The following is a 143,260-nucleotide window of genomic DNA, read 5'->3' on the forward strand; positions in this document are numbered from 1 at the left end:
ATTTGGTTTTAAATATACTTAAGTTTCAAAAATATAAATAATTGCTTATATTAAGCAAACCAGACAGCAGTTATTTAAATAAATGTTCTCTTGATAATTGTGTGAATTGGACCCTTTTCCTGCATTCAAAATGTAATGAGTACTTTTGGGTGTCAGGGAAAATGTATTGAGTACAACGCACAATATTTTCTTTAGGAATGTAGTTAAGTAAAATTAAAATTTGTCAAAAATATAAATAGTAAAGTACAGACACCCCAAACTACTTTACACCACTGTAGGTAAAGAGTCAATAGGCTATGTATATAGTATATAAACATAATACTTAAAATATACTGTGTAAAGAATACACATGTGTAAAATGTAATTATAATTTATTTGTTACTTAACTACAGCAGAAATAAAGTCATGAAAATACCCACATTTAGTTGAGGTACATTTAGATGAAAGGTCCATCATTATATATTTGTATTTATTATTCATTTCTGGTCATACGGCTTTTCACTTTCTCATGGTCGACAATGCACGTACAAACACAGAGGAGTACACACACACAACAGCGTCAACAAGAGTACACAGCCAGAAGGCTGTTCTCTTTATAGGGGAGCCTGAAGAAAGCACTACGAGGACAAAAAAGATATCTCAACAGTGAGTCACGTTTTATTGGAACATAAAGGGCAAGGTCTACGGTACAAAAATGTGGGCATTAGGGGTAGGCAGTGAGCGGTCACTTGGCGCCCACAGGGATAAGCTTCTCCAGGTCATGGGTGCCGTCCTTGTCAATCAAACGGACGCTGAAGGAGGGCAGGTTGAGGATGAAGCGGTGGTTCAGCTGGAGCACACACAGACAGAGAGACACACACACACAGACAGAGAGAGAGAGAGACAGACAGACAGAGAGACAGACAGAGACAGACAGAGAGAGAGAGAGGGGGGGGGGGGGGTGGAGTTAGGTCATGAGTCATATACCAATGCAAGTGTATAGGAGAAACAAAGCTATATGCATGTTATGGCTGTTATGTTCTGTTCCTTGAACAGTTCTCGCAAAATGTCGTTTTCCTAATATAATGACATCCCTATTTGACAAATTAAAGTCACATGCACCTGACTGCTGATTGTGATTATCCCGTAACATCTCCAAATGTGATGACTTGAAACCAACAAATAGTTTTTATTTGTATTTTTATTTAACTAGGCAAGTCAGTTAAGACAAGTTCTTTATTTACAATGACAGCCTTGCAGGGGAACAGTAGGCTAACTGCCTTGTTCAGGGGCAGAATGACTTTTCTTTTCTACCTTGTCAGCTCGGGGATTCGATCCAGCATCCTTTCGGTTACTGGCCCAACACTCTAACCTCAAGGCTACCCGCCGCCCCATAAAGGTGGTGGTGATGAAGCACAGTGCCGTCATTCAGTTAGCTCTAAACAGGAAAAAGAAACGAGCTCACCTCCTCAATGCACTTTTTCAGCAGGTCCATGGCTTCGTCCCGAGTCAGATCTGAAGCATGAGATTGAGAGAAATATGGTTAGCGTCACGTCCAGATGAAGTTGAACTTAAATACAAGAACTCTTCAATCATTTAATATTAAATCCCGTGAAGAGTGTTGAGAGAGCGAGAGCGAATAGGGGAAACCGACAAGAGGAATGGAGCAGAAGATAGTGGGCGACGGAGGCAGAAAGAGGAGAAAAGGGAGAGATAATGAGGCCAATAAAATAGAGGAACAGTAAAAGATGTGGAGGGAGAGAGAGAGAGAGAGAGAGAGATCCCACCTGGTCTGTAGTAGCGGTCGAGGATAGACAGGGTGAGGTAGGCTCCGTGGCCGTGGGCAGCGAAGGGGGCCTTGGCCAGAGCAGACAGGTGATCCATGTAGTAGAGCCCTGGGCCGTCCGTCTCATCAAACCCAGCCAGCAACAGATTCACATGGTAGGGAGTCTGGTGAGAGAGGAGAGGAGGTGGTATGGGTCAGTGAAGACATGGGGAAACAATTGGGATTGTTACGGCGATACTGTCGCCACATCTTGACATTATGGTGTTATGACAACGTTCTCACCATGGGCATGTGATGAAGGACGACGCACACTAAATGATAAACACACACAATTACAATTCTTTGTCCGCATTCAAACAACAAAGGTCCTGTTTTCTCTTCCTCTGTTATTATCCTCCGAGGTTGGTGTTACGACATCGACCAATAGTCAGTCCCATAGAGACTAAATGATTTAATAATACACCTTCTCTAGCGATCTCTCTCTACGGTCAGCACACTGAACTATCATTGCACAAGCTGGGTGCCAGACACTAGGAAGCGGCAGTGTGATTAAGAGCACAACAGAAGGCAACTAAAAAGATACCCAGTAACAGGTTATTTTCAGATTGTTCAAACGTCGCTGCTATTAATGATCAGCTTTGATTTGGAAGTAAACAAAACGGGAGGTAAAACAACAGCAGCACAAGAGAACAAGGAGGGGTGTGAAACTGTCGCAACCTGGAGGGAGGGGGGGGGGGGTAGATGGGTTGGAGAGGGCTGGGGGGGGGAGGTTGGAGAGGACTGAGGGGGTTAGGTGGGTTGGGAGGGGTGTTGGGGGGGGGGTCGTGGTGTCACTGGCAGTGTGACATCTGCTGGGAAACGGACCCCCGCTGCTGCCCCCCCCCACTCCCGCCTTCACCCTATGCCCTGGAGTAATGCCAGGGCTCATTAAAAACTTCTGAAGTAGTCTCCCTCCTTCCCTCTCCCTTAAAATTACTTTTTACCCTTCTAGCCACTCCATTTCAATGAGCTCTTCTCTGCTTTTGCAATTCTCCCCTTTCACCATCCTCCCTCCTTGTTATAATCCCCCTATCAGGACAAATTGAAGTTACAGAATGCGGTCATGGCGCCGCGCCCTGGATTGACATTTGACAATTGCAGGGTTTCCTGGTTCAAATGAGTTAAACCCACTGACGCTATGAAACGAACGTTACAATTCAGCAGCTAAGCTTTGCATATGAACCCGGTCCGAGAGGGAGAGCGACACAGTGGATGTCCAACGTGACATCCCCTGAGCTGCAGTAACCTGCTGTCATCTGAACACCTGCCCCAAGTATCAACGTTGTGTATGTGCGAGACCCTTTCTTCGGGGGAAAGAAAGGCCGACTTGTCACGGTCCCTGTGGAAAGGGGTTACGTCTCGCCAGGCCATGCCACAACTCATTGGTGTCCCCCGGGAAACACCCCAGTGGCGTCACCCACACTCACCCGAGCAACACCCGTCTTACAGGTTACCACCCACACTCACCCGAGCAACACCCGTCTTACAGGTTACCACCCACACTCACCCGAGCAACACCTGTCTTACAGGTTACCACCCACACTCACCCGAGCAACACCCGTCTTACAGGTTACCACCCACACTCACCCGAACAACACCCGTCTTACAGGTTACCACCCACACTCACCCGAACAACACCCGTCTTACAGGTTACCACCCACACTCACCCGAACAACACCCGTCTTACAGGTTACCACCCACACTCACCCGAGCAACACCCGTCTTACAGGTTACCACCCACACTCACGAGCAACACCCGTCTTACAGGTTACCATCCACACTCACCCAAGCAACACCCGTCTTACAGGTTATACCATCCACACTCACCCGAGCAACACCCGTCTTACAGGTTACTACCCACACTCACCCGAGCAACACCCGTCTTACAGGTTACCACCCACACTCACGAGCAACACCCATCTTACAGGTTACTACCCACACTCACCCGAGCAACACCCGTCTTACAGGTTACCACCCACACTCACCCGAGCAACACCCGTCTTACAGGTTACCACCCACACTCACCCGAGCATCACCCGTCTTACAATTTACCACCCACACTCACCCAAGCAACACCTGTCTTACAGGTTACCACCCACACTCACCCGAGGAACACCTGTCTTACAGGTTACCACCCACACTCACCCGAGCAACACCTGTCTTACAGGTTACCACCCACACTCACCCGAGCAACACCTGTCTTACAGGTTACCACCCACACTCACCCAAGCAACACCTTTCTTACAGGTTACGGCATAAAAAACACAGTGCTGGAGCTGGCATCGAAATAACCCTTCCTCCTCATGACACCTAGGAGGCCACCAGGCAGCAGGCTCGTTAAATCCAGCACCTGAACTCAGGCCAAGTCCCAAACACATATGTCTTCAAAAGAACCTCATCACACACACACCAGAGAGATGGGGTGTCCAACGGTATTAGGCATTCAACTAAAAAGGAGGATGTATGGTTGTGTCTGGTGATGAACGAAGTGAACCATGGTAAATCAACCCCGCTCGCTCTCCCTCTCGTCTTCCACGTGCCAGCGCTTGCTCCCCCCTCTCCTTCCCTCCCCCTCTCTGTGCACCGTGCCCTTCCTCCCACCCTCTTTGCACCGTGCCCCAGGACATGTTCTCTTTATTGGCATTTCCCCTCAATCTGCTGTATTAATTGTTCATCTGTGCTGGAACAGGGGAGTCATGTGCAATATGGCACTAGTAATTATTTGTGCCCGCGCTGTACTTAAAAACAAAAACCCCATATGCAACACTAGCACCAGGCAAACTGTTGCCGTGGCCTTTTTGCTAAATCTTTAAATAAAGCAAGAGGGCTTATTTGTTCTTTGGGATACAACCCAAGAGGCATAGGACTGAGATAATGGTTTATAACAGAGAAAGCCTGTAAAGTCCATCACCGCTCACGTTTTAAACAAGAACAGTGGCTGTACTGTCCATTTTAAGAATAGAGTTTATGAAAAACATAATGCAGTTGACTTCAGGCTGACCTTCTCTCACACCATTCCTGGTAGGTACACAGTGCATCCCCCCCCCCACCCCACCCAATGCCAAGCTCTACCACCACCACTCATCCCCTGATGTTTTCGCACCACAAGAGACATCCTCTTCACTTAACAGCTTCGCGACCCTCCACTCAGGTGGATGAGAGAGAAACATTCAGAAATGTTCCGGAACGTGTGGAAAACGTGTTTATCTAACATATGTGCATGTCCAAATACTCTGGGGTGGGTGTGAATTGGAGAGCACAGCTAAAGGAAGGTGTGGGATGTCGAGGAGAAACTGGTTGGAACCCCTGCGAGAACTGAGAACAGCGTACGGAAATTCAATATACATTAACAAGGATATATGTACCACAGGGTAAAAACAATATGTTTTTACTGCCTTTGGGCAGGCATGAATTTCTGAATATTTTGTAATGTTATCCAATATCTAAAGCACATATTGAACCAGTAGCAGCCCAACTGCAACACCGACTCTCAATTGCACACGCCCTTCTGTGCTGTGTTGACTTCTGGGCCTAGTTCAAAGCCCTTGGGACTGGCCCCCTTTCGAGCCTCCCTCTCCCACTCCCTCTGCTCCCCCCTCCCTGTGTCCCACATTCCCTCCTCAGCCCCACTAATTGTTTTTTGTAATTATTTTCATCCTTCTGCTATTGTGACAGGCAGCGGCTGCACTCCTCCTAACATATTAACCTCGCCGCAACCATCTGAGATTGAGAGGGACGGATACGGGGAGACTTGACTCGGATGTCCTTCCCACACTTTCCTTCTGGCACACACACACGTTGCTTCACAACCAGGAACCAATGCTTCACAACCAGGAACTAATGCTTCACAACCAGGGAGTGGTAGGACAGGCACCCGATGGGTTGCGCTTTGGTTCTGCCGCAGGTGTTGCCTACCCTTGAGACTGGAGTGACACTTAGGCCAACTCACAACATATTGACAACAGTCTCTGGATCAGTCAAAATAAACTCGTTGCCCACATCTCAGACTGATATAGTAGAGGTACACGACGGAGACAAGATGCGTGTAACGTGTGCTACACGAGCGCGTCATGACAGCAGTAGTTTTTATTTTTTAGCCGTTTCGCTGGAAGAGGCAAGCATGCTTGTGCCCAGTTTTCCTCGGAAAACAAACGGGAATGTCTCGCGCTCCGCAAAAGTTAAGTGTCGCAGTTCCATTAGACTGAAATCCGACCTGAATGTGTGACATAGTAGGGACGTCACACATTCAGCCCGCTGCAGAAGCGCCTGGTAAAATTTTGCTTAGGAGCACCCCCCCCCTATCTTTAAAAATGCTTATATAGAAATATAGCTATATGATGTTTGAACAAATAATTCACCATCATCCTAAAATAAGATTATTTTGACATATCTAATTCATGTATATTTATGCTACTTTTCATGAGGACAGTATGTGTTACTACATTACACAAGCTGACGTTTTAATCACATCCAATTGGGGGGGGGAATTACACATCTTTTTTTTACCTAAAGATTGGTCAACACGATGATACAAGATCAAGTGCTTAAAACCAGGGGTTGGTAGCGGTTCAAGGAAAACAACTGAAAACACGAAAAGAAAACGTTTTCAAGGAACAGAAAAGTAACAAAAGTGATTCATGCTGTTCCGGAACAGAACCGTTATTTTCAGAGCATGGAAACCAGTTATTAACTGTATTTTACGTCCCAGGCATTTCTCTTTATAGTCCCACAACAAAACAAAGTGCCTATATGGGTATTTGTATAAACTAGGGTACCAGTGAGCATTTCCTACACTGGACAACTTGCTATAGATAGTCAATTAGTCATTGATAATATCTATAATTGTTTTTCATGGCATTACATTAGCTATAAGGGGGAACATTGCTGCATTTAATCAAATTCATTTAAAACCTGTTAATTTCTCATGGTTGGTGGTCTTGACATTTTTGCCCAAAATCATTTGACATCAAACAATACTTTTCTGTCCTTGCATTTATGGGAGTGTAAATTATAGTTATATCATATATGAAGTATAAAACCATTAAATTATACATTGAACCCTGTAAGAATCCTGGATCTAGCTGTTGGACAGTTTTTTTTTTGTATATAGAGCTCAGAAATACAGTATAACTACATAACATTTCGTGTCTCCTTATGTTACGGGGTGAAAACAGTTTTCATGGGCACACAAAAATCCCCAAAAATGTATGCAATTGGAAAATCAAATGCTTCTAACAGAAAGAGTCAGCTGACCCTGATACTTAAAACCTAAATCAATAATGTCATTAATGTGGTTCTTCAATAATGATGCATAATACTTGCTGGATGCGCATTTGGTGTTGAGCTGTTTAATTAGGGGCTGCAGGTCGCCTAGTGGTTAGAGCGTTGGACTAGTAGCTTGCGAGATCGAATCCCCGAGCTGACAAGATAAAAATCTGTCGTTCTGCCCCTGAACAAGGCAGTTAACCCGCTGTTTCCTGGGCCGTCAATGAAAATAAGAATTTCTTCTTAACTGACTTGCCTAGTTAAATAAAGGTTCAAATAAAATATATAATTTCATTGTGATATTTTCACACGTCTTAATCCTGGAAAGAATTTTCTGAATGACAGTCAAGTGACCAATAGCTGTTTGACTATCACAACAGTCCCAGTGCTGGAATAAAGGTGTTGGCGAGGAATGTCCAGAATATTTATGTCTCCCATTCGTTACGCCGGTGAAGACAGCCTGGATCCACATTGGATCTAATATCCCTAGCATATTGATGTTGATCATCTGTTATCCGCTTGATTTTCACCAGGGTGTCGTCAGATTTAACAGAGAAAGCGTCAAGGTAATGAGTTTGTGTTTTTGTGTGTTGGCGCCTCGATTAGACACGGAGTAAACTGTGCGCAATCATAGACTATTTCGCAACACCCAACGTTATTCCTATTAATTATTATGTATATAAAGATGACAAATTACATAGCCTAGTAGAACATGACAAATACATTTTGGTTTCCATGTTACACCTGCAATTCTAAAAACAATACAAGGGGCTTGAAGTAGCCTAGGCTACTTGAACTTGTTGGAGCTCAGAAATTCATGTACTGGAACAGACATACCTTGAAAATTAGACATTTCCTAAAGTTGGTGCTTGAGAAGTCCTTGTAATTATTGTAGCCAATAGGATCTCCTGCTCCCCTATAATTATTTGCGATTTAATTGTAATATTGTTTTTTGGAGAGAGATGTGGCCATTGGTTTGATACCAGCTGGTTCTATTAAAAAGGTATAGCGCTACTCTGTTGCGGTAAAACTGTGTGTCGTTTTGAGGACGACAACATCAAATGCTGGCTTTAACTTGGCTTCCTATACAAATCCCTCCATTACAAAAGGGAACAAGGTTTTTGGTTGGATGCTCATTAAAAAAACAGCGATGGTGAGATTAATGCTACAGCTATTCGTGGCTTTATGATGTGTGCCTGTGTCGGCCACATAGGCTACAGAAGAATCTCCATGCATGTATCCAATTTATTTAGTCAGGCAATTCCACATTCTCACATAATTTAAAATGTAATAATAATTTTAATATCAATGCATTGACAAGGCCAACAAAATGCATTATTCTTAAAGTGGTAAGGGCCTACTTTTTTAAACACTTTTTTTTTTTTGGGGGGGGGGGGTCTATATTAAGTCTTATGTACAATTATAGAAAAATTACAATTAAGTGCTTGAAGACATCCTTGAATTTGAGTTGCCACTCTCTGTATGAGCCCTGCTTAAAGGATGTATAATCCTAGGCCTATGTTGTTGCATAGGTGGCGTTATGGGCAAATGTGCATATATTTCTCTAAGTACACGTGTGGAACTGGATAAAAGTCTGTTTTATTTATCCTAATGTCACACATTGGCCCCATGATTTATAGAAAAACCCCTATGCAAAGCCTGTGTGTGGAGCTTGTACGTCTATCATGCATGTAAACAACTAGCTTGTCTGAATGATAAGCACTGATTGGTGAAGTAACGCAATGAGCAAAAAGTAAAATACTGTTGATTTCACAGGTTACAAAACCTACGATATAAGTCCGGTACTATTTTTTTGTTGCTGGTCAGAATATTGGAATGAAATAATTTTTTTGGGGGGGAGGGGGGGTTCTGTTCACGACTAAACGATTTTAAAATTATTTTGGTACCAAAAAGTTTAAAACATATCAATATCTTTGGTTTTGGCATACGCACTGGGGATCACAAGACTTCGAATGCAATTCTGATTTTCTTTCTGAAATGACACTGATAATTCGGGGCGTCTCTGTATAAAAGTCGCCGGCCACACACCAATTCCAACAGTCAAACTATCACTTAAATTACAGTCAACTGTTGTCACTGTTGGTATCCTACTGTGGGTCGTGTTTCGTTGAAGATAAGCAAAACATAATAATATCTATTTTCCGCGATGGCAGCCTCCTGAAATCAACATCCACCAGTCCAAAATATAGATAGGAGCCTTACAGGCTGACTACACAGCTTGAGACGCATGAGCGAGCGTTGCAAAATTAATGTAGCAATCTATATTATTCAATTATTGCACCCACACTAATAGGTGGAGTAGAGGACCTTGTGCATTTCAGGTAAAATTACTAAATGTTTATATCCCAGGACAAATTAGCTAGCAACAGCAAGCTAGCTAAATAGGACAAATTAGCTAGCAACTGCAAGCTAACTAGCCAAATTTCCATAAATGTTTAATGCTTTTCAAACTGTCCCCAAATTAATATAATTGGTTCAGACTTTGTTTTTGATATTTCAACCTGCATAGTATCCTGATCGTGTCTGGTGTGGGGGGTACAAAATCAACATGTGCACGGTCAGTTTGGTCAGCATGTTAGTTTTAATAGGACATGCAAACTCATCTCCCCCCTCTAACGCAATTGCTATCAAAGTGATAATAGATTTTTATTTTACCAGGTAAATTGACTGAGGACACATTCTCATTTACATCAACGACCTGGGGAATAGTTACAGGAGAGAGGAGGGGGGATGAATAAGCCAATTGCAAACTGGGGATGATTAGGTGACCATGATAGTATGAGGGCCAAATTTGTAATTTAGGCATGATTGACTAAACAGTGGTGTTTATCTTTCTGTTTTGGCGACCGCCATATTAAAATGCAACATTCCAAAATGTAGCCATCTGTGTTATGTATGTTTTCCTCTAACCAATGATGTAAATATATTCGGTTTCCATGTGTTTTTGCTTTGTGGAAATTTCAACACGCAACATGTAAAGTCTCATGATCTACGATAAAAGATCCCAGAAATGTTCCATATGCACAAAAGGCCTATTTCGCTCAAATTGTGTGCACAAATTTGTTTACATCCCTGTTAGTGAGCATTTCTCCTTTGTCAAGATAATCCATCCACCTGACAGGTGTGGCATATCAAGAAGTGGATTAAACAGCATGATTATTACACAGGTAAATGCCTACTAAAATGTGCAGTTTTGTCACCACACAATGAAACAGCTGTCTGAAGTTGAGGGAGTGTGCAATTGGCATTCTGACTGCAGGAATGTCCCCCAGAGCTTTTGCCGGGGGGGGGGGGGAAGTGAATTTTCATTTATCTGCCACAAGCCCCCTACAACATCATTTTAGAGAATTTGGCAGTACGTCCAACCGGCCTCACAACTGCAGACCAAGTGTAACCACACCAGCCCCGGACCTCCACATCCGGCTTCTTAACCTGCGGGATCGTCTGAGACTAGTCAACCCGATAGCTGATGAAACTGAGGAGTTTCTGTCTGGAATAAAAAACACTTTGTGTGTGTGTGTGTGGGGGATCACTCCGATTGGCTGAGCCTGGCTCCCCAGTGGTTAGATTTCACATAACTGGGCAGGGGTGCAGCCATGTGTGGGCCTGGGAGGGTATAGCACAACCCCTTGGGAGCCAGGCCATGGCTGCGCCCCTGCTCAGTTAGGTGAAATCCATAGATTAGGGCCTAATTCATTCCTTTCAATTGACTGATTTCCTTATATGAACCTAAACTCAGTGAAATCGTTAATTATTGCATGTTGCGTTTATATTTTTGATCAGTATAACTTGAATTTTCAACATTAACTTCCAATGGCATTGTATTTATTCAGGTAAAAACTGCTGCATGTGTCCAACAATGTGCTGTGATTGATTTATGTTGATGACATACCAGAAATCACCAAAATGGGTTTGCTCAGCCAAGACACTGGCTAAGTGGCAATAGCACAGAGCAACTTTGGAGTATCGCAGTATGGTATGCTAGGCTACATTGGAAATAAATAAAAGCATTGGTCCACATTAAATAATTACCCTGCTTCGAAGGTAGTCTGCAAGGTTCTTGCGTGTGAAGTTGGCTGCTGCTGTTGGACTGAGTTCATAACCTGAAAGAGTCCAAATGAAAGGAAAGCCCCATCAGATGTCACCATGGGGTAGCACATAACCGGTGGAAAAACATTCACAGATAAAATGTACAAACAATATTCACAACGAGTATTGAATGCACATATGTCATTAGCGGTGGCAGGGGTAGTACTATGCCATCTTTATTTTGACACCAGAGAAACAAGAAATGGGTGGCACTTACCATTCCTCATTTTGTATAGCTGAATATTCTTCTGAATATACTCTGCAAACTGCACTGTGTCTCCTGCCTCTCCCACACATAGCAACAGAATCTTATCGCTCAGCTTGAACATCTTGTCCTGGTCTGAGGGCGATAGACAAGGTGTAGGTTATTTAATCACATACACACTCCAGTGACATGTTCAACATGACGTATGGAAATAAATCCAAATAATACATTCATGAAGTTAGTTTGATTACAAATAGCTCTACTCGTTCAGACTTTTCTTACTTTGAGGAAAATATTGCAAGTCATTTTGATAATAATCTGGGCCTGCTAGTGTGTGCGCTCCTTGTGTGCGCTGACTTTCACTTTCACAATTGAATGAAGGGAGTTGGCTTAGATGGCTCGCCTTTTTAGGAAGTTAAAGCAAATCTGCTTGGGGTTTGTGGACATGCAAGTTAACAAGTTTACTAGCTCTTCCAACACAATTGTTAGCAAACAAACGTTGGTGATAACTGGAAGCCAAATCAATTCGGTAGCGAGTGTCTGCTTTTCTGATCTCGACTCATTGGCCAGGGAGGAAGCTTCCTAGCTGATTAGCTCACATAGATAGCATCTAAAATAGCTAGCATCTAAAATAACATGTAAACTGGCATGCTTAGCTAACAACAATTATAATTAATGTTTCAGTAACGTTATATGATTCAAAACTGAAATGTGTGAGACAAATATTTAGGCAATTTTGTTGATTTTACAAATGAGTTCATGGCTAACAAAAGCAGGCTAAATAATGTTAGCTAGCTGGCTAATTTAGCGACTAGCTAACTGCAAACGAGCAATGACTAGCCAACTGCAAACGAGCATACCCTGTTTCATCTTAACGATGCTGTGGGCTGCAACATTATCAGCAGCAACTAGGACAAAGTCTTGTCCCTGAATTCCGATCAAATATTCCATACTGTAACTTCCGAGTAACAATTTTGAAGTAAAGTTTTGCCTGAGGAACAACGCAACCTCGTTCGTTTCCTCAGATTACACAGCAAAACTTGAATGAGAGGCGCATAATGTTGACGTCATGAAACATGACGTTTTTCTCCTTCTCATGTGACAATGGGCTGGGGTTTCCACTAGTTACCACAGCTACAAAGTAGGGAATGATTGAAAACAATGAAAACATTAATTTCAGGTCAGGGTTAGGCATAAGACTGGCAGTGTGGTTAGGGTTAGGCTCAAAATAATGTTTTATGAAGATAAATTGTAGGAATGGGCGAGGTTTACAACTTTGTGGCTGTGGTAACTAGTGATGACCCAGGTCTGGGTGCTGCCACTGAAAGTCTACTGCAAATGATTGTGGTACAATCTACTGTATCTCTGGAATATACAGACTACTTCATTGTATTGAATTAAATTGGGATGTTTAACAGCCTAAAGCAAGATCAAAGAACAAAGAACACACAGACTGTTGAACACACAGACAGAAAGAAACACACACACACACACACACATTCTGCATAAAAGCAAAACATTTTTTTTTATAATACATCTTAGATTGTATAATGAATTTGTCTTTTTGTTGAGTGTGATTTCCATTTGCTTTGGTTTTCAAGTGGGATTGCTCGTTCAGTTTGTTCGGTCCAAACCTCCCAACTCTGTAGCCTGCTGAATGTCAGGTTAGAAAATGATCAACACACAGGTTAGAAAGCCATAAACACACAATCTGCAGATGCACTTAAACTGCTTGCAGAAAGTCTTAGCATTACTCATCATTAGTTTTCTGTCTTTTTCTGTCTATCTGGGCTTTGTAAGCCTCCATTTGGAGCTCTCTGAAATGCACCTTGTAACATTAGAAATTGCTATGCAGTTGCTCGAGCTCCGACTGTCAGGCACCCTTTGTAGGCTTGTGTATTTTTAACGAGTTATTCATGTCTACTTGTCACAATGAGTGAAAGTTATAGATGTAGAGATGTGAGGAGTTTTTTTATGCACAAGCTCCACTCAAACTGGGTGCTAGAGTTATTGATTTACAATTCTGATGTGTGTTGGCTTTGTGTGTTGGCAGGCTGACTTTGGAAGCTGGATATTTTATACTCATTTTCATATTTCTCTCTCTCTCCCCTTATTTCACTCTCGGCAGTTGTCGCTGGTTCAGCTTGACTGCTTCGTTAGGGCTCATCATTTGCATTCAGATTAATTATCTAATTACCGACAAATGTCCGGCGGCCACCCCACACTGCAGCTCGTCAGCTCTGAGCCTGTAATTATTTTAATCATTTACTTTCATCTGGAGCATTCCTGCCATACTCCTGTGTTTAGAGGCCATTCTTAATTACCCTGCCAAGACACTCTTCTCCTCTTTTTGTGAAAGAGAAAGGGAGGGAGGGAGGGAGGGAGTTTGGGAGGGAGGGAGGAGAGAGAGAGAGAGAGAGAGAGAGAGAGAGAGAGAGAGAGAGAGAGAGAGAGAGGGAAAGAGAGAGAAAGCCCAATGGGGACATGATCCAGGAGCACTGACAGCACAGAGGAAGCTCTCTCAGCTCACCCCCTTCTTCATACTCTCTCTTTCTTTCTATCTCTACCCCCTTCTCTCTGCACAACCCCCCCTTCCCAACTTCATCCTCTCTTTCTCTCCCCTCTACAATCCCCCCCCCCACACACACACACACTATCCCACCCTTTCCCCCGCTATCCTTCCTCCCTTTCCCCTTTATCGCAAGCACACACAGGAATCGCCCCTGGGCTTCAGTGCTCTGACTGCTAATACACTGACTCACACACACACACACACGCATACATACACACACACAAAGCAAGAGAGCAGAGAGAGAGTAGAGAGAGAGAAAGAGAGAGAGAGACTCGATCAGAGTGGCGTGCACACGCACACTGTTTGTGGCACACATCACAATGCACACATCTTTCCACTATCCGCCTGGAAAATCTATACACCTCTCTGTCTGTCTATCCTTTATTTAGACAGCCATCAGCCAGCCTGTTCCATCTCTCAGTCTGGTTCCTGCCCAGCACATGAGTGATGGGTCAACTCCCCCATGACCACTCAGTAATGATGCTCTCACTGAACCCTTAAGCGAGATACACTCACCCTGACTGCTCTTGTTAAAGAAAAAAGATACAAGCTGTGTAATTGGCCTCTTGAATATTTAAGTTAGCCCGGGATGAAAGTTTAATGAAAAGATTATTATCTACCAGTTTATCACACTATTTCATATTTCATTTTATTCACTGGCTACTGCTACAGCACTGTCCATTTGGACAGCCGTGGAAACAGCAGAGAGACTCACGGGTTGAAGCCGCACGAGACAGCAAGTAGAATATGATGAATTGCATTAGCGAACTGAGCAGATTTTTTCTCCTTCTATGTATCTTCACAAAACACTCAGTCAATACATCTAACACACACACACACACACACACACACACACACACACACACACACACACACACACACACACACACACACACACACACACACACACACACACACACACTGTAAGGTTACTGTTATTTAGTCTTATTGTTTGTATTTATAGGGGGAATTAATCCTTTTTGCCAGAAATGGTGTGAAAAGCAGACAATGTTGTGCTTTGACAGACATAGCACTTTAGCCAAACCCCAGTGGGATACGTGACAGAGTTTGGGAGGATTATGTATGGACCCAACTTGCCCTAAGGGGAGAGCTGCTGGAATGGGACATGGTTTGAACGACAGAGATTAGGGATCAAGGTGCACGGAGCAAACCATTTGAGGGAATAGCCTACACTGGTTAATGCCCCCATTTCACCATACAAAAAAAAAAACAATAAATATGCTTGTCTTTTTGTAAACACTGAAAGATAAAAAACAGTCTGGAAGACAAGGCTGTGGCTGTGAGGCTCAAGCATTTTGACATGGTACAATTTACTGAGATAAGATTCTTGATCTTCACACACAGATTTTTCTTTGTGAATTTAGACAACATTCGCATGGATTTGTGAGATAGCCTAATTGGCCGCGTAGGCTAGACTGTAACCTGTTTCATTGGATAAGTTACTGCAATATTGCAAGAACAATTTCACACTAACCAACAGACTGGCCTATGATGTGGTGGATCATGATTTAGAAATCTGGGGCTTGAATAGAAGTGTCGAGGGAATAGACAGAGTTATTGTGTTAAGACTTTGTTTAACCTTGCCTTCTTAGATTTTGGCATTCAATTATAGGTCCTGAAGAAATGCGAGGTCGGTATCGGTGGCACCGCTTATCGGTTTAATCCACAATTTCATGGCGCTGAGGCGGGATGGGTAGTGGCCCCCGCTCGCTTTTGTTGATGGGATGTCACCGTTTAGTAGTCCCTTTCGTATCTAAACCGGGAGAGGACGTCGAGGGAACCTGGGCACGAGAGACCACTTCATCTCAAGGGGGTGAAAGAGAGCAAGTTAAATGGAAGTGACAAGCTCTGAAAAAAATCCTGCCGGCAGCTGCGCCCATTCGACATAGCCAGCTCCCCTACCGTCGCCGGCCGCACGACCCCCGTGCCTGGCACACACACCTGCCGCTCCTAGAAGCGCTTTCACCGACAGGCACATAATCCATGGGCGTGTCGCGGAGGGGCTGCACTCAATGTGCTCTTGTGAAAACCCCTTATGCGTGAAAAAGCCCCCTTCCTCCATCTATTGTCCGACACAGTTTTATGGGACAACATTGGGCCTTATGAGGTTTCGGGATTTACATGGGACTTTATAGAAGGGTATAATCATTTCAATCAGAGAACGAATAAAGGTTTTAACACGCTGTTTTCATATTTATTAGCTGGTTAATGCAGCCGAGGCAGCTGAACCTTATACCCCAGACCCCACCAAAAATGCTCTCAGTCTCAGACCCCCACATTCAGAATGTCCCGGCGAACCCCCAGAGGACCCCTCAGACTTGGACAAGCGGGCAGGGAAATGATCGGTGATACAGGACTTCAAGAAGGCCTAATATTTCCACGGGCATGTCAGCAAATTGAAATGTAGGCCTATAGGCGCAGTGTATCGGCCGAGGTTCATTTGTGGTCCCAATCAGGGTCATCCTTTTATGTCAGCCAACAGGTTTGTTAAATCTGATATGTTAAAATAGGCCTACAATGACGTGCATTAAGATGATGATGCATTCGTCAGGATGAATGGTAACTTCGTTGAATTAGGCCATTTTACGTTCAACATAAAAACAAATTCAGGCCTCGATGAATTATGTATTCATGAGGATATCTGTCAATAAGGCCCCTTGTCTAAATGGTGGTTTACTTTATGGAGAATAACATTATTATTAGGCATAGCCTACATTTCAATAGCAACTATACAACATGTATGCCTTTGGACTTCTGATACATTTGACCTTTATACATTTTCAACATCTTATTAAAATCAAATGAAAAATGTGTGGATTAATTAATTTTCATGTCATGCAAAGAGCACTTCCCATTCTCTATATGAGGACATATGTATCTTGTCCATCCCTGACTTTCCTTGGCATTTCTAAAGCACTCCATCAACACTTTTGTTAAGGCTCTCTGCACAATTTCTATCCTCACAGAACTGTAAAGGTTATGATGATATAGCCTAGTTGTGCTTTCTGTTGTAACGCTACAGCCCTCCAGTTGTACCGAAGGTAGTTGAGCATTCGCTAAGCATTTCCAATTTAGGCAATTCAGGAAGTGGTTTGATATTCAGTTCATTAATTAAAATGTCCCTAGTATTTCTATGATGATCTTTTCCAGTCATTCATTTATATATATATATAGATATATATATTCATTTAATTCTAATTCGCTGTTGTGGTTACTGATATATAGATATATATATATACATATAAAGTAAAATTATACAAAGTCTGGCTGGAAATGAACCAATAATTTGTTTTATTTTCAATTGGAAACAAAGAAAAAGCCCAGCACTCAAACCACCCACACAATTTCATACTCAAGAAAGATATTTATATATATATTATATATATATATATATAAATATATAAATATATATATATATATATATATATTTATATTTATATATATATACTATATGGCTCATGGGAAATATTAGTTCATTTTCAATTTGGTATGTGGATTCTTAGTAAAAGTGATGAGATATCTATCTATCTATCTATCTATCTATCTATCTATCTATCTATCTATCTATCTATCTATCTATCTATCTATCTATCTATATATCTATCTATCTATCTATCTATCTATCTATCTATCTATCTATCTATCTATCTTCTGCTGTATGTTTGCTCTTTCTCTTTTGGCCACAGGTCTTTCTACCCAGTTCATCATACACAGGCCGCGGGCCGCAGCCCTCTGCCCTCCCTCCCCCAATCCCCCACCACCCCCTTTCTGTCAAAGCTGATTGTTTCCACGCCAACAGAGTGCTGGGGGCTAGCACACTGTCACACTACATCAGGCAGAGGGAAGAAAGGGAGAGAAAGAAGAGAGGGACGAGAGAGTCTGCTCTATGGACTCATCCGACAGCACTGGGTAGTAGGAGCCTGTATGTCCAACTCACAAAACACAGGGGTTGAACTGAAGCTACTGCACTTCATTGGATCATACAGAAGAGTGCCCCCTTGTGTTCTTCACACGCTATTTAATTTTATTTAAAAAAGTGACCAACGGGCTTTGTGATGAATAGGCGCCCTCTGGTGGACTAAAACATATTTTCTTATTTCACTCGATTTTGTAGGCCTACTCTAAGATACCAAAGATTTGTATAACTATCACTCATTGTTCTATCTGTGAGGATGATGAGTCATGGTGGGTTAAGCTTGTTGTCATTGTCATGTGAAAAAGACATGACGGAGTGATGGGGGGAAAAAACACTTCAACAAAAGGCAAATAATTGAAAATCACCATCGTTATGGCACTATTATGCATAGGATGGACTAGCCTGATCTGGACGATGATCGATCAATGCATGATTTACACAATTACAGGTGGTAGGCTAAATCAAGGCAGTATCATTGATACAAAATATAATTCATGACAATGGTAAGCGTTTTAGGCAGAACTCCACTGCCATTGAAATCCACGTTACCCACGAATGCGCGCACGGAGTGGCAAAGTTGCCAGATGTCTACACAATATCCCCAAAAATCTGAACTGTAAATTCCATACAGTCCATTTTTTGAGTTTAATGAGCAGGTGAATTCTTGTTTCGCAAATATCTCAGAGAAACACTTGAAACCGAATTGGGTGACAGGAGCCACAGCTGTGTGCACCTCTCTCTCTCCCCCGCGATAATTTGGGAGAAAACGCCTCAAACGGCGTTGCTAACGTTATCTTCGCTCGTTTTAACCGACAAAAATTAGCAGTTCTGCTCGAGGAGAGAGACGGTGCGGCATCCCGCAGCCCCCCCCCCCCCCGTGCGTCTGCTTCTCCCCGGGCGGGGTGCTCTTTCACCGGTGTCGCTGTTCGCGCCCAGCAGGGCCCCCGTTACACATGCCTCGTGTCCCGCCGTGCGGCGAACCTATTATACAGTGTCGCTGAAACGAAGAGATGTGTTCAGGGTGAGGGCACGGTGTTTAACGTGAGACACTACGCAGAATACCGATTTGAGTTAGAATGTGCATCCAAGAAAACTTTGTTCCTTACAGAGAGAGACACAATATAAACATTTGCTTGAATTGGCCCTTTGTGGAGTTGAGGCCAATTAATGTGAAGATACTGCTCTTTTGCTTGGTAGGGCAGACTAGGTAACAAGCCCGAATAAAATGACCATCACATCTCATTTTATAGGCTATAGGCCTATGGGTAACGTTTCCCTTTGCATTTTAACTTCACTGTAAATACATAGCCTAATTACATAATGGTGATTGTATATCCTCAAAATGGGGTTTTGTTCTCCCCGTGTACTGTTTCTCTGCGCTTTTTGGAAACGGTGTTTGTACACAGGACAATAACAGAACAAACAAACGTGTTGGCTGGTTATCCCAGACGCTTCCACATTTGATGTCCTACATACATCCCGCTTAAAAGCCAATAAACAACAGATAAATATGTTAATTCTCTCACACTTTCACTGTCATGCCTGCGTCCAGGAGAGGCGATAAGCTTTAGAACATAAGCCTGAGCGCCCGGAGTTCGGAGGCATAAGCGAGGATTATCACAAACTTGCCCCGGGGTTTGGCTCATACTGCGGGACTGGACCGGAGGCTGCTCACCGGGCTGGATAGGACCACCGGGCCCTGGGGCGCAAACTGACAGATTCCCCGGGGGACTGGACTCTGCAGGACCAGCTCAACTCAGACTGCAGATTAGGTGGCGAAGGCTGGTATCTCTGGGAGCACACACACAGACACACACAGTACGGCTAGACGTTCCCTGCCCGCGGCGACGAGAGACGCAGTAACCATGCCTATAAAGATTGATGCATGTTCCTCACAGGGCTATCACACCCCCAACAGAACACACTCATGATGAGGCGATACAAACGAACTTTGTGCTGTTGATAAAGAGACGATTGTAGTAAAATTATCATGTACCAGAGGCTGCAATTTATATATTTAAACAACGAATACAAAGAGGCTTTAACGGTTCTATTAGTGCTTTATGAAAAGGATCAATTCCTTCATCTCAAATTGAAGATCAACATAATTCGCAAATAATTATCTCAAACGAAGGCCTATATTTTAGGTTTAGCATGTCTTCGTTCGATATAAACAATCTGACATTGCCTACTTGTTCTCATATTCTGCTAATCCACACCTTTCTGTGTACACCGACCTAACGTTGATGTTGGCTTTATACTGTGCGATGAGTGCAAATAGACTAGTAAAATCCCAACATCTTCTTCATAAATGTATACATTATTAACTCACAATACACGAATATCTCTAAACCAATTTTATTATGTCACTGGAGAAGACAAACATGATATACATATAATAAAAACAAAACAAAAAATTCACCTCATATGTTGTATTTGGAATATTTTGGGATTATACCACAGTTATAGAGACAAATAAAACAGTACATTCTACACTTATATAGAACATTTGAAGATACAGGCATATATTAAACTTCATATAATATGTTATATATTTCCATAGTTTGGCAGGGTTAGGGTGACAAAAGTCATCCTGGCTCTCAAGAAGAAAGGTGCCTTGGATATATTTGGATCTCAACACAGGGTAGGAGGCCAACAAATCAAAAACAAACTGCATTACCAGCGTATTAAAACATCACATCAGAGTAAAATCTCAGAGGATGTTTGGAGATTGTCTAGTTTCGGGAAAAGTCAAGTCTAGGACACAATAAGCACAATAACCATGGCCAAGGCAACAATGCCTTTGTATTCCCCTTCAGCGACTGGCCGGTCTCTGCTGGTGACCACTTCCTGGTGACCACTTCCTCTGCTGGTGACCACTTCCTGTTGGGGCCTCTGCGCTTCCTTCCTGCTCTACGATTGGCTGGCTGTGGCAGTTGCAGTGGTGGAAGCGCCCATGCGCAGCAGCTCCTTCCTGTGGTCGAGGATGACGTCAAAGCTGGACTGGAGGCGGTTCTGCTGCTCCTGGACACGGCCCTGCAGGCTGCGCACCCAGCGGATCAGAGCCAGCCTGCGGTACATGGTGAGCTGGGCCTGGTGCTTCTCCATCTCTTGGGCCTTGAAGCGCTCGCGGTCCCTCAGGGTCCACACGGCGTCCTCCAGCTCAGGCAGCTCGCCGCAGTCTGTGTCCGAGTCCGACAACGCTCCTCCGTCAAGCAGACTGTTCCCCATTCTCAGAGGCTTGCTGCTCCTTTTCCTCTCCATTTTGTCATCCCACTTCCTGGTCAAAGAGGGGGTAAGGGGGCCTGCTGGGGCGGCAGGGGTCTCCTGGTTGCCCCCCTGGTGGTGGTCAGGCTTGGGCTCCCCCACACCGATGCGGTCCCACCCTCCCATGCCGGCCCCTTCGCCTCCGCTCTCCATGTTGAGAGAGGACAGGCTACCACTGGACCTGTAGCTGAACTCAAAGTCTGAGTCACTGTCGCCCCATTCCTCTGGGTCCTCCACTTCCACCTCCTCCTCCTCCTCTGCCTCCTCTTCCACCACCACTCCCTGTTTCATGACACCTCCCCCCAGGTCTTGTTTCTCCTTCTCGTCATCGCTCATCCTCCCCATCTCCTCCTCCATCTTGCCCTCCTCCGCACCATCCGGGGGCACTCTTCCGTACCCATCGTCCCCACTCTCAATCTCAGGCAGGGACTCCAGGGGGCTCCAGCAGGGCAGACGGGAGAGCGGGGACAGGGGCCCCGGACCGTAGTGGTTGGAGGAGGAGGGAAGGTGGGGCTGGTCGCGGCCCAATGGGCCCAGGTTACGAGGACGCACCTGGTTGCGATTCTCGTCTCCCCCCGTCATGACATCATCGTCTTGACCCAGGAAGTTGAAGTTGCCGTCCTTCTCGCCTTGCTTCCTTTTGCCCCCCTGCTGCTGGCTGTTGTTGCTGAGGATCCGCAGTGGGGAGGAGGTGTCTCCCTGGCCTCGGTACTGGGGGTTTACGGGTCTGTCCTGGTGGAGCATTTTGCTTGGCTGAAACTCACTTCTGCTTGCTGGGGATTCAATTCTCCGTGAATGAGATTCAAGTCTTCTTGACCGAGACTCAATTCTTGTTGAAGATTCACTTCTTGATCTTGACTGAGAGTCACTGTTTAGAAAAGCAGAGAGAGAAAAGGGAATAAGATATGGAAGTTAATTAAGGCAATTGTTTCAAGGTTAATCCTTCACTATATATCAGATAAATCTTGACTCATTTCTCTGATACAGTCCAGTACGCTGCTGCATAACTCACAAGTTTGATATTAGCCTACGACCAGTTAATCTTCTAGCCATCGCTGCCATTCCGTCTCGTTCTAATATATTAAATCGTAGCTTCTCCGTGCATCCAATGGCACTCCACTTAGGCCTATATTACCATCAAATATTTACATGTCTCCTCAGAATGGAAATTTCACTAATCCTTACTTCGGGGTACTGCCACTCATTCTCCGCTCTGTCTCATGATGCGCAGGCACGTGGTGCTGAAGGACAGCGACGAACGTTCCGGGGTTGCGACTGGCACTGACGTAAATATGGTACTGGCACTGACGTAAATATTGGCGCTCGATTGGTGAGGATCAAGTTATCAAGTAAAATCGACATTGGGTGATGTGATATAACATATCAATATTATGCTTTATATTCGTCTGAGGTTCGTGCAATAGCCCAACAATTAAACGCACTCCCATCCTTCTTGTAGCCTATGTTTCGGCTAGGCTATAAAAGCTGTCAACTACAGGATGTTCTTTATGCACCATTAATTACGTCTTCTTAGACTTGTGACAGTCAGAAGTGAAATACCATAAAATTCCTTTAAATTAATTAAGCAGATACAAAATTAAGATGTGCGATTTGACAGGAACGAACGACGACGCCCGATGAAAGCATATGCTTATAGCTTATCATAACACAAATTATTAGAATAGCCTACCTACACAATGTTGTTTGAGAAAAATAGATGACAAAAAAGAAACACGGTTTTATTAAATTAATATAAAAGATGAATTAATCTCCATTGTGCGTTACGTAATAGCCCAGACCTCGTTCATCAGCAGCGCTATCAGCTCACCCCATATCCTTGTTCTCCTCGCTTGTCCGCAGCGATAGCCTCGCTTCCACTTATACAAAACAACCTTTACCATTCCTTATTTCATTCGCTGATTACACAATCATTCGGATTGACAAATGTGTGAATCGATACATAAGAGGGCCTTGTCTTACCGTATGCTCGTAAAGTGCTTAGTAGAGGAAGTAGATTGGGAGCCCTCCCTATTTCCCCCTCCTCTGGTCGACCCTCCTATGTGATGTTTATCTGCGACTACCCCCCCCCCCCCCACCTCTCTCGCTCTCTCATCCACTCTTTCTAGCACTCTGATAGAACGGACTACCCAATGACTCACTTCCGAAACTGGGCAGGGACGGTAGAACGGGAAAATGCAGAGAGGTGAGCAGAAAGTAGAGTGCAGCAGAAATTACATTGGAATGTCTCACCATATCCTTGTTTTTTTTAAAGGGAAAGTACGACCAGAGAAGTATATACCACAAACTAATATTTGTTTAGGCTACTCAAATGTAACTAACCTATAACACATTCTCATAATTTTGCCAAGGGAGACAGACTGCCATTTGTTGCATTAAACTGGTGACTGTCGGTATTAGATTAGAGAGAACGCCTGTGTTGAGTGCGAGTGTGTTTTCGGGTAGGAGGTGTGGCACATCAGACAGACTTTGCAAGTATACTCCCTCCCCATCTCCTGTCGCTTGCGGCAGAAGAGCGTACCCCCCCCCCCCCCCCCCTTAACCCCTTTCCACTTCAACAACATCCCCATTCAAGTGCTGCACCTCCAGGCTGTCCCCTCCTCCCCATCGTTCAATAGTAGCCTAAGCACATGAAAAATACATCAAACACAGCGGCCGCCCGCGGCCTTATCACATGCAAAATCATCTCCATCTTCCAAAACCGAACACAGAACCGTGGAGCAGGACTCCGATATAGAGAAACAGATAGCAACAGAGCCAGAAAATAGAAACATTGAGAGACAGAGAGAGAGAAACAGAGCATGCTTTTGCGGTGCATGTGGACCAAATGTTCACACGAAGGGTCATCCGCGAGGTCCCTCGGGGCGTTAAATAAATATTGTGCGTCGGTTATTGCGCAACCGAGGCAACTCATAAGCACCCATCTCACAACACAGGCATTGAATAAAAAGAGCATGACTTACCTAGTGAATAAGACCTTGTTATTTAAAAAATGTTGTTTTTTTTACACAGCCCCGAGTAATGACCCACTTCCCTCAGTTCTGCTTCATCTCCAGCAACACCAGTCCTTACTGTGACAGTGGCCAAGGGGAATGACCCATGGCTATACCGTCAGCTCACAACACCACAATGCATAGCGGCAGATACAGTACAGAAAACCAGAGTAGAGTGGACCTACAGCTCTCTCTTCTCGAACAGAGATCGTTCAATTAGCCAAGACAAAGTAAATCAAATAATTAGATTTAGATTTTCCACCCCTTGGGAAGCTTCACCGAGAGTGAAAGATCTCATGTTTCTGGTGAATTATTCTAGCCTCCTCTTAGTTGGGAGTAAAAAAAAAAACTTTTCCTTTACATTTTGCGGTTGATCAGGGCCCACATTTAAAACAAATGTAGATAATATTTCCCCATCTTTCAAACGAGGGGGACTTGGTTTGGGAGTTGGGATAATGTTATGACTGAATAAATAAAACCCAGGATTACATCTCCGCCTAAAGCTAAGAGGGTATACATGGGGTTCATTCCAGCCCCTATGCCTGCTCCTAATGTTGTGTAATGAGCCTTCCTGCAGCCCCTAACCCCGAGACCTGCTGCTAAATCACCATGGACTAATGAGATGGAGAGATAAAAGCGGTCATTAAAAGTACTCCTAACGAGATCCTATTATTAGCCACTTATCATAATCATTAGATTTTAAACTGCAATTATCTTTACTGGACCAGGAGTGGTCCTATCTGAGCCCAGAGGTCAACAGAGAATGGATGGAAGTAATAAGGGGCAGTCATGATTCCGTCAAAGTCAACTTATATTCTATTGTTTGAAATTCTGAAGCCAAGGTGAGACTGAGCAAAATTAAGGTGCAGAGAGCGAGAGTGACGTTAGGGACACATTTAAGTATGCGATATGTATGTTACTTATACTTTCGCACAATTCTACTGACATCGATGCAAAATTTGCACAAAACTTAGTGTGGTGGTGGGAGGGGCATTTCTTCAACTAGGGTCCCAACCGAAGCTAAGTCAGATACAGGTGCCTTCAGAATGTATTCACACCGCTTGATTCTTTCAACATTTAGTTGTTAGAGCCTGACTTTAACATTTATTAAATTGAGATTTTGTCCTCACTGGCCTGCACACAACACCCCATCAGTGGTGTAAAGTACATAAGTAAAAAAAAAATACAAATACAACTTCAATCGTTTTCTTGGGGTGTATCTGAGCTTCACCATTTATACTTTTGACTACTTTTACTTCACTACATTCCTAAGGAAAATAATGTACTTTTTACTCCGTACATTTTCCCTGACACCCAAAAGTGATCGTAACATTTTGAATGCTTAACAAGACAGGAAAATTGTCAAATTTACACGCTTATCAAGAGAACATCCCCGTTCTTCCCTACATCCTCTGATCTGGCGGACACACTAACCACACGTTTGCTTCGTTTGTAAATGACGTCCGAGCGTTGGAGTGTGTTCCTGGATAATGATAAATATATAGATAAAAAATTGTGCCGTCTGGTTTGCTTTAATAAATAATTGAAAAGTATTTATACCTTTACCTTTGGTACTTAGGAATATTTACTAGTGTTTAGTCGTGTTTTACTGGGTGACCTTCACTTTTACTTGAGTCATTTTCTATCTTTACTTTTGCTCAAGTATGACAATTGGGTACTTTTTCCACCACTGTACCCCATGTCAAAGTGGAATTATGTTTTTCCAAAGTTTTAGAAATGAATTAAAAAGGAAAAGCTAAAATGTCTTGAGTAAATAAGGATTCAACCCCTTTGCTGTGGCAAGCCAGGAGTAAAAATGTGCTTGAAGTCACTTTTATTTATTTCATTGAACAAGGCAAGTCAAATTCTTATCGACACGGGGCCATTTGTGCGCCACCCGATGGGACTCCCAATCACAGCCGGTTGTGATACAGCCTGGAATCGAATCAGGGTCTGTAGTGATGCCTCTAGCACTGAGATGCAGCGCCTGAGACCGCTGCGCCACTCGGGAGCCCCAATGGACTCACTCTATGTTCAAAAATAGTGTTTAACGTGATTTTTTAATGACTACCGCAGCTCTATATCTACACATACAGATAATTTTTAAGGTTCCTCAGTCGAGCAGTGAGTTTCAAACACAGATTCAACCACAAAAACCAGGGAATTTTTCCAATGACTTGCAAAGGGTATTGGTAGATGGGTAAATAAAGCAAAAAGCAGACATCAAATATCCCTTTGAGCATGGTGAAGTTATTAAGAACACTGTGGATTGTGTATCAATACACCCAGTATGAACTGTTTCGGAGAGGAAGGAAACTGCTCATGGATTTCACCATGAGGCAAATGGTGACTAAAACATTGAGCTTAAATGGCTGTGACACGAGAACTGAAGATGGATCAACATTGTAGTTACTCCTCAATACTAACTGAATTGACAGTGAAAAGGAAGCCTTTTTACATCCTGTTTGCAACAAGGCACTAAAGTAATACTGCAAAATATTTTGCAAAGCAATTCAGTGTTTTATTGGATTTGCCACAAAAATATTACAGAGCACAGTAGTGGCTGCATCATGTTATGGGTATGCTTGTAATTAATCGTTAAGGACTGGGGAGTTTTTCAAGATAAAAAAGAAACAGAATGGAGTTAAGCACAGGGACAATCCTAGATGAAAACCTAGTTCAGTCTGCTTTTCAACAGACACAGAGATGGCGCCGACAGATGGTCGCCTCGCTTCGAGTTAATGCCACTTTAAATTGTTTACATATCTTACATTACTCATATGTATATACTGTATTTAATATAATCTATTGCACCTTGCCTATGCCACTCGGCCATCGCTCATCCATATATACATTTTCTCATTCACCCCTTTAGATTTGTATGTATTAGGTAGTTGTTGGGGAATTGTTAGATTACTTGTTTGATATTACTGCACTGTCGGAACTAGAAGCAAAAGCATTTCGCTACACCCGCATTAACATCCGCATGTGACCAATAAAATGTGATCTTTCAGCAGGACAATAACCTAAAACACAACTGGAGTTGCTTACCTAAAAAGACAAGTGAATATTCCCGAGGCCCAAAAAAATATATGTATATATTTTAGGGAAATATTTTACAATCTAGGTGTGCAAATCTTAGACATTACACCAAAAGACATCACTGTAATCGCTGCCAAATGGGATTTTAACATGTATTGACTCAAGGGTGTGAATAATTATGTAAAATTAGACTTCTGCATTTCATTTTCAATAAAATTTGCAAACATCTCTACAAACATGTTTGCACTTTGTCATTATGGGGTCGTGTGTAAATGGAAGAGAGAAAATTCTATTTAATCCATTTTGAAAATAGGCTGTAACACAATGGGGAATAAGTCAAGGGCTACGAATACTTTGAAGCTGCTGTACCTCTATTTACCTACAAGCAACCTGTATGTGAGTAGAATAGAACACACCAGGATAAAACAGAGATTAGAGCATGTGGTAAAATACGCTTTAATTTACAAACTTAAAACAAGTACATTTAAAAACCAGAAAAAAATTATAAAATCAAACCCATTCTATTTACATGACAAAAAATTTAAAAAGAGATTCAGGACACAAATTAAGTAGGACACAATCAAGTGTTGTCCAAAAGAGTCAATGGGGTCCCGGGAGAAAGTGTGAATGTTGTTGACACCAGATTTTACAAGGTAGTACACACACTCTGGATGTGTGTATGATTGGCACATCAGGCACAATTGTCAGGCACCTCAGTTCTCCAGGTAACAGAAAATACTTCTTTGGGGTCCTTTGGCTGCTGGTGCGTTGTTTTCTCGACATGGCCGCTTAGCAGCCGGGACCAAAACCTTGATTTGTCCCCTCTTCTTCATCATCTGCGAAATAAAGAGATATTCAGAGTTAAATATCGGAAATGACTCCTGTTGCTAAAATAATGGACCAGAACTTGTCAGAGATATACGGAGCTTGTCAACAAACTCTCCACCACGTTAGAAGCAAACGCCCCATTACGATAATATTCAGATTTCGGGATTCTTAATTTCTTACTGGAATGTAATTATTTGGGAGATTTTGGCGCCAGCGTGGAGTCCCATTAAAAATGATACATGTCCAGCTGTGTTTGTGGACGTCTATATGACTCGGAGCAGTACTACAGCTATTTAAAAACATCAATTACGCCTCAGTTTAAAACAGAACTCCCCAAAAGTCTTAACCTGTTTAGCATGATTAAAATGTCATCATGACAAATACAAATTTGAGCCAATTTAAAAAAAAAGACAATGTCAATGCCCTGAGATAAAATACAATTTCATGTTGACGCTGCATCTTCCCTGATCGGTTCAGAGATTATACATGCAATAATATATATATTCCACACAGATCCAGTTTGGATTATGTCATGTTGTACACATTTTCAGCTAAAAACCCAGTTGCAGTATATGTAAACATAGTAAAAAAATAAAAAGGTATGGATAAGAGCGAGCAATGGTTCAAGTCAAACAAAGACTGCACGAACACAGTTTTTACCAGGGAAACATTGACAGCTTGGGCTTTTGGCACCACCCTATGGTCAGACATCGCTACTACACTACAGTCCAAAGTCCCATGATTAGAATTACAAGTAAGTACAGTAATGACCAAACCGTCACAAGTTCTAGAGAAGAAACTCTTAAAATGTGTAATGGATGTTTTTATTCTACAGAAAAAAAAAAACTGTTGGGAATGGAGTGAGGCTTTCAAGAAAAACAAAACATGTTTACTGAAACACTACACACGGTTGTAGCCACAATACTGACCAACTATCATCCAACTGTGTGCCTTAGGCCCACAGGGTTACATATAGCACCATTATATTTTCTCTCTATGGTTGGACCTGCCTGTTTTTTGGGGGCTTCTGCAGCCGAGGCCTCTTTCTCTGGCGATAGGCTTTGGAAGACGAACCCTCGGGTGTTGCGGGGGGCTAGCGGGTTCCCCTCGGAGATACAGGCCAGCTTCTGCAGGACCGAGCGGGGCTGGCTGAGCAACGAGCCCCTCTTCACCTGTGGGGTTCAAAGGTTAAATGGAGGTGAAACGGTCATAGAGGCAGTCATCTAGTAAAGATTCTTAGAAGGCTCCAATTACACAACAGTGAAAATCATAAGTGTCACACTAGAGGAGAGAGGGTGACTACAAGTCCAGACTAGTAGGAGGAAGGTACTGACCATGGTGGGTTGAGAAGGTCTCTGGAAGGGGTTCTGAGCTGGGAATTCTCTGTCTGCCTGGGGTGCAACAGGCAGCTCTGGAAAACAAAACAGAGAGACGGAGGGATTGAGATAAGGTGAGGGTTAAAAAAAAGTAACTTGAGAAATTCACAGTCATCTTTCTTATATATATATATCTCATATCTCTTGTACATCAGCTCACCTTTCTTCTGTAGTTTCTTGGCGGTCAGTTTCTTGGCCAGCTTCATGAACTGGCTGTCCTCCTCTCCAATCTTCTCCTCCTCCTCGTCCATGTCAAAGTCCTCTCCTTTCTTGGCCTTAGCATCCGACTAGAACGTCAAAGGGTGTTAGACAAACATGAGACACCACACACTACATAGGATACAAACCAGGGGAGTAATCATTAGTCCAAACCGTAGGAAAACGGTTCGCAACGAATATGAGTTTATTGGAGAAATTCAAGTAGGTGCCTCCCTGTTTCATTCCATTTGGTTCCTAGTGAGTTTCCCCTGACAGAATAGAATGACACACACCAAGTGTTCAACACACTCCCATATGCTATACATACACTACATGACCAAGTATCGGTTGGGCGATTAAGCATGGCTTGCACGGGGGCATTGTCATGCTGAAACAGGAAAGGGCATTCGCCAAACCGTTGCCACAAAGTAGGAAGCACAGAATCATCTAGAATGTCAGTGTGCTGTAGCGTTCAGATTTCCCTTCACTGGAACTATTGGGCCAAGCCCGAAACATGAAAAACAGCCACAGACTATTATTCCTCTGCCACCAAACTTGTTGGCACTATGCATTGGGGCATAATCACGTTCTCCAGGAATCCTCCAAACCCAGACTAGTCCTGACTGCCAGATGGTGACACGTGATTCATCACACCAGAGAAAGCGGTTCCACTGCTCCAGAGTCCAATGACGGCGAACTTTACACCATTCTAGGCAACGCTTGGCATTGCACATGGTGATATTAGGCTAGTGTGCAGCTGCTCGGCCACGGAAACCCATTTCATGAAGCTCCTGACAAACAGTTCTTGTGCTGACGTTGCTTCCAGAGACAGTTTGGAACTCGGTAGTGTGTTAAAACAGAGGACAGACAATTTTTATGTGCTTCGGCACTCGGAGGATCCGTTCTGTGAGCTTGTGCGGCCTACCACTTCGTGGCTGAGCCGTTGTTGGTCCTAGACATTTCCACTTCACAATAACAGCACTTACAGTTGACCATGGCAGTTCTAGCAGGGCAGAAATTTGACAAACTGACTTGTTGGAATGGTGGCATCCTATGACGGTGCCTCGTTGAAAGTCACTGTACTCTTCAGTAAGGTCATTCTACTGCCAAAGTTTGTCTGTGGAGATTGCATGGATGTGTGCTCGATTTTATAGCCCGGTCAGCAACGGGTGTGGCTTTAATAGCCCGAAGCCACTAATTTGATGGGGTGTCCACATACTTTTGAACATGAAGTGTACCTGTTCTCGTAGCCACTGCTCCCTCTCCAGCCTCTCTTTCCTCCTCTGCAGCTCTGCCTGGTCCAGCTCTTCCTCCTCCTCATCTTCCTCCCCCTCTGCCCCCATTCCGTCCATGTCAAAGCCATCGTCTAAAGAGAGAAAAGCACCACAAAAACAGAGACAGCATTGGGTTAAAACACGACTGTTGAATAAAGCTTGTGGAACAGAAAAGCAGGATATCTGTCGAAGGAGGACGCCAACTCAGGACACACCCACCTATGTTCCTCCAGCGGAAGCGGCGAGCTCGGCCCGGGCCGTCTGAGTGCAGGTCCCCGTCAGCTAGGTAACGCTCTTGGTACAGCCGCAGTCGCCGCTTGTCGTCGTCAAGGACCTGTTTCCTGGAGACGAGCGGGGTACACTAAGCTTTAGGGTAACATTTTTTCCCCACACAGACGCCATATGATCAGTTGCTTTTTTCAATAAAAATGAACAAATGAAACTTCTCTACTACCAAACATTACCTATGAAGATAAAGCACATTGTGCTTTGTTAAGGTAACCAAATAGTAATAGTATTGAGTATAGACGTTAAGATTTTTTTGGTTCCGAGGTATTTAGAATGCTATTTTTTGAGGGTGGGGGTATTTGCGTCAGTACATACATGTGGATCTTGTTGACCTGGTCCTGCAGCTCTTCATCAGACGGCAGCTCGTCCAGCAGCTCCTCCTCCTCATATTCATTCTCACCGTCATCCTCATCCTCACTGCCCACATCACTACCTGAGAGCTCAGCCTCAGAGTCCACAAACTCTGCCATGCGCCTGCAGAGAGCGGAAAACACAACCAGACGACATGAACACAAAGTGGGCTTGAACTATCCTTCTGTGTGGAAACCGCACGGAGTTTACAGTTTGTGCAATTGAGTTCATTTTCAAAAACAGGACATTCGACAGACACTCATCCTAAGACCTAAAGTTATATTGACAGACTAAGGTATAGGTGAATGTAGAGGCACAATGCTGTCTTAAATACTAAAAAAATTATCAATCCCATATCCTCTTTGCCGAAGCAAAACATGCCTTCTGTGCTATGCTGTCTTTGAGCTCATCTTTTAATAAGGTTCTACCGTCAAGGAAACCCAACAGACGTCTTAACTTAAACCTCTATCTTTATAGCGCTACTGATATTTATTATAACGGCATTGTCAGGAAAAAGCAAGCACCAAACGCATTTCACTGTACTTGTGCATGTGACAAACTTGAGCTGTGTAAGTTCATCATTCAGGAACTGTTCTCTACATACATTTTCTTCCTTCCTTGCCGGGGTGCAAACACGGCCTCCCTCTCCTCCTCCTCCTCCTCCTCCTCTACCTCGTTCTCTTCATCCTCGTCGCCATCATGGTCTTCCTGGAAGGAAAGGAGGAAGGAGTTAAACTGATTGGGGTATACGTCATCAATGCAAAAGGTGCGATGGCATGTGCCTTACCTGCTCACTCTGGCTCTCCACGTCTGACAAAAGTCGAAACTCACACTCCTCTTCCGCCAGTCTCGTTCGACTGAAACAGCACAGAACAGCATTTAGCCTTACAGGGATACATTTTTCGATTTCTTTGAATGTATAGCCTGAGCATATCATAGTGGTAAGTACAAGAAGTATAACATAGTACTCTGTTACGGAATTGAATAAACTTTATTGATACCGAGAAGGTAAATTAGTCACCAGATACAATATTAGGGCCCTATCAAATCAGTTACATTTTTTGCCTGATTTAGTTATTTTCTCTCTCCAAAATCCTTTCCCCCCCTTCTTCTCAGGTTTTCACCCTCAATCACTTTAAAAAAAATAGAAAAACAAGAATGGGATGTTCTAAGTCCACAACAATACTCAAACTACATCAGAAGAAAACTTGAGGTTTGGTAAAATCTAAGTTTTGTTGAATTGTAGGTGTAGTGCAGTTTTTAATGCATGTGCACACCAGCCAGAAAGCGTTGTTCAGTTGGCAGTGTTTCTGTAGCAAAATAAATTAGGGTTGGTTTAATGCAAATAATCATGGTATCATTCTGCCAGGTAGGTATAGCCTACTTTGTAGTTAACATTTAATTGAGAAGGTTTTTGGAAAAGCCTTTCCATCTACCAGTAGAGTAGAAGGTTATCATTAGCATTATCGCTAACGGCTGTACAGAGCATAGACTAGACATACGAGCACCACACAACACACAGAGAGTGGTATATTCCTGTGCAGGAAAATACAAATTACTACATTTTGTCTTATTAACTTGTATTATAATTTATTAGAAAGTTCATTTATTTATCCATTTAGTTTATTTGCTAATAAGTTCACTACATTCAATATTGTTGAATTCCATTTTAAAATGTCTGGAGTCAGTGATTGTCTGCGTGTAAAAAAATATTAGGCTCGCTGTTTTTACCGGTCTTCCGCAGTTGAAGAGTGTGGGGCGTAGCTAGAGTTGGATCGCAAGGGGGAGACACCTATACGGAGAGAGATTGAGAGGAATGGAACCAAAACATTATTACACCCAATCACCCAGACGTACACCCAGTACTTGGGAGACACGCTTACCTTGAGTAGTAAACTTCCCAGAGCAGAAGCCGAGCAGCTGATCCATGTCATCGTCTCGGTCCATTTCCAACTCCATCTTCGCTTCCTCCCTCTTCCTCCCTTCCGCTCCCTCCTTCTCCCTTTCTGCCTGTGCGGTGGGGAACACTCCCGAACACAGCCCCAGCAGCTCATCCTCCTGGGTCGCCCCCAGCCCTCTAACTCCTCCCTCGCTCTTCCTCTCCATCGCTCCCTCCGTCTGTGTGGTAGGGAACATTCCAGAACACAGCCCTAACAATTCATCCTCCTGTGAGGCCCCAAGCCCCCCCACTCCGCCCTCTCTGGCAGTCCCAAACCCTCCAGAGCACATTCCTAACAGCTCCCCCATGTTAGCGTCCATAGCGTTCTCATCCAGGCTGGCCAGTAGGAGCTGCCTCTTGTGGGAGCGTGGGGGGCCAGTGCGGGGCCCCACGTTGAGGAAGCCGTCGGCGTCCAGGAGCTGGGAGTCCTCCTCCAGAGAGAAGCGACCCTGGGACGGGGCCCCCAGGGGGCCAGAAGACTCGCCGGGGGAGGGGGGAGCGTACAGGTCCTGAGAGTCCTCTACGGGCAGCGAGAGGGAGGGCTCGGAGAGTTTCCCTGAGCTCTGTGGGATGGAGAGAGAGAGGGGGATGAGATACTGGGGATGAGTCTCAAAGGAGTCCGTCTCGACATTTATAGAAACTGCCTTTCTGAATCCTAACTTAACAAACATGCTGCTGCTCATCTGAACTAAAAATACACATTTGGACACAGAAGTTTTAGCCTAAACATAGCCTGAAATATAGACACTGACTGTAGGGCTATTACTCTCACATGTTGCCGAATATAATGGTATTTCTTGAAGTAAAATGATAAACCAAATGTTAATTTAGTCTTGGGAATAGGAGTGGAGAAATATGACTTTCTTTCAGCATCTTGAGAGAACGAGAATGCACAGTTAGCACGGTCCCCGTCTTTGTCAGTGACAAAAGCTGACAGTAGGCTATTTCAACTGCATCCAGGACAAACTGAAATCTAAATCAGATTCATGTTGGATCGTTTTCACAGCTTTTCGTTTCCTTGAAACTGGTGGAACCTACTTCATTTAGACATTTTGAAGGGAAAATCTTTCGCTGTTTCTACATTTTTATTAGAGTTAGGCTATTGCAGGCTTGCCCCGGTCGCTACACATCCTTGCTCTGTGAGTAGAAATGGAAGACAAAACTTGACCAATGTCAACTGGATTAGGTTTAGGACTATTACTGATACAGCCATTCTATTAATTTATTACATTGTTCTGGTGAGCTCTGATTTTTTGTCTCCTAAGGCAACAAGTAATGAGAGAATAGTAGCTGCAGGCCTAAGTCGGTCAACAAATAGCCTACAAAATGTTGGAAATTATATGCAGAATCCCCCCCCCCCTCGCTAAAACAGGGGTGAAAGTAGACTGAGACAACTGTCTGGGACAGTGACACATGCAAACAGCAGTGGAGGCATCAATTAATTCAGGCTACATGTGTGCTTAATAGTCGCTGAATGTCATTACACAAAAAGAAGTTCAATGTCTTTCCATCGCATTTTTGTCCCAAAAACCATGGCGTTAAATAGTGAAACGTGCTTACTGTGGACTTTGCACGTGCTCTCTAGCCAACAGCTCGCAGACACAGTGTGGGTAGGCTAGGTCACACGATGAGACTAGCTTATTATGGATAATGATTTTTAGATTGTCAACTGGCAGTCAAGCGTTGATCACCATGTCACCAGAATAAGACCCTCGGTATTTATTGAAAGGGGGCATCGAGCTCGTCACCATCCACCTTCACCACCCTGTGAGATTCATCATAACTTATTATTTCATCAGTAGCCTAATAAACTGCATGCTTTCCTGAGTTGTAGGGGTAGGACCACACATACACACCATAGTTTACTTCCATATGATGGTTATTATATCAATACGGGCTCAAAGACGTTTCCACCATTTCTCGCGTAATACATTTTACAGACAAAGATCACATGTTGAACAAACAAATGATCTGTTAGCATTTTTTAAAAACGGTCCCAAAACTTCCTGTTTCCATCACAGCGGACGTGATGGAAAGGTGGTTTATCAGATGAAACATAATGCCTGGTTGTGTTCACGACACATTAAAATGCAATACATTTTTTACAGTTAAATTAGTCTTTACTATGATGCCCAATGAAAACAAATTGGCAAGCACACATAGGTCACTGCACCCCCCCGGTCAAAATCGTTCCGCGGTCCCTGATTGAATTCACATAACGCATGTATTACTGGGAGACATGCATACTTGGGTCTGTGTGGTTCCGATTGGCTCTCTTCTGACACTTCTATACTGCCATACAGTGGTAAGGAAAACACTGTGCCCTAGACATACAGGACATAAACCCCCCTGAACGGTCAGCGTCTCACCTTGGAGGCAGATCCCAGGAAGCTGGGTCTGAAGAAGCAGGGTGAGGGGGAGCGGAAGGTTCTGGCTGACAGGCCCCTGCCCCCTGTGGTGTTGCGGTTGACAGGCTGGTAGGACGGCAGCATGGAGCCCAGCAGCTCAAAACTACTGTTGTGACTGTTGTCCTTGGCCAGGGACAGAGAATCTTCTTCCTCTGTAGTAGAAAAGAGACATAGAACTTGCAATACAATTTTACCAGCGAAACTTCCCTTTTTCATAACCATAAGCCCCCCCCCCCACCACTATTTTTTTTTAACCTAGAATGGAAAAGAGACACCTGATTCCATCAAGGATTTGAGAGTATTTTATGAAGTAGCATAGTTACGATAATTTACTATGAAAGTGAGATGTTCAGTCTACTCACCCATCTTTGTGTAACTGTCTTGACCACCAGGCCCTGTCCTCTTTACACCATCCCTGTAAGAAAGACAAAATGTCACAACTTGGAGGGAGCGATAACACACACACACACACACACACATACTAACTCACTTAGTAAATGCATTTAACGTACACCAGTGTTCATTTTGGTACTCTATTTTAGATGTAGTCTAGTCTTAGTCATTTTGACTAAAATATCATTCAGTCTGTCACATTTGTGTCATTTGAATAATGGATGGTCTAGTATTGCCTCATTAACCTTTAGTAAACATAAACCACTGACCACTTCTATGGGCACAATCATACATAGCTTTGTCCTACCAACTTTTCCGGGAAGAATATCCTATTCTCTCCCAATAGCAGAAATATGACAAACATAACAATATATAATTATTTGGCCATGTGATAATTATCTTGCGCTGTGAGAGCGAGCTGGGCACAGATCACCAGATGGTGCAACCCATAGTACTTTAGGGGACCTTCGTCACGTCACTGCCATCGTTATGAACCGGTTCAGATGCCGCAGCCACATTGCTGTCCAAAAGTAGAATGGGAGCTAATGACTGTTTCGCCCAGTGATTTAGTCGAATCACAAAACCTTGAGTCCGAATCGAGGCCCAAGTCACTATGGCTTAAATCGAAGTCCCAGTGCGCGAGTCCTGGTCCAAGCACTCAAGTTGGGAGTCACTGGGTCCAAATGAACTCAAAATAAAAGTTATTTGCCCAGTCAGTGTAATGGCAAGAGGAATTTTGTCAATAACTTGTGTGCTATCCCATTTCCTTTCTGTGCCACCAAATGTTTCCATTATAGGCTACTGGTAATGTTACCTGGGAAACCGTAAGTTGCAAAACGTTCTTGAATGTTGAAGATAAAAAGTATATATTAATGGAATTTCTATATATTTTATTATGATTCAACACGTCAGAGGCATGTTTGTTCTCCGAAAGCATATTTCTAGCAATGTTCCAAAACGTTGTGTCCTGCTGAGCGCGCTCCCAGGTTGTTAGCGTTAGCTAGCTAATGAGGTATAATGAATGAACAAGTGTGTAGCCTAATGAAACGGTTAACGGTCCAGTCCGCCAGTAGCCTAGTTTTAGAACACATTTTATTTATTTTTTTAATTCAAAATGCACGATAGAAAAACAAATACGCTTGTAATATGGATCATATCTTTTGAAAGGTAAGAGCTAGAATGAAGCCATTTTCTAAGGAAAAGAGAGAGTTGGCTACAGAACCTGGCTAAGAAATGCAGTGGGGAAAGGTTGAGCGAGGCAACAAATTAAAATCCAAAAGATCATTAATTTCGTCAAAAATAATTGATAAAAATAATAATAATTAATTGTTTAAAAAAAGTAATGTCTTAATCGCACAGACAGTGCATCTATTTTGGTACACCAGAAGTACATTGATTTCCATTGGAACTCTGCATGTGCCTTGTACCATTGCGATGCAGAGGCAGTTGCAGTGCGTTCTGTGTGTTGCGTACGTTGGATTTATTGAACCTATGCATCAAACTGTATGTGTAGAGGGCTTGACAGAAAATGCTAGCAGAAGGTGAATGTCGAACTTTGGTTGCACACAACCAGATGACGCCGCGTACCATTTTGCGCAATGACGCTGTCGGTGTGATCGATGTCCGACTGTCTCGCTCTCTCCTTGAGCACCTGACCACTCGTCTTGCACACATGCAAGGTGATGCGCAAACACAGACGAGTTGAAGTGTCATTACGATCCGATCCCGATTTTTATTTGACTGACAGATTGTGCCAAAGTAAATGACATTAACAGAAATTAAGTGTATATTTGGAAACGGAGCCCATCTGCCCACACGCATCGCTTGCTACCCGGTAGCTCACCAGCTGGTGTGCCAGGTGAGGCACTATCTTCCCATTGCTGAAAAAGCCTGTGCATATCTGCTGCTAATATTAATTGTGCTCATCATTGAAAAGCTCTGAATCTCGCCAAAAACCCAGAGATAATAGTCTCGTTTTAGTCAACTGAAATTAAAAATAATTTAGTCCATTTAATAGTTATAGTCTCGTCAATATAGTCTCGTCAATCGCCACAGAAATATTTGTGTTGGATGAATATTTGAGTCACTACTTTTGCTGACGAAATTAAACGCTGGCTTACACACTTTTTCAATACATTGCTTGAATCCAGTCCAGTCGAGAAGGAGTCGAGGACACTGACATCTGGACACTTGAATATAGACAGCACTTCCTTCTCCACACAACAAGGCTGCCCATGACCAACGACATGGAGCACTACCTCGCATTCTACTTTGCCTTATGCAGGCCTGCAATCTAAAGGCCACGTATCGTCAGCCTATGTATGTGTCCGAGACTCCCAAATATCAGCGCCACACACACATACCCCGTGCGCGAGCAGGAGCTGCTCGCAAACAGCATGAGGGTTCCGTCTGTGTTGAGCATGTCTGGTGGGGGAGAGGGACCCTTTAATCTTAACAGGGAGGGGCTCCTCACACCCCTCTGTGCCTCACTGCCCTCCTCCTGATCATCATCCTGGTCGTCATCCTCATCCTCGCCATCAACATCACCACCCAGTAGCTCATCTACACCCTGTGGAGAGAAACAGGTTCCATTACCATTAATTGGACAAGACATTCCCTCTATTACCCTTATTCTAATTTTTCCACTTAAAAATGCTTTGGTCTTCAATGTGTCGGTTCCCATCGCAGAGCATCACTGCGAAAAGTGTACGGAAAGCACCGACACGCAACCCAAGACTGCCTGAGGCAGGTGCGCTCTTACCTCTTCCCCCTCGGAATCCGTCATTTCCTCTTCCTCTTCCTCACCACAGTCCTCGTTGTCTAGGCGATGGAGGGCGGCCTTGCGTTCTCGATCCTCCCGTCTCTTTACGGCCATGGCCTGCTGCAGACGGGACTTCAGGTTGGTCAGCTTCTCACCTGAGGAAAGGGTGAAACCAGGCTGGTTAGGAAAGAATATTGCAGCCAGTGGACAGAGAAATTAAGACATTTGGAAATGCGTGTGTGGCGGTGGAATTCAGGAAATTGGCTTATTATGCATGGTATGGGATGCCTCTTTAGCGAGTGTGTGTGTGTGTGTGGAGGTTTAGAGAGAACGTGTGTGTGTGTGTGAGATGGTGTTTGTACCAGGCGCGGTGTGTGCAGCCTCCTCCTCCCCTTCTCTGATGGTGGTGGTGACGGTGTCTTGGTGGAGTTCTTCGCTGCTGTCTTTACGGATGACGCTGAGCTGCACGGTGCGTTCCCCTCTGGGCCGGGCCACAGGCTGGACGTGACGTAGGAAACGCTCCTTCAACGCCTCCACGCCTGTGGGGGGGGGGGGGGAAACAAACAGGTTAACGACAGAAGACCATACATGACAACCAACTTGACCGGGTTTCGTCTCAACCCAATTCATTCAAGCTCACCCATTTCGCCACAATACAGTGTGCTTGTGTTGTGACCCACCAAAATCCTTTTGTGTGCCACATGAAATGTACAAAAGCATACATCTAAAAACAAGGCTTTAAACCCAAACCCACCATTTGGAAAATAATGCCCTATAGAACTCGGACATTATAGAGCTGAACATTTGCTGTGGTGCTCTCACCTGGGTTAACTTGAAGGGGCTCCAGATCAAAGGACCCATCGTCAGCACACAGTCTGGGGACAGGCGGGGGCTCCACCCCCAGCTCCCTCAGTCTGGCCAGCCTGTCCTTCTTGAGTTTTCTGACTGGTGGTGCTATGGCGTCCACGCTGGCTCTAGCAGGTAGCGACTGAGCTCCATCCCAATCCCCTGCCTTTGCCTCCATCTCCTGGGCTTGGGAGTCAGAGGGATCCGCCTGGTTCTGCTCTGGGGGTCCAGCCTCCATATACTCTGGTGGTGGAATTTCAGCACCACCAAACACTGAAATATTAGCCCCCTGCATAATGGCGGCCAGTTCAGGTAGTGGGAATTCATTGTCGTCGAGCTCCTGGGTTGGAGAGGTCTCCCCTGCCCTGCGGTGGTTCTCCTGGTGTGGGGAGGAAGTGGCTGTTGGCTGGGAGAGAGCTTGGGTCTGGGTGGAGGGTGGGTCCAGGGAGGCTGAGGGCTGTTGGGACTCCTTGGATGGGGTGGGGGGAGGTGGTGTTGGGGCTGCCTCCTTTATCAAGTCCTGATACTTGGCAGACCTTTAAAAATAAATACAAATAAAAAGGGGTTTATATGCTAAGAAAGGGGCAATATGGAGTTCAAACAATAACAAAATGGAATCCCCACCACTGTTTTGGTAAAAAGCTGAGGGATAAGGTAGGAGAAATGTAACAATTCAAATTCATAGACAGAGATATGGATGCAAGGACTGACCACCTATTAGATCTGAGAATTACCCGGGACCTCACGATACTAAAAGGCAGTGCATGGTCAATACGACGTCCGCATTGGCCGCGCAGCATTTACAAGGATAAGGCCTCTGCAGAAGTCAGGGCATTCATACTTCTTCACGGAGCAGTGCAGAGCTGTTAAGCAGAGCTGTTGTGAAGGAAGTTGTCAAGAAAGTGAGTGTGTGTTTATACCTCCTGTCCCCAACTACCATCAACCAATCATGTCGATGCAGAGCTATACGGAGCCTTGCACATTGTTACAAAATTTGGCAGGCGCGATGCAGTATGGAGCTGGAAGTGATGTGATGGTGCTTTGCAGGTGACACTGTCTGTGATTTATTAATTTGCAAATAAATTCATAAAAAATCCTACAATGCGATTTTCTGGATTTTCCCCCCATTTTGTCTGTCATAGTTGAAGTGTACCTATGATGAAAATTACAGGCCTCGCTCATCTTTTTAAGTGGGAGAACTTGCACAATTGGTTGCTGACTAAATACTTTTTTGCCCCACTGTATGTTGTTATTATTGGAGTCAAACTATTGATATAATATCACAGGAAATAATATTGCGATATGTAACTGTATTGATTCCCCCCCCCCCCCCATCTATATGCAATTATAGTTTTAACTATGTTTTGAGACTATACAGTGTTTGTTTACAATGATATTGTTCACAAAGGAGTTAAACAAGCTATTTTGGGTTCTGATAGGGTACGACAGCTGAACCAACCTCATGAGGCATTTCTAAGTTATATTCTTAAAGAATCAATGGGTATATCAGATTGCACCCTTTAAATTATTTTGGACAAAACTAGATGAGCATAGTTCAGTAATTGCAAAGACAAAGCAGGTAGAAGTAAAGAAATCCTGGTAGATAAATGTCTTCTCACTTCAGTAGTGCCATAGCAGAACCCTCAGGTCGGGCTCTCCTCTTGAAGAACTGGTCGATGCTCTTGGGCTCAGGCATGTGGTAGGGCAGCCCGCATGTGGATTCTGCAAAGGAATTAAGAACATGCAACAAGAAGCACTGAGTTGGACAATAGAAGCTACACAGGAAAAGTGTGTAGCAAGCCATGTAGAAACAAAGCATATTGGAACACGGGCAATGCACTCCATATAGGGACACGTTATTGTAATATGCACGTAAGAACAAACGGACCTCGGACCAGCCTCTGGGTCTCACTGTGCAGCTGCTTCATGGCCTCCTTGCTAGCTCGAGCTGCCTTTCTCTCCTGGGGACGCTGTTTCGGTCCAGCCTCATCATCTCCCTCATCATCAAATAAAGGCTCCTAAGGAAAAGATACAGAGCCCGGTTCTGATATACATCATCTGCCTGCACAGCAGAATATACAGACACAAGCTATGTAAAATTAGTCAAATTCAAATGAACTCACAAACCACTTCACATTCAAAAAGTTATCCTGGGTGATTTATTTCTGACATACGCTTGCTTTTTAGTGACCTCACACCTACTCCAGAACTACAGATAGGACTTTTAAATGTTGCTCTTACCTTGTGCTTCTTGGATTTCTGCTTTACTGCTGCTCTGATGGCGTCCAGAGACTCTTCCTCTTCATCATCATCATCCAGACCAGCATCATATAGGTCATTGTCACCAAGGAGACAGCCGCTGTCATTCAGAGCACGGGGCAAAGGGGTCTCCTACAAAACAGAGATTGACGGGAAAAGGAGTCTTTACTTCATTAGAAAAATAGTCTTTACTTTGTATCAAAACTCTGTCACTATAACACAACCTCTCACCTCTTCAGGTCTCTCTTTGTTCTTCAGTCGCTCCACAGCTTTGCGGCGCTTCTCTTTCTTCTCTCTGTGTCTCTGGCTCTTCTCCCTCTTCCCTTCCTTCGGTTTCACATCCTTTTTGACCAGCTCTTCCTCCTCCTCTGGCGTGCTGCCATCACTGTCGATAGGGGCTATCCGGGATATCTTCTTGCCCTTTAATTCTGCCCTTTTGACCTCTTCCTCAGCAGTCTCCATCTCATCCCCGCTGGACGCTGACAGGACCAAAGCCTCTGCTATCTCAGGCACAACCTCCTCGCTATCACTGTCTCTCAGGGCCTTCCGACAACGGGACCGCCGGTTCACTGTGATGTCATCATCTGAATCTGGGAAAAAAATATTACAAGCCATTTTAATGACTAAATGCGGGAAAGGTGGCATTCCGTTTACGTCACAAAGCAAACTATTTCCTACTAAAGTAAGTAGGTTAGTTTGCATTGGTAGTTGAACAGCCAAGTACCGTAGTTCGCTTCAATGGTTGGATAGTCTAAAGTCAAAGAGTAGACGATCCATTGTTTCTTATCAAGAAGCAAATGGCCCAGTCCAGAGCAGTCTATTTACATTAACAGGGGGCTCTGGTCAGGTGGTCTGTTTAGGCACTGATCACCCATGTTGTGTCACTGTACCTTGCGAGTCAACAGTATTGGTAATCATTTTAGAAGCAATCTCCTCCACTGGTGAGCCCATCCCGCTGTCTGAATCACTCTCGGCTACTGGTTCCTCAGCAGGGAGCTCCAGTACCTGGACAGGGGGAGGGGGGAATCAGAAATTCACCAAATGTTTGTTGTTTGCTGGTGACGATGCCCTTCTCTCTTTCCTACAAAATAATAATGGTCTGTCTTCTTTCTAGTGACAAGACATAAAGTATAACTGACGTAAACATAGAAAAATTGAAATGTGAAGAAAAAAACTATTGTAAATTTAGGTGAATGATCTTGCTTGCTTAAATGTGATGCTTGTCTGTTGTTCAATGTTGGGTCGCCAAATGGCTGTTGTGGCGCCTTCTCTCTCAGCTGCCACAAAGAGCATACGGTTACCGTAGTTAGCCAGCTGGACATTCAACAGTGGCTAATGTCACACATAGCATAGAAAACTGGCTAGAATAGTTTTTTTTAGTTCACACAATGTTCATTGGTTACACAGTCACATTGTTTCCCTATGCAAATGTATAACAAAAAGTCGATCAAACTAGCCAAAGGACGAGGATTGCTAGCTAGCTAATCCAACTCAATCAGTAACAAATCAGGTGAAGTTAGCGAGCTAACTAGCATGGGGTTATGGCGGACTCAATCCCCACCTAATGTTAGTCAAAATGAACCTAGTTAACGTTGGTTTAATGTGTTGAACTATGTATTGTATGTAGCTAGCTAATGTAACTAACCATTTGAAAATATAAATTTCTTACCTGTTGCGAGATCACCACACTCATCTTAAATTATTTTATCCTCCTTTTACTTGTGTAGTTGGAGTGAACCTGCATTAACACCGTGAAATCAAGACTTCCGTAGCGTGTTCAATTCTTTCCGTGTAAAAAAAAATAAAAAATGTTGCCTAATAAAATTGAACGGTTTTATTGATCCGCCTTTAGCTAGCTTTCTCTCCCTCCCGCTTGTTCCTGTTTTGAATTAATCATTTTTGATCTTTCGCGCGCTGACAATGATAGTCTATCCTCACATCTGTCAGTCATTGTCGTTGTGCTTTTCTATTGGATGATACTCAAAATTGATATCCACTCTCATCCAAATCGTTGGATGGTGGTCATGCCAATGACAGAGCAGAAGCATTTGATTGGTAAATCTACAGCTGACTAGACATGTCCACTCCCCCACTCCAGGACAAAAACAGTTTTTTATTTTCTAACACAGATAATGTACATTTTGTTTTCAATGCAATGTCAAGAAAATATTGCCATCTGAGTTAGTAAAAGTAAGTGGAATCAAAATAACAATGAGTGTTTAACTGGGTAAGGTAAACAAGAGTTTGGGGAAAATGTAGCAAGATGACCTGGAGATAGGGGATGAAATGATGTATAGTCTAATGACAAACAAGTCAGATATAGCTACTTTTAAGTATTGTACTATGATTTAGTAACCTGTTGTATTATGAGTCACATTTACAGTAAAAATGTATGTTGTCTAATTGGGTGGAGTAGTGTACTGTACATGGGGTAGCGCTCTTTTGATACTGCTGCGCACGCGCATAATGAATTTATAGCACCTCCTAGCGCATGCGCATTTCCAAATCTACAGGATCTGTTTTAAATCACTCAGAAGGCAACGCATTCACAAAACTGCTGGACATTTACGCATTATATTCCCTTTCTTAAATTAGCCCCCCTCAGCTTCGCGATACCGCCCCCAATTTCAGTGTCGGTACGGAGCCGCCAGGCCGGGACAGAGACGGAGAGAGAGCCCTCGGCCATGGAAGCGCTCGGACCCGGTAAGAATATGATATGAGAATCCGGTGTAGGGAGTGTGTCCCTATTCATTGCTCAACTGGGGACCGTGGTTGTAGGTAGGCCTCGACGACAGAGAAAAAAACAAACGAGCATATCAGGCCCAACGCGTGTAAGATGAATACAACGGAGATCAGGTTCTTACCGTGACTACTACAGCTTGATGAACACATGTTATGCAAGACAAAACGAGATCTTGTTTTCGTCAATCTTGGCTGCTGGTTTTCTAACTGAAGCGCGCAGCTCGATACTAGGGCTAGACGTGTGTGTGTGTGTGTGTGTGTGTGTGTGTGTGTGTGTGTGTGTGTGTGTGTGTGTGTGTGTGTGTGTGTGTGTGTGTGTGTGTGGGGGGGGGGGTTAACCAATGCCTTCCGTGTCTTATCTAGCCTATCGCTTCATCATCAAACACGCTCTTTTTCAGCTTTATGATAAGTTTAAAACGATTCCAGTTGAAATACGTATGCCCTCAAGCCCACATAGCTTTAGAAAATGTTAATATGAAGCCTGGTAGTTAGCTAATTGTGCAATCGACACACTGTCTTCCTTTCTACCTATTGAACGCGAAGAGAGACGCTAACTAACGTGACAATGCTGCAGCAGTCTTTGTTCACGCTGAAATATTTAAATGTCATCGACTGTTAGTTGGCAGTACATTATTTTAATAACGTGTTGATATGCTTTCTTGGATTTCTGTCAGTGGTTTGGTCGCCTGGGGGTAAATGATCATGCTCCCGTGCATATGCATGGAGTGGAGCCTGGCTTTTGAATAGATCGTGTACTCCATACGTACTCTTAACAAAACCATTTTTACTGTGACGCAATGGCTACTAGTTGACTTAAAGGCTATCTATCACGCACGAGATGCTGCACTGCCAATTGACAGTTTACCAATATATATGGTTATTTCACACCTAATATACAAATAACTTTCATGCAGCTGGTGTGAATTCCTATCCTTATTAAAAGCGATTAACAAGTTATCAGCCTTTTTGTCGCCTGTTCTTTACAGAAACAATTTTCCCCCAGCAATGAAACCCATGCGGTCGTTTACTACCACAAGCATATACATTCTTCTCAATTTCCTGTTTGCCACGCAAATGTTAACCTCTTTAAGGAATACCTAGGATAGGATAAAGTAATCCTTCTCACCCCCCCCCCCCTTAAATGATTTAGATGCACTATTGTAAAGTGGCTGTTCCACTGGATGTCATAAGGTGAATTCACCAATTTGTAAGTCGCTCTGGATAAGAGCGTCTGCCAAATGACTTAAATGTAATGTTAAGTGTCACTTTAGGTGGAATTGATGGCCACAATGGCTACATCCATACACAAGCTTGGGCATTTATGCGTAGGCATATATCAAATAAAATGTATTTATATAGCCCTTCGTACATCAGCTGATATCTCAAAGTGCTGTACAGAAACCCAGCCTAAAACCCCAAACAGCAAGCAATGCAGGTGTAGAAGCACGGTGGTTAGGAAAAACTCCCTAGAAAGGCCAAAACCTAGGAAGAAACCTAGAGAGGAACCAGGCTATGTGGGGTGGCCAGTCCTCTTCTGGCTGTGCCGGGTAGAGATTATAACAGAACATGGCCAAGATGTTCAAATGTTCATAAATGACCAGCATGGTCGAATAATAATAAGGCAGAACAGTTGAAACTGGAGCAGCAGCACAGCCAGGTGGACTGGGGACAGCAAGGAGTCATCATGTCAGGTAGTCCTGGGGCATGGTCCTAGGGCTCAGGTCCTCCGAGAGAGAGAAGGAGAGAATTAAGAGAACGCACACTTAGATTCACACAGGACACCGAATTGGACAGGAGAAGTACTCCAGATATAACAAACTGACCCCAGCCCCCCGGCACATAAACTACTGCAGCATAAATACTGGAGGCTGAGACATATAATGGAGTAATTTGCATTTTATGGCATACTGGAAGGCTTCAGTGATTGTTTAACCTCTGTTTTGTAGCAATGTAACTTTCCTTCATGTTATAAAGAGCCTACTAGTTTAGTATGCAACCCCTTCACAGCTGCCATTCTGCGCACTATTTGTCTGTGCCAAATTGTCAAAAATGCCAAGTGATGGTCTTTCCAGAAATCATTGCAACGCAGTACACCAAAATAACCTCCTCAGACATTATCAGCTGCATCTCCCTGAGCATCATCACATACAGTACAAGAAAGCTTGTTTATCATCACATACACACACGCATAACACAAAAGCTTGTTTAGGGAGAAAATGAAATTATCCTCCTGGGGGGAATTAGTTTTGCTGCAGAATGATCCTTAAAAACCCACCATAAACAATGGAAGAAATGTTGGACATAAAATATGCATTTCACAAGGTTGCTGCTATAAGTACAGCAGGTGGGCGTGTTCAGTAGGCTAACCTTAGTTGCTCGACAATCTGGGAACGAGCTATCCCGTCTTTTGGTTGTGAACGGCTGATGTGCCCCAGCAGTCCCTGGGCCCCTCTTCTCCACTGTGTAATCCAGGTGATTTACAGGTGACTGCACGTCACGGTCAATGGGGCGGCAGGGTAGCCTAGTGGTTAGAGCGTTGGACTAGTAACCGAAAGGTTGCAAGTTCATATCCCGCTGACAAGGTACAAATCTGTTGTTCTGCCCCTGAACAGGCAGAACAACAGTTCCTAGGCCGTGGGTTAACACGTGGGTTAACAGTTCCTAGGCAGTTAACCCACTGTTCCTAGGCCGTCATTGAAAACAAGAGTTCTTTAACTGACTTGCCTAGTTAAATAAAGGTAAAAAAAAAAAATGTAATTACTGACTCATCAGCCCATTGCATCATGTCTGCTGGTTTAAGCCCGAGTCTCTCACTTGCACCAGAGTAAAAGCATGGAGGCTTTATGGTCATTGGGCCTGTATGTTGACCATGACTGAAGGTGGTTTTGTATCTGTTACCACCACAAACCCTAACCTACTGCCTTTACCTGGAACTCTCAACCGCTAGGCCTAAGACTGTTGGCCACACTCACTCTTCAGACTTTTTTGTCAATTTAGACCATTAGTAGGTCAACAACCAGTGCTCCTTATTTTAAGCCTGGTATGCTCAGTAATTTACTCACCTTTATCAAATAACCAGACAGCAGTTTTGGCAGTGGTCCGCTTTCTCTGATGGCATTCTCCTTTGGTGCAGTGCAACCACAGTAACCAATTGGCTTTTTTATTTTTTAGATTGTCCCCGATTGGCTTTGATCACCTAAGAATTACGGTGTAGCCGCATTTTCACATCGTGACCATGTACAATGCACTCATTTGCGTGGGCAGTGGGCTTGATCAGGGGCAATTTGCCTGAAGTGCATGTGACAGCCAGCCAAGCCCTGCATGTTGTTGCTGCAGACTTGAATCCATAGTTGAGGTACCAGTGTGAGACTCCCCATTCAGGGAGGGACCTGGTGTAGGTTTGAGGACAAGGAAGGGGTCCAGGCATATCACACCGTGACACACTGACAGCCCCTCTCAACCGCCCTGAGGCAGCAGCTGAGGGGGCTATATATAGGGCCGGTGCTGTTTTTGGTGAAAGTGGGTGAGGTCGGGTTGACCCAACCTGACTGTTACACCTGCTGGGATCCCTCTCTCTGAACCTTACCTCCAGCACATGCACACCTTTATACACCCCACACACACCGTGTATCCCCGTGGCTGTTGTGGTTGGTCCCGTCGCAGTTACTATTACAGGGACGTGGTGTGAGAAGACGGGTGCGAGTGGAGTGTTTTTTTTTTTTTTAAGGAGGGGGTGAGGACATGCATGGAGCGTGTTTTTAGGAAGCAGAGGACAAAAGCAGTAAGCGTTGCCCTCCCTCCCTTGCACCCAGCCTTAAATCATGATAAACTCAACTCTCCCCTTTCCCTCTCTATTATGTTCTGAATCCTGAATGTCTAGGCCTAAGACAAACGTTTTTTAAGTGTCTACAGAGTAGGTAGGTTAAATTGGATAGTTCCCCCTATTTTGTAATAGTCTTTAACACCAAGGACAATTGAAATGTAAGACAAGTATACAATAGTGGTGCATCTCACTTCCCAACATCCACCCAAGTAATTGTCTCATTTTCATTGGCTGTATAAATTGCTAACTACATGCCTGTGAGTCAGTATTGGGGCTTGGTAAAATAGGACTACACAATAAGTTGTGGGATATACACTGAATGTATGAGCCACATCCTGTGTAAGATGGGTGTCAAGGCAGTGTTTGTGTTGTGTCTAGTGGTAATCCCTGCTGTCTCTGCAGACCCTCATCTGGCCTTGCTGCCGTCTGTCTGACGTGCTGCTCTTTGTCTGAGGCGGGCCCTGTGTGTCAGTCTATGTTCTGGCTTGAGTGGGGTGGGGGCTGGGTAGGGACATTTGTTTTCTCTTCTGTTGACCTATCTGGGTCGGAGGCCAGGGAGATGGATCAATAGGTGTGTTTGTGGGCGGGTAGCCGTGACCTGTTGACGAGAGTTAATGTGGGAAACCGTGGCAAGGAATGTGATTGGACTGATTTCAGAAATTGATTCCGCAAATAGACCAACAACTCTATTAATGCAAAAAAGAAATGGCAAACGCGTTCAACAATTTGTTGGTCAGCTTTGATGAATTTCTGAGCATCCTATCCATATAGCTTAGCTACCAATAATTGCACCCACCAGTGTTCACCATGCTGCTTAGACTCACTGCCAAAACAAACAAATTAGTCTGAGCCCTAAAGGCCTCTTAACTGCTACTTACTTGTCCTTTCCTCTTAGTGCCATTTTAACAGGGTCTTGTTCGTTAGAGCACACCGTAGCAGCATTTTTTGTTCCATAGACAAAACAAGCATTTCTTATTGAATAAGTTCAGGTAGCTCCTCACTGTTTGTCTGTTTTCTTCCATTTGGTACATAGTGAATACGAAATGAATGTATCAACCAACAAATGTGTGTGTTTCTGTGTTTGGACCCCCCTATAGGCCCGCCGGCCCCCACCTCCCTCTTCCAGCCCCCACGGAGGCCTGGCATGGGCACCGTGGGGAAGCCCATCCGCCTGCTGGCCAACCACTTCCAGGTGCAGATTCCCAAGATTGATGTCTATCACTACGACATCGACATCAAGCCTGAGAAACGGCCAAGGAGGGTTAACAGGTAAATACAACTGGGAAGGAGAGAAATGTCTCTTCAAGGAGAACTAGAAGGTGGAAAGGGATTTTCAGAGAGAGGGGAGCTTAAGTTGATACTTTGAGGGTTTAGTTTTTTTGGGGGGGGGGAGTTGAGGGAATGGAAGTGTGTACTTGTCATTGAAACAAGTCAAACTCAAGTGAGTTGTACGTGTGAAAATAAAAATGGGTCTTTAACAGAGCAGCCGGTGGGAAGTTTGTTTATTTAACCTTTTAACTAGGCAAGTATGTTAAGAGCGATTTACGATGACGGCCTACCCCGGGCCAAACCCTATTTGAACAATTGAATGTATAGGGAAGGACAGTCAAGACTGCTCTTTTTGTAAGCAGTACTGTCTGTGTGAATGCATTATCTGGCCAGCTCATGATTTCTCCCCCTCTCTCACAGGGAGGTGGTGGACACCATGGTTCGCCACTTCAAGATGCAGATCTTTGGTGATCGACAACCGGGCTACGATGGGAAGAGAAACATGTACACGGCCCATCCACTACCCATCGGGAGAGACAGGGTAAGCAATCGTCTTTTAAGGTCTTAACGACTCTGGCACCTCTGGTTTTTGTGACCATGTAATGGGGCTGTTTCTCCTCCCAAGCACCCCTATCAGTTCCTGAAAGAGTTTTGAATAGCCTTTGTTTCGATAGGTGTTTTTCCTGCCCCATACAGAACCACAGGATTGATTTGCCCCAAACTCGATTGTCATCATTTGTTTTCCAGTCCTTGACACGTTTGTTTAATGTGTACAAAACATGAGGAACGCCTTCCTAATATTAAGTTTTGCCCTCCGAACAGCCTCAATTCGTCAGGGCATGGACTCTATAAGGTCCGTGCCCTTTCCACAGAGATGCTGGCCCATGTTGACTCCAATGCTTCCCACAGTTATCAAGTTGGCTGTATTTGTTTGGGTGGTGGGACCATTCTTGATACACACAGGAAACTATTGAGCTTGACAAACCCAGCAGCGTTGCAGTTCTTGACACACTCAAACCGGATTGCCTGGCACCTACGACCATACCCCATTCAAAGGCACTAAAATCTTTTGTCTTGCCCATTCACCCTCTGAATGGCACACGTACAGTGTGTTCGGAAAGTATTCAGACCCCTTCACTTTTAAGCACGTTTTTGTTACTTTACAGCCTTTTAATCTGTTTTATAATGAGTTTTTCCCCCTCGTCAAGGGGGACACACACAATACCCCATAATGACAGAGCAACCTTATTTACATAAGTATGTAGACTCTTTACTCAGTACTTTGTTGAAGCGCCTGAAGCAGCGATTACAGTGTCTTGGGTGTGACACTACATGCTTGGCACACCTGTATTTGGGGAGTTTCTCCCGTTCCTCTCGTCAGATCCTCTCAAGCTCTCAGGTTGGATGGGGAGCATCGCTGCACAGCTATTTTCAGGTCTCCAGAGATGTTTGTTTGGGTTCAAGTTCTATTTATTTTTTAAAATTTTTATTTTACCTTTATTTAACCAGGCAAGTCAGTTAAGAACAAATTCTTATTTACAATGACGGCCTAGGAACAGTGGGTTAACTGCCTTGTTCAGGGGCAGAACGACAGATTTGTACCTTGTCAGCTCGGTGGATTGAACTTGCAACCTTCCAGTTACTAGTCCAACGCTCTAACCACTAGGCTACCCTGCCGCCTGTTGTAGAAATACTTCAAGAATGATCAATGGAAACAGCTCAATTTTGAGTCTCATCGCAAATGGTCTGAATTACGTAAAGATGTTTTTGTTGAATAAAAAAAGAAAGAAGCTGTTTTCACTTTGTGTGTAGATTGATGAAGAAAAACAATTATTGTATCTATTCTATAATAAGGCTGTAACGTAACAAAATGCAGAAGAAGACCAGGGGTCTGAATAATTTCCGAATGCACTGTAAGGTTTTGACAGTCCATGTCAGAGCAAAAACAAGCCATGATGTCAAAGGATTTGTCTTTAGACCTCCGAGACAGGATTGTGTCCAGGCACAGATCTGGGGAAGGGTACCAAAAAATGTCTGCAGCATTGAAGGTCCCCAAGAACACAGTGACCCCCATCATTCTTAAATGGAAGATGTTTGGAACCACCAAGATTCTTCCTAGAGCTGGCCGCCCAGCCAAACTGAGCAATCAGGGGAGAAGGGCCTTGGTCAGGGAGGTGACCAAGAACTCGATGGTCACTCTGACAGCGCTGAAGAGTTCCTCTGTGTAGATGGTAAAACCTTCCGGAAGTACAACCATCTCTGCATCACTCCACCAATCAGGTATTTATGGTAGAGTGGCAAGACAGAAGCCACTCCTCAGCAAAAGGCACATGACAGCCCGCTTGGAGTTTGCCAAAAGGCACCTAAAGACTCTCAGACCATGAGAAACAAGATTTTCTGGTCTGATGAAACCAAGATTTTCTGGTCTGATGAAACCAAGATTGAGCTCTTTGGCTTGAATGCCAAGTGTAACGTCTGGAGGAAACCTGGCGGTGGCATCATGCTGTGTGGGGATGTTTTTCAGCGACTGGGAGACTAATCAGGATCAAGGGAAAGATGAACGGAGAAAAGTAATGAAAACCTGCTCCAGAGCGCTCAGGATCTCAGATTGGGGCGAAGGTTCACCTTCCAACAGGACAGCGACCTTAAGCACACAGTCAAGACAACATGGGAGTGGCTTCGGCACAAGTATCAATGTTGTGGAGTGGCCCAGCCAGAGCCCGAACTTGAACCTGCTCAAACATCTCTGGAGACTTGAAAATAGCTATACAGCGATACTCCCCATCCAACCTGACAGCTTTAGAGGATCTGCTAGCATTTTTTGCTTTGTCATCATGAGGTATTGTGTAGATTAGGAAAGAAGAAAATGTAATCCCATTTTGGAATAAGGCGTCAACGTAACAATGTGGGGAAAGTCAAGGGGTCTGAATACTTTCCGAATGCACTGTAAATATACAATTCATAGGTAATTTCTCGCAAGGTTTAAAAATCCTTTAACCTGTCTCCTTCAGCTACACTGATTTTGAAGTGGATTTAACAAGTGACATCAATAGGGGATCATAGCTTTCACCTGGATGCACCTGGTCAATCTGTTATGGAAAGAGCAAGTGTTCTTCATGTTTTGTACACTCAGTGTGGTTTGAAGCGTGTCACAAATGTGTTTATTTGTGGCTTTCCTTGCTTTTCAACCATTTCCTAACACCCTGCCCTCTCCCTGTCTAGGTGGATCTGGAAGTAACTCTGCCAGGGGAGGGTAAGGACCAGACATTCAAGGTGTCTCTGCAGTGGGTGTCAGTGGTGAGCCTGCAGATGCTCCTGGAGGCCCTGTCAGGCCACAACGAGGTCCCCGAGGACTCTGTTCAGGCCCTGGATGTCATCACCCGCCACCTGCCTTCCATGAGGTAAACATGGCTGACACTATACATTTGCCAAGCTACAGAGTCAAAATTGGCTATAATGTGAGAAAAGAAATGAGTACAATAATGTGTTTTGTCTTAATTTAAGGTTAGTCATTAGTAGGGCTGTTGCGGTGGCCGTGTTACTGGCAGTCATGGCTGCAGTAAAATTCAACGTGAGCGTTGAGTCACGCTATTCTCCTCTTATGCACTCTGGACATGCTTTGGTAGTACCCAATTCGCTAACGATCATCAGGTCGCTAATGGCCTGGTACTCCTTGTCCCTCTGACCACTGACATCAATGCAAATGAAATCAAAAATAACATCAACCACATCAAAACAGTATTGTGTTCACACACAAGCTCTAATATGTGTATGGGTGTTTTAAATTAATAACCATCTTAGAAAACACTGTCCATATACTCCTCTCACTGTCAACTGTGTTTTTTATTTTCAGCAAACTTAACATGTGTAAATATTTGTATGAACATAACAAGATTCAACAACTGAGACATAAACTGAACAAGTTCCAAAGATGTGACTAATTGAAATGGAATAATGTGTCCCTGAACAAAGGGGGGTGGTCAAAATCAAAATTAACAGTCAGTATCTGGTGTGGCTGCATTAAGTACTGCAGCATCTCCTCCTCACGGACTGCACCAGATTTGCCTGTTCTTGCTGTGAGATGTTACCCCACTCTTCCACCAAGGCACGTGCAAGTTCCCGGACATTTTGGGGGGGGGAATGGCCCTAGCCCTCACCCTCCGATCCAACAGGTCCCAGACGTGCTCAATGGGATTGAGATCCGGGCTCTTCGCTGGCCATGGCACCGAATGAGCAGTACGGTTGGTGGCATTGTCATGCTGGAGGGTCATGTCAGAATGAGCCTGCATGAAAGGTACCACATGAGGGAGGAGGATGTCTTCCCTGTAACACACAGTGCAATGACAACAAGCTCAGTCCGACGATGCTGTGACACACCACCCCAGACCATTACAGACCCTCCACATCGATCCCGTTCCAGAGTACAGGCCTCGGTGTAACGCTCATTCCTTTGACGATAAACGTGAATCTGACCATCACCCCTGGTGAGACAAAACAGCGTCTCGTCAGTGAAGAGCACTTTTTTTTATTGTTTCTTGTAATAATGACAATTACAACAATACTGAATGAACACTTATTTTAACTTAATATAATACATAAATAAGCAATTTAGTCTCAAATAAATAATGAAACATGTTCAATTTGATATAAATAATGCAAATACAAAGTGTTGGAGAAGAAAGTAAAAGTGCAAAATGTGCTATGTAAGAAAGATAATGTTTAAGTTCCTTGCTCAGAACATATGAAAGCTGGTGGTTCCTTTTAACATGCGTCTTCAATATTCCCAGTTAAGAAGTTTTAGGATGTAGTTATTATAGGAATTATAGAACCATTTCTCTCTATACCATTTGTATTTCATATACCTTTCACTATTGGATGTTCTAATAGGTATTTTAGTATTGCCAGCCTAATCTCGGGAGTTGATAGGCTTGAAGTCATAAACAGCGCAATGCTTAAAGCACAGTGAAGAGCTGCTGGCAAATGCAGTAAAGTGCTGTTTGAATGAATGCTTACGAGCCTGCTGCTGCCTACCACCGCTCAGTCAGACTGCTCTATCAAATCATAGACTTAATTATAACATAATTAACACACAGAAATACGAGCCTTCGGTCAGTAATATGGTCAAATCCGGAAACTATCATTTCGAAAACCAACCGTTTATTCTTTCAGTGAAATATGGAACCGTTCTGTATTTGATTTAACTGGTGGCATCCCAAAGTTTAAATATTGCTGTTACTTTGCACAACCTTCAATGTTATGTCATAATTATGTACAATTCTGGCAAATTAATTACGTTTTTTGTTGGGAAGAAATGGTCTTCACACGAGCCAGGCGGCCCAAACTGCTGCATATACCCTGACTCTGCTTGCACAGAACGCAAGAGAAGTGACACAATTTCCCTAGTTAAAAGAAATTCATGTTAGCAGGCAATATTAACTAAATATGGTTTAAAAATATATACTTGTTTATTTATTTTCAGAAAGGCATTGATTATCATGGTTCGGTACACATTGGTGCAACGGCAGGTTTTTTTTTTCTTCCCCCGAATGCGCTTGTTAAATCACCCGTTTGGAGAAGTAGGCTATGATTCAATGATAAATTAACAGGCATCGATTATATGCAACGCAGGACAAGCAAGATAAACTGGTAATATCATCAACTAGTGATTTATATTATGATTGTTTTTTATGTTTAATGCTAGCTAGCACCTTACCATGGCTCCTTGCTGCACTCGCATAACAGGTAGTCAGCCTGCCGCGTAGTCGCCAAAATACCGATTGTTATGAAAACTTGAAATTGGCCCTAATTAATCGTCCATTCCGATTAATCAGTCGATCTCTACTTACAACAGGCAGTTGTTGTTGCCATCCTGTACCTGTCCCGCAGGTGTGATGTACTGATCCTGTGCAGGTGTTGTTACACGTGGTCTGCCACTGCGAGGACGATCAGCTGTCTCCCTGTAGTGCTGTCTTAGGTGTCTCATTGTACGGACCTTGCAATTTATTGCCCTGGCCACATCTGCAGTCCTCATGCCTCCTTGCAGCAAGCCTAAGGCACGTTCACACAGATGAGCAGTGACCCTGGGCATCTTTCTTTTGGTGTTTTTCAGAGGCAGTAGAAACACTTTCACATCCCACACAAACGTAAAGGAATGGAATTAAGAATGTATAAATATTTGGACGAGCAGTGTCGGAGCGGCGTAGACTAAAATACAGTAGAATAGAATACAAATTATTCATATGAGATGAGTAAAGCAAAATATGTAAACATTAAAGTGCCTAGTGTTCCATTTATTAAAGTGGCCAGTATTTTATAGTCCGTATAGGGCAGCAGCCTCTTGTGTGATAGTGAAGGCTATTTAAAAGTTTAATGTCCTTGAGATAGAAGCTGTTTTTTAGTCTCTCGGTCCCAGCTTTGATGCACCTCGACTGGCCTCACTTTCCGGATGATAGTGGGGTGAACAGGCAGTGGCTTGGGTGGTTGTCCTTGATGATCTTTTTGGCCTTCCTGTGACATCGGGTGCCGTAGGTGTCCTGGAGGGCAGGTAGTTTGCCCCCGGTGACGCGTTGGGCAAGCTTTTTTGGTACTTGCTCAAGTTCTCAATAGCCTATCATTGCATCATGCTGCCCATATCTTCTGATTTCTAAGTCATTCTAAGGTTTGTATCATTCATAATTAAAGTTGGCAAATAACTCTAAATCTAGTGTATAGGACCTGTTTCAAATGATCACTTTTATGCTCAACATAGCCACTTGATATGCACACTCGCTCCAGAATGGTTAAAAGCGTTCCTTCCTATTTTATTCAGTTCAGTTATATTCTTATAAAATCACAAGATAATGGCACGGGACTTAAGCATATCTTGTCTGCTAAATTAACAAGCCTACAGCCAAAGAAGGCATGGCGCTTAGCCGGATAGCAACTCCTTCTGTTCATCTGAAATACATTTTTCGTCAAATCATATTTCTTTTGACCTGCCTAAAATATACAGAACAAAAATATAAACGCAACATGCGATGTGTTTGTCCAATGTTTCATGAGCTGAAATAAGATCCCAGAAATGTTCCAGTCACATACAAGGGTTATTTCTCTAAGATGTTGTGCACATTTGTTTACATCCCTGTTTGTGAGCATTTCTCCTCTGCTAAGATACTGTGTCCAACTGACAGGTGTGGCATATCAAGAAGCTGATTAAGCAGCAGGATCATTACACAGGTTCACCTTGTGCTGGGGAAAATAAAAGGCCCCTTTAAAATGTGCAGTTATGCCACACTACACAATGTCACAGATGTTTTGAGGGATACTGACTGTAGGAATGTCCACTAGTACCTTTGCAAGACAGTTTAGTGTTCATTTCTCACCCATAAGCAGTCTCCAATGTTGTTTTTAGAGAATTTGGCATTTCATCAACCGGCCTCACAACAGCAGACCACTTGTAACCAAGCCAGTCCAGGACCTCTACATCTGGCTTCTTCACCTGCTGCGTCGTCTGAGACCAGCCACCCGGACAGCTGATGAAACTGTGGGTTTGCACAACTGAAGAATTTCTGCACAAATGGTCAGAAACCGTCTCAGGGAAACTCATCTGCAAGCTTGTAGTCCTCACCAGGGTCTTTACTGTAGTTCAGCCTTGTAACTGTCTTCAGTGGGCAAATGCTCCCCTTCAATGGCCATTGGCACGCTGGAGAAGTGTGCTTTTCACAGATGAATACCGGTTTCAACTGTACCGGGCAGATGGCATCGTGTAGGTGAGCAGTTTGCTCATGTCAACATTGTGATCAGTGCCCCTTGGAGGCGGTGGGGTTATGGTATGGGCAGGTATAAGCCACGGACAACAAACAGAATTGTATTTCATCGATGGCAATTTGAATGCACAGAGATACGTGACCAGATCCTGAGGCCCGTTGTCGTGCCATTCATCTGCCGCCATCACCTCATGTTCCAGCATGATAATGCAAGGCCCCATGTCGCAAGGATATTTACAGAATTGCTGGAAGCTGACAATGTCCCCGTTCTTCCATGGTCTGCATACTCACCAGACATGTCACCCATTGAGCATGTTCGGGATGCTCTGAATCTACGTGCTCAACAGCGTGTTCAAGTTCCCGCCGATATCTAGCAACTTCACACAGCCATTGAAGAGGAGTGGGACAACCATGCCACAGGGCCACAATCAACAGCCTGATCAACTCTATGCGAAGGAGATGTCACACTGCATAAGGCAAATGGTGGTCACATCAGATATGGAATGCTTTTCTGATCCACGCCGACAGATTCATATCTGTATTCCCAGTCATGTGAAATCCATAGATCAGTGCCTAATGAATGTATTTCAACTGACTGATTTTCGTTATATGAACTGTAACACAGAACAATCTTAAATTGTTGCATGCTGCATTTATATTTTTGTTCAGTGTAAATAAAGGATTGTGATTGTGTGTTGTAAGTGATTTATTCAACTAAAAAAAAATGTAGATGTTCCAAAGGTGCGCCACAGCGGCTTGGAGATGTTAAACATGTCTGTTAATTAACCGGTCAATTCCCGTGAGATCGACAGTCTTTTGTATGACTTAACCGGTTGACAAAATGTAATGACCGCCATGGCCCTAGGCATTAGGTACATGGCTTTTATAACATGGCCCCATAACATCTCTCTTATCATACTATCAGTTGTTCATGGCATTGTTACTGCTTGGTATCCTATATCAAATAGCTTTGCCTATATAGACAGTGAATAGCTCTATGGCCTGTTACCATACAAAATGACCAAACGAGTAACTCTGCCTATTGACTTATTCCATAAGAACAAAAGTGAGACCTTATTTTGGAGAAGTTGTTTTTTCCCCCAGAGGGAACTTACGTTGTGTCATAAAGATCTCTTGCAGAATAATCTTGTCTGGCATTTATTTATTTAGCTCCTAACGGACTGTACATGTGGCTGTTTCCAGGTACACCCCAGTGGGGCGCTCCTTCTTCTCCCCTCCGGAGGGCTACTACCACCCCCTGGGCGGAGGGAGGGAGGTGTGGTTTGGCTTCCATCAGTCGGTCCGTCCTGCCATGTGGAACATGATGCTCAACATCGACGGTAAGAGCAGTAGTCAATACATTGACTCAAAAAAAATCCCAGGCTGTGTGCTATAACATAGATTGATGGTTTCTCCACCCCCCCCCACAGTCTCCGCCACTGCTTTCTACCGTGCCCAGCCCGTCATTGAGTTCATGTGTGAGGTGCTCGACATCCAGAACATCAACGAGCAGACCAAGCCACTCACCGACTCCCAACGCGTCAAGTTCACCAAGGAGATCCGAGGTGGGTGGGGACCTGCAGGTCAGACCAATGTTTTTACCATGTTTCTACATACCAAGTCTGCATCTGAAATGGCACCCTATAGACGTGTTAGCTGACAACGTCACGAAAACTATGCGCACGCTTCAATGGGGCAGAAGGCTCTGTGTTGTTGTGATTCTGGATTGCCAGATGGCTAGCAACAATGACAAGAAGCTGCCATGTGGGGTATCGTAGGTGTCTCGTTTCAGCTAGTTTTATATTTCTCTTGATACAATGTCTTGTTTTGACTGATGTCACGTCTATGCAAAGATGGCAAAAATGTATTTGTATTTGAGACAAGTGCTCATTGTGCAAATGTAAGTTTGTTTTCAATAAATATTGGGAGACTAAATCTAGTTTACATGTTGTCATCAGTCTAAGCCAACCCCGTCTGTTTTGCCCCATAGTTGTGCACGCATCGGTTTTGTTGCTAAGCAACCAAGCAGTCTATTCACTATATAATGCACTACTTATGGGTCCTGGTCAAAAGTAGTGCACTACATAGGGAAGGGTGACATTTCGGAGGTGAACCACACCTTATTAGACAGCATCCAGACATTTGTAGTGTACCTCAGGGTCGCGTGTCAAGTCCAGTTCAATTCAGGAAGCTTAAGAATTGTGAAGAATCTTTACTGAAAATAAATTACCCTTTTATAACTTTCAATAGATATAAATTGAGATGGATTTGACACCCATCTGCGATGTACACCCATAATCTGCACTGTGGGCTGAATCCTAACGTCAGATATGCGTGCTTGACTCTAACTTACTGTAACTTTTGTTGTAAACCATGCATTGCTGTGAATGGGTTTGAGTTATGTACAGAAATAGTAAGTTTGAGTTAGGCCATTTTTACAGTCAGATGGAGTGACTCGCCAACTGTCTACATTTTCAATGATGCTTATTAAATGCCTGTTTTCAAACTTCACTCGTTATATCTCCCCCGTCTTCGTCTCTGGCCGTATTTTGATGTGCTCTTCTGGGTGTTTCTATGCGTATGTTTTTCGCTCCCAGGTCTGAAAGTTGAGGTCACCCACTGTGGTCAGATGAAGAGGAAGTATCGGGTGTGCAATGTCACTCGCCGCCCCGCCAGCCACCAAACGTAAGTGCTGCACTCGTCGCTACACATTCCAGTTAGCGGCTTTCACATGTCCCTGCGGCCCTAGCTGTCCTACGTGACTTTTCTCTTCTGATTTTATTATTATTATATATTTTTTTCTATCAGCCCATGCTGAAATACAAACCGTCTCTATCTCTTGACGCAGAAAACCCATGACGGGATGCATTGCTCTTTCCTTTTTATTTTTCTGTTTTGGTTTATTAATACGATCTGTTGGTATGTATTATGCTCTTGTCTGCCTGTTGCTCAGGTTCCCCTTACAGCTGGAGAATGGCCAGGCCATGGAGTGTACCGTGGCTCAGTACTTCAAGCAGAAGTACAGCCTACAGCTGAAATACCCCCACCTGCCCTGCCTACAAGTGGGGCAGGAACAGAAGCACACCTACCTACCCCTGGAGGTAAGAGTGGCTCTAAAAGACACACACACACACACACTCTACAAATTAACTCCCACTGTATGTATAGAGTGCACTCAAGATATCGCTGCGAGTTTCTCTCACGGTGGTCTTCCAAGCGTTCGTGGCTTTGACGAAATTGCCTGAAGGCATCACTGATGCACTCTGTGCACCTATGCATTGTTGAAAAAAAAGGAAGGGTTTGGGACGTAGGCATGGTCAGACTTTAGTTTCCAGTTTAATGCAGTTCATTAGGCACCAAATGGACGGAAACGAGAATACCTGTCCCATAAGAAACAATCCTTTTTCATGTTTCTCCATTACTTGAATACGGCGTTATTCAGTAACTAACTATTCTCTGTCCGCATACAGGTTTGTAACATTGTGGCCGGGCAGCGCTGCATCAAGAAGCTGACAGACAACCAGACCTCCACCATGATCAAAGCTACAGCACGTTCTGCACCCGACAGGCAGGAAGAGATCAGCCGACTGGTGAGTCATTACTACTCCCTCAGTGGCGCACGTGTGAACTGCAACACAGGAAGTGGAGAGCTGTAGTCTGAGGCAGCCGGGAGGTTTTTTGCAAGGAAAATGCCCTGTTGGATCTTGAGTGTTTTTCCATGTCAGTGTTACTGTTTTCTAAAGGTGTGTGGTTGTCCAGAAATGGTCCCCAGTCTTGAAACGCCAACCTCGGTACACATATCTCTTGCCTGGAGTCATATGGTTTCTCTACTCTGAATTTTACATTTCCCCCCCAAATCATCGAGGCTGGGTTAGTGTAAAGTAACTATTTGTGTGAAAATGGCTTTATGAATTGATTGAGCCATTACCGGTATTTGTGACAGTCGATTTGAGGTAGAACTCTAAATGATTGATTCACAACTAAAAATGTGACCCACCATCTTGATTCGGTCCTTTTGTAGTAACTTTTTGAATTATTTTTTACATTGGATAAAAGTAGAGACTCTTGAGCTAGAAAATGGTATATCATACACTGCAGTTGATAAACTTGGAACCCCACTTTTGAGAAAATGACCTGTGAATGTTTTGGTAAACCTACTGGAGAGCTCTACACCCATTCAGCATCGTTCACACCCTCTTAAGCCTTAGCCCCGCCCATCTCTTTCAGGATTCACGTGTTAGGCCGTGTGCTAAACAGAGTAAGTTAGTGTAGTAAACAACCAAAGATAAAGACTTAAAGGGGTGAAATTAGTTGTAGAAATACACAATCTCGTCCTTGACCTACATCCTAATCGGTCTTTGGTGCAGGTCATGTTAACATTACTGTCTCTGGTAAACACACTATATCAAATAAAGTCTAAATAGATTTTTCACATGCACAGAATACAGAAGGTGTAAAAGGTACAGTGATATCGTTACCTGCGTAGTGCCGTCTTTTGTTTAGACCAGGGGTTCATAAACTTGTTCAGCCTGGGACCCAAGCATATGAAAACAACATGCAACTACACATAAATATCCCTACATGTAATTGCCCTTATGTCTAAAACAAATGCAACATAGACAAACAAATAACAATGAAATAAATAGCAATTCATGTTTATCTGTCTAGGTTGAAACGGTTGCTGCTCAGCTTTTGATAGTGCAACCCTAAGTAACAGTACAGATAACAAATTACTGTAGAAAGTATTGTTAAAAAAAGTCTAGGTTGGTACGGTTGCTGTTAAAATACAATAAATGTTTTATTTTGAACTGGAATAAACCGATTGATCACATCACACAGAAAAAACACACCGTCCTAATGAGAGGTGTGTGTGTGTGTGGCTGGTTGGAGTTTTCAAAAGTATGTTTATTCTGGGCTAAATTCTGGACAGTGCAACCCTGAGGTCATCCTCGGCATTGAGCGTTTCTGTACTTGTTGTAAAACTTTGCCCCAATTTTTTTTTTTTAAGTACACCAGAGTTGAGGACCAGTACATCTACTGCTTTCTCAGTCAGGCAGGGAACTGCTTCCTGCTGTAGATGAGCAACCCAACTGCTGTAGACGCTTTTTGCCTCCAAAAAGATTGATTCCAGAATAAAAATGATTAGTTCCAACCTAGACTTGTTTTCAACAGGAAGTAGGCCAGTGTTTTTCCATCTTCAGCTGTACAGTTACTTAGGGTTTTACTTAGCCAAAACAAGTTAGTTACCTACTGTACTAACGTTAGCTAGCTATTAGCTGTGTACATGGGGAATGTTTTGAAAGAGAAACTCACATCTACTACTACTACTGAGCGATAGTACTCCCTTAATTCTGCTTATCATTTTTTTCCCCCACTGTCGAAGCATTGTGCACTGTTCTGAAATAACTCCCTGGGTTTACTGTCATGCTGTGGATGTTTGGTCAGGACGTGTTGTTTTGAGACTCGTTACTAAGCACTTCCACGCACAAAAGACATAGTGTGCGCTCGATATTGATTAGCACCTGTTAAATTCAGGGCAGCAATGTTAAGAGCAGTAGCAACACTTTTATTTATTATTATTATTTTATTTTTTTGCAGTTCATGATTTCTTAAATGCCGCGGTAGAAAGGATTATCTACACATAATGAGCAGCTCCTGTTAGAACGGATGGGCCGAGAGATTCGTCTATATCAGCCAATCATGGCTAGTGGGAAGGTTCTTGTCTTTTTCCAGGGCTGAACAAACTAGACTTGTCATTTTTTTTAAACATGTTTTGTTTGTATTTACAGATGGTGCAAGTTTGTTATTAAGGCACATGAAAGTTCACATTGTCCAGAAGGAATTCTTGCCCCAAAAAATGTTTACTTTTTTTGTTTGTTGTTCAAATGCGTTTCCTGTGACGTGCGACATACGTCCAGCTTCCTGGAATGGGTCGCAAATGTTCTAGACACTAGCAGGAAATCCATGTGTTATCTGCTTGCCTCTAACCCCTTTTCCTCCTTTTCACACCAACCTCTCTCTCTCTCTTCGTCCCCCCCAGGTCAAAAGCAACAGCATGGTGGGCGGTCCTGACCCTTACCTGAAGGAGTTCGGAATCGTGGTGCACAATGACATGACCGAGGTGACGGGCCGAGTCCTCCCAGCACCCATGCTGCAGTATGGGGGACGGGTTAGTACCGACACTGGGCGGGACTGTGGCAGGGTGAGTACTAGGGCACTGGGCTGGGCCAATCACGAGAGAGAGGGGCTGTTGGTGTTTGTGTCCGTGTGTGTGAATGAACAGGGTGAGTGGATTAACCAAGGGTAGGAGGATGAGACTTCATGCCACACAATACATTTGAATTAAATTAAATAACCAAGAAAACAAGCTTTTAGCAAATAGTTGTGGCAAATGTTTGGCAAATTTGCCTCAAATGCTCTCCAAGCTCCTTTTTTCACATGCAAATTAGTTTCGTGGCAAACTTGTTGCGGCAACGTGTGAAATTCTGGCAAATAATTCTGGTAAATTTGTGGCGAACATTCAACTGTTTGCTGCATATTTTTGCTGAAAATGCTGTCTGAGTATGTAAATTAGATCAGGTTTTTGGTTACTGTGTGTTAACATTGTTTATGTAGATCAATCACATAGGCCTAACTTTAAATGAACTTGCTTCACACAGAGAACTAAACTAAACATACTAAATATACATGTATTCAATGTCATAACAGATGAGAAAAATACAATACAATTTTAAAATCATCATGCTAATTAAGAAAAGAGCAAAGACCGGAGATTTCCCAAATTGTTTATTTAATATATTTATGTATCTACAACATTTACATGAGGCGTCAGTGTAGCCTAGTGGTTAGAGCGTTGGACTAGTAACCGGAAGGTTGCAAGTTCAAACCCCCGTTCTGCCCCTGAACAGGCAGTTAACCCACTGTTCCTATGCCGTCATTGAAAATAAGAATTTGTTCTTAACTGACTTGCCTAAAGCTAAAATAAAAAAATAAAATAATTTTCATTGTAAAGGGTTTGAACACTGTTTCCTATGCGTGTGAACCATAAACAATTAATGAACATGCACCTGTGGAATGGTTGTTAAGACACTAACAGCTTACAGACTGTAGGCAATTAAGGTCACAGTTATGAAAACTTAGGACACTAAAGAGGACTTTCTACTGACTGAAAAACACCAAAAGAAAGATGCCCAAGGGTCACTGCTCATCTGCATGACTGTCCCTTTGGCTTGCTGCAAGGAGGCATGAGTACTGCAAATGTGGTAAGGGCAATAAATTGCAATGTCCGTACTGTGAGATGCCGAAGACGGAGCTACAGGACGGACAGCTGATCGTCCTCGCAGTGGCAGACCACGTGTAACAACACTTGCACAGGATCAGTACATCTGAACATCACACCTGCGGGACAGGTACAGGATGGCAACAACAACTGCCCGAGTTACACCAGGAACCCACAATCCCTCCATCGGTGCTCAGACTGCCCGCAATAGGCTGAGAGAGGCTGGACTGAGGGCTTGTCGGCCTGTTGTAAGGCAGGTCCTCACCAGACATCACCGGCAACAATGTCGCCTATGGACACAAACCCACCGTCCCTGGACCAGACAGGACTGGCAAAAAGTGCTCTTCACTGACGAGTCGCGGTTTTGTTTCAACAGGGTGATGGTCGGATTCGCATTTATCGTCTAAGGAATGAGTTTTACACCGAGGCCTGTACTCTGGAGTGGGATCGAGGTGGAGGGTCCGTCATGGTCTGGGGCGGTGTGTCACAGCATCATTGGACTGAGCTTGTTGTAAGTGCAGGCAATCTCAACGCTGTGAGTTGCAGGGAAGACATCCTCCTCCCTCGTGGTACCAGATCCAGCAGGCTCATCCTGGCATGGCAATGCCACCAGCCATACTGCTCGTTCGGTGCGTGATTTCCTGCAAAACAGCAATGTCAGTGTTCTGCCATGGCCAGCATGCTCAAGCCAATTGAGCACGTCTGGGACCTGTTGGATCGGAGGGTGAGGGCTCAGGCCATTCCCCCAGAAATGTCTGGGAACATGCAGGTGCTTTGGTGGAAGAGAGGGTAACATCTCACAGCAAGAACTGGCAAATCTGGTGCAGTCCATGAGGGGGAGATGCCAGATACTGACTGTTACTTTTGATTTTGAACCCCCCCCCCCCTTTGTTCAAGGACACATTATTCCATTTCTGTTATTCCATATCTGTTAGTCACGTCTGTGGAATTTGTTCAGTTTATGTCTCAGTTGTTGAATCTTATGTTCATACAAATATTTACACGTGAAGTTTGCTGAAAATAAATGCAGTTGACAGTGAGAGGACGTTTCTTTTTTGCTGAGTTTATGTAGGCTATATACACGGTCTCTACATAAGTTCCGTACAGTCTTTATATAATGTAATTGTGTTTGGTTTGGGTAGACGTCTTCCACAGACGTCGTTATAGGTCCAATGTGAACTGTAAAAACCACGTTGCATATGGATAATTGATCTGAACTTGGTTTGAAATTGCACGTTAGAAAAACATTCGGTCACAGAAATAGCTATAATAGAGATGTACTAACAGTTTTGGCACAGTGTTGCTTGGTTATATGCCTTTTATTGGGCCCATTTTACAGTCTCTTCTTGAGTGGTTTGGACTGCTGCCTGCTGGGTAATGGAGTTTTATCATCCTCTGAAATGTGGACTGATTGCTTTTGTCGTCGCAGTTAGTTATTCATTTGTTTGACTGGCACGTCTTTCAGACCTTTTCAACTGTCATGGTTATATTGTTGTAGCCGTAATAGGTTTGTGATGGGAAAAGCGACTGTCCTTGTGTTTGTCACTCCATCACTGTGTTATCATGCTGATGTTTATAAAATGTTGCTGTTATTACAGTGGAGAGCTTTGCTAATCATCGCTTAATTATTCACTGATAAACCTTTCTCTAGCATCACTTGCTGTTAATTTGATGTGATGTGCACGACTGTATTAGTATTCAGTGTAATCACAATCTAATGTATATGTGATTCATTTACATTACATTTAAGTCATTTGGCAGACGCTCTTATCCAGAGCGACTTACAATGATTCCATGCTGGATCAGCACCCCAGTATTCAGGGCTTTTTCTTTCTTGAATTGCACATTTAGTACATGTGTAGTTTGCTGGAGAATACAATATGGTTGCCCAATTGTTACAAGAGAGGGTAGCTAACTCGACACAATGCAAAATGTAAGTAGACGCTATGGGCTCTGAACACTGAAGGTACTTCTATTCATAGCTAGAATGATCTGATAATATCTGGGCCTGTATCCACAAAGCATCTCGGATTAGGAATGCTGATCTAGGATCTGTCCATACAATCTTATTTTCATTATGAACTGAAATGAAAAACGGGTCCTAGGTTAGCAGTGGCACTCATACTCTTTGTGGACGCTTTGTGGATACAGACCCTGATATACAGTACCAGTCAAAAGTTTGGAAGCCTACTCATTCCAAGGTTTTTCTTTTTATTTGTACTATTTTCTACATTGTAAAATAATAGTGAGTACATCAAAACTCTAAAATAACACACATGGAATCATGTTTTAAACAAATCAACATCTATTTTATATTTGTTTCTTCAAAGTATAACCACCCTCTGCCTTTGACAGCTTTTCACACTCTTGGCATTCTCTCAACCAGCTTCATGAGGTAGTCATCTGGAATGCATTTTAATTAACAGTTGTGCCTTGTTAATTTGTGGAATTTCTTTCCTTAATGTGTTTGAGCCAATCAAGTTTGTTGTGACAAGGTAGGGGGGTATACAGAAGTTAGCCCTATTTGGTAAAAGACCAAGTCCATATTATAGCAAGAATAGCTCAAATAAGCAAAGAGAAACAATAGTCCATCATTACTTTAAGACATGGTCAGTCAATACGGAACATTTCAAGAACTTTTCTTCAAGTGCAGTCGCAAAAACCATCTTGAGCTATGCTGAAACTGGCTCTCATGAGGACCTCCATAGGAAAGGAAGACCCAGAGTTACCTCTGCTGAAGAGGACAAGTTCATTAGTTTCCAGCCCAAATAAATGCTTCACCGAGTTCAAGTAACAGACACATCTCAACATCAACTGTTCAGAGGAGACTGTGAATCAGGCCTTCATGGTCAAATTGCTGCAAAGAAACCAGTACTTGCTTGGGCCAAGAAACACGAGCAATGGACATTAGACCGGTGGAAATCTGTCCTTTTCATCTGAGTCCTATATTGAGATTTTTGTTTCCAAACTCCATGTTTTTGTGAGACACAGAGTAGATGAACAGATGAACTCTGCATGTGGTTCCCACTGGGACTGTCAACGGGACAATGAACCAACACACCTCTAGGCTGTGTGAGGGCTATTTGACCAAGAAGGAGAGCGATCGAATGCTGCATCAGATGACCTGGCCTCCACAATCACCCGACATCAACCCAATTGAGGTGGTAAGGGATGAGTTGGACCGCAGAGTGAAGGAAAAGCAGCCAACTAGTGCTCAACGTGTTTGGCTACTCCTTCAAGACTGTTGGAAAAGCATTCCTTATGAAGCTAGTTGAGAGAATGCCAAGAGTCTGCAAAACTGTCAAGGCAATGGGTGGCTACAAATTAAAATATATTTTAATTTAACACTTTTGGTTACTACATGATTCCATGTGTTATTTCATAGTTTTGATGTCTTCACCATAATTCTACAAAGTAGAAAATAGTAAAAAAATTATGAAACCCTTGAATGAGTAGGTGTCAACTTTTGACCTGTACCCTATGTGCTTTTATTATAAACTGGGTGGTTCAGGCCCTGAGTGCTGATTGGCTGACAGCCGTGGTATACCATGGGTATGACAACGTATTTTTACGGTTGTTATTACTTTGGTAACCAGTTTATGATAGCAATAAGGCACCTCTGGGGTTTGTGGTGTATATGGCCAATCTACCACGGCTAAGGGCTGTATCCAGGCTCTCCGCGATGTGCCGTGGATAAGAACAGCCCTTAGCCGTGGTATATTGGCTATACACCCCCCCCCGTGCCTTATACCTTAAGTTGTGATAAATCAATATCACGTGGCACCTAAGTGTGTATCAGCAAAATATGTTTATAACTAGAAGGGTGGAAGCCTGCATTGTCAAGTATTTGCTCACCTGTAGATTGGACAATACAAGATATGCCCAGAATTGTCCAATCTTAACTATGATGGTCATGTCTATTCTATACATGAATGTTCTGCCCTGTTGAATAAGCTTCTGGTGCTGTCTAGCCCGTGGAGGTTTTACCTGTAAGCTACTTGCTATGGGATAGTGTGTAATAGGAGCACACAGTAGTTTCCTTCTGAACACAGATCTAGGGTCAGATTCTCCTACCCTCACAATCCTAATCACCCCCATTTAGACACACATGTAAAATGAGCTGTCGCTGTATCAGTGGTAAGAGTCATCTTCTACCCCAAGTGTGTGTGTGTGTGTGTGTGTGTGGTGCGGGCTGGGGAGTTGTATCTGCTGTGTCGGCTGGTTAAACCGGGGGGTTCACTAAGAGCGTAGGGACTCTCTCCGCAGAACAAGACAGTTGCCACGCCCAACCAGGGCGTGTGGGACATGCGGGGGAAGCAGTTCTACGCCGGGATCGAGATCAAGGTGTGGGCCGTGGCCTGCTTCGCCCCACAGAAACAGTGCAGAGAGGACTTGCTCAAGTGAGTCATCTGCCCGTCAACCTTGGTAGACGCACCACTCCACCCAAAAATCCCCAAAGCCCTCCTTAGACTGTGTGGTGACCACTACTCATTTTGGGGCCAAATCCAAACTTGAGATATGTGGGCTTATCTCAAAAATGATTCACATCTTTCAATGATGTACGCAAACGAGTTGAGCAAATGTATTAAGTTAGGATTCGGACCACGAAACTTTAACTTATTGTTCAACAGTTTGAATGCACTTTTCTTTCTCTAAACTACAGTCCCTAAAGGTTTGTTCATGGGTTTTCTAGGAGCTTCACAGACCAACTGAGAAAGATCTCGAAGGATGCCGGTATGCCCATCCAGGGCCAGCCATGTTTCTGTAAATACGCCCAGGGAGCGGACAGCGTGGAACCCATGTTCAAACACCTCAAGCTGTCTTATGTGGGACTGCAGCTTATCGTGGTCATCCTGCCCGGCAAAACCCCTGTCTACGGTAAGAATAACTTTCATACCTCTTTGTTTGGGAAATCGATTTTGTAGAAAGGGCAAACTAACTTCAATTAGTCTGTTTTGTCTTTTGATGCATTTCCTATATCTTATGGTTTTGCATTACTTTGCCTAAAATATTTGATAAATATAATTGGAAGAATTGTGAATGGCGGTAGGGGAAAGAACACCCTCAAGTCACTAGTGGAAATTGAGGGAACACCAGTTCACTCCTCCTGCTTAGTATGTTAAGAGAACCAATCTGCTCGCTACTGTTTTCACTTTGCATTTGAGATTATTAGCGCTACATTATTATTCTGTTGTCCTGGTGCCACAGCGGAGGTGAAGCGGGTAGGAGATACTCTCCTGGGCATGGCCACTCAGTGTGTCCAGGTGAAGAACGTGGTGAAGACATCCCCCCAGACCCTCTCCAACCTCTGCCTCAAGATCAACGCCAAGCTGGGGGGCATCAACAACGTCCTGGTGCCCCATCAGAGGTGACCTCACTCACTCACTCACTCACTCACTCACTCACTCACTCACTCACTCACTCACTCACTCAGGTTGACCCTCACTGTTGACCCTCACGGATGTTCTCACGATGGTCTTCCAAGCCTTCGTTGCTTTGACAATTGCCTGCAGGCAACAAAATGCAGTAAAACTGGGAATAATGCACCCACTGCTTAGTCATCAGCGAAGGCACTATACACCCACACAACATACAATTACCTCATGACATGTCAATCAAATGTGTTCTGTATTGTGTCAGACCTATACCTCTTCTCTGAGAGCAAAGCAACACATAAAGTCTATTTTATTTGCCATATCTGCCTTTTTAATTTAAAAAAAATTGAAACCTCTTCTCCCCAGACCCTCTGTGTTCCAGCAACCCGTCATCTTCCTGGGGGCAGACGTCACTCACCCTCCAGCCGGCGACGGCAAGAAGCCCTCCATCGCGGCGGTGGTGGGCAGCATGGACGGCCACCCCAGCCGCTACTGTGCCACGGTGCGCGTGCAGACGTCGCGCCAGGACCTGTCCCAGGAGCAGCTGTACAGCCAGGAGGTCATCCAGGACCTGACCAACATGGTGCGCGAGCTGCTGATCCAGTTCTACAAGTCCACACGCTTCAAGCCCACCCGCATCATCTACTACCGCGGCGGCGTGTCCGAGGGACAAATGAAACAGGTAACTGGGAGGGCGATTCGCGTCTGTGGTGTGTCATTTCGGTCCATTAGGTTCAGTTCTCTCTCCTTGGACTGAATTGACCATTGAATTACATGATCAAAATGGCGTGTTATATTGAGTCGGTGGCTGGTTATTCTTTGTTGAAATTTCAGATAAAATGAGGCTTTAATTCGCAGCCCTTTTGTAATACCTTAAGTGGTGTAAAGGGTAGCATATGCTATCAGTATTCAAAGGGTTTAGAAGGGGCCAGTGTTTATTTTGGCACCGCTTTTTTATTTGATGTAGTCTAGTTTTTGTTATTTTGACTAAAATATAATTAAGTCACATTTTTGGCATTTGAACAATGATTTCGTCATATATATATATATATACACACACACACACACAATGGGCCATTTTAGTCACCTAAATCACTGACTTCCATGTGCACAAACATACATAGCCTTGTCCTACCAACAGATTTTTCTGCATAGCATTGGCAGAAGAAAGCATTACTCAGCAGCAGATTAAAAAAAATAAAAAATTGCACCCCTTGACTGGGCCCCAGATGACTTTTTTTTTCCAGTTGGTGGCACCAGCCATGCTTCCCCATCAAATCTGTCTGTTTTATTCTAGAGAGAACATTTAAAACAATAAATAATATATATATCCTTTCGTTGACTGTATCTCAATCCACCAATGAAAGGTGGCAGAGCAATAGCGGTGTTTTTCAGACCAATGAGACATCCCGAAAAATCAGTCTTAAAACAAATGTCTGTAGCGCCCAACCGGTTTGTCCTTCAAAATATGACAGTGTTTTCCGTTTTGCTCTACGACCCACACAATCGTCACGGTACTCGATTTTACTGCTTTTGCAGCGTCTGTCTGTAGCGTTCGAACAGTTTGGGCTTCACCATTTTATGGAAAGGTGAGTCGCTCACGAGCACGTACATGTTGGTTGTTTTGGTCGAGCACGAACACAAAACTAATGGAAAAAATTAATGGAAGTAGTTTAGTGCCGAAAATAAAGGGTTCGGAACATATTCTTATTTATAATGACGGCCTGCCAAAAGGCCTACTGCGGGGACGGGGCCCTGGGATTCAAATAAATAAATAAATAGAATATAAATATAGGACAAAGCACACTTCACGACGAGAGTTAACACTACATAAAGAGAGACCTAAGACAACATAGCAAGGCAGCAACACATGGTAGCAACACAACATGGTAGCAGTACATGGTAGCAACACAACATGGTAGCAGTACAGAACATGGTACAAACATTATTGGGCACAGAAAACAGCATGAAGGTTAGAGACAACAACACATCACACAAAGCAGCCACAACTGTCAGTAAGAGTGTCAATGATTAAGTCTTTGAATGAAAATGAGGACTGTCCAGTTTGAGTGTTTGTTGCAGTTCGTAGTTGCAGTTCATACAAGTAAATCTGTCAATTGAAATAAATTAGGGCCTAATCGATAGATTTCACGACTGGGCAGGGGCACAGCCATGGCTGGGCCTGGGAGGGCATAGGCCCCACCCACTTGGGAGCCAGGGACACCCACTGGGGGAGCCAGACAGAACTACTCCTCATTTTCATCAGCTGTCTGGGTGGCTGGTCTCCGATGATCCTACAGGTGAATAAGCCGGATGTGGAGATACTGGGCTTGCGTGGTTACACTGTTGATGCCGGACGTAATGCCAAATTTTCTAAAATGACTTTGGAGGTGGTTTTTGGAAGAGAAATGAACAATCAATTCTTTGGCAACAGCTCTGGTGGACATTCCTACAGTCAGCGTACCAATTGCACACTCCCTCAACTATAGACATCTGTGGCATTGTTGTGACAAAACTGAACATTTTAGAGTGGCCTTTTATTGTTCCCAGCACAAGGTGCCTTACTTGGTTAAATAAAGGATCGAGAAAATAATACAGTGTGAGAAGCAAATTGACCCCAGGCCTTACATTCATTATAGTCTTCCATTATGTAAAGGCATTTCTCCTTGTCCAACTACATCATTCCCATACTGTTATTTTTTTTCTTCTCCTTTGCAACCCAGTATCTCTACTTGCACATTCATCTTCTGCACATTTATCACTCCAGTGTTGTTTAATTGCCAAATTGTAATTATTTTGCCACTGTGGACAATTTATTGCCTTACCTCATTTGCACACACCGTATATAGACTTTTTCTATTGTGTTATTGATTGTATGTTTGTTATTCCATGTTTGTCACTTTGCTTTGCTTTATCTTGGCCAGGTCGCAGTTGTAAATGAGAACGTGTTCTCAACTATCCTACCTGGTTAAATAAAGATGAACTAAATAAAACTGTTTGACCAAATCATGGTTTTAGCCAGCAACCCTTTTTTTTAAATTTGAGTGAGGTGACCATGTAATGATGTGACCAATCCATTTTTCTTTACTCGCACAGCCAAGTCAAAGGGTCACGAAATGTGACTAAATAGTCACAGTCTGGAGCCCTGCCCCTTGACATACTGGGAGCTATATTGTAATAATTTTGTTGATGAAATGCTTTCACCCCAGCGAAACCCTGTCAGGGGCATTGACGGTGCAATAGTGACTCAAAAGTATATTCAGACGGACCCCCCTCTCCAATTGGAGCCTGTCTCTACAACTTTGAGACCAAATAGATATATTATGGATAGATATTTGAATTTGTCATAGTGCCCTAGATATAGGATCTGGCTGCGTTTTACACAGGCAGCCCAATTCTGATTTTACATTTGAGTCATTTCGCAGACTCTTATCCAGAGCGACTTACAATTAGTGCAGATGGCTAGCTGAGACAACTACATATCACAGTCATAGTAAGTACATTTTCCCTCAAAGTAGTTATTTTGCGATGATTTTGTTTTTCTTTTGACCAATCCGATCTTTTGCCAATAATTGGGCAATACACAGGCAGCCCAATTCTGATGTTAACGCCGCTGACTTCTCTTCAACCAGAGAGTCATAGCAATGCATTTTTCCATTCAATGTGAAGCTCACTTTTTTTAATCTCTTCCCCATGTGTGTGTGACTGTGTGTAGGTGGCGTGGCCAGAGCTGATTGCCATCAGGAAGGCCTGTATCAGCCTAGAGGAGGACTACCGACCGGGCATCACCTACATCGTGGTTCAGAAACGCCACCACACCCGCCTCTTCTGCTCAGACAAGACTGAGAGAGTGAGCAGAGACCCATGTAGAGCAGGGCTGTCAAACTCCATTCCTGGAGGGCTGTGTCTGGTTTTTGATGGGAGTTCCTAAGCAATTTAACTTTAAAAAAAAAGGTCTTTCAAGTACATGGGAGGAGCGAAGACATGCAGCCCTCCAGGAATTGAGTTTGACACCCCTGATGTAGAGGTTTAAATTATCCGCAGGTATAGGATCAGATTACCCAACTGTATCAGGGAGATGAAACCTCTGACCCTGTATCTGTGGTTAGGGGCAACTTCTACAAACAGTATTTCATGAGGGAGGGCATCGAGGGCTGTGGCAGTGTTCCAATACTTTTTAAATGCACCTCTCCAACCACATATCCTTGGAGTAACCTCCAAGCTGGCATTTCACTGGATTGATGATTTAGACACAGCTGAAGTTAGAGGGGTTGCAACAATGGCCCCTTTTTCGACGAGCACTCCAGCATGTCTGTCTGTAATCACAGCTGTCTCCCCCTACAGGTTGGAAAGAGTGGCAACGTCCCAGCCGGAACCACGGTGGACAGCACAATCACCCACCCCTCCGAGTTTGACTTCTACCTGTGCAGCCATGCTGGGATCCAGGGCACCAGCCGGCCCTCCCACTACCACGTCCTGTGGGACGACAACTGCTTCACGGCCGACGAGCTCCAGCTGCTCACCTACCAGCTGTGCCACACCTACGTCCGCTGCACCCGCTCTGTCTCCATCCCTGCGCCAGCCTACTACGCCCGGCTGGTGGCCTTCCGCGCCCGCTACCACCTGGTGGACAAAGATCACGACAGGTAATGATGAAAGTGGCAAGGCACAAGGCGAGAATACTGAGGGGTATCATGGATAAACAGGAAATGTTATTTTAGTCAGAACAGACACGAATGGACTCTGTTAGCTGCCCTATATGTTTGATTTATATCTGCAACATTGTGTATCTAGCTTTACTGAATATACCGTTTTTGTTTGGCATGTTGACACAAATACATTACTGTGCATGTTGTTCAATTTGACTACAGTTGGTGGAGCCCAACAGTAGTGGATTTGTTTTCTTTTTCTCTTTTGTCATGTATCTGGCCCATCTCTCTCGTCCTGTCCTGCAGTGCGGAGGGCAGCCACGTGTCGGGCCAGAGTAACGGTCGGGACCCCCTTGCCCTGGCCAAGGCAGTCCAGATCCACTATGACACTCAGCACACTATGTATTTCGCCTGAGCCACGTGAGCAATGTGTGCAGTTCTGTCCTCTATCTCTCCTCTCTCTCTCTTTTTGCCAGTCTTTCTTTGTCTTGCGTCTTGATGTGCACCAAAGCGGTTCGAAGCCAGTGAAGTATGCCAGTGGAGTATTTTCCTTTTTGGGAAAAACGACATCCGGCGTTCCCAATCGAAGCCGCCCTCTACCAGCAATCCGGCACCGAGAGACCGTTGGGGTTTCCGATGCACAGAGAAAACAAACAAAAAACACAAGTTGAGCCATTTTTTTTTGGAGGGGGTGGGGGTCGTTTTTGTTTTTGAATGTCTCTTGTTTTTGAAAGATACACTGAGCAATGGAGCGGACTGACGCCAATTGTCAGTGGCAGCTCTTAGCTCTCCCAGCTAAACAGGACTACTTTTTACCTCAAAGCCCTTTCGGGGCGAAAATCTGTCAAGTTCTTGGGTTGGGGGGTCATGGGGGGTTTGCATGGAAACATGGGTGGAGAGGATCTTTTGAGAATGATATATATATATTTTTTTTTTTCTTTTATGATTGTGTTTTTAACTTTCTCTTTTTCTTCAGTCTTTTACAAGCGAGGTCACCTGGGTATCCATACCCATTAGTCTTCTCCCATTTAGCGAAGAATTAAGTGCTTGAGTGTGTGTGTTTGTGTGTGTGCGTGTGTGTTTGTGTACATATGTGTGTGTGTGTGTTTCATGGCAGGCCACTGAATTGTAAAGGGAAAATCAAGAACTGCTGTAAATGCCTCAGATTTGATGTTTTTTTTTATATATTCACACATGACATATATATATAAATATTTACATCTATAGAACAGATTGAACTATACAGGCTTCACAGAGGCTGGTGGGTGTAGCAGTAGCAACCGTGGTTTAGCCGATGTGATTGACTCGGCATTGGGACCTATTGAATGGTTGAGAGCTTTTGCGGGGTTACGGCATTGGGCTAAGCCGCCTTATTTGGTGCCCCATGTGAGGAAGGGGATTCATCCCTTAAACCCGTTTGTCTGAATGGTTATGACATTGTTAGGGCGGCGCACGGTTTTTTAGCAAGGCACTAGTCGTCAGAATTTTTCGGAGGTGGAAAACCCATTCGCTTAACTTTTGGGGTCTCCTTTGCTACCGGCCAATTCATTGCACTGACCCGGGACGCTAGGCAAGCAACAGAGGGCACTCTCTTACCTTTTTATGCATTTATACATCAGAATCAGAAAGCAGAATTTGTAAGAGTTTAATATAAAACCGTTTTGTGGCTAATCTTAACTGTTGTTCAGACTTAGTAGTTATATTTGATGTTGTTATCTACGATTATGATAATTATCAGACTGGCAGCAATCGGATGTGTAGTTATGAGATCAGGGTAAGAGTGGCTGGGTTTAGATTTGCACACTTTGGTAGCATTCTGGCCTACGGTGAAGGGAGGCCCAAGGTGTATCGGTTTATGCTCCCTTCTGCTCCTCAGTGATGTAGTAGGGAAGGGTTTGGCTGTGTTCTCCAGTAGGAAAGATCTCTGTTGAGCTATCACCGTTACCCCAGACTGGTAAAACAGGAGGCAGAAAGGTATTGTTGGCAGCAGGGGATTTCGGTTCGAAATGGAAGAAAGGTGACAATCAGAGCTGGCATTAGGAAGAAACTGGGACCGAGCGAGTGGTAAAAAGAAGTATGCAATAGGCAATGAGTAGAATTTTTAGAACTTCATAATGTGTATATATGACTGTTTGTGTGTATTTGAACAAGTATATCTATTCAAGTCTAAACTTTTGGTGTATTTTTATTTTTTTATTTTTAAGGTTTTGAAAACCGGATATGAATTGACATAAAGCATAAACACTGCCCATGGACCTAAGAACACCTGACCAGTCACGACCACGGTTAAAGATCCTATTTAACCGGTCGTGGTTAAGGTTATTGCCGTGCAAGACTGCGGTGAGGGGGGGGGGGGGGGGTCGACTGCGGTGCACCCACCTCGCCAGGGGTGTCGGCTCTGCGAAAAACCCTTTTGTAATAAACCATCCGTAAAGCAGCAGGTTTGCTATGAATGAGTTTGAGCCCCTACCTGTCGAGGGCTTGGGCGCCGGCCTGTCGAGGGCTTGGGCGCCGGCCTGTGGGAGCGAAGCATGGTGGGGTTCCAGGCATTGCATGCAATAAGTTTTGAGGGGCGGGGCTGAGCTTTTGAAGAAGTGCACTAGTTTTCCTACGGGGAAAGGGGGCTGCAGAGAGCCTGGTGTTGTAGTCTGTGGCCCTCTGTGGGTGTGACCAGACTGGAGGAGTGTGCAGGATGTGGGTGTGGTCTCCTAGCAGGGGATCCAAAAGGCGGTGATGACTCCTCAGTTTTGAACATATTATCATTGCAAAGCAATATTAACTCTAAATCCAGTTTTCGAATGTGGAAAAATGTATAATTCTTCTTGTCGACGTGGCTGTTGGTCTGCTCTCTGTCGCCGTTTCTGTAACTAGTTTTTTGTTGTTGCCTGTATCAATCAGTGGGAATGTGCATTCGGTGGACTAGCTCTTTAGGCACTGAGAAAAAAGGTCAAAACCTTTAGACTTTTCTCACCTGCATGCCAGAGTATTGTCCCTAAAAAATAAAAATAAACTCTTTAGAATCAAGCGAGACAGAAGGAGAAGAAATATTGGGTAAATGTATATGAATTTAGTGAGACTGTTTTAGGCTAGCAATATTGTCCAGTCTCTTCAAGATGTTTTTGAAAGATTCCTACACAAATGTCAGTAAAAAAAAAAAAAAACGGAGGCACAGGCCGCTGGAGGTTGAGAGTTCGAGCCTTTGCATCGTGACCCGAAGACAAACGAGGTACTTTCTTCAAATGTGGGCCCGGTAAAGACTTGACCCCTCACCCCCTCACAGGCCCCAGTGTAGCGTCCATTTAGGCCTCCACTTCCTGGTTTGTGCCCCTGCCACGCCTCTCGGGGCTCCCTAGTCTCGTGGCGCCACCATGCTGGCCACCCACACCATCGCACTTCCTCTCTGTGGGGGGCCTCGCCCAAGGCGTCCACAGCCACAGGAAAACCTCTTTTTAACATTTTTAACGATCCATTCTTTCTGTGCCCCGTTTGAAAGAGAGCATGATTTATTTTTTAATTCCTCTTTGATATAATATCTACAGATTTGTTATTTGACATTGTAAGTGTAAGTACATTTTTTTTTAGTTCTTTATTCTCGTGTGTAGCTCTGCTGTTTTCTGCTAATGGTCTGAGCTGTGTGACTGTCCAACAGCAATAGAACAGTACCCTGTCTGACCTGCTGGGGAGGGGTGGGGCTTCCTCAGGCCCCTCCCACAAGGGTGCCCAATCACTTGCTGTATTGCTATGTGACATGTTTTAAACTTTTTTTTTTTTTTTAGCCTGCAGGGAATATTTGTGTTATTGTGTAAAGTAATAAATTGGTATTTTATGCCTATATCATATGCTGGTGTTTCCTCTTTATTCCTTATTTTTATCCCAACACCACACATGACACAAAGGGAAAACGCTTGTCTTCTATTCCATTTTATAATATATTCTTATTAATAAATGTACTAATACATTTGTTGAGTGATTACATGCATAGGCCAGTAGATGGCATTGTTTTCTCTGTGGGCAGGGCAGGTCTATTATTGGCTCATTGGCTGACAAATAGCAGTCTGAGGAGATGGGACTCCTGGGAGAAAAAAAACCCTCCTTCCTCACAGTTTAAGGTAACCAAAGATAAGAAGCTGTCACTTTATGACAATGCCACTGTATCATGTTCCAAAGATAAAAATCTGAAGTCTCTAGGGTACTTGTTGACAGCATTTGTTGACTTGGGACAATAAGTAATGTGGTCAGCTGAGATGAATACACTCGGGGATGTCCATCTTAAATGTACTACTTATGTGTGTTCGGGTGTATGCGCACACATCCTGTTCTGTAAAACATTGTGTGTACAGCCTTTTGAAGCCCCGACTAGACAAATCAATGGAAACCTGGCAATATATTTGTCAATCATTTCTTTTGACTTTCGTGTGTGTGCACTAATGACTCCAGTGGAGTTCTTATGCTGTGGTATTCATCAAATGTAGTACCACAGGTAAACATGTCTCATTCACAATAGACTGCTATCCTTTGCCTCTGCTCCTCTTTCCCCCGCTCCTGTGCTGTTGTCATGACCACCGTTGTCAAGGAGAGGTCCTACTCACAAGAAAGGAAACTCAAACCGCGGATCTTGTTGCCATATTTAATTCATCAACATAGGCACACCAAGGATCAATGATGTCGTGAGCAGAAATAAAAATTTAATTTGTTCTCCATCACCGTTGGGCTATTGGCCAGTATACACAGTTGCACTTGTAACTGAAGGCAGCAGTAAAGTGTAAATCCATTGATTTATAATCCATAAAGTGGGATATCCGCCATTTTATTTGTGACCATATTTTCATCCAAGAGTGAAAGAATCAAACTACCTCAATTTATACATTATATAAATGAAATGTTTTGAGTACATTTTAATAGCACTTGTTCAGGTAACACCACCTTTGATGGAAAGTGAATGCTTACAACTGACCTGTATTTCTCATAAGGGTGTTCAGTCTGCTCACACACAACATCCACTCCACCTAGCCCCCTTTTTAGCCATCTCTTCCTTCTGCTGCAACCCCCAGACATAAAACAGATGTAAAATGCTCCTTTAGAAATGAGTAGAGAAAAGCAGAGCATTTAAGACTCATTGTATGGGCCCCCTGGATTGGCTTTGTTTATTGATTGACCTACAGATACCACTCTCCCTCCCCTTGTACTGTCTCGTTCCCTCTCTCTCTCCAGGCACACAGTGTTGCTCTCACAGGTTGACAGTAAACTGAGGCTGTTCTGAAGATGGGAGGGACTGACTATTCCACTTACCTGGCAGTCTGACTAAGTAGTCTTACATACTATCAACCCTAACACCTGGGTTGGACTCAACCAATTGTGTGTGGGGGGACAGAAAGCCGAACCTGCGTTGAGGCTGAAGTGGCTTCGGCAGGCTGAGCCCTTTGTGATGAAGACACTCCAGCAGGCGCCAGCTTGAGGTCTGCCGCTTCATTTTCCTAGGCTTTGTTCTCCCAAGACACCGTAACTCCATTTTAAGCTGAAGCGGTGAAACTTGTTTTGCATCAACCATCAAGCTTTGGTGCATTTGGAGTCATAGTTTGGATGCACTTGGACAAAGGCCCGAATTGGACCAAGCCTTTTATTTGCGCTTTATCAAGACATCGGTCTTTTTGTTTTTGTTTACCTTCTGTGGAACCTCTTTGCTCGTGGGACTGTATCAGTTGTTTTTGCCTTCCAGCGATGGCGTACATCTTCAGCAATGTCCCTTGATCGAGTATCAGGTTCTATTGGCATGACCCATCTAGGTAAGGCCACACCAAACCTGTGGGGTAATAGACACATTTCATGTAATCAGCTCCGCGCTTGGGTTAGTGTGAGGTTACAGGGCCAGAACTGCTGACATCCAATTGTACCCTACGCACAAACCCACTGGGACTGATGGTGACGTCTCTGAAGCTCAATCAATCCAAAATAGGGAAGCTGCCACAAGTGGCTGCACAGTCATTGGTTCTTAAATAATGAATAATTTCAATAGATAGAGGGAGGAAAGCAATGGAGTCTTCTCTCCCTCTGCCACCACCTGTCACTCCGATCACTGGGGGGGAAAAACCTCGAGTTAAAAAATAAAAGCTACATTGAAGACATCTGACCAGATGTTGAAAATAAATGGAGATATAAGAAGCTTCAGAAAGGAAATTAATTTCGGAAAAGGACAGTGAGTGACTCAAATTCAGGATTGTGAAAGGCCCAGACAGAGCAGGCAGGTATAGCAAAGGAGTGGGCCTTGAAGTGAGAAAGAAGACATAGACAAGGATAAAGGTCAGTTTCAGGTGGTCAGAAGACATCTGAGCAGCCATCATGGTCAACACAGGCATGCAATTGATCAGCTTCACCTGTGCGGTAACAGGTTGGGTCATGGCCATCGCTGTGACGGCCTTGCCTCAGTGGAAGGTGTCCGCCTTCATCGGCAGCAACATCCTCACCTCCGAGATCAAGTGGGAGGGCATCTGGATGAACTGCATCTACCAGGCCACGGGCCACATGCAGTGCAAGACCTACGACTCCATTCTGGCTCTGCCCCCGGACCTCCAGGCAGCTCGTGCCCTCATGTGTGTGGCAATTTTCCTGGGCTGGCTGTCCTGCACCGTGTCCTGCTGTGGAATGAAATGCACCACGTGCGCTGGTGACGACCGCCGCGCCAAGGCAGGCATCGCCCTCTCCGGCGGCGTGCTATTCATCCTGACGGGCCTGTGCGTGCTGGTGCCCGTCTCGTGGACCGCCAACACGGTGGTCCAGGACTTCTACAACCCCAAAGTGCCTGTCATGTACAAGCGAGAGCTGGGCCAGGCGATCTACCTGGGCTGGGCATCTGCGGTTATTCTGATGATCAGCGGGGCCGTGCTGAGCAGCACCTGCCCCCATATCGAGAGCGGAGGAGGGGAGTACCGCCGGGGGTACATGGGCCGGAGCTTTCCTAACACGCGCCCCTCCCCCCTCGCACCTGATCCTCCGAAACCGATCGCCTCCAACAGCGTGCCCCTAAAGGAATACGTTTAGTCCAGAGAAAAGATGTGAAGAATGTCAACAGGGTTGGAGTATGGGAAGGCGCAAGGTTGAGAACGAGAAGAGGAAGTAGAAGGCTGGAGAAGGAAAAACTGTGACTGACTGTTGTGGAGGTGAGGTGTTGTGACTTGGAAGGTTTTTGAAGATGTGACGCATTAGATTTGAAACTCTGCCGTTCTTTCGCGTTCTGCTAGCGTGATGCATTTTGATGATACTTAAATATTTATTTCAAATGTATTTTTTCACGGCCTCAATTTTATATTTATTTATATATAATTGAGGCTTTTTCCATAATGCCTAGCATTATCCGCCTCATGTATTCCCTTATTGACTTCATTACACATTTATTACACTGATATTTGGTATTAGTGCGTGGACAGATCACAATATTGCCTGGAAGACACGACATCAATCACCATAAACACCTTTAAGATATTGTGGTTTTGTGACTTGTGGTGTGAAGATTGGAGTGATTTCTTTCACAATTCTTTTCAGATGACTATTAAATCTGTGAAATAATTCAGTCTCGGCACTACTTCATTGAGTTTGAATAAGTCAATAAATCAAAAATGTAACAGAATAATCTGTTTATTCCAAGGGTATTTTAGTAAGTTTGAACTTTTTCCTTCCATATGTTTTAGTTCATGACAAACTGATGGTGTTTTGAAGTTTGCCCAGAATATTGAAGGTGTCGTGCTCAATGTTCAGCTGTGCACAACTCCAAAAAGAAAGTGTTCCCTTTGCACATAGTGATGGATCAATCTAGCCCTCTTACAGGCTGTTTGGAATTCCTGTCAAATTAATTGTATCTTTCAGGGCAGTAAGGGCAAACCATGTGAGGTGAGGGAAAGGGGCAGCCATCCTGAATAAACCAGATAGTTGGAGAAAGAAAAACACGTGTTAAAATGTTATTTATAATTTAATTTCATTGTTTTTCCACAGAATTAATTTTCGCTTCGTCAGAAGTCCTACTATTCTAGCTCAGGGCCCATATCCAGAAAGCATCTCAGAATAGACAATTGGTCATAAATGCTGAGAATAGAGACATTTTACTCGTTCTCTTATGGGTAAAAAATAAAAGCAATGCTTGAAGCCTCTTTAGTCATAAGTCACACCTTGTCGACAGATATTTAGGACACCTCATGCACCTCAGCTGTCCTAAACAGTTAAGTTACCAGAGGATGTCTTGATCAATAATCCACTGAGTCAGTGGTTCCTGTGCCACATGCACTTGCTTTGGAGTTGTTCGTGTTTTCTAATTCTATATCGTCAATCCATAAATAATCTAGATCTACAGTATATGCAACAGTATCTCTTGTGCCTCTACCAATGATTTCATATGATATGCCTAAATACTTATAACAAATAGGTTAATAAATAAATGTATTTCCATTATTGAATGACAGTTATTTCAAGTTATCCCTTGGGAGTGCAATACCACGTGTTTTTTTAATATATTTTTTTAAGATGCCTAAATTGGGCACTTAATTCTTAATGTTGACTTTGATTGTGTTAGATAACAATTATAGACCTTTCACGAGTTGTATGAAACATTATTGGCAAGTGACTTGAGGCCGACTGTGCCAAAGCGAATTCGTTTTTAAAACGGGAGTGACGAGTGTTTTGATATAACTGCAATATTGTCAAAATAATGCTTTTAACAACCATCAGAATTGGTAAAAAAAAAGTTATGCATGCCAATATGTTAGGCGATAAGAGAAGTGATTGTGTCACGTGAAATTATATCAACATTAACATGTACAGTCACATTCACCGTGGTTGTCTGAAGTCCCCCCCCCCCATCATTTGCAACAATGTCAATGACTGTCTTCACTATCTTTCCTTTGCGGTACCTCAAACTGTCGTGATTTCCAGCTGAGAGTTTGTCTGGGCATTGTCTTAAAATCTACTGAGCTGGGAGTTTTTTGTTGTTGATTGTTTTAAAAACAAGTTTTATCAGGATTCCTAGGACCTTTTACCGGGAGATGCTTTGTGAATATGGGCCCTGGTCTTTGCTGTTGTAGCAGAGCTCTGACAATTCTAACATGCTCTGTCTACCTCATGGTCCTCTGCCTTGTTCACATCCAGGTGCTCTGCTCCTATCAGGGTTGACACATCCAAAGTCTAAGTCAATCCCCGAACCCAGTCTGTTCCTTTACCCTTCAAGCAATTACTGAGTCTTAAAACATTTTTTTAGTCTACTTTTCAGGTGGTCTACAATCACATCCACTGGGTAGTCCTCTTGCGAACATCTTGTAGTTCTCATTTTACAAGGACCCAATGAAAAAGGACACTTAAACGGTGTAGAATAACTACATTAGTTTATTAAATTCAGTGAGGGTAATTACAATGCCTTCAGAAAGTATACACACCCCTTGACCTTTCCACATTGTTGTTACAGCCTGAATTTAAAATGGATTACATTGAGATTATGCCACACAATACCCCATAATGTCAAAGTGGAAATAAGTTTTTAGAAATGAATAAGAAATGAAAGCTTGCATCAAAGTATTCAACCCTTTTGTGATGGCAAACCTAAATAATAAGTTGGAGTAAAAATGTGCTTAACAGGACACAATAAGTTGCATGGACTCACTGTGTGCAATAGGATTTTAAAATGATTTTCAAAATACTACCGCATCTCTGTACCCCACACATACAATTATCTGTAAGGTCCCTCAGTCGAGCAGTGAATTTCAAGTACAGATTCGACCAGGAATGTTTTCCAGTGGTTCGCAAAGAAGGGCACCTATTGGTAGATGGTGCAGTTACAGTATTGACTACACTTTGGTTGGTGTATCAATACACCCAGTCACTACAAGGATATAGGCGTCCTTCCTAACTCAGTTGCTGGAGTGGAAAGAAACTGCTCAAGGATTTCACTATGAAGCCAATGGTGATTTTAAAACAGTTACAGAATTTGATGGCTGTGATTGACGATGGATCAACAACATTGTAGTTACTCAACAATATGGGTATACTTGTCATGGGCAAGGACTAGTTTTTTAAAATAAAAATAAATGGAATCGAGATAAGCATATGCAAACTCCTTGAGAAAAAAACTTGGTTCCGTCTGCTTTCCAACAGACACTGGGGAGACTAACTCCCAGTTCAGCAGGACAATTATCGAAAACATGAGGCCAAATACACACTGGAGTTGCTTACCAAGAAAACATTGAATGTTCATGAGTGGCCTAGTTACAGTTTTGACTTAAATCGGCTTGAAAATGGCTATGGCAAGATTTGAAAATGGCTGTGTAGCAATTATCAACAACCAACATGACAGATCTTGAATAATTTGTTTAAGAATAATGGTCAAATATTGTACAATCTAGGTGGGCAAAGCTCTTAGAGACTTACCCAGAAAGACTCACAGCTGTAATCGCCGGTGATTCGAACATGTGCCACACAATACCCCATAATGTCAAAGTGGAATTATGTTTTTAGAAATGTTTACAAATTAATAAAAAATGAAAAAGCAGAAAACCAGTTGAGGGTGAAAAGACAGTCAATAGACATACTTGTCGGGGATTGTTTGGCAAGTAATCTAGCTAGCCTAGCTATAATGTTACATTTAGCTGGCTATCTAACGTTACCTTGAACAGCAATAACAAACACTTTACCGCTAAAACGTATGGACTCCGGTAGAAATCTACGCAGTGATGAGAAAAGCATGGAGCAGAATTGATCAAATAAAGAAAGTGCCAATAGCATGACGGAGATAAGGAGTCTAGGTACAGAAAATGGAAAGGAGGATGGATGAAATTAAACTGAGTATTGAAAAAGGAATGAATAGTAAAGTTGACAGTTTATGTGGAGAAAGCCATTCAGGATAATCATACAGCTTTGCTGACTCAATTGGAGAATAATAAGCAGCTACGTGACCACATAGCTCTTGAAGTTGGACGTCTGGAGTCCCGTGTAGAATTCCTAAAATCTGGGAGAATAGGCCTTGCCAAAACAACATTCGACCCAGACGTGTCTATAATAGTGGCAGGACTGCCAGCTGATGAAAACGAGGACCTAATCTTCAAAGTGAACCGGGTTGATATCGGTAGCCTAGGCAGCGAAACAGGTGATTGCAGTTGAGAGGATGATGGAGAGAGGTAAAGGTCCCGGGGTTGTGAAGGTGGAGCGTCGGTCTGTGGAGGAGAAAGTGGCTCTGTTACGGGGAAAAAAACAAAAGCTGCGAGACCATCCTGATTATAACAGTCTTCCTTCGATCAGCCAAGTCCCACACTGATCGCCTTATAGAACTGAACTTCAAGACACTGCTGGGAGAAATACACGGAGGAAATGACTATTTTGTCACGGGAAGCGGACGGGTCATGAAACGAAATCAACCAGAAGGACAACGTGGACAGACCTACTACATACCGAGGGGCTTCCCATCCCCTACGAGATTCGATTTCAATAGTACATTGGAATGTTAAGGGATGGACTACACTGAACAATAAATTACGAATAACAATACTAAAATCCTTAAACCCAGACATTATCTCAATAAATGAAAAGCATTTGCGTCGGCAAGAAACTATTGATATTGAAGGGTATGTATGGTATGGACACAACAGGAACACTCACGTGAAAGGGAATATGTGTAAAGTCTGATATGATGAAAGCATATAAAATTGAAATTATCGATAAAGCCATAGAAGGAATTATTGGTTTGTGCTTTGAACATAGGGAGTCAGATTGTTTCGTTGTATTTTCATGCTATTTGCCACCTGAACAGTCCACATGGGGTAGAGATGGTCATTTGTTAAGTCAAATATACCTATATACAGAAGCAGATGCTATTTACATATGTGGGGATCTTAACAGTCGAATTGGGAGGTTAGATGACTATATAAATGATATTGATGATAGTCCATTGCGGGTTGAATTCCTTTGTGACTCTAAAATGTGTATCTGTAATGCTTCACAGTTGGGATGGCGTTCTTCGGCGTGCAAGCCTCCTGTTTCATCAGACCCGAGGACATTTCTCTAAAAAGTATAATCTTTGTCCACATGTGCAGTTGCAAACTGTAGTCTGGCTTACTGTGGATATAGATACTTTTGTACCTGTTTCCTCCAGCATCTTCACATGGTCCTTTGCTGTTGTTCTGGAATTGATTTGCACTTTTCGCACCAAAGTACGTTCATCTCTAGGAGACAGAACGCATCTCCTTCCTGAGCGGTATGACGGCTGTGTGGTCCCATGGTGTTTGTACTTGCTTACTATTGTTTGCACAGATGAATGTGGTACCTTCAGGTGTTTGCAAATTGCTCCCAAGGATGAACCAGACTTGTGGACGTCTACAGTCGTGGGCAAAAGTTGAGAATGACACAAATATTAATTTCACAAAGTCTGCTGCCTCAGTTTGTATGATGGCAATTTGCATATACTCCAGAATGTTATGAAGAGTGATCAGATGAATTGCAATGAATTGCAAAGTCCCTCTTTGCCATGCAAATGAATTGAATCCCCCCCAAAAACATTTCCACTGCATTTCAGCCCTGCCACAAAAGGACCAGCTGACATCATGTCAGTGGTTCTCTCGTTAACACAGGTGTGAGTGTTGACGAGGACAAGGCTGGAGATCACTCTGTCATGCTGATTGAGTTCGAATAACAGACTGGAAGCTTCAAAATGAGGGTGGTGCTTGGAATCATTGTTCTTCCTCTGTCATTCATGGTTACCTGCAAGAAAACACGTGCTGTCATCATTGCTTTGCACAAAAAGGGCTTCACAGGCTAGGGTATTGCTGCTAGTAAGATTGCACCTAAATCAACCATTTATCAGATCATCAAGAGCTTCAAGGAGAGCAGTTCAATTGTTGTGAAGAAGGCATCAGGGCACCCAAGGAAGTCCAGCAAGCCCCAGGACCGTCTCCTAAAGTTGATTCAGCTGCGGGATCGGGGCACCACCAGTACAGAGTTTGCTCAGGAATGGCAGCAGGCAGGTGTGAGTGCTTCTGCAAGCACAGTGAGGCGAAGACTTTATGAGGATGGCCTGGTGTCAAGAAGGGCAGTAAAGAAGCCACTTCTCTCCAGGAAAAACATCAGGGACAGACTGATATTCTGCAAAAGGTACAGGGATTGGACTGCTGAGGACTGGGGTAAAGTCCACTTTCCGATAGTTTGGGGCCTCCAGAAAAAAGCTTGTCCGGAGAAGACAAGGTGAGCGCTACCATCAGTCCTGTGTCATGCCAACAGTAAAGCATCCTGAGACCATTCATGTGTGGGGTTGCTTCTCAGCCAAGGGAGTGGGCTCACTCACAATTTTGCCTAAAAACAAATCCATGAATAAAGAATGGTACCAACAAATCCTCCCAAACATCCAGGAACAGTTTGATGACGAACAATGCCTTTTCCAGCATGATGGAGCACCTTGCCATAAGGCAAAAGTGATAACTAAGTGGCTCGGGGAACAAAACATCAATATTTTGGGTCCATGGCCAGGAAACCTCAATCCCATTGAGAACTTGTGGTTATCCTCAAGAGGCGGGTGGACAAACAAAAACCCACAAATTCTGACAAACTCCAAGCATTGATTATGCAAGAATGGGCTGCCATCAGCGGCTCAGAAGTTAATTGACAGCATACCGGGGCAGATTGCTTAGGTCTTGAAAAAGAAGGGACACTGCAAATATTGACTCTTTGCATCAACTTCATGTAATTGTCAATAAAAAACTGTGACACTTATGAAATGCTTGTAATTATACTTCAGTATTCCATAGTAACATTTGACAAAAATATCTAAAGACACTGAAGCAGCAAACTTCGTGGAAATTAATATTTGCGCCATTCTCAAAACTTTTGGCCACGACTGTACAATTTTTTTTCTGAGGTCTTGGCTGATTTCTTTTGATTTTCCCATGATGTCAAGCAAAGAGGCACTGGGTTTGAAGGTAGGCCTTGAAATACATCCACAGGTACACCTCCAATTGACTCAAATGATGTAAATTAGCCAAGCAGAAGCTTCTAAAGCCATGACATCATTTTCTGGAATTTCCCAAGCTGTTTAAAGGCAGTCAACGTAGTGTATGTAAACTTCTGACCCACTGGAATTGCGATACAGTGATTCCAGTGAATAAGTGAAATAATCTGTCTGTAAACAATTGTTGTAAAAATTACTTGTGTCGTGCACAAAGTGGACGTCCTAACCGAATTGCCAAAGCTATAGTTTGTTAACAAGAAATTTGTGGAGTGGTTGAAACACTTAGGTTGGAATCATTAAAACTTGTTTATGTAAACTTCTGACTTCAACTGTATGTAACCCGTATTTAAATGAGGAGCTGTCTATGGCAGAAGTTAAGGTGATTGACGCTGCAAAAAATGGAGAAGCGTTTGGTATTGATGAACTGCCTGATGAGATTTTAAAATCCCCTAAATTAATTTATGTCCTATATGATTTGCTCCAAATGTGTTTTGAGTACAGTATACTGCCATCCACTTGGAAAAAGTCTATAGTGAATCCCATTCCCAAATCTTCAAAAAAATGACCCTAGAGTGCCACTGAACTACATACGTTTATTAAGTAGGGTTTATAAATGATATTCATCCATCCTCAACAATAGGCTAATTACATTTTTGGAGGACCAAAACATTCTGGTGGATGAACAAAAGGGTTTTTGTAAATCCAGAGCCTGTATAGATCATATCTTCTCGGTCTGTACAATAAATAGATTACATCATGAGAAGCCTACTTTTGCATGTTTAATTGATTTCCAGAAAGCTTTTGATTTTGTAAATAGGGATCTTTTAGCCTATAGTTTGTTAAAGACAGAGGTTGATGGGACATTTTATCAAGCAATCCAGTCTCTTTATAAAGTACCAATTGCTTGTATGTGTGTTAATGAATATCGTACAGATTGGTTTCCCACACCCTCGAGTGTAAAACATGTTTGCTTCGTTTATAAAGGACTTGGAAACATAAATGAAACAGTTAAATATTGGCGTAAGATATGATGATGAAATGCTAAGTATCCTTTTATATGCCGATGATATTATTTTGATGGCAGAAACTGAAGACCTGCAGAACATGTTATCATGTGCAGTCAATTGGTGTAAAAGACAGAGACTTTAACACCAATTAAAAGATTAACCAGACAAAAACACAGATAATGCATTTTAGAAAACCAGCACTAAGAGAAGTGTTTTTCGGTATTGTTTTGGTGAAGACTTTCTGAAGTATACTAGCATTTATAAATATCTGGGTCTTTTTTTATTGATGAACATATTACCTTTCTATAAGCAATGTCTGCTCTGGCCGACTCAGAGAGTAGAGCTCTTGGGGGAGTTCCAGGAAAAACTAAAACACTCAAAGATATTGGTTATGCCACGTACTCCAAACTGTATTAGACATGCGTGTGTCTTGTTCTGGACTATTCAGCAGGAGTGTGGGGTGCTAAGAGGTATTTTAAAAATGAACATGTTCATAACAGAGCAGTACGTTACTTTTTAGGTGTCCACAAGTTTGCAACTCTATTTGAGATAACAGGGGACATGGGCAGGGAACACTATGAGGTGAGATGGAAGGCGTGTATGGTGAGACTTCAACTGTATGTATGTGTATTATTGCACTGCTCTAGGGATGTAATTATTGTTTGGATAACCTTATTGACTATTATATATTGATGTATTGTGTTTTTTTCCCACTCTTTTTGTGATGTGCAATGCAGAGAACGCTGGAAGAAGAATGATCATTTAATTACCATAGTGAATTATTATAGTGTTTGTTAAATGTGTCAATTAATCCCATAAGGGATGGATTGCCATTTGGCGATTTGAGAACAAATACAATGTCATTCATTCATTTTATTGACTCCAGATGTGAATACTTATCTGATCAAGATATATTAGTGTCTTATTTTTCATACATATATATTTTTTAAAGTAAGCCTTTTTCTTCCACTTTGACATTAGAGTATTGTGTAGCTCGTTGACAAAAAAATTACAATTAGTAACTACAAAATGGGGAAAAAGGGCCAGGGGTATGAATACTTTTTGAAGGCACTGGAAATACACTAAATAGAGCACCATATATGGGTTTACCTGATATGCTCTCTTCACTGTTTTCAGGGACCCAGATCTCTCTTGGGAGCAGTTTCCAGAAGGCAGGGGTCATCAGCCCTCAGTGTCTGCAGCACGTTCTTTCTTCTCAGGAACCTGTGCACGCAGATGATGATAAACTATCTTTCTCACACAAATCAACAATAGAAACAACCTTTACCAAATGGTTGATTTCAAGATTTATAATGCCACACACGGAAGTGATGCGTTTCAGCATCAAGCCTTCCGCGGCAGTTTGCAGTCTAGTGGCATGCTCACATTGACCATTTATTGTGCATCATTAGTAATGGTACAGTAATACAGTGACACAGAACGGATACTGTTGATGACAGTAATGCCCCGCATCCTGAAGCCACTCCAAGCGATGGATGGAGCGACTGCAGATCTCTGGGTGTAGGTAGCAAGGGTGTCGAGATTCTGCTCATACAACAGGAACGCACCAGACACCCGATTACTGATAGCATCTCGCACAGACAGGAGAGAAATAAGAGGGTCATCTGTGGTTACAAAATGTGTTCAAGCTCTCTCATGAGTTTATGGAGTGAGCTACCATGTATCTTACATTATGTCTACTGTCCTGTAGGAGCTTGAAGTGAAGACGCTGGTGCAGATCGGGAAAAGTGTGAAGAGAGGTGTCTTTTGAAACGCCCTCAACTGCTCTTCTATGTTTCCAAGTGAAACCATTAAAGGCTTGCATTCAGCCAACACTGAATTACATACTTTCTTGACTGCTCTCCAAACTTTTTTTCCTCAATACTTGGTTACGAGACAATAACGCAGGCATCCAAGTTCACATTCAGGACAAATGACGTAAACATGAACGTTCTTCGAAATTATAGGTGAAAAATGATGCCAAGCGAAAGCGTTTCCTCATTGGTTGGTCTCCGGCATTGTCTGCGTCTGCGTGTAAATTTGAAAATTTCGCCAACTGGAAAGAGAGGGAGGCAGCAGGATTAACTCGCTAACTAGAAAATAAAGAAAACATCACCAGGTAAATCACAATGAAATTACATTTGTCAAACAATCTCATTGTTTAGATTAACATTGCATTGTATGTATTTCAAATCTGAAGTGAAACAGTCATTTTTAAACGGAGTTGCTTCAATCTGGCTAACTACTAACGTTAACGTAGCCTAGCTAACAGTAAGCTAACAGTAACTAGCAACATTTTACCTGTTTTGCTAGCCCAAGCACCATTACTAATTTAGTGTACGTTACCAATGTACAGAGATGGGACGACCAAAGAGGACGACTAAACAACGTAAAAACCCCAAGTTGGACAAATTGGAGGCTTTTCTCGAAGATTTCGACAGTGAGGGTATGGATGACAAAGAGCATGTAGATGCAAGTTGGCTGCTTGCCATTAACGTTATATGAACAGAAACCACCGTTTGTGAATTCACTTTGGTGTAACTTATCCAATCACACGTTGTCTTTGCAGTTAAAACCGTAGTTGAAAGGCTGAAGGAGAAGACAAACAGCCTCCTGAAAGATGCAGACAACTTCTACAACATGGCTGTGATCAAGCTGCCAAAGGTAGTGAGACAGATGAACTGGCTTGAGCATTGTGGTAAGTTAGCTGGCTAAGTGAAGAAGCATGCACCTGACTGTTCCAAAAGGCTCAACAGCTTCTACCCGCAAGCCATAAGACTGTTGAACAGTTAATCAAATGGCTACCTGGACTATCTGCATTGACCCTCTCCTTTTGTGCTGCTGCTTTTTAAATGTTTAAATGATTTTTTTTTAACTGGAAGTCATTTAACAACATTTAATATTTATAATGATGGCATGGAAACAGTGGGTTAACTGCCTTATTCAGGGGCAGAAAGACAGATTTTTTTTACCTTGTCAGCTTGGGGATTCGATCTAGCAACTTCTCGGTTACTGGGCCAAAACTCTAACCACTAGGCTACATGCCGCCCCACTCGCTGTTTATTATCTATGCATAGTCACTTTACCTCGGCTAACCTGTACCCTGCACATTGACTCTGTTCCGGTACCCCCTGTATATAGCCTCACTTGTTATTTATTTTATTGTAACTTTTTTTTGTTTAGACTTTATTTTGGGTAAAATGTAGATACTATTTTAACTCTTATTTCTCTTAACTGCATCATTGGTTGAGGGCTTAAGTAAGCATTTCACGGGAAGGCCTACACCGGTTGTATTCTGCACACGTGACATATGATTTTGATTTGGCGAAAGGTGGGTTAGAGAGATGTTTTATCTGACGAACTGACACTTCTCCTTCATCCCTTCAGGGTCAGAGAAACCAAAGTCACCCGTGTCACCAGTGGAGGATGCCAAGGTGGGTCTTCTAAATTAAAATAGAATAATTCATAAACTGTTGGTTTAAGTCAGGCCATGGTTTGACACCACAGAAAATGCCACCCAGCCAGAGTTGCTCTTCACTCTCATTTGTCTACTTCCAGAAAGTAGAGGAGGCTGCCCAAGTGGAGAGTGTTATGGCTGAAGTCCATACTATTCCCCCCAAGACTGTTAAAAAAGGTAAGTATTTGCTATATACCAGTTGTTATGTCTCCTTTGAATCCCACTGGATGTTAAAGTTACTCTGCTCCCCTCTGCAGCAAAGTTGAAAAGGGGTGGAGCCAGGACAAGTTCAGAGGATGAGAACACTTTTACAGCCACAGGGAAGAAGGTTAGTGCTGTATTTTTTATTTTTTGCCAAGGTTAGGGAGACTTACCATGTGTTTTAGTTTCACAGACTCAATGTCGTCCTCTAGTCTCCTTTCTTTTAGGCTCTTGCATTTTATTCCAAATGATAGCGCAAGTCATTATTAGTACCAAGCCATGTCTAGCTCAAGCTGAAGACTTGCACTGTTGCCTCATCGCCCGTTTCTTCTCTATTTCTCAGGGTAAATCAACTAGGAAACCTCCAACGTCAAAGAGCGCCAAAGCACTGTCAGTCAGCAAGCGGAACTCGTCCATCAGAAAGTAAGACCCTTTCAGCTGGAATCTGCAAATATTTTTGCATGTGTTCGTGTGTGTTTTATGGTTGTACAAAAATGACTTGCTAATATTAATTTGCCACTTCAGGTCCAGTAGGAAGCCACTGGTCACTCCTTCCAGGAACATGTTGGACAGTTCCCTCATGGGCCCTACCCCTCTTATCACACCACGCTTTGACTCCAGGTAAAGTGGCAGTAGGTAATGTTCTGTGGCTTGTCCTTTACCTTGTCAGCTCGGGGATTCGATCTAGCAACTTCTCGGTTACTGGGCCAAAACTAACCACTAGGCTACATGCCGCCCCACTCGCTGTTTATTATGTATGCATATAAAAATAAAAGAGAGCCGCACACTCTTGGAGCTCAGAGCCGCACACTCTTGGAGCTCACACTCCTGGATCCTTAATTTAAAGACCCTTGCGCCCTTCGGTCTCAACGTAGACTTTGATCTGAAGCCATTCTTGTGATTATTGTGACTTTGCCATTGTAATTGTGTGTAAACTTGTATAGTGAAATTAATCTATGATCGTATGCTATCCATTTGTTTGTATGCTGTTCTTTGTATGACATTTTAATATTTGATTATTAACCAATGATATTAGGCCACTCCTGGCCATGATTACAGACACCTGTGTCCTTTGACATTATATAAACGAGTCATCCCGCAGTGTTTGTGATTATACCCTGATGAAGACAGCTTGGCTGTCCAAACGTTGGTAATAAAATTTTTGCATCTGAGCTCCAAGAGTGTGCGGCTCTCTTTTATTTTTATTTTCAAGTTTCTACTCCGCTAGCCAGCACCTCGTCTTTATAGGTGTGCGTTTCTTTCTTTTTCTTCTATTATCTATGCATAGTCACTTTACCTCGGCTAACCTGTACCCTGCACATTGACTCTGTTCCGGTACCCCCTGTATATTGCCTCAACTATGACTTGTTGTCGTCATATATCCCAGACTTCCCAAGACCCCCGCGGTGAGGATACCCCGCCACAAGGAGAGGGTTTACAGTATCTCAGTCAACGGCTCCCCCATCTCAGGAGGCGGTAATGATATCGTCATCAATGTCCCTGTGGGGAATGGAGAGGTAAGCAGCCTTCCGTTTTTAGACTGATCTGTACTGAACAGTATGCACGACCATCTGACTTGGCTAAATACCCTCACTAGCCCCTCTGACTGTTTATGTTACATGTGTACAATTATTTCCATGACATAATTCAAGAAAAAAAACTATTTTGGATTGACCAATGTAGACATTTTCAAATATATGCAACTTGAGTTTTATATCATGAAATTTCAACCTGAAAGAATTGTCATCAGCACAATGCTGAGGGAATCCTATTTGAGTCAGAAAAATATCTGTTAGTTAACTCTTGATACTCCCCATCTGGGATCGTGAATAAAGCCTCAGGCTCATTAGCATAACGCAACGTTAACGATTTCTGAAAATCGCAAATCAAATGAAAATAATGCGCCTGCTCTCAAGCTTAGCCTTTTCTTAACAACACTGTCATCTCAGATTTTCAAAATATGCTTTTGAACCATAGCAAATCAATCATTTGTGTAAGAGTATTGCAAGCTAGCTTAGCATTTTGCGTAGCATTTAGCACGCAACATTTTCACAAAAAACAGATAACCAAATAAATAAAATCATTTACTTTTGAAGAGCTTCGTATGTTTTCAATGAGGAGACTCAGTTACATAGCAAATGTTCAGTTTTTCCTGAAAGAATCTTTGTGTAGGAGAAATCGCTCCGTTTTGTACATCACATTTGGCTACCGAAACAAACCGAAAATTCAGTCACCAAAACGTCAAACTTTTTCCGAATTAACTCCATAATATCGACCGAAACATGGCAAACGTTGTTTAGAATCAATCCTCAAGGTGTTTTTTCACATATCTCTTCATTGATATGCAGTTCGTGGAAGCCTGCTTTCCCCTCAGAATCGCATGGAAAAATACCAGCAGCTGAAAAAGACGCACCAATTTCGACGGAGGACACCGGGCGGACACCTGGAAAATGTAGTCTCTTATGGTCAATCTTCCAATGATATGCCTACAAATACGTCACAATGCTGCAGACACCTTGGGGAAACGACAGAAAGGGCAGGCTCATTCCTCTCGCATTCACAGCCATATAAGGAGACAATGGAAAACGGAGCCTCAAAAATCCTGCTGGTTTCCTGGTTGCCGTTTCATCTTGGTTTTGCCTGTAGCTCACGTTCTTGGGCACCCACAGACAATATCATTGCAGTTCTGGAAAATTCAGAGTGTTTTCTTTCCAAAGCTATCAATTATATGCATAGTCGAGCATCTTTTTGTGACAAAATATCTTGTTTAAAACGGGAACGGTTTTCATCCAAAAATGAAATTGCGCCCCCAGAGTTTCAAGAGGTTAAGATATATAAAACCTTGCAGAGAACCTATCCAACTGACAATCTCTAAGGGGGGGTAAAAAATAAACTATTGAACCAAGACTTAAAAATAACTGATATTGGCAAAAGATGGAGACAGCCTAAAGGGAGGAGGTCAGAGACCTAGCAGTGTGGTGCCAGGACAACAACCTCCCCCTCAACTTGAGCAAGACAAAGGAGCTGATCGTGGACTACTGGAAAAGGAGGTCCGAACACACCCCCATTCACATTGACGGGGCTGTAGTGGAGCGCGTTCAGAGTTTCAAGTTCATTAGTGAGGTCGAGCGCTGTTGTTGGGTGATTAGGCCTGGCTCACAGTCAGTGTTCCAATTCATCCAAAAGGTGTTCGATGGGGTTGATGTCAGGGCTCTCTGCAGGCCTTTCAAGTTCTTCCACGCCGATATTGACAAATCATTTCTGTATGGACCTCGCTTTGTGCTGCATTGTTATGCTGAAACAGGAAAGGGCCTTCCACAAAGTTGAAACTAAGGGATCCGAACCATGAAAAACAGCCCTGGGAATAATGACTCCTCATCCACCAAACTTTACAGTTGGAACTATGCATTCGGTCAGGTAGGGTTCTCCTTGGCAAACCCAGATTCGTCCATCGGCCTGCCGGATGGTGAAGCGTGGTTTATCAGTCCAGAGAACTGGAGTTAGCCATGGAAACCCATTTCATGAAGCTCCCGACGAACTGTTCTTGTGCTGACGTTGCTTCCAGAGGAAGTTTGGAACTCTGTAGTGAGTGTTTCAATTGAGGATAGACAATTTTTACACGCTTCAGCACTCAGCGGTCCCGTTCTGTGAGCTTGTGGTCTACCACTTTGTGGCTGAGCCGTTGTTGCTACTAGATGTTTCCACTTCACAATAACAGCACCAACAGTTGACCAGGGCAGCTCGAGCAGGGCAGAAATTTGACACTCACTTGTTGGAAAGGTGGCATCCTATGATGGAGCCACCTTGAAAGTCACTGACTTCTTCAGGAAGGCAATTCTACAGACTATTTTTCTATGATGATTGCATGGCTGTGTGCTCAGTTTTGTACACCTGTCAGCAACGGGTGTGGCTGAAATTTGTATGCGGGTGTGTATTTTTTTAAATATATATATATATTTATTTATTTATTTTTCTAAAGTACTTGTCGACATGATTGGCACATTTCATGTGTGTTAAGAAAGTTCCTCTGCTGACCTGAGTTTTTTTGGTTCCAGTGCATTCAGCTGCTGGCCAGTCAGATGGACACTGTGGACCTGGGACAGCTGGATGAGACAGCCATGAGGAGCATCCGTCTGCTTCAGGTATGGTCTTCACCAAATACAACTATACAATATGGCCACATCCATATGTCATGCTTCTAACAGAAGAGAAAGGGATGCGTTATGCATAACCGTAATAGCAGAAAGCAAACGGGTTATGGCGAAATCTCCAAATGAAAAGATTACAGTAAAGACTACATTTTCACATCTACGGTCCAATTACATATCTGGATCAAGGTGTGCTATTAAAGATTATTCTTCTGCCAACATGACTAGCGAAGTGTTGAGCTTTCACAAGGCACTTTAGAGAAATGCATTGTCATTTTGGTTTGCACAAACGGGAGTTGTGTGCATTCAGGTACTTCTTTCATGGTAAATTCTCACAGTATGTGCTCATTTTGTTCAGAACAACCCTGAATGTAACGCCATGCCATCTTTCAGTACTGTAAATGCTATGCATTTTGTTATATAGACATGTGAATTGCGCATTGTATGGTTGTTTTTATAATGCGGTATCTATTTTCCTTCACCTGTCTTCTTTCAGAACACATCCATTGATGATGGCGTTTACATATTACTCATGTTTATCGAGCGGTGTTGAAGTGGATTTCTATGTCAAACCCGTGTAAACAGTAGCCGTTACCATAACTCACGTTCACTTTTCTCTCCACAGAACCGCCTCACAACACTGTGTGAATCCTCCGAATGACCTCTTCAGTGTCTTTTTTTGTTGTACAAGAACCCCCCCCCCCTCCAAAAAAAAAATCTCTGTATATTTCTCTTTTAATACATAGTTATTAATAGCTGTCCAGTCTGCTTTTGTGTAGTTATCTTAGCGCTCTTTATTGTTATGGTTTAAATGTTTTAAAATGGATGTCAAGCACGTGGGACTATACTTGGAACAGGCTATTTTTCAGGGATGCAGTCTTCCATATAAAATACATTTAAAATGAGCAACATTAATAAACCCTAACTCCACTTCCCCTCAAATAGTCTAACATGTTTTAAAGCTACTTGTGTGCCCTGTGAGTGAAAGAAGGATATGCTGCATGCCTTCGTCTCACCAATAACACTGTCTGCCCTCTTGTGGTTAAGGTTTGCCAGTTCAACTTGTACTGTACAGTGTGGATGAGGAAATAAGAGGTCCATGCATTTTAGAATTATTCAGTGAAATTTTACAATACTTTGTTTTTAATGTAAATATGCCATTTTGTTCACTTTTCTCAAAGTGGATTCTTTCAACTCTCTGGTGAATGTCTTTATTTGTGTGGTGGAAGTTGGGGAACCACTGCTTGCTGTTGTTTGGGGTGGTTGTTTGTAGCCTAGATGAAGATCCTGGGGTAGTACTCGTAATACAGTACAGAAATACAACCACCTTTTCATGTTTTCCCATTGTCATCATCGCTTCAATATGCTGTAATCACAGACAACTAGACAATACTGTTTGCCTGCTTAGATTCCCTGAGACCACCTGCTCATTTGTGTTTCTGGAGGGTGCGTTATTCATGAAGACTGTAGGCAAATCAAGTTCCCCTGGAATTCAATTTGTCGCTAAGTATCAGTTTGACAGTATTACGTTCCACGAGATGCATTGCATTTTGATGTTTAAAGTGTACATTAGACAATGAGCTACAGCTTCAGATGTTTCCATTAACTCTAGCTGTCATACTGGTCACAGCAGAAGGAGCCCTGCCACGGCATAACAAAAATATGGGCTCGTAGAAGCTTGATTAAAACGTTGGGTCAAGCGTGTGGGGTGCCAGACTGCTTAAATAAATAAACTCTTATACCACCATAGCAGGGATTCAATCTGCCACGTTGTCAAACTCGCTGCACTTATTTTAATGGTAATTTAGTTGGGGGGGGGGGGGGGGGAAATCAGAGGAAGATGTTCAAGAAACAACTCCAGTTCTTTGTAGAATGCAAAACTAAATGTATGGGAACCATTAAATTAAGTTACTCAGTGCGGAGTTGAAACATAGATGAGTGACAATCCAAAACATCCAGATATCCTCTTGTACAAAAAAAATAAAGACAAAGCAGTAGTAGATTAGTAGATACATTGCTAAATTAATGCTTAACTAACTACAAAGTTCCAGGGAAAGTTATTTATGTGGCTTTTGGCAAAACAATTACCCATATTGCACCACCCCCTTGTTAGGGTTTAGATTTGGTATTTGTTAAATGCATGTAGTAGGCACTTTAAGACATTGCATACAGAACATATTTTGTGTGCAATGTAATACACAATTCCACCACGAAGAGGTAGTGTCATACTGCTATATGAGCCCTTTCTAAAACAGCTTTGTGTTCTGTAGTTTCAAGCCCAGCCATAACTCCCTCCTGTCAAACAAACAAATACCCTCTATCCCGAACACCAAAAGGTAAAATTGATCCATGTCAGTTTAACACCATTCTCCACGGCTGTTTCGCTGAGTGGGATTGAGCACAAAAACACAGTCGGATGGCCCTTCTTTAAATCTATCTGTCAGGATGAGACACAGATCACCCGTTAATGAGGAAGTACATTTGATGGTAAAAACAAAAAGAGGATGGGTGGGTCTTGGCATTGGGAGAGAGGGCAGACGGGAGAGATGAAACATGGTGACAAAGGCATGGCGATAATGACTGAGATGAGTGTACTGGGGAAAATAACGCGATAGAGAACTACACAAGCATAGATACAAGGTGAAGATTGTCTGACTGCAGTCAAGCTGAGACAAACAGCGAGAACTAATAAAAAGGCGCGCGAGGGGAGCTCCCAGCCACATGGCGGTCACGCAGTTTCATCTGAGCTCAATGGAAAGCTGTGATTTAAGCGGGACAGAACTTGTGCACCTCTCAGTGGATGGAGAGAGAGAGAGGGGAATTGGTGATAATGGAGTCTCTTCCATCAGGAAGAGTGAGTGAATGAGGGATTTATGATCATAATCAAGGCCAGATCCGAGCATTACAGGCCATTATGACTGTTTGTTATATGCTGCACCTGTGCTAAAGAGCGCGAGAAAGACGTAAACGGAATAACGAGCGTGTTCTAAGAGTAAGTGAAGTTCTTGCTCTTTTCTCCCAGGAGTACACAGGAGGATTTGTTCAGCCTTTTTTCTTTCATTTTAACCCTATACCCATTCTCTAGCTTTCCCTCGTCTTTACTTACACACACACACACTCCCCAGTGAGCGTGTACACTTTCTCACCTATAATAGCCCCGTTGTCCCTTAGCTCACTGTACACACATGCACACTCCCAAGTCCCCTCACTGTCCCCTGTTTATTTATGCCCCAGCCACAATACAGGGATTAATTTCTGAAAGCCGATTTGAGCTCCGGCACGCTTCCTTTCAACCAAAGAGCTGGAGCAACTTTAGCACTGGGGGAAGTTTCCCCTTCACACTGGCTTAGAGGTGGACTCTTTCATCTTCTGAGGGAGGCGAGAGAGAGCGGCCCTTACCGATGCACAGCTGGGAGTCACTTCAAGTCTTTACGTCGCTTCCTCTTCTCTCCCGCTTTTTTTGTTCACTCGGTCTTTCTTTCAATCTCTCTGTGGTTCTTTCCTCTCTTTTTTGTTTCTCTCTCCAAACTTGTTGACTTGTCCTGGCCAATCAGTGCATGCGGTTTGAGGTTGAGGAGGAGCCATTTTATTAAACTTGATTACGGGCCCGTACTGTGCAAGCTTTTGATGTGGTTAATGTATTCAATGATCACGAATCAGGTGTTAGCGCTGGGCTGGAATAAAGGCTTGCATGAACAAGAATATCTTACTGTTCCTCCATATTCAAAATCAAATGAACGTTTATTGGTCGTGTACACAGTTTAGATGTTACAGCGGATGCAGGGAAATGCTTGTGTTACTAGAGCTTAACAGTGCAGTAACATGTCAAACAAGTACACAAATATATAAAAAAATGAAACAAGATGTCAATTAATCCAATTAACAACCCCCCCAAAACAGTGTCAGTAATCCAAATGCAATCTGTGTATATACACCGAAAATATATCCTAAGAATGATACAGTACGTACAACAGTAGATGGAGTATCTTAGCTATGACAAGAATCCAGTATGTACATGTAGATATGCGGTGTGTACAGTGGCCACCTGTCATTTTGAGGCCCACCTTTTTTAGCAAAAAATAAATAAATGTGGGGGGGGGGGGGGGGGGTTGCCTTCTTTTCCATGTTATTTTTGACATTAGTATGTGTCATATCAGTGTACAAACAATGTAAAATAAATAAATATGACAAATCATTGAGTTAATAAAACCACATACAAACTTGGTCTCTTTTTTGCTTTCTTTAGTAAAAGGCAGCCCCAAAATGCAGGTGTTTCAGCCAAGCTCAGTGCTTTCTGTGGTGGTGGGGCAACCAGCAGAGAATACCGAGCGTAGGAGTTGGTAATGTTCTCTAGTTGTTCAGTTATTTACTCAGTGTTCTGTCACTCATGGGGACACTATGTAACCGCCAAATCGAAGGGGTAGAGCTCAAAAATTCAAGCACCTTGGGTGCTGACAGAGTTACATTAGAAGTGCCCATCCAATAAGTCTCAACGTCATTGGCCACAGATAACATGACGTCAAATCTACAGTAGCTTTGATTGGACTGTCATCATCATACTTTCTAAATCTTAGCAGTCATCATCACGAATCAAGTCGACAATCTACTGGTAAATGCGATTTAATCCTCGTCATAGGAAGAGAAATTATAGATAAAACCTATCGGTGCTCATCGGCCATTGGACATAAACATTACACAACAAGTAGGAAATTGCAAATTCAACAATGAGTGGTTTGGAAGAAATCAGTGGCTAACTACAAGCATTGCAAAGCAATCACTAGCCTTCTATTCAGTGGAATGAGTGTGTGGTCCCAAGTCTGGGTTTAATGGTGTCTTTTCCAAGCTTAAAAGGATAAACATTCAACATTGGTCAGGCTGTCAATCCAGCATGACTTCTGCCATGCTCAAAATAACTGGAAACTCAGAACTGGGGAATGTAAACTTCAAGTAAGTTCAAGACAACTGAGAACTCTGGGGGAAAAAACGAGCTCCGACTGGGAAAATAAGTTTTGAACGTTCATCCAACTCGGAATTGCAAGTCGGGAACTCGAGCATCTTTCTAGAGCTCCGACCTGAAGATCACTGACGTCACCATGATTCCACCTTGTTTTTTTCAGAGTTCCCAGTTGTCTTGAAAGCCTCATAAATCCAGAGAATGCCAGACTTTGTAACCAAAATTTGCCCACAAAGGACCGCCGCGCCACCTTCCTGTTCAAGTGAGCACAGAAAGGTGAGTCCAAAAATGTCTTGTATGCTGCTGCATAAATGATGTAATATGCCAGGGAGATATGTATACTGTAACTAAGAAAGTAATACTAAGTGTATGTTGTGTAGTAAGCTGTTAGTTGCCGATGTGCCACCCTAATAATTTGGTATTTTTCCTCCCTCATAACTTACTGTTCTGACTTGGTGGTACACATGTAGCCTATAGCCTGTTTAAGATAAATGTAATCATTGAATATTGTAAGGGCTTTCATTATCTGCTTATATGTCCACTTTATTTATCCTATGGTTCTGACTTGGTGTGCAGGGAGAATACTGTAAGAACAGCCCATGTACAGCGACAGAATTCAGAACATTTCAAAGTGCTGAACAAATAGTTATGTCTGTCCTAGCTCGCTCATTGTCTTTATTGAAATTATGGATAATATCTGCTCGCCGTCCCCTTATGCCATAGTTTGTACATAAATTGTCAGTAAAAACCACATTTGTTTAAGTAAGTCAGCCATATCAGCTATGTTTAAAACAAAAAGAAGCTAGTAACGGAGGCTGAATAAACAGACGAAGCTCCGCTGATAGCCAGGTGTAGCAGTGGTAAGGAATTGGGACTGCTGTTGGGACTCTGCGGTTGGGACAGATTTTTGTAGGCCCTAACAGTTTGTGGGTACCGTTTGTCACAGTTATAGTGCAATTAATGTATTGTTTAGTGTTGTGTTGTGTAGTGGCTTTGCTGGCATGCATCTAAACATTATCTACATTTTTTCCCACACCAAGATTTGCATGCTAAAATCACCACTGGGTGTGTATAAACAGGAACAAAAATGCAACCTACAGCAGTAGATAGCTCTTTCTAATACAGTACATGTTAAGAATACAGTATATAAATACAATGTGAAATACAGTAAAAAAGAAAACGGGGAGTGTCCAGTGTTTAATGTCTCTATACACTGTACATGGGACAGCAGCGTTGGCTGTGTATGTGTTTGTGAGTATTGCCTTAAGCATGTGTTAGTGTATATGTGACTGCAGGTGTCTGTGAGCTTGTGTGTGTGTGTGTGTGTGTGTGTGTGTGTGTGTGTGTGTGTGTGTGTGAGAGAGAGTATGTATGCATAAAAATCAGGAAGGTGCAGAACAGAGTACTGGGCAGGTTGACGGCTAGTCATGGCTGTTCAACATTCTGATGGCCTGGTGATAGAAGCTGTTTCCAAGCCTGATGCACCAGTACCATCTGCCAGAAGGTAACAGAGTGAACAGTCCGTGGTCCGGTTGGCTGAAGTCTTTAATGATCTTCTAGACTTCTTGGAGGGCAGGCAACATGCCCCCGATGGTGCATTAGACAGTGCAGATGCTGTACGAAGCAGCCTGACAGAATGCTTTCAATGGTGCATCTGTAGAAGTTTTATTGGCCATGTCAAATTTCTTCAGCCGCCTGAGGTAGCAGAGGCGCTGTTGTGCTGATGTGATGGAACCATTTCAGGTCCTCAGTGATGTGCATGCCAAGGTACTTGAGGCTTTTAACCATCCCCAATGTGGCCCTGTCGATGTAGTTGGGGGTGTGCTCTCTGATTTGTCTCCTGTAGTCCACGATCAGCTCTTCACTCTAAAAAGAAAAGGTTCTTGGAGGATCCTTTAGGATAACTTAAGGTGAAAAAAGGAACCTTAGGGTTAATTTAAGAACCTATACTCGGCCATCAGTTTGTTTTTTAACCTTTGCAGACTTAAGGGGTGCTTTGAAGAACCCTTGTCAATAGAGGGGTTAGTTTTGGAACCAGCAGTGTGCTTGTGAGTAAAGGGCATTGTGCGTATTATTAAGCAATAATGCACGAGGAGGTGTGGTATATTGCCAATATACCACTGCTAATGGTTGTTCTTATACACAACAATGCGGAATGCTTGGATACAGCCCTTAACCGTGGTATATTGGCCATATACCACAAACCTCCGAGGTGCCTTATTGCTATTTTAAACTGTTTAACAACGTAATTAGAGCACTAAAAATAACGGTTTTTGTCATACCCGTGGTATATGGTCTGATATACGGTGGCTGTCAGCCAATCAGCATTCAGGGCTCGAACTACACAGTTTATAATTCGAATTAAGAAACGTTGGTCAAAAGGCAACTGGAAGCGAGAAGCGAGTGGATGGTTGGAAAGATGCGACAGATAAGAGATGACTTACAACGGATCAACGTGAAAGGTGAGCGAACCTTAGCTATTCGCTAGCTAAAGATAATAATTCATTCATCAAACTACTATCAAATTAACTCAAAAACAATACATAATGTACTCTTCGTCTTTCATCAACTAGCCAAGCTACATAGCCTGTAATGTTAGCTGGAAACTGTTGTAAAAGTGTTGGTATGTTTTAGTTAACGTTAGCTAGCTAGCTAGTTAAAGTTACGGTAACCTTAGCTAGCTAGATTCCATATCGAGACATTTTTGTCCTCACTTAAACCCATGCTACACTCTCTCAACATCTCCTTCCATCCTCTTCCCTTTAGTCCCTGGCTTGGGAGCAGTGAGCTCTGATAGAGAAATGTATCAACCTCCACGAACAGGTAAGACGCACATACAAACGACCCAATGTAGGTTATGTTAAACTTGACAAAAAAGAAGAACACATAAAACTGATCAGATTCGTTAGATCCATTTGATATCGAATACTCATGTTGTTGATGTTGTGTTTGTGTCGAATTGATGTCTTTCAGGTTGGTGTTATTGGGGCGGCCCGTTCTGTCCTCTGTATTTCAGACCAAAGCAAGACTGTTTAAAGCTCACTATGGATCTACAAACAGGTTAGCCTCTAAAGTCATTGAATGTATTTGCAGTGTGATTATAGTGTGTTCTGTTTTATTTCTTTGACTTTTCCAACACTAACTGAGTGGTGAATGAATGTATTTACAGTGTGATTATTGTTGGCTCTGGTAGTCGGATGTCTTTTAAAATACCAACAATGGTGAATGAATGCATTTACAGTCAATCAATCATTCCAGTGTGATTATTGTATGTACTTTGTAATTCCTTTGTCTTTTCCAGTGCCAACTGAATAGTGAATGTCTGGTGTAATCTTATCTTTTTGTATGTGAGAAGATAAGTTGTTTCTTATGGGAAGGGAAATGTTTTTTTTTCTCCATTCTGTATATTTGAACAAAATTCAACTCCAGTTTAAGAACTGGGATAAGCTACAAATCTCATTGTGGGGTAGGCAATGTGTTATAAAGATGTTTAAAGCTCCTAACCTGAATTACATCATCAGCATGTTTCCACTGTCCATACCTTCCTAAACCTTTAACACCATAGACAATATGATTACTCCGTTTATTTGGACTATTAAAAGGACAAGGATTAACTGCGCTAGATCACAGGCAAAGATTTATTAGGGAGCTTTAATCCTCCCTTCTATGTAATTATATAAGAGAAGCCTTTAACTGTCCAAATAGGCTCTCCTTATTGAGAAATCTATTAGGCCAGTTTGGGTTGACACGGAAGAACTAAATGTCCCATTTGGAGCATCATATTATCGGAGTCAACACTTAAACGTGGGACTGCAGAATCCCATAATGTCCCATACTAAGAAATATGGCATCAGATAAATTAGAGACGGACATCTTCACCTTTCCTGACAAGCTCTGCTTCGTTATGGAACAACCATCAATACAAATTAGGAGGACAGGCGGTTGTCTGGAAAGAGTGGTATATATTTTGTTTTAGCCTCAGCACTAATACATTTCACTTTTGCTTTGAGTGTCAACTTGAATTTGAGTGTGGCTGTGGAAGACTGGTCCCTTGATGTTGTCTGCAAGTGGCTGAGTACCAATGATCTCCATGATTCCATCCCATCATTCCAAGGCTCACAATCTGTCTGAAGAATGCCAACTCTATTCAAATTGTCCACTTTGCAACTAACATACTTTCTCTGTGTCCAGACTACTCACACATATTGGCATCTATCACCAGCATGAACCACATTTTAACGTGAGCGATGTAGAGAGTCTGGCAGAGGCTTAACATGTTCAAGCCACAGAGATCAACACTGAGCAGCTAATTGATGGTCTGAAAAATAACATTGTGTTCTTATTTAGAAAATCAGGGAAGAACACTGCATCCCAACTACGGTACAGAATAGCATTGTTGGGGACCTCAGAACCCTTTTTTATACATTTTTGACACACTACAGTGATGCCCTCAGGTTTCACCTTACAAATAAATGTGGCTGAAGATGACGATCTCAGGGACTTGCTTAACACCTCTGCAGTATTTGAGGAATGCCTAAGCTCTGAGTGAATGCTGGAGCATTACTGTGTGAAAGAGTTGGTTTTGGTCAGGACAATTGAAGGTTATTAAAACAAGGTGATTTCAATACATCCCATTGGTCAGCATACTGCAAAAAAATAGCAAGTAATGAAGAGGTCCGGGCCACCTTGAATCAAGACCAAAAGACACATGATGAAATTCTGGAAGACTTTACTGGCGGTGAATTGGTCAAATCAAATCCCACCCTAACAAATCCGAGCCTCCGACTACAGTTCTATGTGGATTCATTGGATGTTGTCAATCCACTGGGTTCTAAAAAAGGCAAGCACAATACACTTCTTTGTTGAACACAATAAACATCTCCCTAACCACCGGGTTTGTACCAAACTAAAAGTGGCAGTAATAAAGCCTCTCTTGAAAATGCCAAACCTTGAACATATAAAAAACTAATCAGCCTGTATCGAATCTTCCATTCCTCAAAAAAAAAAGAAAAAGCTTGTTGCACAGCAACTCACTGCCTTCTTGAAGACAATGTATACGAAACGCTTCAGTCTGGTTTTAGACCCCATCATAGCACTGAGACTGCACGTGTGAGGTGGTAAATGACCTTTTAATGGCGTCAGACCGAGGCTCTGCATCTGTCCTCATGCTCCTAGACCTTAGTGCTGCTTTTGATACCATCGATCACCACATTCTTCTGGAGAGATTGGAAACCCAAATTGGTCAACACGGACAAGTTCTGGCCTGGTTTACATCTTATTTGTCGGAAAGATATCCGTTTGTCTCTGTAGATGGTTTGTCCTCTGACAAATCAACTGTAAATTTCGGTGTTCCTCAAGGCTCCGTTTTAGGACCACTTATTTTCACTATATATTTTACCTCTTGGTGATGTCATTCGGAAACATAATGTTAACTTTCACTGCTATGCGGATGACACACAGCTGTACATTTCGATGAAACATGGTGAAGCACCAAAATTGCCCTCCCTGGAAGCCTGTGTTTCAGACATAAGGAAGTGGATGGCGGCAAATGTTCTACTTTTGAACTCGGACAAAACAGAGATGCTAGTTCTAGGTTCCAAGAAACAAAGAGATCTTCTGTTGAAACTGACAATTAATGTTGATGGTTGTACAGTCGTCTCAAATAAAATTGTGAAGGACCTCGGGGATACTCTGGACTCTGATCTCTTTTGACATATCAAGACTGTTTCAAAGGACAGCTTTTTTCCACTTGTGTAACATTGCAAAAATCTGAAACTTTGTCCAAAAATAATGCAGAAAAATGTATACATGCTTTTGTCTCTTCTAGATTAGACTACTGCAATGCTCTACTTTCCGGCTACCTGGATAAAGCACTAAATAAACTTCAGTTAGTGCTAAACACGGCTGCTAGAATCTTGACTAGAACCAAAACATTTGATCGTATTACTCCAGTGCTAGCCTATATACACTCGGTTCCTGTTAAGGCTAGGGCTGATTTCAAGGTTTTACTGTTAACCTACAAAGCATTACATGGGCTTGCCCCTACCTATCTTTCCGATTTGGTCCTGCTGTACATACCTACACTATGGTCACAAGACACAGGCCTCCTTACAGTCCCTAGAATTTCTAAGCAAACAGCTGGAGGCAGAGCTTTCTCCTACAGAGCTCCATTTTTATGGAATTGACTGCCTTTCCATGTGAGAGACGCAGACTTGGTTTCAACCTTATGTCTTTATTGATGACTCTCATCTTCAGTCGGTCCTATGATTGAGTGTAGTCTGGCCCAGAAGTGTGAAGGTGAATGGAAAGGCACTGGAGCAACGAACCACCCTTGCCGTCTCTGCCTGGCCGGCTCCTTTCTCTCCACTTGGATTCTTTGCCTCAAACCCTATTATGGGGCCTGTGTCACTGGCTTACTGGTACTATTCCATGCCGTCTCTAGGAGGGGTGCGTCACTAGAGTGGGTTGAGTCACTGACATGATCTTCCTGTCCGTGTTGGCGCCCCCACTCGGGTTTGTGCCGTGTGGTTGTGCCATGGGGGAGATCTTTGTGGGCTATACTCGGCCTATATCATTGTGTTTACTTGATAGCTACCTACACATAGCTAGCTAGAACAAAGTGTTAATGAGATAAAAATTAATTAAAAAGATTTAGGTTGGTGGTTGAAATATCCCTCTAGTATTGTGGGGGCTGTGCTTCGGCGGGGTTATATCCTGCCTGTATAGCCCTGTCCGGGGGTATCGTCAGGACGGGGCAACAGGGTCTCCTGACCCCTCCTGTCTCAGCCTCCAGTATTTATGCTGCAATAGTATGTGTCGGGGGGCTAGGGTCAGTCTGGAGTATTTCTCCTGTGTTATCTGGTGTCCTTTGTGAATTTTAAGTATGCTCCCTCTAATTTTCTCTCTCTCCTAGGACCATACCTCAGGACTATCTGGCCTGATGACTCCTTGCTGTCCCCAGTCCACCTGGTCGTGCTGCAGCTCCAGTTTCAACTGTTTTGCCAGCAACTATGGAACCCTGACCTGTTCACCAGACATGCAACCTGTCCCAGACCTGCTGTTTTCAACTCTCCAAAGACAGCAGGTGCATTAGAGATACTCTGAATGATCGGCTATGAAAAGCCAACTGACATTTACTCCTGAGGTGCTGACCTGTTGCACCCTCTACAATCACTGATTATTATTATCTGACCCTGCTGGACATCTATGAACATTTGAACATCTTGGCCATGTTATAATCTCCACCCGGCACAGCCAGAAGAGGACTGGCCACCCCTCATAGCCTGGTTCCTCTCTAGGGTTCTTCCTAGGTTCCTGCCTTTCTAGGGAGAATTTCCTAGCCACCGTGCTTCTACATCTGCATTGGGGTTTGAGGCTGGGTTTCTGTATAGCACTTTGTGACATCTGCTGATGTAAGAAGGGCTTTATGAATACATTTGATACTACCAGCCAGTTTCAACAGCCTTCACCACGCATACATGGCTCAACACAGTCAACAATGGATTAGGCCTGTTGATGAGCTGGATTTCCATGGGTTAGCTGGATACAGGGACCCAAAGGGAAGTGTCCATTCCACTCCACCACTGGATTGCAGTTAGTGAAAATTAATTGATTTATTAACTTATTAATAAGCATAACACACTTTTGCTTCCACATGTTCATATGCGTTTCCTACAGTGACATCACTGACCAGAACTCTGACATGTTATTTTGTATATTTGGATGGAGTGACATTGATGTCATTGGACCAAAAGAATGGTGGAGCAACTGGTTCCAATAATCAAAAGTCACATAATGAATGGAGAATCTAAAAGCTGTACATAGGTAAGTCAATGCATGACTGTTATCTGCATCATTGATCCTATTCCAATTCTCTGCAGTTTTTTTTTTCAGAGCCTGAAAGCACTAAACAAACTGTGTTATTGTCAGTTCACAGCTGCAGCAAACAGCCCAGCAAAATGACCCAGCATCTGTCCAGCACAAGTACCCACCAATTGGACTTCAGCATGACACATCAATCAGCCTAAGAGTCTGGCCATCTGTGTTTAGATTTCCAGGAAAAAATAGATTTTTGTTTTTCCTACTGTGGAAGTCTCAGATTGTGCAGGTGTTGTTCGACTTCATGTGTACCTACACTCCGTGACTATAGTTATGTAATATACTGATCTTAGCTTAATGTTAATGATGTAAGTTCCTCACTTATGAATCATAATGGGCGCGTGCGTGCGTGCGCATCAGCGTCACCTCGAGCCCTTCCGTCTGTCCATACCGTTGTCATAATCACTGCAGCTGATAGCATAGCACAGGACATACTCAACTTTTACATGATGATAATCAACCTCATCAATGTAATTTGTATTACAAACAGAATTGTTTGTCAAAATGTAATGTTGTATGTTTCTCATTTGCTTTAGGTACCCCAGCAATACATGGATGTGTGCACAGCGCTCATTCAAAAGTACCCCTCGTTGAGAGACCAGACAGGGAAGGGATATGTAAGAATTCTTCAGTTTTCCTAGACACATTCATTCACAGTAATAACCTTTTTTTACACCATATTGTGCTGGCTTGGATATTTTCTTCTCTCAATGTTAAACTATCACATTCCCAGCAGCATAACAAGACCATCTCTCGTCTGCTCCTCTGACCTCAGTCCCAATAATCCATCTTGACATTTCTCCTCTCCACATTTGATTTTTTACAGAGTCATGGCACGGGCATGATAAAAAATGAATACAGAAAGAAGAGTGGCAGCCACTTGCTCACGTTGCACAAGTGCAGGAAATGCTGAAGAGGTTTGAAAGGCAAGTGAAACAAATAAGACCAGACGCTACCAAAACATGAAGACCTGACCAAAACAGCCAAGGTAACTACACACAAATAATGGCCCATATTCAGTGCGTCAAAGTCAAACCGCTGATCCCGGATCAGTTTTTACGATCATACATAAGATTGTATGGACACGTGGGGGAGGACCTGATCAAAGATCAGCACTCTGAGATGCTTTGTGAATATGGGACATTTTGCCTTTTTCTATAGACTTGATCATGATTGATGCTGTATGTATCAATATCAGACTGAGACTGGTGAGGATTCATTCAGGCAGAAGTTACATGTTGAAAAGATGCAGGTGGAGTACCAAAAAGTGAGAGAGAACTTTATGAAACCACAAGGCACCAAGGACATTTTCAAACATTACCCAGCACTCCGTTTGTCAGCCATTGTCAGTAGACAAAAAGTCTGATAGAAAGAAATGGTAAAAAGCACAACTAATGTAACATAGCCAATTACTGTCATCTGAATCCAAGATATATTGATGCATTAGAAACAAATTCTTTCAGATTCGAATTCAAATTCGGTAAGATGTGGACAGAAACATGCTGTCCGGATTTGGAACAATGGCCGACAAAATCATAGCAGAAATGGAGAGGGGTATGGCCGTAGAATTGCTGCATCTCTCTCGCACGCGTAGGAGATTCCCAAAGTTTTTTTTTTATCAATGTAACTGCATGTAAAATGTACCCTTAACAGAATGGAGCTGTTCTTATTCCATTGATCCAGGCTTTTTATTACACACGCTCCACTTTCAGGTCTGAAGAGCATAGCAGCCATTTCGCTCCTCCCCTACCTCTTCAAAGAAGATCCAAGTGGGCTGTGAGTCACAGACAGGGTATGCATTTCCCTGCAGGCAAATAAGTAATTGCAAATTAGTACTGTGTAAGGTGTACTGTGCTCAGTTGTTAACTTACTGTTTGAAATAGGACTTGAGTAACCTTAAATGTGACATTTTTACAGTGTGTAAAGTTCACCTAGCATAAGAATAGCGAGGAATCCCTTAGCGGATCACGTCCACATCCAACTCTTCCTGGATGGAGAGGAGCTACTGACTGAAGGACTAGTAAAGTCACAAATTCATTTGATTGACTTTAAAAGTTTGCCACTCAATGTTATTTTTTTTATTCTTGTTAATATTATTATTCATAATAGAATACATGGGACATGAAAGGTTCCTACAGGAATCTTAACACCCGAAAAGGTTATTTGAGGATCAGGGAAAAGGTTCCTGGAAGCACCCTAAGGTTCCGCCGATGTTGCAATCTGAGGAACCTTTTATTTTTAGAGTGTTGGTTTTGTTGACGTTGAGAGAGAGGTTATTGTCCTGGAAACAGTCGGCGAGGGCTCTAACCTCCTTCCTGTAGGCTGTCTCGTCGTCGTTGATGGTCAGGCTTACCATTGTGGTATCTTTAGCAAACTTGATTGAGTTGAAGTCGTGCGTGGCCATGCAGTCGGGGGTGAACAGAGTACAGGAGGGAGCTAAGCACACACCCCTGGGGGAGGTTAACACGCTTGAATGTCTTACATTTGTTGGCTACAGAGTTCGAGAGCCCACAATCTTCCTGAGCAGCGGGGGCCCCGCAGTGCCCGGCACAATGGTTTTATCTTATCTGGAAGTGAGGCTTCAGTGCCCGGCACAATGGTTTTATCTTATCTGGAAGTGAGGCTTCAGTGCCCGGCACAATGGTTTTATCTTATCTGGAAGTGAGGCTTCAGTGCCCGGCACAATGGTTTTATCTTATCTGGAAGTGAGGCTTCAGTGTCCGGCACAATGGTTTTATCTTATCTGGAAGTGAGGCTTCAGTGTCCACGATGCATATGGTTTTCCCTTTATAACCAGGAATTAGCTGAAGTCCCTGCCTCATGCGTCTTGTGTCTGTGCCATTGAATTGTGACTTTTTCCCTGTTACTGTCTTTTTGCCTCGGATTTCCTTTCAGAGGTCGTAGCTGGACGGTTTGTACTTTGCGCTTTCCGTTTTGCACGAATACTGCCATCTAACCATGGTTTTTGGTTGTTCGAATCGTCACCGTTGGAACAACATCCTCTATGCACTTCCTGATGAACCCAGTGACAGAGTCAGTGTACTTGTCTATGTTATTCTCGGAGACGACCCAGAACATTTCACAGTCCACGGAAGGGAAAACAGTCCTGAAGCATATTCCGACAGTTCTAGTTACGGGGAATTCCTGCTTCAGCTTCTACCTAAAAGGTGGTTAGGAGCAGGATGGAGGAGTGATCTGATTTGCCCGAAAAGGGGGCGGGCTTTGTATCCATCCTGGAAGGGAGAGTAGCAGTGATCCAAAGTCTGGTCTGAGTGTGTGTGGAATTTAATAAACCGGTCCTTGAATTCGTTCTGTTAAAATCCCCAGTCACAATAAACACAGCTTCTGGATGTGCCTCTTTCAGTTTATTAAAAGTCCTGTATAAATCCTTGAGAACTCAAGTGGCATCAAGTGGTCATTTATACAGCCGTGAGGATAACGAAAGAAAGTTCCCTCGGGAGATAATTATGAGTGCTTTTGGAAATTGCCGTGGTCACACAGAGTTGTTGATCATGAAACATATCCCACCTACTTTGCTTTTCCCTGACGCCTTTGTCCTATCCCCCCATTCAATGGAAAACCCTGTGGGTTGAATGACTGGGTCGAGTACTGATGGTGTAAGCCACGTCTCAATGCCCAATGAGATCAGTTACTGCCATTTTGCTGGATATTGGTAATCCAATCACAGATTAAATGGAAAAATATTTAATTTATTTGAAGAGTTCATTGGGTTTATGAAAATCTGGTGGGTGGAGGTATTGTTGATTGTGTAGAACATTGTTCCCCAAATGGCGAATGGTTTTATTTGGCCCTGAGCAACAACAACAAAATAATATTTTTTGTTGGACATAAGACAAAAACATCAGGAAATTAGCTCCAAGTGATTTTAATTTAAGAAATATGTTCCAAAGTATTCCCAAGCATAATAGAGAGAAACGTGATCGTATACATATTAGTCAAGTTTTTAATTATTCTGTTTTAGTATAACATATCTGCTTGGGCTTCTTGCCGTCTACAAATGATTTGTAATTATGTTCCACATTTTCCAACTTTAGTTATTCCCTGTAACCATTTAAATTCTTATTAAAATGTACTATTTTTATTTCTTAAACCGCTGTCTGTCTCATGTTGTTACAATACCACACAAACGTGATGTGACAAGCCTCTCCACCTACGGGCTTGCCTGCCACATAGTAGGCATCGCAGGGGGTGTTTGCCTTAAATTGGCCATCATGGTAAAAACTACACTGCCCATAATCCTCTGCTCGGCAGGTCACCTGGCCCAAGTGGCCTCATTATGGTTTAAATGGAGTAGAGGAGCAGGAGCTGCCAAAGTCAGAGGTTCAGTCCACCCACACTCGTCGCCTCTCAACTCCATCGTAAGTCATGGAGTTAAATTCTTGGCTACCACCCATAAGGCCTTCTTTAAAAAAACAAACATGTTTTACTCTCACATGTAAACTCCACTGATGTGTCACTCTAAGCTTTGCCCAAAGCTGTCATCCAACTAATCAAATTAGTTCTGCACTTAAAGTGGCGCCAGAGACAGAAGAGGAAGTGAGATATCCCACTCCCTCATTTTTGTGGTTCATATACAGCAAATTAACTAAGCAGACCAGACCCAGCTGCTATCGCACTGGTGCCTATGGGTGAGCCACCCCTTAAACAGACCGGAACTGAGACAATTTTCTTTCAATGGTAAACGGCCTGAGTAAGACATCTTCATTTATCCACCATCTTTGGAGGAGCTTCCCCAGAACAAGATTGAGGCCTGGGATTTACTCCTGACCACAATTCCAGGGCTCTTTCTCAATTAAGGCCTGGATTCAATCCGGAGAATTTTTGCATGAGGTTGTGAACAGAACGTTTGCAGAGAAGAACAAAACAAAAAGGTGAACTGAAAGAGTTTAGTTTTCTGTGAGCTGATTGGCTGCATCATTTCACAAGGGGAATGAATCAGACTTGCATTGGAAGCAAGAACAGAATCTAGCTCAAAGCCTGAAGCACCCCAAAAACACAGACAAACGCTTGCTCTTAAGGGAGATAGTTTTTTTATAACACATTTCAACAGCCATCTGTCTTTCTAACAGGTAAAAATCATCCAAAAACTAAACAAAGAAAATATGTTTTAATATTCCAAACACACACGTTCATTGGCAACGGCCCTACATTTAAACAATAAAACCCCTACACAGTGAGCAGATATTTTCAACACATTGTTCTTCAAAGAAATTATAAAAATAGATTGCATTTTCAAATACATATTTACAGTATTAAACATTTTGTAATCGTCGAGTAGTAAACAGTGGGTGGGAGGGGGTGGGGGGGACAACAACTGAGTTAAGTCGCTAGCGAAAGGTTTATTTTGGTGTCTGCGTATACAGGGGTGGTGAGACTTTCTAGATATGTGCATGTGTGAGTCTATAGGGCTGTGTTTACACAGGCAGCCCATTCTGATCTTTCTCCACTTCTTGGTCTTTCGACCGATCAGATTAGCTCTTTCTACAATAAAATGGGCAGAATATCAGAATTGTGCCTTTTGTAAACGCAGCCTAGGAGTATATTTTGGGTTTATATACAGTAATGTTAAGGCAAAACAGCTACAAAGAGAGAGTATGTAGGGAAGAGAGGAGGACATACACTGGTAGTCCTTTCACACCAGATACCTCACTATTACAATAACCCATCTACGAACCAAACAGAACCAATAAAACATCCACTGTGTAGCTAGCTACATGAGTATGAGAGAAATCAAATAATTACCCAAAACGTGTTCACTACGATTAAATGTTACCGTCTTTGTAAAATACATAATACTGACAAATGGAAGGGCTTGTAGATGCAGTGGGGGGTTGTGGGTCCTATGTCAGCTTGAGTTGCTGTCCCCCCCCCCCCAAAAAAAAATAATAATAAATAAATAAATGAGATCACTCTACGACATTCTGAAATACTGCAATACTGTTTCTATAATGCAACACATCGATACCGTACATCCAGCGACACTGGACTCAAAATGTATAAGTCCTTTATCAACTACTGGTGATTTGTTAACAGTATCCAAATGATTCAATACCCCTGTCTATGAGAAGAAAACAGTCAACATACTATAGTGTAAGTCCTCTTCATAATACCTTGTTCAGTACAGGACACCATTATTCAGTAACAGAATCCCTCGAACTGTAAAAAAAAATATAAAAAAAATACAACATTTCATGATTTACACTGAAACCAGAGGACATGTGCTTTGCAGCATCCTTAAACACAAAATGTAATTGATTATTTATTCAATCAAGTATGTCTATTTTGACCCTCGTAACCTCTTCCCGTCAGGAGGTTGTGTGAGAGTCTGTAAACTGTAAATGCATAAATAAAAATGAATACATATTAAATATACTGTATGTCAGCTTGAGACTTGACCTTTATTCTTAACAGTGCAATATACCCTTGTAGTGAAAATGCTTTTTAGATGGGAGAAATATATTAGCGAGACGCTACATGACACACCACTGACATCCCGGCAAAGGGACATTAGCCATTCCACACAGGGAGAGCAGACACAGTTAATGGAAAAATGTTAGAAAAAAGATAAATTGTGTAACAGACGAAATAGGAATGAACAATCAAATACACGTAAATCCATTGTTTTGATTTACACAAATTCCTAGTTGTTTTTAAATCAGTCGTTTTTTCCTGAAGGTACGTTTTTTCCAGCCTCATGATTGGTCGGGCCAAGACAAGACACAGTCTGGGTTCCGCCCATACCGTGGGAACCTGTCACTTGAACACACAACCGGGATAGGAGGTTTTTAACCACTGAACCGAGACCAGATTTACAATGTCAACTCTGTTCGACAGACAGCACTTTCTCCATTGGTACCTTATCCCACTGTTCTGAGGCCAGTGGTAGTGGGCCAGCCCTGTTATATGAACAGTACTTCTCAACCAGGGTGGCTTTAACCTCAGTTTTGAGACCAGTGGTTCAGTAGAGTATCACTTGAGGGGACTGTTCTTCTCCATTAAGGAAATGTTATTACCCCATGTTCTGAGACCAGTGGTAGAGTGCCAGACATTTTAGATGGACAGTACTTCTCCATCAGGGTAGTTTTAAGTCTATTTAACTACTGATCCAGGGCCAGTTGTAAGAGAGGAGATCTAGTTGATTCGGGTCAGCGTGCAGACAGAAGTCATGTGACCTTCGACAGAGTACGCTGATCACGACTGGAAGATGCCTCCTTCCCAAGGACTTAAGAGAGGGAGGAGGGGAAAGAGTGGGTGGGTGAAGTGTGGGCGATATCTCTGCCCACCTCACTATCCACTTGATTTCGTCCATCTGAATGAGCGACGGGTCCTTCTATCCATCCGCTCGTCCGTCTGTGTGTGTGTGTGTGTGTGTGTGTGTGTGTGTGTGTGTGTGTGTGTGTGTGTGTGTGTGTGTGGTGTAGGTCAGACCTGCACCCCTCTGCCGTGCATCTGGATGACCTGGGCTCTAAGGGTCTGGATGGCAGACAGGATCTGTTTCTGGTGCTCCAGAGAGGTTACACCTAGACTCAACACGTCTCTGTGAAGGAGACCCACAGCACAAAGACATCCGTTAGACTATACCAACTCGCATTCAGGTGCGCAAGCGCAAAAAGCAAGGCTTACGGAAAACGCACACTTGTTCACACATCAACGCACACGCGCTCATTCAGAGCCACTCACTGGACTGTCATACGGGCCACAGACTCCAGGTAGCAGTATCCTGCCGCGGTGAAGTTGTCCTTGTAGCGCCCCATGTCCACCGCATCCAACCACTCCCCTACCGAGTTAAACGAGGGGAACGACGGAAGAGTCCGCTCTGCCAGGGAGATAGAGGAGCCCAGAGGGAGGGTTCCTAGCTGAGGGAGGGTTCTACGGATAGAAAGGGAGAGAGAGAGAGATTCATGGGTCTATTGTTATCATAAGCGGTAGTATTTCTACTCTGGTATCAAAACTCAGTGGGACGTGGGGAACCTGCTTGGACGACATAAACCATTTCCATGTCAGCCCACGTTGGCCAGCAGAGTCCTGTTACCTGTTAGCCTGTATGTTAACCCATGTTTAGCCCGTGTTAAGCATGGTTTCCAGTGGCCTATGTCCTACCTGCGTGCCAGTGTGGAGGAGCCGATGCCGTCGGGGCTGCGGATGCTCTTGCTGAGAGCTGAGTGGATCTGGCTGAAGGTGGGTCTCTCGGTCCTCTCCTTCTGCCAACAGTCCAACATCAGCTGGTGGAGGTGGGGTGGACAGTTCATAGGGGCGGGCAGGCGGAAGCCATCCTCTATCGCTTTGATCACCTAGGACGAGACGGAGAGAGAAGGCGTGTTAACCTACGGGGAGAAATGTTGATAGTGAACGAGGACTCCGGTGGCTTTAGGAGACCTCCGAAACAATATCCCTTTACGCAAGGTTCTCTCAAAGAGCGAACCCATCAAACAGATCGGTCCCCCCCTGTAAAGACTGCTCCAAAAACACTTCAAAAATATCATCTCTCAGTTTTAGAACACCGTGCTCCCAAGAAAAAGCTCAACCCGTCAATAAAACATAAAAAAAGGTTGAAAATGTTCCTTTGAACCACATTCACCAAAAAACACTGTCCTCTTCAGTTCCATCCTGACCTCAATTCAACCAAACAGTGTTTCTCCATTGGCTCACATTTTTCATTTCATCAGAGATGAAAAACAAAGGGCATGTTAGAGCAGGGTGTGGGTCTGGGTGAGTTAACGGTGATATTAACTATCCGTTTAATGCATTAATATCTCAAGCGCTCAGCCAGCTTGGACTTTGACATTTCATTTGGAGAGTTCAGTGCCGTGAACATGGAGGTAGACAAAACGTCTGGATCGTGATAAACCCTCACGATTCCTATCCTAGCCGAGTGAGGGTTCAAAGTTGGTCATTTCAACATGACACGGTCGTCTAGTTTGCCACTTTATTGTTCAGTGGAACTTTTTCGTAAGGAGTCATTTTAGACGGCATATTTGCACGAACAAGTGGTTGGCTTAAAAGTGAACTATGACGAACCCTCTGTCTACTCTTAATAGTCATGATGCTGCCTTGGATCAAAGACACTTTGAAATCACATTGTCTCACTTTCCTCGTCTGAAGTCTTGTTTTCTTCAAAAGTAATTCTTTTTTTTTTTAACTGTCTAGGAAAAGGAGAGAGGGGAGGGAGGGAGCAGGGAACAAAAAAACCACCCTCATCGACTTTTCACACAAACAGGTGATGGCAGGGTGCTATCGATTGGACAATCTCCACACCCTCCTAAAATAGCTACACTTTCATTTCCTTAAAAGAGACTGTCGCTTTCTGCCGGGATTTTATGCCTCCTCTAAGAGCAGGGCGCGTAGTGGCACTTTGGGACAGCCACTAGAAAGGGACGTGGTGTCCTTAAGAGAAATAGGATTGGTCACAGAGCTGAAGTGGACTTATGCCAAAGAGTCTCTTAGAGAAGCACCTGTGGCTTTCCCTCTTTAATAAGATCTGAGCTATCCCGAGTCAGAGTTCACACAGTTAGAGAGAGAGAGAGAGAGAGAGAGAGAGAGAGAGAGAGAGAGAGAGAGAGAGAGAGAGACACAGAGAGAGACACAGAGAGAGACACAGAGAGAGAGAGACACAGAGAGAGAGAGAGACACAGAGAGAGAGAGAGAGACACAGAGAGAGAGAGACACAGAGAGAGAGAGACACGGAGAGAGAGAGACACGGAGAGAGAGAGACACAGAGAGAGAGACACAGAGAGACACAGAGACACAGAGACACAGAGACACAGAGAGAGAGAGAGAGAGAAAGAGGGAAGAAGAGAAAGTATAAATAGAAAGGAGAAGAGAGATAAAGTAATCGCATAGTGAATGGGGTGAGGGAGGGGACAGAGAGGCTGCACATGTAGAGAGCTTGAGACAGACGGGAGACAGAGAGTGAAGGAAGAGAGAGATGGGGGGATGTGAGAGAGAGAGAGAGTGTGTGAAGGAAGAGAGAGATGGGGGATGTGAGAGAGAGAGAGAGTGTGTGAAGGAAGAGAGAGATGGGGGATGCAAGAGAGAGTCACTCTACTCACGTCCTGGTTGCCCATGTCCCAGTAGGGTCTCTCTCCGTAGGACATGACCTCCCACATGACGATGCCAAAGCTCCAGACGTCAGACGCTGAGCTGTAGCGGTGGTACTGGATGGCCTCTGGGGCCGTCCACAACACCACACTCTTCCCCCCATGCTGAGAGAGACAGAGAGCGAGAGATGTTCAAATCCACACTTGACATCTTGTATGAACACGCTTCACGTTAGCCTGCCTCGTCACAGCACAGCATTGTGTTAGGGTCTACTTTTAAACATCCTACTGCACTCTGCATCCCATATACTGCCTCAAAAAAGAACACTAAACAGAACATCTAATCTAATCAACCACTGTCATCCCAGAGAGAGTGAAAACAGTGAGAGAGCGAGAAAGAGAAACCACAGGGAAACCCGGATTCGTTATAGAAACTATTGTAAGTCGGTCTGCACTGCACACATCAGTTTCAACACTGAGAGGAAATACAAAGAACAAATGCAATTAAACACGAACTTCTCCCACCGGCTTCAATGCGCTTCTATAAAATACTTAACTGTCATTTTAATGTAGGATTTTTATATTTATTAGGCGTAATATATTTAATAGGAGAAAATATCAGCTCGTTCTCTCAGCAGTGTGGCCTACTAAAATCACTGAAGCTGGAGACTCATATCTCCCTCACTAACTTTAAGCAGCTCACAGATCATTGCACCTGTACATAGCCACTCTGTAAATAGCCCATCCAACTACCTCATCCACATACTGTTTTTAAAAGAATATATATATATTTTGCTCCTTTGCACCCCAGTATCTCTACTTGCACATTCATCTTCTGCACATCTATCACTCCAGTGTTTAATTGCTAAATTGTAATTATATCACCACTATGGCCTATTTATTGCCTTTACCTCCCTTATCTAACCTCATTTTCACTCACTGTATATAAACTTTTTTTTTTACTGTATTATTGACTGTATGTTTGTTTATGTGTAACTCTGTGTTGTTGTATGTGTCGAACTGCTTTGCTTTATCTTGGCCAGGTCGCAGTTGTAAATGAGAACTTGTTCTCAACTAGCCTACCTGGTTAAATAAAGGTGAAATAAATAAAAACATGGGTAAAGACTAAACAAGACAGTAAATCTAGTACCCATCACAGTGAGTAGTCTCACCAGTGGTGTAGATGGCCTCTATGGGTAAAGACTAAACAAGACAGTAAGTCTAGTACCCATCACAGTGAGTAGTCTCACCAGTGGTGTAGATGGCCTCTATGGGTAAAGACTAAACAAGACAGTAAATCTAGTACCCATCACAGTGAGTAGTCTCACCAGTGGTGTAGATGGCCTCTATGGGTAAAGACTAAACAAGACAGTAAATCTAGTGGCGTAGATGGCCTCTATGGGTAAAGACTAAACAAGACAGTAAATCTAGTACCCATCACAGTGAGTAGTCTCACCAGTGGTGTAGATGGCCTCTATGGGTAAAGAGTAAAGACTATAGGTAGTAATATAATAGAAAAAAAAGTAATATACAGTAGTAGTTTATTTGTATTGTATAATTAGCTATGATATGTAATATATGTGAGTAGTCTCACCATTGCGCTGTAGATGGCCTCCATCTTGTCCTCTTGGAGAGGTCTGAAGCCGGACACCTTGCAGCCCAGGCTGGCGTTGACCAGTACCTTGTGGGCGGCCAGGCGGCGGTGGACGAAGCCCATCTCTGTCAGGTACTTCATCCCAGAGGCCACGCCCCCCAGCATGTCCATCAACTGGAGCACAGAGAGCTGGCCCTCGTGCTTCTGGAGAGGGGGAGGGAGGGAGTGGGTTAGGACCATAGAGATGCAATATAATTAGGGTTGTTTTCCCAAAGTTCTAATTATTTCCACAAATTCTGGTCCCAGGTTTCTGGATGTCCTGTTTTTCCCCTCCTTATTCCAGGAATTTCTGGAAAACCTGGGAATTTTGGGAAAGTTCCCAGAATTTGGCAACCCTAAATATAACACTGATATATTTAATTGTGTGGTTAGGACAGTGTATCTCAAATGGTGGGTTGGGACCAACAATATCAGGCCCATATGAAATTGTAACTTGGGACCTCTGGTGTGTCGAAATACATTTCAGTGCAATGGAGAACAAACTCAGTTATGAAGGATTGAATAACATGATGTATTTTACTGTTAGTCATATGGCTTATAAACCCAATGATACACCATATGCCTAGGGATTTATTTCATACCAACATCTTATGTAACGTTTGGAAACTAGACCAGGAGTCATGGTGAGGTAAACACTTTTCTAAGAGCACAAAAAAGACACATGCGCACACACACCGTATGTACACACACTTACCCTGAGGAAGGAGTCCAGGGACCCATTGGACATGCTCTCCAACACAATCATCATGGTGTTACCTGCGCACACACACACACACACACACACACACACACACACACACACACACACACACACACACACACAGTTATCAGTGTAGTCCAGTTGGCTCAGGGGCAGCAGTGGTTATGTACCGCCATCCTTCACCCTTTTGACCAGGTCTCTCTTGAAAAAGAAATGTTTCCTCAATGAGGAAAAAAACCCTGCTTAAATAAAAGGTAAAAAAACTGTGATCTGGAGGAGCAGACTGACCTGTGTGCTGCTATCACAGTCACACCAACTTTAATAACCACACACACTTCTCACACTCACTGAGCACAGGTGGCCAAGGTGTATTAAACTAGTAAAGAGAGAGAAGACAAACACGAGAGGGGGGAAGAGAGAGAGAGAAGAAAAACACGAGAGTGGGAAAGAAGACAGAAACACGAGAGTGGGGAAGAGAGAGAGAGGGAAGACAGAAACACAAGGGGGAAAGAAGACAGAAACACGAGGGGGAAAGAAGACAGAAACACGAGGGGGAAAGAAGACAGAAACACAAGGGGAAAAGAGCGAGAGAGAAGACAGAAACACGAGAGTGGGAGAGAGTGAGAAGACAAACACGAGAGGGGAGAGAGTGAGAGAAGACAGAAACACGAGAGGGGGAGAGAGTGAGAGAAGACAGAAACACGAGAGGGGGAGAGAGTGAGAGAAGACAGAAACACGAGAGGGGGAGAGAGTGAGAGAGAAGACAGAAACACGAGAGGGGAGAGAGTGAGAGAAGACAGAAACACGAGAGGGGAGAGAGTGAGAGAAGACAGAAACACGAGAGGGGGAGAGAGAGAGAGAGAAGACAGAAACACGAGAGGGGGAGAGAGAGAGAGAGAAGACAGAAACACGAGAGGGGGAGAGAGAGAGAGAGAAGACAGAAACACGAGAGGGGGAGAGAGAGAGAGAGAAGACAGAAACACGCGAGGGGAGAGAGAGAAGGCAGAAACACAAGAGGGGGAGAGAGTGAGAGAAGACAGAAACACGAGAGGGGGAGAGAGTGAGAGAAGACAGAAACACGAGAGGGGGAGAGAGTGAGAGAAGACAGAAACACGAGAGGGGGAGAGAGAGAGAAGACAGAAACACGAGAGGGGGAGAGAGAGAAGACAGAAACACGAGAGGGGGAGAGAGAGAAGACAGAAACACGCGAGGGGGAGAGAGAAGACAGAAACACGCGAGGGGGAGAGAGAGAAGGCAGAAACACGCGAGGGGGAGAGAGAGAAGACAGAAACATGAGAGGGGGGAAGAGAGAGAGAGAGAGAAGACAAACACGAGAGTGGGAGAGAGAGTGAGAGAAGACAGAAACACGAGAGGGGGAGAGAGAGAGAAAGAGAAGACAAACACGAGAGTGGGAAAGAAGACAAACATGAGAGAGTGAGAGAAGACAGAAACACGAGAGGGGGAAAGAGAGAGAGAGAACAGAAACACAAGAAAAAACACTAGCTTTTATTGAGTGGTGGAATAAGGAGGGTGAGATGGTGAGCGAGTAGTCAGGAGAAAGGGAGAGAAGAGGAGCGAGTAGTCAGGAGACAGGGAGTGAAGGAGAGAGAGTAGTCAGGAGAAAGAAAGGGAGAGAAGGGGAGCGAGTAGTCAGGGTTAAAAAGGGAGAGAAGGGGAGCGAGTAGTCAGGAGAAAGGGAGTGAAGGGGAGCAAGTAGTCAGGAGAAAGAAAGGGAGAGAAGGGGAGTGAGTAGTCAGGAGAAAGAAAGGGAGAGAAAGGGGAGCGAGTGGTCAGGAGAAAGAAAGGGAAAGAAGGGGAGTGAGTAGTCAGGAGAAAGAAAGGGAGAGAAGGGGAGCAAGTGGTCAGGAGAAAGGGAGAGAAGGGGAGCGAGTGGTCAGGGGAAAGGGAGTGAAGGGGAGCGAGTGGTCAGGAGAAAGAAAGGGAGAGAAGGGGAGCGAGTGGTCAGGAGAAAGAAAGGGAGAGAAGGGGAGCGAGTGGTCAGGAGAAAGAAAGGGAGAGAAGGGGAGCGAGTGGTCAGGAGAAAGAAAGGGAGAGAAGGGGAGCGAGTGGTCAGGAGAAAGGGAGAGAAGGGGAGCGAGTAGTCAGGGGAAAGGGAGAGAAGGGGAGCAAGTGGTCAGGAGAAAGAAAGGGAGAGAAGGGGAGCGAGTGGTCAGGAGAAAGGGAGAGAAGGGGAGCGAGTAGTCAGGGGAAAGGGAGAGGAGGGGAGCGAGTAGTCAGGAGAAAGGGAGAGAAGGGGAGCGAGTGGTCAGGAGAAAGAAAGGGAGTGAAGGGACGCGAGTAGTCAGGAGAAAGGGAGTGAAGGGGAGCGAGTAGTTAGGAGAAAGGGAGGAAGCTGTGACTCCGCTAGTAACCAGGTGGTGTGTGCGTCAGACAGAGATAGAGCATAGTAACATGGAAACTGAGGTCTTACACACACAGCCCCCTTGATGGCCGTGGCTGAGATTTAAGTGCCTCATAAATGGACACTATCAGTCCCCCTCAATCAAAGACAGACAGACTGGAGGAGAGGAGAGGCAGGCAGGACTACACTATTACACGGCACCATCACTCTGTTCGATCACATCATCTGTCTATGTTAGTATGCAAGACTAATATACAGAACTACTGCTTCACACTCCCCATCTAACGAACCTATCACTACCGCACCACACACACTGGCACACTATCGCCCCCTACGCTATGACATTTTCTATCCCGCTTCACGACAAGACACTCTACCTCTTCTACCAGATTAACTATCCTGCTGATTCCCCCCCCCCATACTACGCTACCGAGCACCCTACATGTCCCACCCCTCCCCTGGTACCCCCTGCTGGACGCTTAGCTAGCAGCACGTCTCAGTCTCTCTAATGACCTTCCCTGCAGCGCTGCAGACCTCAGGAGAGGGAAAGGAGGGAGGAGAGGAGGGAGGAGGCAGGAGAGAGGAGAGGGGGTGGGGGCTAACAGGTGGGCTGTGGGGGTGGAAGGGGTTGAATGGCGGGCTAGCGGGGGGTAAGCAATGCAATGCAGGTGATTTGCAATCTGAGGGTGGTGTGTGTGTTTAATCGAGTGTGTGCACGCCCGCGTGTGAGGCGGTGGGGTGTGCGCGAAAGTGCGTTTCAGAATCCCGCTGTGTCTCTAGCACCAATTACCGTATCCAGCACATCTGCTGCAGACTGTGTGTTCAGCCAGGCAGGCACTGCTCCCATCCAATCCCATCCCTCCCTACCCTGGTTCTTCCTCACCTGACTCACACGCACCTTGCCCTTCTACAGTAGCCCTCTGAAACGCTCTAAACCTCTCCTCGCCTACCTTTCTCCGTCAACATTATACTTCAGACCCCTTGACCTTTTTCACGATGTTTACTTCAAAGCCTTATTCTAAAATGGATTCAATTGTTTTTTCCCCCCTCATCAATCCACATACAATACCACATAATGACAATGTAAAAACATTTTTATTTTAGCAAATTTATTAAACATAAATAAATGTAAATATCACATTTACATACGTATTCAGACCCTTTACTCAGTACTTTGTTGAAGCACCTTTGGCAGCGATTACAGAGTCTTCTTGGGTATGATGCTGCAAACTTGGCACACATGTATTTGGGGGAGTTTCTCCCATTCTTCTCTGCAGATCCTCTCAAGCTCTGTCAGGTTGGATGGGGAGCATCTCTGCACAGCTATTTTCAGGTCTCTCCAGAGATGTTTGATTCGGATTCAAGTCCGGGCTCTGGCTGGGCCACTCAAGGGACATTCAGAGATTTGTCCCAAAGCCACTCCTGCGTTGTCTTGGCTGTGTGCTTAGGGTCGTTGTCCTGTTGGAAGGTGAACCTTCACCCCACAGCATGATGCTGCCACCACCATACTTCACTGTAGGGTTGGTGCCAGTTTTTCACCAGACGTGACACTTGGCATTCAGGCCAAAGAGTTCAATCTTGGTTTCATCAGAATCTTGTTTCTCATGGTCTGTGAGTCCTTTACGTGCTCCAAGTGGGCGGTCATGAGCCTTTTACTGAGGAGTGGCTTCTGTCTGGACACTCTACTCTAGGAAGAATCTTGGTGGTTCTAAACTTCTTTGATTTAAGAAGGATGGAGGACACTGTGTTCTAGGAGACCTTCAATGCTGCAGACATGTTTTGGTACCCTTCCCCAGATCTGTGCCTCGATACAATCTTGTCTCGGTGCTCTACGGACAATTCCTTCGACCTCATGGCTTGGTCTTTGCTCTGACGTGCACCGCCAACTGTGGGACCTGATATAGACAGGTGTGTACCTTTCCAAATCATGTCCAATCAATTGAATTTACCACAGGTGGACTCCAATCAAGTTGTAGAAACATCTCAAGGATGATCAACGGAAACAGGATGCACCTGAGCTCAATTTTGAGTCTCATAGCAAAGGGCCCAAATACTAATGTCAATAAGATATTTCAGTTTTTTATTTAATACATTCTAAAAACCTGTTTTCGAAATGTCATCAATTTTAGAATAAGGCTGTAACGTGACAAAATGTGGAAAAGGGGAAGGGGTCTGAATACTTTCCAAATGCACTGTAAGTGCGTAGGGGCTAGGGGTTCATTTGTGATTTCGGTAACTCGCTCACCGCTGGTGATGACCCCCTCTAGTCGGACAATGTTGGAGTGGTCAAACTGTCCCAGTATCCCTGCTTCGCTGAGGAAGGAGCGCCTCTGTTTCTCTGAGCAGCCGGCCCTCAGCGCCTTGATGGCCACCGGAAGCTCCCGCTTACTGGGCAGCTTGAGACAGCCACGACACACCTCCCCAAAGTCACCTGCAGGTGGAGACACAGAGAGAGGGTAGATAGTGGACTACAGTAATGGAGAGAGAGTTGGGGGTGATTGAGTGTGAGAGAGAGAGGAGGAGCGAGAGAGAGCGGAGGAGAGGAGAGAGAGAGAGCGGAGGAGAGAGAGAGGAGAGAGAGAGCGGAGGAGAGAGAGAGAGAGAGAGCGGAGGGAGAGAGAGAGAGCGGAGGAGAGCGGAGGAGAGAGCGAGAGAGAGCGGAGGAGAGAGCGAGAGAGAGCGGAGGAGAGAGCGAGAGAGAGCGGAGGAGAGAGCGGAGAGAGAGCGGAGGAGAGAGCGAGAGAGAGAGAGAGAGCGAGAGAGAGAGAGAGAGAGAGAGAGAGAGAGAGAGAGAGAGAGCGGAGGAGAGAGAGAGAGAGAGCGGAGGAGAGAGCGAGAGAGAGCGGAGGGAGAGAGCGAGAGAGAGAGCGGAGCGGAGAGAGCGGAGAGAGAGCGGAGGAGAGAGAGAAGCGAGCGAGAGAGGGAGGAGAAAGCGAGAGCGGAGGAGAGAGCGAGAGAGAGAGAGCGGATGAGAGAGCGAGAGAGAGAGAGGGCGAAGGAGAGAGCGAGAGAGAGAGAGCGAGAGAGAGAGAGCGGGGGAGAGAGCGGAGGAGAGAGCGAGAGAGAGAGCGAGCGGAGGAGAGAGCGAGAGAGAGCGGAGGAGAGAGCGAGAGAGAGAGAGCGGAGGAGAGAGCGAGAGAGCGGAGGAGAGAGCGAGAGAGGAGAGAGAGAGCAGAGGAGAGAGAGAGCAGAGGAGAGAGAGCAGAGGAGAGAGAGCAGAGGAGAGAGAGCAGAGGAGAGAGAGCAGAGGAGAGAGAGAGAGAGCGGAAAGGAGAGAGAGAGAGCGGAAAGGAGAGAGAGAGAGCGGAGGAGAGAGAGAGTGGAGGAGAGAGAGAAAGAGAGCGAGAGAGAGAGCGGAGAGAGAGCGAGAGAGAAGAGCGGAGAGAGAAGCGGAGAGAGAGAAGAGCGGAGAGAGAGAGGAGCGGAGAGAGAGCGGAGGAAGAGCGAGAGAGAGAGAGCGGAGAGAGAGAGAGGGCGGAGGAGAGAGCGAGAGAGAGAGCGGAGGAGGAGAAGCGAGAGAGAGAAGAGCGGAGGAGAGCGAGAGAGAGAGCGAGAGAGAGAGAGCGAGAGGAGCGAGCGGAGAGAGAGGAGAGCAGAGAGAGAGAGAGAGCAGAGGAGAGAGAGCAGAGGAGAGAGAGAGAGAGCGGAGAGGAGAGAGCGGAGGAGAGAGAGAAAGAGAGCGGAGGAGCGAGAGCGGAGGAGAGAGCGAGAGAGAGAGCGGAGGAGCGAGAGCGGAGAGAGAGCGGAGAGAGAGAGAGAGAGAGCGGAGGGAGGAGAGCGAGAAAGCGGAGGAAGAGCGAGAGAAAGCGGAGGAGAGAGAGAGAGAGCGGAGGAGAGAAGAGAGCGGAGGAGAGAGAGAGAGAGCGGAGGGAGAGCGAGAGAGGGGGAGAGAGCGAAGAAGAGCGGAGAGAAGCGAGAGAGAGAGAGCGGGGACAGAGCGGAGGAGAGAGCGAGAGAAGAGCGGGGAGAAAGCGTAGGAGAGAGCGAGAGAGAGAAGCGGAGAGAGAGCGAGAGAGAGAAAGCGAGAGAGCGGAGAGAAAACAGAGAGAGAGAGAGCAGAGGAGAGAGAGCAGAGGAGAGAGAGAGCAGAGAGAGAGAGAGCAGAGAGAGAAAGCGGAGCGGAGAAGAGAGAGAGCGGAGTTGAAGAAAGCGGAGGAGAGAAAGCGGAGGAGAGAGAGAGAACGGAGGAGCGAGCGAAGAAAGAGAGCGAAGAGAGCGAGCGGAAGAGCGAGAGAAAGCGGAGGAGCGAAGAGAAGAAGAGCGGAAGAGCGAGAGAGAAGAGCGGAGGAGCGAAGAGAGAGCGGAGGAGCGAGAGAGCGAGCGGAGAGCGAGAGAGAGAAGCGGAGGAGCGAGAGAGAGAGCGGAGGAGAGAGAAGAGCGAGAGCGGAGGAGCGAAGAGAGAAGGGAGGGAGGAGAGAGAGCGAAGCGGAAGCGAGAGAGAGAGAGCGGAGGAGCGAGAGAGAGAGAGCGAGCGGAGCAGCGAGAGAGAGAGAGCGGAGGAGCGAGAGAGAGAGAGCGGAGGAGCGAGAGCGGAGGAGGAGAGAGAGAGAGAGCGGAGGGAGCGAGAGAGAGTGGAGGAGCGAGAGAGAGAGCGGAGGAGCGAGAGAGAGAGTGGCGGAGCGAAGAGAGAAGAGAGCGGAGAGCGGAGGAGCGGAAGAGCGAGAGAGAGAGAGCGGAGGAGCGAGAGAGAGAGAGCGGAGGAGCGAGAGAGAGAGAGCGGAGGAGCGAGAGAGAGCGGAGGAGCGAGAGAGAGCGGAGGAGAGAGAGAGAGCGGAGGAGCGAGAGAGAGAGCGGAGGAGCGAGAGAGAGAGAGAGCGGAGGAGCGAGAGAGAGAGAGGAGGAGCGAGAGAGAGAGAGAGGAGGAGCGAGAGAGAGAGAGAGGAGGAGCGAGAGAGAGAGAGAGGAGGAGTGAGAGAGAGAGTGGAGGAGAGAGAGAGAGAGAAAGAAAGAAAGAGCGGGGTAGAGACAGAAAAGGAGACAAAGACAGGGCAAACAGGGAGGAGTGAAAATTGGCAAAGAAAAAGACAGAAGCACAAAGGAAGAGAACATGAGAGTATATGAAAGCCAAAGCACTGTCTCAGTACCTGTGTGCACGATTCTCTCTATTTTGATGCTGGAGTTGTCGAGCTCTTTGGCAAAGGCGAGGACAGCCTGCACCAGGTCCTCACACGTCTCTGGGTCTATGTAGGTCCTCCGGGTCGGGATCTTAACTGTGGAACACAGACGGTCACATAATATCACGACCTGCACAATCTACCGCAACACCACAGAATCACAAATCCGTATTCAACACTACTAAGGCACGTGAAATAGATCACGACATGAGTGGGAATCCGTAGCGTAGTCTTTCACTTGACAACTACCGTACGGGTGGTGTTTTAACATTTGAATACGTTGTTTGTCTCGTCGCCCTTTTCTCAGCCATTGAACTGTTTTGGGGGGAAAAAGAAACTAAAGGAAAAAAGGGAATCAACCACATCACTAACTGAATGTCTTACTTGTGCATCGCACATTTCCCCGAGACAGAGTAGCTCGGCTTAAAGGGTTCCTGTCTTAGACTTCAGAACCGTTGAAGAAAAAACTAATCATCTTCACTAGAAACTAGGGTCGGGAATAATTGGCAGGAAATGCTGAGGTAAAAGCCTTTGAGTGTGTCACTTTGTTAGGAGAGTTTATTTCACAAAAAGCAACCTAAAAACACTACCTGCATCAAAGGAGGTGATACTCGGTCCCTATCCCACACGTATCTGGGAACTCACACTAAATGTCTGTCCTGTGAACTCACACTAAATGTCTGTCCTGTGAACTCACACCAAATGTCTGTTCTGTGAACTCTTGCCTTCTAACCTGTCCTCCATTGTGAATGTTCCGGGCCATCCCAGAAGCCTTTGGGGCCAGACTGGTTCTGAAATGTGATTTCAACTCTAAATCGACCAGGTCTCGACTCACTGTCTCATAACGGCTTATTGATCACACACACACACACACACACACACACACACACACACACACACACACACACACACACACACACACACACACACACACACACACACACACACACACACACACACACACACACACACACACACACACACACACAAAAAGTCTGATTGCAGAGCAAATGAAAGCTTCTCCATTCCAGCTGGCCTGTGTTGAGTGGAAGGCTCGAAGAGCCTCTCTTTCCCGAGCAGTGGGTTTCTTAACCACACAAAACAATAGCTCAGTGGAGGAGTTATTACTTTTATTTAAAGTAGGCCAGCACCAGTCTTGATTCATTTCTGCTCTCGCTCCTTCTCTCTCTGCTTGGGCTTTTTGTGTGGTTGATTTGTTTCACGGTTAACCGTGTCTTTGCCACAAGCAATTGAGGGGAAATGAATGGATCTTAAGACTGCATGACTGCACAAGAAATACACACACAAAGAGATGTACGTCGACCCACCAAAGGGGGAGGAAACGGCTTCATGTCATTCACACAGCACAGTCTGTGGGCAGCAATAGGGGCACCCCAGAGATTGAATAAGTAGCGTTTTCAACGGGGAGGCGGGGGAAGTGTGTATGTGTATGGTTGTGTGTGTGTGTCTGTGTTTACACGTTTTAAGTGTGCGCAGATGTCTGTCCGCATTTGTGCACGTCTCAGAAAGTGTGTGAGTGTCAGCTGCTGGCGTGTCCTTATTTGAGCAGATTTCATTCCCAGCCACATGGCTGCAGCTCATTATTCACCAAGCGTACACACGCACACACACGCATACAAGCACAGACACCTGCACACAGACAGACACGCCACATAGCGTGTGCACACACACACACACACACACACACACACAGGAAAAATGTCAAACAGCCCACAATCGGTGAAACAAAGTCCTTCGAAATGGTTGGTGGAAAAACAGACATGGGAAACATTCAAATCCTTCCTAGTCGGGGGACAGGAAATTATCTGGCTGGCCCGCTCCGTATCCCTATTTCTCCTTCGTTGTCTTTGTTCCAGCTATCAATTCCCTTCTCTCATCCCCCCTCATCCTCATCCTCCTCCCTCCCTATTTATTTAAATCTCTCTCCATCACATTCCGCCTCGCACACCATCCAACGGACTGTAACAGTGTGCTCAGTGTATCCTAAGCACGCACATGGAATTAAGTATTAATGGCCATGCACAAGATAATACTTCACACACACACACACACACACACACACACACACACACACACACACACACACACACACACACACACACACACACACACACACACACACACAGAGAGAGAGAGAGGGAGAGGGAGTGTGTGTGTCGCCACAGTTACTCACATTGGAAGTAGAGCTCTTCGTCTCCCTCCTGACTGGCCTTGCTGTATCTACACTGTCTGCAGAGAGGGAACAAACAGAGATATAAAACATCACTAGCTATATAAAAAATAAATAGATGATACAAGTCTTCAATTCCTCTTAAAATGAGAACAATAGGTTTCTGAACCTCAGTGAATTGGAACTTGGATCACTGTTGTTCAGTGGAACAGGCTGGACAAAACTCACTTCTGAAACCGGGCACCTCCTGTGGAAATCAAACCTGCACATGGGCGTACCTTCATAACTCGCACATTTCCACACGCACACACACTTCTGCATAAATACCCCCCAACCCATAACACACACACTCTTCCAACTGTTCTAATGAGCTGTACACACTTCCTCTCACATAGCTCATCCTGTGCCTCCACAGAGTAGTAGTACAGAGTGGCTGTCTAATTGGTGGCACTTTCCAACTGGAGAGAGAGAGAGAGAGAGTTCAGGGCCTTGCTCTTAAGACCACCAGAGTGAGACATTACGAACTGAATGGGGACAGCCAGAACCAGGCATTCTGTTTGGCCACCGTGCACATGGGAATTGAGATGAGGACAAGAGGCCTTGATGAAGTGCTACAATTCGAGTCCGAGTCAGAAGCAGGGACATTCAATACAGGTCGTGAAGAAGCATTCAGCGATTGAGTGGTCTCTAATTCACAACCAGTTTGAAACAAAAGAAAGGCACAGGGTCAAACAGAGCTAAAGGCTAAATATGTGCATAAACATATAATAAAACACAGGAGGCTGGTGAGGGGAGCACGTCTCATAATAATGGCTGGAATGGAGTGGCATGTTTGATACCATTCCAGCCATTACTACGAGCCCATCCTCCCCATTCACCAGCCGCCTGTGGTGTACAATATACAAGAGGAGTGTGAGTGCGCGTTATTGTTTTTGTGTGATCGCAACTGTGCATTAGTGTCTGCTGTGTGAATGCATGTCCGTGTATGTGCGTGTGCGTCTGGCTGTCTGCCGTGTGTGTGTGTGTGTGCTTGTTAATGCGTGCGTCTGTTCATGTGTGCATGCGCTGTCTATGTGCGTGTCCTTGTTTGTGTCTGTTCATGTGTGTTAATGCGCACGTCAAGCCATATCACCAGTGCATGCACACACGGTGCGATGGGAAAGACAGGTTTGGAGGGGATGCTGACACACACACACACAGACTCTTAAACTGCAGGACGAGAGAGAGAGAGAGAGAGAGAGAGAGAGAGAGGAGTGGGGAAGAATAAGACAACCAGCCTTTAGGGACAATCTGTCAGGGCCAACCAGCAGACACATGCAGAGAGAGAGAGAGAGGGCAAGAGCGCAAAGGGCATACTACAGCCTGGTACCATTTCAGCCCCTAGCCCCTATACCTGCCGCTTTCACAGGTCTGAAAGCATGGACAGGTGTAAGCTCCACCTAGCCCTACACCATAACGCATCAACCGTCATCTGTGAAATCCAAAATGGGCAGACGGATCCGAATGGAACCAGGCCCAAGGACAAAAAGAAAATAAATAATTTATTATTTAAATAATTGATTTAACCTTTATTTGGACAGGGAGTCAATGCCGAGACCCAGGTCTCTTCTCCAGATGACCCCTGTTAAGCACCCCAATACACATCAACATAGCATACACCTTAAAGTACACGCACAAGGAGTCACTGTTCCATCATCTCTCTGTCTCGACAGGGGCGTTGGAGTTGGACTGGGTCAGGCAGGAAAAGAATGAGGGAGGAGCAGGGGTGAGGGGAGGGAGGAGTGCAGACATGCCTGTACCTGGCGGTTGACAGCTGTGTGTAGGGAGAAAGAGGAAGAGGAGGAGGAGGAAGAGTGGAGAAGGAGGTGGAGAGCAGCACCACGCTAGTAGGAGCTATGTTGGAGGAGCTGGACGAGAGACTGCTGGGTAGAAGAGAAGAAGGGCAGGGGGGCGGGGCTAAATCACAACCTCTCTCCTCATTGGCTACAGGACAAGAGGTGTGCCCCAATTCTCTGAAATGGCTTCCTTTCCGTTTGACGTCATAGGACAGCCTGGATGTAAACCAGAAGGTATGCATGGTGCTTTCACCCAGAGCCGAGATACACCAAAGACTTCGGCAAACTATTTTAGTTCGAATTTTATTGGCAGAAATAGCTCATTTATCTCTTCCAGTGAGTAGCACATTCAACTGCTATGTAGTGTGCCAACATAAGGGACAAACTCTGTAGAGGAGGCCATTTTAGAGTATTGGGATTCACCTTGTGATGAGCATAGAGAGCCTCACATGTACGGACATAAAAGACTACGAGGGGAGCTAGGCTGAGGGAGTGAGGGGAGGAAGTGAGAAAAACAAAAAGGGGAAATCGAAAGGAGAGTAGCGGAGCACAGGGGGCAGATCCAAAATGGAGTAGGTTGCTGCCCATTGGAGGAGAACACTGATTGGAAAGCCCTGGTGTGTACCAGGCGTGCAGAAAGTGTGACAAGGGACTGAGCCTCTTTCGCGCACTCTTTATTTCCGTCTCATCCACCCCTCCTATGATTGGGTCACAGTTCACGCACATACGCAAGGGCCTTCCACCTACACCGTTCTTCCTTTCCTTCCTACTATATTTATTTCTCTCCCTCCATCCCCCTCTCCACTGACCGCGTGACCAACAGTGTCTGTCCAGAGGCAGCAGAGGGTAAACAATCAGTGACCAGTCAAGCCTGAACTTCCTGGAGAGATTAGGGGCTGCTGCTACTGCCCTGTAACCTTGGCACTGTCAAACTCTGTCAAGCAGGAACGAAATGTGTGTGTGTGTGTTGCATCTGTCTGTTCATGTAAACTACTGTAGGAAAGGGACCTTCTATATGCAGTGTGGCAATCACTATGTACGTCAGTGTCAGTATGTGCATGGCTATAACAATGCCTCCCTCTCACGCTACGTGTGTGTTCCAGTAATGTGTCCGTAAGAGGAGGGGGGGGGGGGGGACAGGAGAGATGGGAGAGATTCATATACGTACCATATAACCTCCAGGCAAAACACATCTAGCCGACCCCAGACACAATTTCAAACTGCCTGATCTGACAGGGGCATTTCATTCAAGTGGAGATAATCTGACTGTGTGTGTGTGTGTGTGTGTGAGAGTGAGCAGATCATCTGTAATTGTAGCCCTGCGGTGACATCGGAGGTCAGCCATATTTGCAAACATGAAAGCATGGTAATTGAGGCATCAACCCACCTGCCTGCGTCTGAGGACGAGAAGAGCTGGCTAATAGCCATGTTCTCATAGACTGATGAACGACGCAAGCATTCTGGGATGAGCAGTTTCCAATACATCCATTCTCAATGAAGGTCAATTGGTTCACACTGGTAGGGATTCTGGTCATGGGGGCGTGTCTGCAGGATTGGGTCCGTGTGTATGGGTCAATAAGTCACAGTATGTATCTGAGCGGGTGTGTGTGGGGTCCATTAGCCGTTTAAAGCATGTCGGTGTGAAGGTGTAATTGGCCAGTGTGTGCAACATATCCTTTTGTGCGCGCGCGGGTATGGGTGGGTGAGTGTGTGTGTGTGCATGGGTGAGTGTGCGTGCGTGTGCATGGGTGAGTGTGCGTGAGTGTGCGTGCGCGCGTATGGGTGAGTGTGCGTGCGCGCGTATGGGTGAGTGTGCGTGCGCGCGTATGGGTGAGTGTGCGTGCGCGCGTATGGGTGAGTGTGTGTGCGTGTGTATGGGTGAGTGTGTGAACGAGTGTGTATGGGTGAGTGTGTGAACGAGTGTGTATGGGTGAGTGTGTGCGCAATAAGCGTGTGTGTGTGACAGTTCCTGTGTGTCCTCAGCGTATTGTGTTGGTGTGAATGAATGAATGAATGGAAGCTATTTCACACTCCATCTAATCCCATCTCCCAGATTAATGTGGAGCAGGAGAAAAATTGAAGAAAATAGAGGGTTTGTAAAGTCGGACATCTCTTCTACACAAAGATACTGGGTGATAAGTCAGCGACTGAGTGTGTACACTGCTGTGTGTGTGTCATATGTTACTATCTTAGACTAACATTCTAATTGCCTCCATATTAGATGCACTGACTGTGATGGGCTCTATACAAGAGTGTGTGTGTGTCATATGTTACTATCTTAGACTAACATTCTAATTGCCTCCATATTAGATGCACTGACTGTGATGGGCTCTGTACAAGAGTGTGTGTGTGTCATATGTTACTATATTAGATGCACTGACTGATGGGCTCTGTACAAGAGTGTCGGCCAAATGGGTCAAACGCAAATGTAAGATCTGATTGCGGCCGTTCGTGTGTGTGCATATATAATTGTGTGTGTCTGATTGGGAGTGTGTGTGTGTGTGTATAATTGTGTGTGTCTGCGTGGGAGTGTGGAGTCTGAATGCCAACATGCTGGAGCATGTGTGATGGAGTGTGTGAGAGCGCGGGGGAGTGTGTGTGGGCGTGTGAGTTGGGATTTCTATAGACGTAGACAGATGTCAAAGTGCACAGAGCTGAAATGGAAGAGAACCACCTTCCATCTCTCCACTCAACTGAATAAAACACACAGGACTTCTGTGCACACAATGTCTATTTTGGCAAAACGTCTTGGCAACAACATGGAATTGCCCTTAAGTTGTGTAGTTACTACTCTGGTAACCATTGGTAACCATAGTGAAAGTACTCAATTGTGCATAACTGTAAATAATGTACACAAAACTATGGTTGAATGACAAAAGTAAGATCACAAGCCAAACAGGATGAGTCTAATTTAAATCCTGGAAACGATACAACCATTTAGCATGGCTGCCCCAGCATTGCCAATCTAAAGAGCCTTGCTAATGCTCTATATTACAGTGGCTCTGAGCTGAGCTGATTGAACATGCATTAAAGCTCTTCTCATTGTGATTACATGCTTTGAGGCAGAGTGCTTCTAGTCATTGGATTATTGTAATCAGGATGATGATGGAGTGGCATGAGCCGTGACTGAGTGTGTGTGTGTTTAGGAGTGTGTGTGTTTAGGAGTGTGTGTGTTTAGGAGTGTGTGTGTTTAGGAGTGTGCGTGCTTATTGTGTGCGTGCCCCATTGTGGATGTACCTTCTTCAGATGTAATTGTTTGTGTGTGTGCGTGCACGTTGTGTATATCGGAATGTGTGTGCTGTATGTGTGTGTTCGTGCATATTGTCTGTGTATCTGTAGGAGTGTGTGTATTCATGCCTATTGTCTGTCTCTCTGTCTCTCCCTGTGTGCGTGTGTGTGTTTGCGTGTGTGTGTGTGGTGTGTGTGTGTGTGGTGTGTGTACCTTCTCCAGAGGAGCAGGCCCACTCCCATAGAGAGCAGCATGATGAGGGCGGCCACAGACACCACCACGATGATGATTACTGGGTTCTGCTCACTGGACGCCAGCGCCACTGTGGATTGGAACGGACACACACACATTGTTTAAGAGCAGGTACACGGGAGAATACACACACATACATAAAGATGACACAGATGACAATAAAGTGACACCCTATCACTGAGCAAAAAGAAGAGACATTTCACAGCTTGATTTCTAAATCCTGGAGCCTTGCATGTACCCCCCCCCCCCCCCCCACACACACACACCTCAGTCTTTAGAAAACAGGAGGCCTCTGTGTGGGCTGTCTGGACGCCCACACAGCCCTTATCCCAAGCTGCCTCGCGGCGATGGAACGAGATAGCGAGGAAAATGAGGGAGAAACGGGCACACTCACGTTCGCCAAGCGTCTGCAGCTCCAGGGGAGCGCTGTAGCCTCCGTAGTCGATGGGAGAGGGGGAGGAGGAAGAGGAGGAGGCGGCGGCGGAGAGGAGGGAGGAGGGGGCCGGGGTGGAGAAAGGGCGGATGAGGAAGACGTAGGTGGTGCCAGGCTTGAGGTTGTTGACGCTGATGCGGGTGGCGGCCGTCTTGACCGTTGAGTAGCTCTTGTCCTTCTGTTCCTGAAGGAGGGAGGAGAGAGAGTGGCCGGAAAGAACGTTTGAAAGGCGTTTTGTCGAAACATGGCTACGCTAAAACTACAAGAGCACCAAGCGGGTATACTCTCTGTCGCAAAACACGTAGTTTCTTTTTTTTTTACATGGTTCTCCAGAGCTCAGTTGGCGGAATCAAACGCAGGACAGTGCGTTTGATTCTGGGGACCACCCGTATGGAAAATGTATGCACGCATGACTGCAAACGGTGTTCGGATGCAACGACATATATTATAATGAACACTTTCGACTGTTCCCTTTCCTGTCACTCGGTTGATTCTGAGTGGTGCCTATTGCGTGTCATAAGATCACTCAGAGAGCGTTGGGCTGGTAACCGAGAGGACGCTGGTTCGCATACCCGAGCCGAAAAGGTGAAGGATTGGTCGATGTGCCCTTGAGCAAGCCACTTAATCCTAATTTGCTCCAGGGGCGCCGTACTAGATTGGCTGACAATATGGAAAACAATACAAGCAGACTCATGTGATTCAAAACAATTGACTCTAAAGGTTAAAGGCTGTGAGACGACGTGCATAAAACCTTCAGAATCAAAGCAAAGAAACAACCCTAGGATCTGCATGCGTGTCTGCATGTATGTTTAAGTGTGTGTGTGTGTGTGTGTGTGGTGTGTGCCGTTTGCTTGTCGTCACGTGGTAATGAATATTTGGAGGTGCATGCTTTGAGATGAAATGTAACGCGACGGAGTTGACCGAATGTGACGGAGATGACAGTTGTAAACGGGACGGAGTGGACCGTATGTGACGGAGTTGACAGTTGTAAACGTGACGGAGTGGACCGTATGTGACGGAGTTGACAGTTGTAAACGTGACGGAGTGGACCGTATGTGACGGAGTTGACAGTTGTAAACGGGACGGAGTGGACCGTATGTGACAGAGATGACAGTTGTAAACGGGACAGAGTGGACCGTATGTGACGGAGTTGACAGTTGTAAACGTGACAGAGTGGACCGAATGTGACGGAGATGACAGTTGTAAACGTGACGGAGTGGACCGTATGTGACGGAGTTGACAGTTGTAAACGTGACGGAGTGGACCGAATGTGACGGAGATGACAGTTGTAAACGTGACGGAGTGGACCGAATGTGACGGAGTTGACAGTTGTAAACGTGACGGAGTGGACCGAATGTGACGGAGATGACAGTTGTAAACGTGACGGAGTGGACCGTATGTGACGGAGTTGACAGTTGTAAACATGACAGAGTGGACCGAATGTGACGGAGATGACAGTTGTAAACGGGACGGAGTGGACCGTATGTGACGGAGTTGACAGTTGTAAACGGGACGGAGTGGACCGTATGTGACGGAGATGACAGTTGTAAACGGGACGGAGTGGACCGTATGTGACGGAGATGACAGTTGTAAATGTGACGGAGTGGACCGTATGTGACGGAGTTGACAGTTGTAAACGGGACGGAGTGGACCGTATATGGCGGAGTGACTGAGTTTAAAGGTTCTTTAGTTACCTTTTCGTAGTACTTGATCTCATACTCGGTGCTGCTGCTGTTGGGGTAGCTGGGCTCCCTCCACACCAGGGTGAGGCTGCGCTGCTCAATCTTCTCCGCACGCAACTCACTCACCAGAGAGGGCGCTATTTAGAGGACGGGCCAAAAGAGAGAGGGAATCATGTGAGAAAAAGAGAGAAGGCGAAGAGAGGGTGAAAGGGAGAAAATAAAATAAATAATTTAATGTATTTATCAAAGTTCTTTCTGGGACGACTTCATCCAAGTCATAAAAGTTTCATGATGTTAGCGCTGAGCGGGTCTCCATACAGTATTCATTGATGGCTGGAGGGTGGAGATGTTCTCTCCCTATCTGACTCAGTCCTGGTCAAAACTTTTGTTTCGGACTCAATAATATCCAGTAGATGTGGTGAATGAACACTGACCATGAACAGTGTAAAAAAAACAACATTTCCACATACTTCCTTGACCACATGACCTGAAGTGACCAGGAAACCATCCCTTGTTACCACTGATGCTCCGAAAGCTCCGCCCACTCGTCAAGCTATAATTAAGAGGTCATTAACGAGGTAATGCAAAATTAGCTGACACTCAAACCTCAAAAGGAACACTTAAGCGCAGCTCATTTTCAGTCAACGACCAGTACGGTTGAAGCCTTTTGTCATTACCACAATTAACATATTGCTAATGAGCAGCAAATAGTCAGTAAACATTCATTATATTTTCATTGCTAGGTATTTTCTGTCCATCTGCAGAGTCATGTTTCAATTTGTGCAATTCTCCCTTTCTTTCTAAACCTCTTTCCCTCTCTCCCATGTCAATTCTGATTAGTCAAAATTTCTCTCCTCAATCGTGCTTCTTTCACTCCTAATCTCTTTCGAGACCCCCCCCCCCCACCACAAACACTCTGATTTTACTTCCTTTCTATCAAATATACGAGCACACACGCATCCACCCACACCCCGTGTGACCCCGGCCCTCAGTCTCCCTCTCAGTGGAACCGGTGTTGAAGTCGTTTTGAGGCGAGGATCAAAGCCAGAGCCGACCTTGTCTTTCGGAGTATCCCTCATATTGGCCCGTGTCTTACTGGCAGCTAATGAGGGCTGCACACAGCCTGGATGAGCCTGTTCAATTACAGCCACAGGCAGCAACTCAATGATGAGACAATAGAGCGAAATGGACTGGTCAAAGACAAAGCAATCTGAAAGAAATCCTATGAGTGTCTGTGTGTATTTGTACTGTGTGTGTGTGTGTGTGTGGGGGGATCTATCTCCACCTACTCTCATCTCAGTAAAAGGCAGAGGTCTCTACCCAGAAGCGCCTGAAAATACTCGATACACGCGGGAAACCGTTGAGCCTGAAAAAGCCAGCAGCGTTGTGGTTCCTGACACAAAGCGGTGCGCCTGGCACCTACTACCGTACCCCGTTCAATCCTCTGTCTGCCCATTCACCCTCTGCATGGCACACATACATACACAAGCCATGTCTCAAATGTCTCAAGGCTTAAAAATCCTTCTTTAACCTGTCTCCTCCCCTTCACCTACACTGATTGAAGTGGATTTAACAAGGGACATCAATAAGGGATCATAGCTTTCACCTGGTCAGTCTGTCATGGAAAGAGCAAGTGTTCCTAATGTTTTGTACACTCAGTGTGTACCGCACTGTAAACAAACATATACACAATATGGTGACACACACACACACACACACACACACACACACAAGCATAGGCAGGCACACAGACCGATACTGGCAGAATCAGACGCATGGACACACAGGCAAGCTCACACATCCCACGTGAAATACGTCGACAGTGTCAGTGAAGAGAGAGTAACAGGCGCCACTAATTCAGCAGCGAGTGCTGAATTAGATGCACTAAGAACACCGTGTCAACTTGCTCTACCGTCTACAACTCCGGGCCATTGTTTGCCATTCCTTTGTGATTAATTATGCATGGGACAAACTGCTCCAAGACTCCGGCTCAAATGAGTCCGGCTCACAGCGGTAACGCCATCTGACAGAATCCTCTCTGCGGACACGTAGCCAAACCCGGTGGTAGTACAGGCTTGTATTGAGTTTGGAAAACACTAACACACTCCAAGGGAGAACATTTCAACCCGACACACCCTGGTAGTGTAGTTGCAAGAACAGAAATATAGTGTGTGAAGAAAACCCACACACACTTGGAAAAGACAGGGGTTTAGTTACACAGACCAACGTAGTAATACGTTACCCAAACCCGCAAAATATTCCATCTCGCACCGGCGCGCACACACACACACACACACACACACACACACACACACACACACACACACACACAGAACCCCCTCACACACCTAGACACACACACTAATATCTAGTTTCCCCATCCGGTCTGAAAGCAGCTGGTGTGTGTTCATTGGGCTGACCCCTGTCTGAACGAAAGGAAATGGATGCTGAGAGGAGACTGAATTGGCCGCGGCAGACCAAGCCTAATTTCCACAGGCATTAGACCGGAGGTTACGACCTTACAGGGCTCCACTGTAATACACGACCAGACTCTGTGGCGAACCAGACAGATGAGCCACACCACACAGCTTTAACAGTCCCCCCCCCCATCATAGACAGCTTCCACAGAATGACATGGAGGGAAAGATGGACGGATTTGACACAAACAGATCCAATCCCTTTCATTTCGGAGTCCAAGATGTTTTAATGGTGAGGAAGGCATTGAAGCTACGTGGTCTGATGACTCAGTCCTGGCATGTGTCTATGCAGGTGGTGTACAGGCACAAACACGGCGTCTGATTCACAGGCAGTTGCACCTGCCTACCATCTGTCTGCCACCAACAAAGTTGCAGTATGAAGAGACATGATAAAGTAAAAGACAGCTATGCGACAGGCAGGTAGATTGGCACAAAATGGCCCCCGCCTCCACAGTTGGATTCTATCCTCACGCAGCCAACCAAGGTGCGGTATAAATACATGCTACATTGTGCAGACAAAAGAAGATGTGGTGGCGGCGGTGGCTCTATTGCAGGTAATGAATACAATTTGGCACAAAATGGCCTCTGTGTTCCACAGCTGCACATGCCGTCCGTCTTCACGCAGCCAACAAAAGGTGCACTATGCTGC

General features: G+C 44.2%; 7 protein-coding genes across 17 annotated transcripts in view; 3 read left to right on the forward strand and 4 right to left on the reverse strand.

Moving 5' to 3' along the window:
- Positions 1–635: 635 nt before the first annotated feature.
- Positions 636–12,443, reverse strand: LOC135552304 (proteasome subunit beta type-2-like). Its single transcript, XM_064983848.1, has 6 exons — positions 12,245–12,443; positions 11,397–11,519; positions 11,123–11,193; positions 1,767–1,929; positions 1,445–1,494; positions 636–829 (listed from the first exon to the last, which is right to left on the reverse strand). Exons 1-6 carry the CDS (start codon positions 12,333–12,335, stop codon positions 725–727), a joined length of 603 nt encoding a protein of 200 aa, XP_064839920.1. The 5' UTR covers positions 12,336–12,443; the 3' UTR covers positions 636–724.
- A 7,792-nt stretch (positions 12,444–20,235) lies between these two features.
- Positions 20,236–24,204, reverse strand: LOC135552305 (UPF0500 protein C1orf216 homolog). 4 transcript variants are annotated; one of them, XM_064983852.1, is made up of 2 exons: positions 24,142–24,204; positions 20,236–22,028 (listed from the first exon to the last, which is right to left on the reverse strand). In XM_064983852.1, the coding sequence occupies exon 2, from the start codon at positions 21,902–21,904 to the stop codon at positions 20,807–20,809; it is 1,098 nt and encodes a 365-aa protein (XP_064839924.1). In that variant the 5' UTR covers positions 21,905–22,028; positions 24,142–24,204; the 3' UTR covers positions 20,236–20,806. The 4 variants fall into 4 exon arrangements, with proteins under 4 accessions (XP_064839924.1, XP_064839922.1, XP_064839921.1 ...); XM_064983850.1 differs by lacking the exon at positions 24,142–24,204 and adding an exon at positions 23,141–23,232; XM_064983849.1 differs by lacking the exon at positions 24,142–24,204 and adding an exon at positions 22,989–23,134.
- Positions 24,205–27,645: 3,441 nt separating this feature from the next.
- On the reverse strand, positions 27,646–45,120 carry LOC135552307 (claspin-like). 2 transcript variants are annotated; one of them, XM_064983854.1, is made up of 23 exons: positions 44,999–45,120; positions 43,025–43,139; positions 42,366–42,724; positions 42,117–42,266; positions 41,764–41,893; positions 41,495–41,597; positions 39,852–40,411; positions 39,392–39,568; positions 39,030–39,184; positions 38,632–38,837; positions 36,238–36,290; positions 35,837–36,027; positions 33,412–34,030; positions 33,260–33,320; positions 32,316–32,385; positions 32,133–32,236; positions 31,493–31,651; positions 31,109–31,230; positions 30,854–30,981; positions 29,578–29,704; positions 29,376–29,452; positions 29,052–29,213; positions 27,646–28,049 (listed from the first exon to the last, which is right to left on the reverse strand). In XM_064983854.1, exons 2-23 carry the CDS (start codon positions 43,083–43,085, stop codon positions 27,927–27,929), a joined length of 3,897 nt encoding a protein of 1,298 aa, XP_064839926.1. In that variant the 5' UTR covers positions 43,086–43,139; positions 44,999–45,120; the 3' UTR covers positions 27,646–27,926. The 2 variants fall into 2 exon arrangements, with proteins under 2 accessions (XP_064839926.1, XP_064839925.1); XM_064983853.1 differs by lacking the exon at positions 44,999–45,120 and adding an exon at positions 43,804–44,048.
- On the forward strand, positions 44,633–78,855 carry LOC135552308 (protein argonaute-4-like). 7 transcript variants are annotated; one of them, XM_064983858.1, is made up of 17 exons: positions 44,633–44,837; positions 49,797–49,968; positions 50,389–50,509; positions 53,191–53,369; positions 58,917–59,053; positions 59,144–59,296; positions 60,311–60,398; positions 60,667–60,814; positions 61,184–61,303; positions 63,754–63,915; positions 69,244–69,392; positions 69,686–69,870; positions 70,201–70,360; positions 70,734–71,049; positions 74,083–74,217; positions 74,712–75,013; positions 75,323–78,855. In XM_064983858.1, the coding sequence occupies exons 1-17, from the start codon at positions 44,819–44,821 to the stop codon at positions 75,429–75,431; spliced, it is 2,655 nt and encodes an 884-aa protein (XP_064839930.1). In that variant the 5' UTR covers positions 44,633–44,818; the 3' UTR covers positions 75,432–78,855. The 7 variants fall into 7 exon arrangements, with proteins under 7 accessions (XP_064839930.1, XP_064839932.1, XP_064839934.1 ...); XM_064983860.1 differs by having other exon boundaries at positions 59,144–59,278; XM_064983855.1 differs by lacking the exon at positions 44,633–44,837 and having other exon boundaries at positions 49,694–49,968.
- A 2,497-nt stretch (positions 78,856–81,352) lies between these two features.
- LOC135551435 (claudin-7-like) lies at positions 81,353–82,580 on the forward strand. Its single transcript, XM_064982653.1, has one exon. The coding sequence runs from the start codon at positions 81,353–81,355 to the stop codon at positions 82,049–82,051; it is 699 nt and encodes a 232-aa protein (XP_064838725.1). The 3' UTR covers positions 82,052–82,580.
- Positions 82,581–92,001: 9,421 nt separating this feature from the next.
- LOC135552309 (borealin-like) lies at positions 92,002–99,557 on the forward strand. The gene is made up of 11 exons (XM_064983863.1): positions 92,002–92,105; positions 92,343–92,432; positions 92,556–92,684; positions 93,374–93,420; positions 93,545–93,620; positions 93,701–93,771; positions 93,988–94,067; positions 94,170–94,265; positions 95,032–95,161; positions 97,700–97,786; positions 98,418–99,557. Exons 2-11 carry the CDS (start codon positions 92,345–92,347, stop codon positions 98,451–98,453), a joined length of 840 nt encoding a protein of 279 aa, XP_064839935.1. The 5' UTR covers positions 92,002–92,105; positions 92,343–92,344; the 3' UTR covers positions 98,454–99,557.
- Positions 99,558–115,658: 16,101 nt separating this feature from the next.
- LOC135552310 (ephrin type-A receptor 7-like) overlaps positions 115,659–143,260 on the reverse strand; it is a 202,443-nt gene continuing 174,841 nt past the window's right edge. The window contains exons 6-17 of the mRNA XM_064983864.1: positions 140,147–140,271; positions 138,414–138,636; positions 137,981–138,089; positions 132,707–132,762; positions 130,483–130,608; positions 127,644–127,829; positions 123,031–123,092; positions 122,277–122,480; positions 120,695–120,847; positions 118,746–118,936; positions 118,326–118,514; positions 115,659–118,182 (exon numbers count right to left, since the gene is read on the reverse strand). Coding sequence (XP_064839936.1) covers positions 118,068–118,182; positions 118,326–118,514; positions 118,746–118,936; positions 120,695–120,847; positions 122,277–122,480; positions 123,031–123,092; positions 127,644–127,829; positions 130,483–130,608; positions 132,707–132,762; positions 137,981–138,089; positions 138,414–138,636; positions 140,147–140,271 — 1,739 coding nt within the window. The 3' untranslated portion in view covers positions 115,659–118,067. The remainder of the gene's footprint in view (positions 118,183–118,325; positions 118,515–118,745; positions 118,937–120,694; positions 120,848–122,276; positions 122,481–123,030; positions 123,093–127,643; positions 127,830–130,482; positions 130,609–132,706; positions 132,763–137,980; positions 138,090–138,413; positions 138,637–140,146; positions 140,272–143,260) is intronic.

Source organism: Oncorhynchus masou, chromosome 13 (genome assembly GCF_036934945.1).
Source record: "Oncorhynchus masou masou isolate Uvic2021 chromosome 13, UVic_Omas_1.1, whole genome shotgun sequence".
Taxonomy (NCBI): domain Eukaryota; kingdom Metazoa; phylum Chordata; class Actinopteri; order Salmoniformes; family Salmonidae; genus Oncorhynchus; species Oncorhynchus masou.

What these genes read in the sequence shown, in the direction of transcription:
- LOC135552304 (XM_064983848.1), bottom strand. Translation starts at nt 12,335, where the DNA reads ATGGAATATTTGATCGGAATTCAGGGACAAGACTTTGTCCTAGTTGCT. An exon ending in CATCGTTAAGATGAAACAGG is followed by an intron (nt 11,520 to 12,244) that starts GTATGCTCGTTT and finishes TATCGCCCTCAG; the next exon opens with ACCAGGACAAGATGTTCAAG. An exon ending in CAGACTACCTTCGAAGCAGG is followed by an intron (nt 1,930 to 11,122) that starts GTAATTATTTAA and finishes CTCTCTCACCAG; the next exon opens with ACTCCCTACCATGTGAATCT.
- LOC135552307 (XM_064983853.1), bottom strand. Translation starts at nt 43,827, where the DNA reads ATGAGTGTGGTGATCTCGCAACAG. An exon ending in AGACAGTTACACAAAGATGG is followed by an intron (nt 36,028 to 36,237) that starts GTGAGTAGACTG and finishes TTTCTACTACAG; the next exon opens with AGGAAGAAGATTCTCTGTCC. An exon ending in TGGGAAGTTTACTACTCAAG is followed by an intron (nt 33,321 to 33,411) that starts GTAAGCGTGTCT and finishes CTCTCCGTATAG; the next exon opens with GTGTCTCCCCCTTGCGATCC.
- LOC135552308 (XM_064983855.1), top strand. Translation starts at nt 49,763, where the DNA reads ATGTGTGTGTTTCTGTGTTTGGACCCCCCTATAGGCCCGCCGGCCCCC. An exon ending in AGGAAGAGATCAGCCGACTG is followed by an intron (nt 61,304 to 63,753) that starts GTGAGTCATTAC and finishes CGTCCCCCCCAG; the next exon opens with GTCAAAAGCAACAGCATGGT. An exon ending in GTCCTGGTGCCCCATCAGAG is followed by an intron (nt 70,361 to 70,733) that starts GTGACCTCACTC and finishes TCTTCTCCCCAG; the next exon opens with ACCCTCTGTGTTCCAGCAAC.
- LOC135551435 (XM_064982653.1), top strand. Translation starts at nt 81,353, where the DNA reads ATGGTCAACACAGGCATGCAATTGATCAGCTTCACCTGTGCGGTAACA.
- LOC135552309 (XM_064983863.1), top strand. Translation starts at nt 92,345, where the DNA reads ATGGGACGACCAAAGAGGACGACTAAACAACGTAAAAACCCCAAGTTG. An exon ending in CACCAGTGGAGGATGCCAAG is followed by an intron (nt 93,421 to 93,544) that starts GTGGGTCTTCTA and finishes GTCTACTTCCAG; the next exon opens with AAAGTAGAGGAGGCTGCCCA. An exon ending in CGGAACTCGTCCATCAGAAA is followed by an intron (nt 94,068 to 94,169) that starts GTAAGACCCTTT and finishes TTGCCACTTCAG; the next exon opens with GTCCAGTAGGAAGCCACTGG.